Raw genomic sequence first — 144,179 nt, 5'->3', positions numbered from 1 at the left:
ATAGAAATACATGACATTTTAGAAGTACAGTAATCCTCAGAAAAATTTAACTGGCTTATGGCTGGTCTGAGTATATGAAAATAATATTTGAAAAGAAATTTCCTTTGAGAAAATTATGGTTAAGATAAAGCTAAAAATTAGGTTGTATGACTAAAGGATAAAAATTAAATCAAAGTAAGATAAGGCACCACTGTCAGAGAAAACATATCATGTGATTTTATAGTTATTAGAATCAATAAAAGAAGTATATGAATAGCTTCTCTATTCTATTTGGAAATATTCCAAATCATGTCGGATAATACAGACTCAAACTTAATGCATCTTAAAGTTTATCTGAACAGTCCTAGGAGAACTGTAAAGATTTTAAGTAATGTAATGTTATAAACAGTATTATATTTTTCGAGATGTCTCCTGCAGTAGAGAATAATTGGAAATGGACAAAAGGTGGACTCGGAGATTATGTAGAAGTTAATTGCTTTGATCGACTTGAAAACTAATGCTCATTGGTCAAAAATGATGAAAACTGTGGGTGGAGGATTAACCTGAATGCCCAGCAATAATTGAAAATTTGGATTTAGGAGATGAGGGAGTAGGAAAAAGTGCCTATTTGGTCAGTAGAATCATGAGTGTTTTAAGACACTAAGTTTTAGAATGATTTGTTATACAATAACTAAATGACACCATAATATTGAAATAGGGAACAATAGATAAAGGGTCTTTTTTTTTTTTGATGAGAAGATAAAGATAATTATTTAAATACCTTCATCCTAAGTTTGAAATTTCTTTGAAACATTGAAATGCATATGTCTTGTGAATAGTTGGGTGTTGAGTGTTAGAGATTGGCACAAAGATTTATGGCTGAAATATATGATGGAGCCCTATGTAGGACCTAGTTAAAATCCTAGAAGGGGGAAAAAAATTTCCTTGGGAAAAAATGTAGCATGAGAAGAAAGACATAGTAAGTCTTGGATACCTTTACTACTTAATAGAAACTATCCTGTATTCCTTAGAAAGTCAAAATACCTTAGAAGAAGTTTTACTTGAAAAACTCTGTTACCATGGAAATATTCATATACCTTAAATCTTTACTCAATAAAGTGGTTGGGACAAAGAAAGGAAGGTTGAAGCCACAAGAAGGAAAAGAGAAAGAGAGACCCAAATGAATATTTTCATTCTTCATGAAAAGTCTTAACAATGTCAAATTAATAGTGTACTGTTCAACCAATGTTAATGCTGCTAATTTCTGCCTTCCCCCTCAAAAAAGGATTGTGAGTATGCTACTGAACTTTTACAAGGGGAGGAAATCAACAGCTTTTATTTCAGTTTTTAATGTTTTTTAATTTCCCTCTGATTCTCTTGACCTCTTCTAGCTATCAGAAATTCACTTGCTGACAATTAATTTAACAGAAAGAAACCCATGATCTCTGCTTTAATATTTCTTAAGAACACTTTCACTCTGCTTTTGTGTGAGCTGGAAAACCTTAAAAATGACTTTTTCTTTGCTAAGATTTACCTTAAAAATGAAACTGTTGAATGTCAATAAGGCACAGTTCTAGATAAAATGTTATTAAGTAATTTTAAATATTCTTAATAACTGGAATTCTTAAAAATGGGTATTATGGATAAGTGAAATATAAATTGAATGCATGCCTTTATTCATTTATGTAGTAATTTAAGCTTTATAAGTTATAGGCTACACAGGTGAATATATTTTATCTTTTTAAGGTTAATAGGTCTACAGTGATACGAAATTCACTTTAAATTCAAACTAAAAGCAAATATAGGCTGATAATTTTGTGTCAATTACATAAAATAAAATTCAGAAAACCAGGAATGCCACCAAAAATTATCTTTAGAATAAAATGTGTTATAAAGAAAAAGCAATAATTAAATAAATCAAAATAATTCAAAATACTAGTTCTACTGAGTAGTACATGGTGCCAGACACAGAGTCTAAAGATGCTGAATCTAAAGATGATTTTTTTTCTCTCTAGTTCTTCTTGAAGGCACACATATTTGCTTTGGCAAATTGTCTTTACATCCAAATTTCAAACTGAGTTAAAATTTCAAATTTTCCAAGATAATGAAAGACAACAGTCTTCCCCCCAATTTCAATTAATTGCACTATATTCACACTGGTAATGCCTCTGGTATTACTGTCAGGAAGCCCAGTCTTTCTCAGACCTACCTAACAGAATCTCCCCTCATTCTTCAATGTTTGGCTCAAATTTTTGGTTGGGAAGTTTTCATTAATCTTTCCTGGCATCATCATTACTCCCCTTTTATTTCATAGTACATTTTAGTAAGTACTATATTTAATCATACTCATTATTTATTCATCAAATACTGGTGGGAATACTACACTGGACAAGTCTCTTGACATAAAGATGAATTCAGCCCCCTACAAATTCTAGGGTCATCTAAAGGCTCCAGCTACAATAGTTGCCTGCAAGAACTAAATGAGGAACAGAAGACAGAAGAGCTAAACTCCAGGACTGGAGTCAGAAATTATTTAAAATGGTACCCACAAAGGAAGTGACAAATTAATTAACTCTAAATTATGTGTAAAAGCTTTTTTACGAAGTTACATTGCTAATGGTGAAAAGCAGGCTTTAGCAGTGTTAATCTTAGGAAACACTATGTACAAGAACATTCCCTGTTAATAGACCTTAGTACTATCTTCAACTTCTTCCACATTCTCTACTGTATTTCAGGAGCTGAATGTATCAAAAGCTTGGTTCATTTTTGGTTATTTTCATAGAAGACACACAAGCAAATTTGACAGATCTGAAGAGACTTGTTACTCCTTAGTCTTAAAGGCATTCAGACTTTTAGCAAAAGTCACACGTGAAACTTTGAATGGGCATCAGGCATCATCACAGGAATGACTGGGATTAGCACTTCTAGTGCCTGAGGAAATTGGTAGCGGTTTCATGTAATTCCTGGACTTCCTAATGTTAGAAATGACTTTTGCTTTTCTGTGCCTTTCAAGTACAATTTGCTTCATAAGACACAATAAATATTTATTTTTTAAAAATTATTAAAATCTTCTCTCAAAATAGACAGTTGACTTTGTGACCAGTCTACCTTTTGGATAGCAGATGTTGAATGCTCAAGGAAAGATTGAACTGTTACATAATCAGAAAACCAAATAGAAATTTAAGAGTGAGAAACATGAATACATACATGAATACATATATTTTTTTCAATTTGTATATATAAATATACATAAATTTTATGAATAATAACATTTATTATATATATTTTTAATTTAAATGTATTTATATTTTGAATTTATCCTCTCTCTATATAAATCATATAGCTATATATGATCTATATATATAAATCATATAGATATATATGATCTATATATATAAATCATATAGATATATATGATATCATATAGATATAGATAAGATAGGTAAAAATAAATTAAGAATTTAAAAAGTAGATATATATGATAGATAGGTACAGAGATATAAAATTTATGAAAATGTGTATTGATAACTTCTTTTTTTCTACTAGGGAATAGAATTTAAAGGAATAAAAGTTTATAACTAAAACCTTTGAATGTAGAGCTGATGTCATTTGCTAAATTTCTTTCCATCAGAACAAAACTTATAGAGATTTTTTTTTTAAGTAACTACTTTTAAAGTATCAAGACTTTGAAAATTTTTCTGGACTTTTTTGGGGTGTCTGGATGGCTCAGTTTGTTAAATATCTGACTCGATTTCAGCTCAGGTCATGATCCTACATCAGGCTCCATATTAGACATGTGGCCTGCTTAAGATTTTCTCTCTCCTCTGCCTTTCCTCCCCTCTATCTTTTTTTTTTTTTTCCCTGAACTTTTTGCATTAGTCAAGCATTATTTTTTCCCCACATACTTGTAGTTCAGAAAATATTTACCTCCGTTTTTGAAAGAAGCAGAAAACAAAACACCAATTTACATACATACACTAATTTACATACATTTCTAATTAAAATACATAAATACTTCACACAATGCTATTTTTGCATCTGTCAGGGCAATTATTGTTTTAGTCTTTTCTTATTTTTATTTCATATTAGAGTCTTTAAGAACAGAACATCTTACACGGAAGTCTTTCCTTCCTTCTATTATGTTCTTGACAAACACTCTCCAGAGGAAGTTCTCCTTAGTTCTTAGCCTGAGTTCTCCACAGAGCTCCTTAGTTCTTAGTCTTAGTTCTCCACAGGGCTCAAATGAGGCTCAGTATTTAGTGTACTCTCCTTACTTTGAAACTTGGTTTTGAAATGCAGTGGAATGTAGGATATTTTAAATATCCTCTAATTACTTTCAGCTTAAAGTTTCTTCTAAAAACAGATTATAAAATACACAGAGCTAGGGCATTATGTATATGTTATTTAAAAATAAATCCCTCAGAAAGAGCTCAAGAGAAGTATAATTACTATTTAATAACTTTTTACACAAGATCAAATAAAGCACATAAAATTATAATTTCATAAAATATGAACTTCTTTAATTTCTTGATGTTTAAGAGAAATGTATAAAAGAGATTTTGCAATTTCTCTCACACCTCCATGTCATGTAATATCTAACTGATTTTAAACTAAGCAGTCTGAAATAAGTATGACACTATGCATACAGGAGAATGCTAAAAAAATATGTCTCTGACCATGAGCAAAATTCAATTATAATTTCTATCCTAATGTAGCTTAGTCTGTCTTGCTCAGATTTTGTAGATTTTTTTTTTTTTTTTTTGAATTAACAAAGGTAGTTGAAAGGGCACCTAGATGGCTCAGTTGGTTAAGCGTCTGCTTTTGATTTTATCTCAGGTCATGGTCTCATTATCATGGAACAGAGGCCCAGGTCAGGCTCTACACTCAGTGGGGAATCTGCCTGTCCCTCTCCCTCCCCCTTAGTCCCCCCCCCATCTTTCAAAATAAATAAATAAATAAATAAATAAATATTTAAGAAGAAAAGGTAGCTGAAGAGTGATGGACAAGAATTAGTTTCATTGTGGTTCTTTACAAGTCAATGGTAATTCGTGATCAATTACTTTGACATTTTTAGTCCAAATATAACTCAGGTATGATCAGAAATATTTTCCTGAAGCATATTTTATCTCCAAGTACAATGAGTTTATCTTGTCTAGATTTTGGTCATTTTCTAACTCAGTTCTCAATCCCACACTTTCATGGTCCACCCTTTGGGTTTGTTTGTCCATTATTTTCTGTTTTCTTTATCAAGGTTACATCTCATAATACCCCTTTCAGTCTTCTTCTGTCTACATTTTCTTTTCCTTCTCACTTATACCGAGTTTTCCATAATTGCTCTTTCCTGCACTGTTTTTAATTGCATTGTACATCTGCCCCCTGAACTGAAATAATTTGGAATTAAAACTACTTGTAAACTTTTTTGTATTAAGATTATAAATTCCTTCAGATTATTGAATTTGTTTATTGTTTTATTATTAATTTCTGAGAAGTATTCATTACCAAAATTGTTTCTTTGTATGAAGGGCAATCTGTGCATGGTTTTCAGACATTCTCTGCACCCCCCCCCCAATTTTGAATCCTCTCATGGAATAGTCAGTACTTGAAGTAGAATGGTTTTCATCATACTAGCTTCATCTGATGGATCTCCAGCAGTTCATTGAATTATGGAAGGGTGTGTTTCTTTCCCTAGGAAATATCTTTTAAAAGTAATAAAAGGAGGATTTCAGGCCCCCAGTAAATCTACTGAAATGATTCGCATGATTGTGATCTCTGTGTGAAAATGGTAAATTTGCCACAGAATGAAGAGAGAATTCTACCTGTCCTGACTGAGCCATAGAAGAAGCTACCTCTGGCCTATAGGTGATTTGGTTCAAACTGAAAATAATAGGCACTGGATCTAATATATTTGGACCCAAAGTTTTAACATGCGGGATGCTGTTTAGAGATATCAGTTTATTAATTGGAAAACACTGAGCTTTTTTTAAAATCACATTATCTGTACTAGTTATGACAGTGATACTTGTGACAACAGATAAACCACTAACTCTCAGTCACTTAATATAGTATCTTGCTCTTATAAAGTGTAAAACAGGTAAGGTACAATCAATCAGCAGTGGCTTTCCTCTAAGCAGTGATTAAAAGCAGCAGGGAACTTCTTTCTAATGCTTCCTCCATCTTTAGCATGTGGTTTCCATGTTGGTCAAGTTGGTTTGCCTCAAGACCCAGAAAAGAAAAGAGCAAAATATCAAGTTTGGATGTGGGCCTACATCATTTCATTAGATCTCAGGCACAAAGGACTATAAAGTTAACTGCAAAAACCAACCAGGCAAGGTTGTCTAGCTGAACACTTGGAAAGAAGGGAAAATGGGCCCGATAAGCAGCTATTTATTTTTTAACAGAAGAAGAGTGTTGGAAATTGGAAGGAAAAAAACCCAAAAAAACCAACAAAAAAAAACCCCAAAAAGCATAACTGACTGATCACACACACTTGGATGGGATATTTTTCCCCATAAAATATTTAAAATTAATTACTTATATAAATTATATGGATTAATGACATTAGACACATTTCATAAGATTAAGTAAAACTGGCCATTAAATTGAGTAGCAAGAACTTGGCTAACAGCCAGCTAGCCAATCAGTTAATTCAACTTTTAAGCATTGTGTGTTTAGAAAGAAGTGTTCAATGCTGATGAAAATCCTCTGAGGAAATGCTTCTTAAAATACATTTGCACTTTACATAAAACCCAGTTTTATGTGTATGTGTGTTCATGTTTGGGAGGCAGTGGAAGGAGAGACTGTCGGAGATTGGGGCAGGGATAAAGAAATAAGGAATACATTTTGTTCAAAATATTGATTTGGATGTTTGATTTTAAAATTCTGTAAAATGTTTTTCAATATGTAACTATATAATTAATTTTATTTCATCTTAATTTTTTGCTGTAATTTACTAATTATATCTCTGATAGAAACCATGGAGCTAGGATTTGAGGGTAAATAATTTTGCATTAAATATTGGCTAAAGAAATATGAGAGTAAACACTAAAGTTGGATGAATGCATAGAAATCATATTATAGGCAGAATTCTTCCTCTTTGTCCTTCCCTTCTATCTGAGAAAATGTCCCTGACATCTATGAATATGGAACATGATAAAGTGGGAAGTGTTTTGAAGATACAATGAAGGTTACACACTTTAATATAAGGAAACTATCCTAGATTTTCCAGTTGGGCCCAATCTATTATTCACCTTAAAAACCAATAATTTTCTCCACTGAGAATGCAGGAAAAAATATAGTAGCTGGGAAAGTCAGACATAGTCAAAGACTTCAGATTCCAACCACCTTTGCCAAATGGAAGACACTACAAGGAACTGAGGCAGCCTTTATGAACAGAGAATGGAGGCCAACAGAAATACAAAGAACTGAATGCAGCCAACAATTAACATGAGTTTGAAAGCAAATTTTTCCCCAGAGCCTCAAGAATATTATGTAGCTCTAAAAATAAAAAAAAAAAAGAAAAGAAAATATTATGTAGCTCTGACTACACCTTGAATTCTGCCCCATGAAAGTCTGCATGGACATCAGGTTGCTCCATGCTATATATGGTCTTCTGATCTGCAAAACTATGAGATAATAAATTTGTGTTTTTTCAACCACAAAGATTCTTGTAATTTGTTATGATGATAATAGAAAACTGTTTTTTAAAAAAGAACATAGTAATGATGGTGAGTCCCATCTCCATTGTCTGAAAAGCTTCCCAATATCAAGATGGCATACAATGGTCAGGAACAATTTATACGGTTCAGTAAAAATATAGATAGATAATTTTAAAACATAGTAATATAACTTCAAGCAAATATATTTAGAAATAAGAATATTGTTTTACTTTTCATATGGCTTAAACTTTAAAAAAGATAAATCAAGCAAGATTTCATATTTTATTCCCTTACATGCTTTCTCAACTTCGAAATCCAGATCTTGAAGCTAAACCATTTCAAATGGCACAATTTAATGGATGCTTCTTTTGGCTTTTTAATCTAAATTAGTCATTTTTTTTTCTGTTACAAAAACATTTCATTTATAACTGTTTTCTTTGAATTCATTTATATGTTTTCATTACTATTTTATATGTATATATATCCTTTTCACTAGGTTGTGCACCTAGTATTAAATAAATATCTTTTTTCTCTTGATCCATTTTTTAATTTACAAAGATATTTTTGTGGTAATTATTGCAACTATTTCTATGTCTCCATAAATTGTTATCATCACTTTTAAACTTTGATAAATTATCATCAGGATATTTAACCTATACAATGGGCATTTTGTATAAGACTTCTGACATAGATTAAAAAAAAAGAACAATGACAAAACATAAATAAAGCAATTTTTTAAAAGATTTTATTTATTCATTTGACAGAGAGAGAAATCACAAGGAAGCAGAGAGGCAGATGCAGGTTCCCTGCTAAGCAGAGAGCCTGATGTGGGGCTTGATCCCAGGACCCTGAGATCATGACCTGAGCGGAAAGCAAGGCTTAACCCACTGAGCCACCCAGGTGCCCCTAAATAAAGTAATTTAATTCAACCTTGTACTTCAAAATATGTAAACTATACTTTTTTGTTCAAGCATTCTGGTTTAAGCTGGAACTTCAGCCTTTTTCCTTCAAGTCATACAGCCACAAAAAGATAAGAAAATAATTAGAAAAAAAAAAACACCTTATTTTTTATGAAAGTAGAAGTGACTTTACATTCCAAATACCATATTTAAGGGGAAAGAAAGAATAAAAAATTAAAAACAACAGACACTGGGTGCCCCATGTTGTCTCAGTTGATTAAGCATCTGCCTTCTGCTCAGGTCACAATCCTTGGATCTTGGGATCTAGCCCTGCATTGCTTCCCTGCTCAGTGGGGAGTTTGCTTCTCTCTCTCCCTCTCTACTTCTCCTTTCTCCTCCTGCTCTGTCTGTCTCAAATAGGTAAATACATAAATAAACCTTTAATGAAAAACAGTAAACTTTGGAAATCAGGAGAGCTATATGTCAGATGAAGCCTAGAAGATGTAAGAGCTTGTATTCATAGATATCCTAAAACCCATACTTTTTTTATGCTCAGGAGCACAGGCTGAGATTCAAAACCCAAATATCTTTTTTTTTTTTTTTAAAGATTTATTTATTTATTTGACAGAGAGAGAGATCACAAGCAGGCAGGGAGGTAGGCAGAGAGAGGAGGAAGCAGACTCTCTGCAGAGCAGAGAGCCGATGCAGGGCTTGATCCCAGGACGCTGGGATCATGACCTGAGCCGAAGGCAGAGGCTTTAACCCACTGAGCCACCCAGGCACCCCTCAAAACCCAAATATCTTATTTGGAGCAACAAGAATGGGAGCATGCCTTAATCACAGAAGCTCTCTGGGTTTCTTGTTTCTAAACAACAAAGAGTGAGACCCAAGTGAAGATTGGCACAGACAAATTGTAATTCCAGGAATGGTCTGCCTCTATGGCAATGGAACCAAAAGGAGACTTCAAATTGTAAATATTCTCTTGTTGAATATTGCTCGTAGGTGGAGAAATGTATGTCCAAATGGGCTTCCACACAATTCCATCTGTGAAAAATTCATGTTTCAAATATAAACATGACAACAGATTGTGAACATATAAAAATATAATGAAAATTTTAAAAAGATATGAAATATGAAAAACCAGTTGCAAGTAAATAACACTTCCAAGGGGGAAAAAAAAATGAGATGTACGTGTGTATATGTGTGCATGCAGATATACCAATATGCATCTGAATGTCTCTCTGTTTCTGCCTCTCTATCCTCTAACTATCCATAGTGAGATAAAATTCTAAATCAGATTATCCAAGAGCTAAAAGGACAATCATGGAATGGATCAATTGTATATCTACAATTTTAAGCATGTAACAATGCGGAAACTAGTTTAAGTTGCCATAAATTATCTATTCTCCAGTAAAGGGACGTTACTTTAATGTTATCTATATTTCTGACTTTACAATTTCAAGATATTCTTTAATTCCATCATGATTTTAGAGAATAATTCTATTTTTATTGTTATTCTTCTGTGAATTAAATGTTCAACATAAATTTCTCTTAAAAAAGCAATGACATTTTTGAATTGCTTATATCAAATCTACAGAAATCTGCTTAACCTTGCTGATATTCTTTCATTACTGATTTTCTTAACATCTTGACATGACAGAATTCAGAAATATAACTGATAAAACTGTAAATATGAGATAATCTAACAATGTTGTGAAGTATTTCAACAAGCCCTTCCTCCTCCCAGCCCTAAAAGAAGCATGAAAATGTATTAAAAACTGAAATAACTATGGCTAATACCCATTAGTTTCAACCTAGTTTCACATAGTATTTAGAAGTTGTCCCAGTTAAATCCATCAAAACATAAACCCTGCTAGGACAGGAGTTTTGTCCCTAAGGGCCCTTTCTTATAATTGCAGACCCATCAGATTTTTAAGTCATATGGAAAGTCAATATGGAGTCTTCGGGGAAGCTCGTTCTTTCTCAACTTTTCTATTTCTCTATTACTGTGTTCACCTCATTTCAACTCTCATTCAAATTTCAACAACTGCAAGAGTAGGCTTATTTCAGAGCCTCTTGACATACATTTTTACCTGGTAGAAGATTCCAATACCCTTAGGGACCACATCAAAAAATGCCCCACTTAAAAAGAATTTGCTGAAGTGCATTTATGAACTCAGTCTCTCTAAATTCAGCAGTACAAGTCTATAATTTTCCTCAAATGAAGCTTGGCCTTTAAACATAGTTATACTTTGTATCAAAGTCACATGCAATTATAAAAATGCATGAAAAAAAAATCAGCAGCCTTTAGGCAACTGTTCTGATCATAGAGGTTAAAGAAACCCTAACAGATTATTTCTTCCAAGCCCCACCTCTGGCCAGAGATCTATTACAACCACCCAGACAGATTATTTTATTTTTAAAAAACTCTCCAGTTATTTTCTTCAGACTTATATGGAAACACTTAATATCCTAATATATTGTTCATGATGTTAAGGGGAAAAAAGATTTGAGCAAGAAAATGTATGGTTGCTGATTTTACATTTGAATCAGGAAAGCATTTTACAATGAATAGCAAGAGACCATAATTACTAAAGAAGGGGCAAATTAGTTTTACTATCCTGCAAAAAGCAGGTAACTACTGTGGCAAATTCTAATCCATGAATATTTAATTTCCCTTAGGTATTTCTCTCTTGTAACATGGCAGAGGGTATATCAAGAAATGGCTCTTCTAAAAATGCAAATTCTTCCCATGAATGTTTAACTCCTTTGTTAATCTGATGAGTGGTTCTTTTTTCAGTCTTTAGCTATTATCCAAAAGAGAAGAAAAAAAAAAAATCCTGCTGAAAGAAACCAAGCTGAATTTCAATCATAATAGTCTTTAGAAACCCAAACTTCTGTGGATATTTGGTGATATTTTTATAACAAAACCAAAATTAATTACTTCAGTTGAAAACTCTATTAAAATTTCAGATTACCTATGGAAATATAAATCATAAAATTTTATAGAATGTGATAATGGTATCTCTACGATAAATTTATAAAAGCTTTGTATTTTTGCTATTCCAGCTTGAAATTAGCTTTGGTAAATATAATTACGCTTTTTACATTTTATTAATTTTTGTGATGAAATTTTACTATGCACAGAGCTAACACCTGAATTAGAGTCATATGTAAAGATTTATGAAGAAAATTTTTATGCATATGGTACAAAACAAGACATTATAAACAAAACAAGACTAATCACAAAGATGCTATTTTACTCTTTTTTTAAAGATCTGCCCTAGATAGATAACAACCACCACCACAACAAAAAACACTTTTCTGAAATAAAATGCTAAGGGCCCAGAACTAACCAATGCAAGTATGTATAGTAGCAGGAACCATATATCCTTCTAGAGAGTTCAGCACAAAGTGTTACATTCTGTGTTTATCTCTCTAACTCAATTATCAATGTATTCAAATGAATAGCAAACATTCACAGTGTGTAACAAATTCTCATAGGCTTCATGAGGATCTCTGTGAGAATGAAAACATAGTCCAAGTGCCTATTACAGTGCTTGAAACACATGGATGTAACAGAAATATGAAAAAAAAAAAAAAAAAACAGAAAACCAACTAAATGGATGTGACTAGTTTTATTTTCTATCTTCTTTAAAATGTCAGCTTACCATGTTTTTGTTTTTACTTCAAAAATGTAACAAAATTTTCATTTGTCCTGTCCCAGGTCTTTATGGACCACTAACTTTCATTTTGTTTCAATTTCTTTTAAGCTTTCATACTAATCTTTGACAAATAACCATTCTTCCATCATTTGTTTATGACTGTTAAAACCCCAAATTTTCGTTTCCTCTGGGTACAAACTCCTTAAAATTCTTCTTTTTTTAATATAAAAATGGGGCGCCTGGGTGGCTCAGTGGGTTAAGCCACTGCCTTCGGCTCAGGTCATGATCTCGGGGTCCTGGGATCAAGTCCCGCATCAGGTTCTCTGCACGGTGGGGAGCCTGCTTCCTCCTCTCTCTCTGCCTGCCTCTCTGCCTACTTGTGATCTCTCTCTGTCAAATAAATAAATAAAATCTTTAAAAAAAATGTAGAAACATATGCATAAATGAAGATATATTTCTGAAATATTCTAAAAGTTCAAAATTTCAAATCTATTGTTAGGTGTATGCTCCTTTCCGATCATTTCAGAAAGAATATTTGGAGGAACAATGATGTCAATGATTTCTTTACTTCAAAATATAAAGCACCAACTGACTTTCTGCAAATATCCTCTTTGTCCCTCCATTCTCTTTCTTAGTTTAATTTTGAATATATTCATTCATGTCCAGTGTATAAAAATAATGGTATAATCTGATAAGTATGGTATAATCTGGTAAGTAGCATAGTGGTCTGAGAAGGCATATATATATATATATATATATGCATATGTGTGTATGTACACACTCATTTTTCCCCCTCCAGACTTAAGATAGAATGTGCCTGCATGGGTTGTGGGATTTTTGTTAGGAGTTGATATACTCAGGAGAACAAAAGGAAACAAATAAAAATAAATCAAATAAACGGGGTTTTCAAAGATGCCGGAGGAGAGTGGTTACTGTTTAAATCAAAATTTCTCAAGTCATCTTTAAAAAAAAGTTTAAAAATGAAAAGAAAATAAAAGTAGAGCCATATCTTCACTATAACTGGAAAGCAGAGGATGCCAAAAACATAAATAAATTGTACTGTGAAGAGAAAGGTACACAGACACACATACCCACAGAGACAGAGAAAAGAAAAATGATGGGTCTTGCTAAAACAAAAAAATTTAAAAAGAATGTAAAAATACAAAAGATAATATCTCCCCACTACTTCTATATCCCCCAAAAGAAGCATTTACTAAAGAAATTTAATTTATTATACTGAAAGGAGAGGATGGTCCACATCCAAGTTATACTCAAAAAGTATTGTAGATACAATTAGACATAAGAAACTAGGGGAAAAAAAACAAAAGGAACAACAAAAGAAACCTAGGAACAAATTGACCAAAGGTAGAAGTAAAGTTAGAATTGATTGAATTTATAAAAGAAATAAAAAATGATGTCATACAAAAAATGAAAACTTGATTACAAAGTACCAAAGGAAGACAGATTTGAATGAAAACTTAACAGAGAATATTGTAAAAAAAAAAAACAAAAAAAAAAACAAAAAGCAAAAACAAAAACAAAACAAAACAAGAAAGTAATCAAAAGATTGAAATTAAGATAAGAAAATTTTAAAAATTGTCAAAAACTCTTGGATAAAAGAAGAAAGATAATTGAAACAACTAGCTTTCAAAAACAATAATAATGAAGTATACATACTTCAGTGTATAATTGAGTTATTTAAAAGAGTGACAGATATGTTTACTTATAAACATTTCTATAAAAATAAAATAATAAAACAACAAAAATACTTGAACTAAATTGGTAAGATGATTCTAAAATTTTGAAAGCACTTAGACGTAATTACCAAGGTAATTTTTTTTTTTAAGATTTTATTTATTTGAAAGACAGAGATCACAAGTAGGCAGAGAAGCAGGCAGAGAGTGAGGAAGGGAAGCAGGCTCCTGGCTGAGCAGAAAGCCCAATGCGGGGCTTGATCCCAACACCCTGGGATCATGACCTGAGCCGAAGGCAGAGACTTAACCCACTGAGCCATCCAGGTGCCCCAACATTCCTTTTTTTTAATTAAAGATTTTATTTATTTGACAGAGAGAGAGAGGGAGAAGAGAGAGCACAAGTAGGGGGAGCCATAGGAAAAGGAAGAAATAGATCCCTTGCTTAACAGGGAGCCTGACACAGGACTCCATCCCAGGATTCTGAGATCATGACTGAGCCAAACGCAGACACTAATTGAGCCACCCAGGTCCCCCAAGAAACATTCATTATAGTATTATCTGTGAAATAAATGATATTTGATCTGTAATAAAGATATAATGTCCAAAAGAAATCAATCCACTGACATAGAATAAGAGAAAAGATTGAATGATTGAAAAAGGGATTCCTCAGAGAGTCAATTTACTTAGATAGACATGTCAAGTTATATTTTATTTTGAGTGAGAAGGACTGGGGTATATACCAAAATGCAGGGAAAAAAAAAAATTGTCTGTGGTTATAACATGCTTCCATAGACAAAAGCACTTGGCCTTAAACTTCGATCTTGACATGTCTACAGTTTTTCAAACTTTCATTGAGCACATGGGCAATTTCTACCTCTGCTTCATGTTGTTTAGTGAAAGGATAATTTCAAATACCAAATAATAGCAACAAGGCACCAGCCAATCAGAGTGAAAGATCAACTGACAGACACCAACCAATCAGAGGGAATCAGAGTGACAGAGCCCCACAGAAATGTCCTGGCTAACTATCAGCGAGACCAGGTGTCCAACGAGGATGCTTGCAAAAATAAACTTTGGTTATGTAATTTCAATCAAAAGACCATGAATAGTACAACAAGAGTCTGAGTAATTATGTATTATTTGTGTAAAACAAACAAAAAGGAATAAAATCATTAGTGTTTTCATATAAATCATATTTAATATTCAAGGATTATAAACTAAGCTTATTTTATCTCAGATTAGCATTGCCATTACAAACGACCAAAACAGGACTTTCCATTTATTGAATGCCAGATGAGTTTCCCTTTGCATATATTCCTGTTAAATGTTTCTATTTCCACAAAACAGTTCTTCAGTAGAATATATTCAAGTGTGGAAATATCTTGGAAAAGTAATATCTCTTTGAAGTGTACTACCTGTGCCTGCCAGTTCAGATCATAATCTGTTCACTAGGTAAGCCAGCTTCCCTAATAATAGACTAATGGCAATATAAATAGTTGCCGTCACTTAGCGATCCACTTAGTGGTTTCTATCAAAGGTGCCAAAAAATTCCCTTTTATTTGTCACTTGAGTTGGATCACTTGAACTTGACAACAATAGTTCATTCAAATATTTTGCTTTTCTGCCCTTATTTTACATTGTAAAGTGTCTTGTCTTTTCACACCTGCTTTCCACAAATTTGGCAAAGCTCCAGATCAAAGATTTACATATGGGAGACTTTTTTTTTTTAAGTTTTTACAAGACTTACTATAAAATAGTATTAAAGCTAATTCATGATTCTAAATCTCTAAAATTTTGTAAAATAGTAAAATTAAATTCAGCTTTCTAAGAGTGGGACCGAAATGTACTGTACATGATTTTATAAAGTTATCGGATGCACTGTAAATTGTGTAAAGATAGAAATAATTTTAATGATTTTAATTTTAATGATTTTGACAATCTGATATGCTAACTATTGTAAATATTCAGGAATTAACTAATGAAATTCTAGTTTTCACCATCTTAAATTTTGAAGAACCTAGTGGAATTCCTTTGTTTTTTTCAGATTTTTTTTTACTCATTAAAGACAGAGAGCTAAAGTATGAGCAGGGGGGAGGGTTACAGGGAGATGAAGAAGCAGACTCCCCCACTCAACAGAGAGCCCCATGGGGCTCAATCCCAGAACCATGACTGAGCTATACGCCCAGGCAGTGGCTCCGTCTACTGAGCACTTCCAGGTGTCTTGTCTAGTAGAATGCTTTAGAAGGCCTGAGTTCCATGAAGAAGTCATTATGAGAAAGCTTGATTTGATTTATTATTTTTTGTTTTGATAAATTTCAATGAAGCAAGCATACAAAATCAGAAATATTCTTAAAACCACAGTAACATTGCTAGAACTATAAAGAAAATAGGAGATCCTAATATGGAAGTATATCAGACTAGTCACTATTTTTTGGTTGTTTTTATATAGTTACTTAGCAGCAGCTAAATTCAAAGAAGTACGGCATTAAGATTTACAAGTTTGCAAACAATAAACTCCCTGATTTTAACTCTTGTGCTAAGTACCAACATAATATGAAATACAGGTAACAATTGCTTTTTAAACAATATTTTTGAAGCTTTGTTGACTATACATATTCTGTATTAATTAATTCATGTAAATCAAATTTATTGAGAACTTTACCAGATACTACACACCAAATCACAAGTGAATATTTCTTTTTTTTTTTTTAATTTTTATTTTTTATTTTTTTATTTTTTTTATTTTTTTATTTTTTTATTATTTTTTAAAGATTTTATTTATTTATTTGAGAGAGACAGTGAGAGAGAACATGAGCGAGGAGAAGGTCAGAGAGCGAAGCAGACTCCCCATGGAGCTGGGAGCCTGATGTGGGACTCGATCCCGGGACTCCAGGATCACGCCCTGAGCCGAAGGCAGTCGTCCAACCAACTGCGCCACCCAGGCGTCCCACAAGTGAATATTTCTAACTTCAATATCATTGAAAATATAAGAAAATATTTGGCCATTATCATAAAGTTTGAAAGCAACTTCAATAAGCAAATTATAATGCATTGCTAAAAGGAATCTTATGATGGCAAGACAGTATTTTATGGATATGTATACTATCACCTTATTTTACCAAAGTAGAAATGCACAAAAGTGAGTTGACACTAAGAATTAAAAAAAAAAAAAGAAAAAGAAAAAAAAAAGAAAGTCATTAAATAGCTTGATTAGTCCTTTATTCAAGCATTTAATAAATATATACTTACCACTTCCTATTAGGTAAGTATGGAGTTGGGTATGGAAGACTTACCAATTAAAGAAACATGACAGTTTTCTCTTTCCTGGAATTCTCATTGTAGCCTGAATGATAGACACGAAATGGGATGTATTGGGTAATAGTCCCAAAGTTAGAGATTTTTAACAAATATTGGATAATCTTAGTTTGTGTTCTAGTAGGGGCAATGTGTATGGGAATGTCAGCCTACTCCCAAGAAAACTCAGTTTTCTTTCCTTCATTATTGTTCACTTGTGTTTCTTTGACTACTCTTTGTTATGTGGTGAATTCAGATACTCTTAAATCTGGAAGAGTCCCTCCACCATTATTTGTCATTGTCATATCTCTCTACTCTGAAAGCCTAATAAAAGCTCATTCTCTATCCCAGGTTGCTTACCTTTAGCTTGGTGTTAATTACTAAAGAGCAGTGAGATCCAAGTTTCATATGTTTATTTAATGTAAAAGAGTAAATTTGAAATTAGAAATTTTACCTTATTTCTAGATATTGAGATTTCTCGAGAAAATGGGAGAAGGATGTTCAGTGCTTAAGTCTAGAGATTTAGATTAAGATTTGGGTCTGACTTTCACCCACTGTAGTATTATGTCCATCTATGTTAGTCTGCCAATAGTATGACTAAGTTTAACTAATATTTTCTTCAATGTTAGTTATCCTATAAGTTTGCTGATTTGAAGTATATTGTTATATGTTATATTTCCCTTGTCTAATAACAAAAGACAAGTTTAATTGGAAATTTGACAGATAAATTGATAAATGATAGATAATAAATTGATAGATTTATCAAATAGATGTATTTATCAAATAGATATATATTTTAATTAAGCTACAAATATATTGTCTTTAAGAATGAAAGATTTTCAGGGCACCTGGGTGGCTCAGTGGATTAAGCCTCTGCCTTCAGCTCGGGTCATGATCTCAGGGTCAATCCCTGAATTTTTGAAAAGTAAAAATTTTAAGTGTGATGCAATACTAGAACTGCGATTGGAAAATGACAGGAGTGAAGATAAAATAAGGAAATAGAGTTTCTGAGGAAGAGAAAGGCAAAGATGTTTGATAATTAGAACTGAAGTCTTTCCTATTGACCAGTTCAAATCTAGCTGAATTTAACAAAAGTTAAAATGCTTTGATCTGATGGATGTACAAAATGATCCATGAAAAAAGACAAAGAAGTGGCCCTTTCTTGGGTCATTGATGATCACATCTTCAAATCTACAATAGCAATTGGCAAACTCATTACCTAACTCCAAAAAAGTTGGCAAGTATTAAATAGAAAAAGAGAGTGGCTTATTGAATATATTATGAAAGGAGATTATTAGGGAAATATTAACTATTCTATTCTTTTCCTTTTCCTCCAAGCTGAATTTGACCTACTCATTTTGAAATTAAACTCTAGTTTATTAGGTATAGAATCACAGTGAAAACACTATCTACCTCACCTACCCAAGTATGATGTCTCTGTTAATTAAAATATTTAATTTCCAACCTAATAGCCTACCCTTAGAAATACTATTAATTTTTGCAATCAAGATAGTGTTGAAGTTCAGGTGCTTTTTTTAAAGATTTTTTTATTCATTTATTTGAAAGAGGTGTGAGCAGGGGGAGGGGCAGAGGGAGAGGCAGACTCCCCACTTCTCCACCCCTTTCCACTGAGCAGGAAGCCCAATGCCAGGCTCCATCTTAGGACTCCAAGATCATGACCTGAGCCAGTCAGATACTTTGTCTCCCATCCAAGTACTAACCAGTCCCGACCCTGCTTAGCTTCAAAGTCAGATACTTTGAATAAGCCACAAAGATGCCCCAAAGTTCATGCTTTGAAGCTTTCCCTTGGGGGTGAACAAATAGCAATGAGAGATAAAACACATCAAATGAGAGATAAATTATAACAAAAAATCATTAAAAAGTCATAACTTCCAACAAAACAAAAAATAATAAGAAAAAAAGAATAAAAGTGGTGAGCCCAGCTGAAAAAAATGTGTCTATTGACTCAGAAGCAGCAAAGGAAATTGGGAGTTTGGCTCATATGGGTAATGAGATGAAAGGTATTCCCCATCTTTTACTTATTAGGGTTTTGATTTGGTATCCTCCTTCCTTTTTTAAGGAAGTTAATAAAAAAGAACTGTTACAGAACATTGATGCTAAGCCTTAGATAAGAAAGGAAGCAAGAAAACATAGTTACAAATGAGCAGACAAGATCTGAACCAAGATTTGGTTCCAATATCTTTGATTTTCTTAAGGTAACTATTGAGCAGACATTTTGAAATTCCAATTTAAGACTTAATGCTAGATAGCCCAAAAGTGCTAGGTGAAAGTAAATGCCAAACTATTAGAAATTATAAGAACACAGAAATAATAACAGAGACAGAGAGAGAGAAGGATAGAGAGGAGAAGAGAGAGCAGGAGAGAGAAAGAGTTGTAAAAATTCCAAAACAAGTGGAGAAACTGACCCTAAGAAGGATATCCAATAAATTCAAGCCTAGGAGTCTGATAAATGATCTCAAAATTAAGATAATAAAATAATTGAAAGAGATTTGAATGTAACTATAATAATATACAGCAAAAAGTCAAATAATGGAATACATCCATTTTTTTTTAGACTTTAAAATAAATAGAGGATATCTTGATATAAACAGAGAGGATTGGTAATCCAAACTCTAAAAATACAAGAAATATAAAAAATAACTAATTAGAAATACACCGTCTGGCTGGAAACCAGCACTGGCACAGAGTATATTGAACAGTTAGCTCAGCAGTGTGCGTGTGCTTGCATGGAGAGTATGTGCTATGAGAGGGGAGGTGGTGTTCCAGTTAAAAAAAAATGCACGAAATAGTTTAATATCGTGTTCTTTATTCATCTAATATTTAGCAAATTTGTTACCATAACAATCATTCACTATTGAAAAGATTTTCGGAAAGTGAAGGCAAGAAAAAAAACTAACAGGAATTCTAGATATAAAAGATAAAAATGCTTGGCATAATAGTACCATCAATGCATCCCCAAATTACTGTGACAAATAAAAATTAAAAGGAAATACCCCAAGTGATTACCTTGGAAGCAAAAAAATTTACTAGTGGTACATATAACATAGTAAAAATATTTGAATATTTAGATGCATATGTACCACATACTTACAGAAAAGCAAGAGCTTACAAGAATATTTTCCGTTTTAACAGGAGTCGATAGTTCAATGATAGTTTTATCCATCATTTTTTGTTACATCATGTCATGAGACATCTCCATACTCATCTAATAAAGGCACAGATATTGATGTAAAAAAAAAAAGAAAGAAAAAAAAAAAGAAAATACAGTTAGGCTATATGATCCTTTTGAAAAGAGGAAGAGTTAATAAAGATTTCAAAAACACCAAAAGTGTGTGTCTTATATGAAAGACATGCTTCAGTTATTCATTCCAATTGAAAAACAAATGGAGAAAAGAGAGGCATTTTGAAACCAATGAGGTGGATATATTTATAAATGATACACAATGAAGATTCAAAATGAGCAAAAAATGAAGTATGGGAAGAGAAAGATAGAAAGGGAAATGAGAATTGCAAGGAATAATGAAAACATTCTGTCTTGAAACATTGTTTAGTGTAGTAACAATTAGCTTAGCAATAAAATATTTTGTAAATGTGCTAGTTTGCACTTAGAAATAGGGAAACATATCATTTCAAATTGATTTTTTTTCTTGTCATTTAACAGAAAGAAAATAGTGCTTCTTTTAACTAGGAGCTTATTCATTTCAGTGATAGCTTTAATGATAGTTAATCATGATAATGGCAGTGGCTGATGTAACTGCTTGTGATTAGTTCAGGCTTGTTTTTGTGTATATTTAAAGCAAAAGACAGCTTTTTCCAGAAACTTCAATTCTTTCTGCTCTATTTCCTCTCCTAAGTTAAAATGCAGCATTTAACTCACATGTAGCCATTCTACCTATCTACAACCAGCGCATAACTGCCTCACAAGGGGTTGGAGTACTTTTCTTTTTCAAGTGTTTTTTTTTTTTTCATTGTATTAAAATTCAATTAATTAACATATAGTATTCATTTTTTTTAGTTAAAAAGGCCAGGTTATTAGTGAATTCTAAGATTTCATAAAAAGTCTACTTCTTTTTCCCACATATTCTCAGAGGCTTCCAACATACAACACATGCAACAGACGGATGGCACACCATGCACGAGAGAGACTGAAAGAGAGAGAGAGAGAGAGAGAGAGAGAGAGAGGAATAGGGACCGGGAGAGAAGAGCATGTAAACGTTGAGTAATTAAGACACTTATTGTCTCTAATTAGGTATGTGATAAGTAGTGATTGTCTTTCCCAACCCTTTTTTTTTCTTTTTTATCATTCAAAATAAAAACAAGAGCATATCATCAGTTAATAGTTTAAAAGAAAATTATTTTTAAGGTCTAGAAATGACCACATACTTAATTTATTTATGTATATTTTTAAAATATATATTTTATTTGTTTATTTGAGAGAGAAATTGCATGTAAGAGAACACAAGCAGAGGGGAGGGGCAGAGGCAGAGGGAGAAGCAGACGCCCCACTGAGCAGGGATTCCCAAGGATCCCAGGACCCGCAGGATCATGACCTAAACTGAAGGCAGAGGGTTAACTGATGGAGCCACCCAGGCGCACCATGACCACAGAATTTGAAAAATAAACAAACCAATAACAAGTAGCAATGAGCTAATGATTCGGTAACGCTATCTCCCTATATTCAGGTAGGAAGGAGTACTGACTTTTAAAAATCCAACTACGTTTATAATTTCAAGAGAAAAATTCTTAAACTGCAAAATATTTGCATAGTTTCCCAAGCTGCATCCTCATGAAAGTCATCAGGTCCTATAATTAATAAAACCGACTTTAAATACTTAATTATATATTTATGATTTCAAATACAGGGGAAGAAACTAAGATCATTCCTCTTTTCAGTTAAATTCTGTGAATGTTTTATCTCTATGGCCTTAATTTTCACTATAAGAAAAATAATTTAACTTCTATATTGCATTTTCCCTCTACAATTCTGCAATCCCTTTTCCCCCCGCACCCTGACTCCCACCCTGACTTAGATGAACAGGTTTGCCTCTGGGAAGTCTTCTTCTCACTACAGTGAGAACATTTGAGTATAGGGTACCAAAGAATTTCACTTTACCTCTATAATAAGTATTAAAGATATACTACATGAAGGTATAATGTGTGGCAAGTGAAAATATAAATAGACAAGTTAGGTGTATCCAGAGATAAATGTTTTATTTATAAAGGCATTTCTTGACAATTTTTATATTTTCTTTGATCTTCTCTTGTAAATGATTTTTCTGTTTTCATACTAATTTTGTCTGCAAGGCCTCTGGGAGTGACAGAACTATAGAATAACTAAAATGTTCATATATACTTCACATATGTTTAGGATTTAAAGAATTTAACAAGTCCTTGAGAGAAAAACGTGGTTAAACATTAGGATACCACTGTTACTTCTCAGATACATTTGTAAACATATACCGAAAAATTTTCCCTTTATTTCCAGTCTCTGCCCTTCGAATTATTCAGCAAATATTTTACGTGGACTTTCAACCATCTGAGTAACATATACCCGGAAAACAAGTACTCTTTCTATAAAATAAAGTACTATAAAATAAAACACCAAGCAGAGTGTTTCTGTATTGTGAATTATAAAAGATAGAATGTGAAATATTGTCATTACATAAATTTCCAAATGACTTTGATAGTAATAACAATACTCCACATATTCTTATCTAGAGGAAATCAAAAGTTAATTTCTATACACTTAAACACTCAAAATATTTTTTTCTCTTACTCTGTAATTCCCAATGTGTTGAACGTTTTCCTATCGGTTCTTAAAGTATAATTCGAAGCTCTTATACTTCTATTCTTTATTTCTTATTTTGTTATTAATACCAGGTGTTTTATGTCTGTGACCATCCTCTGGTGGTGGCAAATATTCTTTAATATCTGCAATATATATACTTTTTCCCAGCATGCATCACATTACAGTTGGGAAACTTAAAACAAGGGTGGCAAAAAGCATGAATAACAAGCAGTAGGCATTCACATATGCAATTAATTCAAAAATGAACAAAAAATAGTGAAAAGGACTAACATCAAAATGAAAACATCTGGAAATTATAGGGATAATATGGGAAATATGCTTGAAGCCGCTGTTACTCACCTCATGATACCAAGAACAAAAGGTATCTATTTTGACGTTAAGTAGGAAAGTCGTTTCATAAACATGAAGAGTAAGAGACATGAAGAAGAAAGATTTGGAACAAACAAAAAGATTTAGAACACAAAAAGGTAAGCTTGAAGATATAGTTTGTGTCTGAGTGAAGGTGGAGAGGCTGCACAGGACTGGAGCAGAAGGTGAACGGCTTTGAAGGCCATAGTTAGATGCTACTATTTGATCCAGGGAACATTGGGAAAGCACTCAAAAGCCCGACTAAAGAAATACATGGTCAGAACGGCCAGAATTGAAAGGGGTTTAGATGTAGAACAGAGAACACTGTGGACTGGTTGTGTTTGAATTGATCAGGAGCAAGAGTCAGGATTTAGCAGTGGAAATAAAATGGTAAATTAGAGCAAAAATGAGAATACAAAGAAAAAAAAAAGGTTAAAAGAAATCCTGGATAACACATCCTAGGGGGTAGAAAGAAAAAAAGGATATCAGAATTGAAGTTACATTCCTTTCAATACATACATTTGTGTTACCACCTCTACTAGTTATCCAAGGCAGAATGCTACAGGGCAGAAACGCATGGGATTGTCCATGTCTTGCCTATTTTGGTCCCAAATTCATTCTGTTAAGAGCTCTCTTCACTTAGGCAAGTTAATTGATTTGTGTAAGTCTGAGTTTCCTTACCTGCTAAGTGTGAGTGATATTGTCATTGTTATTACATATTTTGATATGCTATTGTAAGGTACAACTGAGAAATTGAATATCTTTTTGCCAATTGAGAATGATATTACAAATATTAGCAGTTGTTAGTTTAGATTAAATCAGGAGTTTGTGCTATGCATATCTATTTATGTGTTTAGTTAATTTACACATTTATAATTTCATTCGTATTATAGACATAAATTATATACATAAAGATATATATATGTGTGTATGTATGTATATATATATATACACATAGTTGTATATAAAACAAAAACAGTCACAATTTCACTGAAGCATGGCCAGTAGAGACTTCTACTAGAAACCAAAATCATCAGTCAAAATTCAACCTATAAGGGGTGCCATGATAAGGATAAAGGACCAATTTTAAAGTGGCTTGTGAAGTTACTTATTTTTATTAAGTCATATTTATTTTCTTAAAAAAAAATTCCTTGGAGAAAGCATCAACATATGAAGCTTCCTGGTTAAAGAGGGAGTGGAAGGTTAGAGCATGATCTATTTCTGTGTCCCCCAGGTTGCACCTCACTGAGGACAATATCCTGAGGACTCTCTTCCAATACCATGGAGAGAAGGACTTTCATGACATCAGAAGAATATCTCACCAATACTTAGAATGATAAGAATCTGAAGTCTGTGTCTCTTCTGCATTTCTCCTTTCTTTGCCAGGCAAGTGCATTCTATTTTTATGGATGCCATTCATTCATTCATGCATACTTATTGAGTCTTATAAATGTTTCAGGTGCAGCAGAAATGATCTCTGACAGATTTCTTCTCCCACTCTTGACTCTTGACTTGACTCTTCTCTGAGGAAACCACTTGCTCTCAAATATTTATGGTAAGAACTTATGTTCTCCTCTCGCTCATATTCCAATGACATAGTTTTAACTCCACAGATGTCAATATCTTTGTCCTTTCTCAACAACAATAATAATAATAATAAATAAGTAAATAAATAAATAAAGCCTCTCTACTCTTTTATGTATGATCTGCCCTGGTGTGGCATGTGCTTTCTTCACTTTGATTCAGAACCAAGATTTTCAAGCTATTCATCGTGCAAGTTCTTGTGAAAGTCATTAATAATTCGTTGATTGCCACATCTGTGTTCGCTTTTCAGTTTTAACCACACCTGACCTTTTTGGTGATATCTGTCATTTTTAACAACTCTTGTTGAATCTTGTCTCCATCAGTTTCCATGCCCCATATTCTCCTGTTTGTTTGTTTGTTTTTTCCCACTACATAATAACAAAGTTATTCTCAGTAAGCACTTTAAATTTTCTCTCTTCTCCCAAAGGAAAATATTGGTATTACTCAATTTTGCCCTTAGTTATATCTCACCTGCGCATTTTCTGATAACCATAGTATTTTGCTTTTGATGCCAGTGATTAATTATAAATTATTTTTTGTAAACCTTTATTTCTGCATAAAATCATCCCCTGACATTTAGGATTTTCTAACATTTTATTTGAAATTCCACTTGTTTTTTCCATAGTAAGTTTTTTTTTTTTTGAAAATTTTATTTATTTGTTTGACAGATGGAGATCACAAGTAGGCAGAGAGGCAGGCAGAGAGAGAGAGAGGAGGAAGCAGGCTCCCTGCTGAGCAGAGAGCCTGATGTGGGGCTGGATCCCAGGACCCTGAGATCATGACCTGAGCCGAAGCCAGAGGCTTTAACTCATTGAACCACCCAGGCTCCCCTCCATAGTAAGTTTTATTCTTCCTTTCCATTTTCCCTTTTAATTGCGACTGAAATTTGCATAACATTTTGATTTTTTTTTTCTTAAATGTGTACTAACTGTTTTTCTCCTACTCCTCACCTCTGCAGGACTACAAAACTGCCATAATTTAGATTCTCAGCATATATCATCAAGAATTTTTCACTAATCTTAATACTTATTTGTTTTATTGAATTGATCTGTCTCCTAATTTTGCTTCCTTTCCGTGGTTGTAAATCCTTCTATTTAAACTGCACTGCTGCTATATGATCAAGTTTTCCTCTAAATTTAAACTGTCAATTGTCAGATGTCAATTCTCCTGAACAAAATATCTCAGCTATAAAATAACAAGCACTTGGTTATCTCTGTCAATAGATTTTTTTTTTTCACATAGTACTTATTCAGATGAAAGTGTGTTGTGTTAGCTAATTTTCTAAGGTTTCTGTTGGAAACAATTTACCAGATTTCAGAATTTAAACTCATTTCTTTTCACAATTAAGGGGAAGAAAACACTCTTTTTAGATGGATTCAATAAAGATGTGATTTCTCTGACATAGAATCTTTCCCCCTCCCCAAAATGTGTCAACACAGGGACCAGATAGAATTTTATTAAATCTACACTTAAGGCATAAGTGAGTCTCAGTTAATGAGGCAATGTAAAAAACTAGCAAAAAAAAAAAGAGAGAGAGAGAGAGAGAGAAAAGTAAGAAAGCATAGGAAAAAGTCAATAACCTTTTACCATGAATAAATGTTCTCTTGATTACGTTCATTTTAATAATTTGTTTCTTGTGTATGTTTTTAAGGAGCCAGAAAATAATCATTTCTCCTAATATAGTGAAGGACCTATTTTAAAAAGCTCTGACTTTTTGTACTAATTTTCAGTTTGGAAAGAGCAAATGCAATTGTGTCCCATTTAATGTACTTGTGGGTTATTGCCTTAATGGGCCTATTTCCATTCTGTTATAATCATCAGTTTAGTCTATAATGAACCAGAATGAGAGAGAAAACAGAGTTTGTATGGGCGCATTTATCTTAATCATGAAATTGTTATAACTAGATCATTTAACATGGATTCATTCTCTGCCTCAATCTTAATTGAGCGAAAATGGTTCTGGAGGATTTAATTGTGTAGTAGGTATATGTGTGATGGGATGATTCAATTGGGGAACATTTCCACTCTGCAAGTCCCTCACAAAGCTCCAGACACCGAATTTGTTAGGTACTCCACCATTCTTGTTGTCCATCTTCTACCCTTAATTCTGTAGTATCAGAACTCAATCTCAGGGCAAAAATGTGAGTTAATATTATATAAAAATGATTGGTTAATGATTCTGAAGCCATTCAGCCAACTGAAAAGATCTTCGTTATGACATACATCTAAAACATAAAGAAGAATGCACTATAGAAAAAATTAAGTAGGGATACCTGGGCAGCTCGGTCAGTTAAGTGACAGACCCTTGGTTTTGGTTCAGGTCTTTATCTCAAGGTTGGGAGATTGAGCCCCAGGTCAGACTCTGTCCTCAGTGTCAGTCAGCTTGAGATGATCTCTCTCCCTTTCCCTCTTCCCCTCCTGCTGGTGCTCTTTTTCTCTCTCAAATTAATAAATTCATCTTAAAAAAACAAATAAGTAGATCAGTAAGGCAATTGAATAGAGATTATAAGAGAAGATTATAAGAGAAGAGAAGAGATTATAAGAGAAGATTATAAGAGAAGATTATAAGAGAAGAATAGAGATTATAAGAGAAGATAAGAAGATATCAGTAAGGCAATTGAATAGAGATTATAAGAGAAGATATTATAAGAGAGATATAAGAGAAGATTATAAGAGAAGTAGATCAGTAAGGCAATTGAATAGAGATTATAAGAGAAGATATAAGAGAAGATAAGAGATTATAAAAGAAGAGATTATAAGAGAAGAATAGAGATTATAAGAGAAGATTATAAGAGAAGAGATTATAAGAGAAGATAGGCTTTCATTAAGCCTGAAAGAAGTACAGTTTTCTGTAGGTATCAGAAAAGACAAAAGAACATCTAATTAGATCATTAACTTTCAGCAGATTGCAAAATGTTACTTTTTGGTGGTAGATAATGTAAGAATTTTGAATTAACTATTCTTCTTAGGATAGGGACACTTCATACTGTATATTTGTAAAACAGTTTAGAATCTGACATAAAGTAAGGGCTTATGAAATGTGTAATGAATTGAAATTAAATTGATTTTACATGCTTTCTAAATTTCCCAAAGATATGGGAATCCAATGTAAGGATAAAAAAAAAAAAAAAAACCCAAAAAACAAAAACAAAAACAAAAAACACCACTCCAGACAAAAGCAAGCAAGCCTTTATGATATTTGAAATAACAACTTTTCTAGTCAAGCTCCAAAAAATTCACATATTAAATGAATTTATTTTTAATACATTTTTCTACCAAAACAAAGAATTATCATAGTTTTAAGAATATACTTCCAGAAGCATCTGGATAGTGCAGTCAGTTGGACATTGGACTCTTGGCTTTGGCTCAGGTCATGATTTCACAGTGGTAAGTTGGAACCCCAGGTTAGGCTGCATGCTTAGAATGGAGTCTGCTTGAGATTATCTCTCCCTCTCCTTCTGCCCCTCCTGCTTGTGCTCTCTCTCTCTCTCTGTCTCAAATAAATAAATCATTAAAGAATATGGAATATGATTACATGATATAGGACCTTTTTTTCCACCTTCTATGCAAGTTATTTTATCTCATTTCAAACTAAATATAAACTTATCTTTAGTTAATTGTTTAATTAATTTATCACCTTTTTTTTGGTAGCAACTGGGATGGAGTATTGGGGCTTTTCTACAGAACAGCTCAAATTCTGTTTCTTAGTATTGGTGATGATTACACTGATGTTTTCTTTTTGCAAAGATTTTTTGAGGTATGTATTTAAGGTTTTAGCACTTCATATGTTGGTTACATGAGGGATGGTTGTGCCAGTTTGATGTGAAAAAACTCAGGGTAGTTGATAATGGGGGATGATTGCAGATATTTATTAAAAAGAACCAAAAATCCTAAATTCAACATGAGAAAGAAGTGAGAAGAGTTGAAAGAACTTTTCAAAATCAATCTGTAGCTGATTGCTCATATACTCTATTGAAATTGGAGACTATGAATGAGATAACCAATTTGTTTGGAAAATAAATGTTATTTTAGCCTACAAACTGGGAAAATGTCAAAATGGTCATTAGAATTCCAAAGGAGTTTTGATGTGACTGAATAGAAGTTGTCATGTGCACAGATGTAATCATAGTTTGCCCTATATAAACTGTAATTTTAGCTAGTGAGGTATCTCCTCTTTTAGTAAAGGCTATGGTGACTTGACTTTATTTTATTTTTTTCAAGAGGAGCATATGATATCCACTCATTGTTCACATGGTATTTTATCCAATTGAAACATATATAGTTTTCCAATTTGAGAAAAAAATTAAATAAAAATTAAAAAGAAACCACCTTAGTTCTCTCATCTGCAGTGTTTTAGATGTTTGGCAAATATGTCTTCTAAATGACCTCTGAGGCCTGTCAGATCAGGTCCAGCTATTCTAGTGATATAATCTATTTGAATCATTTCAGCCTCCAAGTGGATATCTAGATCATCAGGGACCATCAAAATGACCCAAATCCCATTTCATTTTTCAGGCTACAAGTTTGGATTATATGAAACACATTTTGTCCTTCCAATGAAACTCCATCTTTGCTATGACATCTGCAATGCCAAACTAGCACTGGTTGTACTTCATTGAATCTAAGATGCCATCAATTCTAAATTATCTTATTATTTTATGAACTACCAAAAAAATGCTGTCTGCTGATTAAACTGAGTAGTATAATGAACAGCAATTTGTTTTGAAGGAGAAATTCTGGCTCTTATAGGAGTCTCAGTAATGGTCAAAAAGCATATTTAAAGTTCAAAAGTTATGGTATTGAAAATTTTGTGTTTAATGTAAACATTGTGTTTAATGTATGATCCTGCTCTATGAATTCACAAAAATTTAAATGAAGTTATTAATAACACTGAAACACCAGTAACTGTCAGCTGATCATTCACTAATGCAAGATGATATTGGGTATTTTCCAAATATTATGTCTTTTCAGTCTCACACGGCCACATAAATATTATTGTCATTATTGTACTAATGTGTAAATAGAGTTTCAAATTGTTTATATAACGTGCTGGAGTATATATATCTCAGAAGATAATATAACATAAATGCAAGTATGGCTGATTCTAATAGCCATAATCTTGGACACTATCTTACACTGTCTTGAAAACACAATTTTTTCCAAATTATTTATTTTTGCATGCCATAAGATTATATTGTCTAATCTTTAATTTTAACTATTAATCAGAGTTTTATTACTTTTCCTCTGTATTCAAATTTTAATTATGCTTTGCATCAGCCATGGATTTTAAACAACTCTACTATAGTATAGGCATCACAGAGAACTGATAATATAAATAAAAAAATGTATAATTTTATAATAATTACAGTTGTAAATATTAACAATAGTAAAGATAACAACAATGATAATACTGTTAGTATGTTTAGGCTAATATGTAAATTTCTCCAAGGCATATTATTAAATGAATAATTTTGGGAATATTATAAAAAAAAAATCAAAACCCTTTAAGAAACACCTGGAAGGTGACACCTGGGTGGCTCAGCGGGTTAAGGCCTCTGCATTTGGCTCAGGTCATGATCTCGGGGTCCTGGAATCAAGCCCCTCATTGGGCTCTCTGTTCAGCAGGGAACCTTCTTCCCTCTCTCTCTCTGCCTGTCTCTCTGCCTACTTGTGATCTTTTTGTCAAATAAATAAATAAAATCATAAAAAAAGAGAGAGAGAGAGAGAGAGAGACAACTGGAAGTTTCACTTGGGCAGAGATTATACTTTTTTTGAATAATCTTCTTGTATGTTTGAAATTTTTAGTGTGTGTATAGAGTAACTTTTCAGTGAAAGGTACTGCATTTATTTAATTTTTAGAAGAGTATTTTGTTTTCCTTTTTATGTGTCTTAACATATAGCAAATCCAAGGAAGTTATTTGGTATGAGATCTTAAGTAGACACAATTTAGGTAACTTCCTGGGGACACCATGTTTAATAGCCATGACTAGGTCTCCTTCCACATGATTGTATGATAAAAGTCTTCCCTGTCCTGGTGGTCAAAGTGTTGTTCATGTTATTCATCTTGAGCATCATCCATCAGAATGTCTCAGTCCTTCAGACATGATTGGACCACAGACCTATAATAAATGAAGATCTTCCTTGGCAATACCTAATCTGTAAATGAAATGAGAAACTGGTTTATTTTTGTTTTTATTTTAATTTCTGGTCATGGAAGAATCAAGAAGTAAGCCTAACATATTTGGCAACCACCTTTGTTGACATATTTCTAGTCATCACTAAAAAGTAAATCAAAGGCAAACAAAGTGGAGAACCTACATAGGATATCTTATCCTATTCTAATTATTTATTCCAGTGGTTTGTAAGACCAGAGATACCATTTATCTTGAGATTAATTAATATGAACAAATAGATTCCTCTTTAATAATTAAGGTAGTTCGGTTTGAAATTTTATTTTTTTATAATGCAAAAAGCTTAGAAAATTAATAAATCAATATTTTTAGAAATGATTCTAAATCACTTCATTTTTTGACAACAATAAAAACACTTTTTTCAACAGATGCATCTTTTACTAAGTTTCAAGTTTGATAATATTATCTCTGTGTTATTTCATCACATGCCACCTTAAACTCAGACCACCAGAGACCCAAAAATAAATAAATAAATAAATAAATAAATAAATAAATAGAGATAAAACAAAACAAACAAGCAAAAAAAAAAAGAAAAGAAAAGAAACAAAACAGGATATCTCCCTTAACTATTTCCATTATCCTTCCTTTCCAGCTTTTCACACAAACAAATTTTAAGACTCACAAATGATTTTTGGATTATTGCAAAGTTAGCACAAATAATGATCCAATCACAAAATGGAAGCATTATATTATTCATTTATGTCTTACTGCAGTTTTTCAGTAAGTGAAAGAACCAGGTAAAGAGGCAGCAAGAGATTCTACATAACAACAAATCTAACTGTGTTTCTATTGGGATATTCATTCAATAATGGAGAAATCTGCACTAGGAAGAGAAGGAATGGTTAAGTTTGAAATGCCCAGGTATTTTGTCCAATTATAGCTAACCATTCAAGAGTCATCAAAAGCTATGAATTAAATATGCTGTCAAAGTAAAGACATAAATGCATGCCAAGAAATGCAGAATCAAATGACTTTCTCCATTTGGAAGAGCCAATAATGGCTTTTTTTTAATAGTGTAAAAAGTGATCTTTTATGCTACTAAATGCCATCATTACTATCACCCTATAAATCTCATTAAGCAATGACTTGCACTTAAAAACAACATGAACTTGATTTATAATTCAAAGGACAATCATTGGAATAATTTTACTGTAAAAATTTAGACTCAAATGATTAAAGACGATAAATTTACGATCTATGAGTAATCAACAAGACTAGTCTATTTTCTTCTTCTTCTTTATTTTTTTGGCCATTAATTAGACTGTGTTTAAAAAGACTGAGAAATAATATCAGCATAACTCTGTTACTATTTTTTTTTCCTTTCTTCCTCAAAGCAGTAGACAATCCTGTATCTTGAACAACAAATACTAAAGCTGTATTTTTAAAACAGAGCTCCTAGAATTTCCGTTTCAATCATGACAGGGTATAAATGCAGATATTTGATTACACAAGGATGATGTGCCTCTTTATTCTATATATTTTTTTTCAATTTATTTATTTTTAGAAAAACATTATTCATTATTTTTTCACCACACTCAGTGCTCCATGCAATCCGTGCCTTCTATAATACCCACCACCTGGCACCCCAACCTCCCAACCCCCGCCACTTCAAACCCTTCAGATTGTTTTTCAGAGTCCATAGTCTCTCGTGGTTCACCCCCCATCCAATTATTCTATATTTCTATGAAATTTTGTACTCAGTCTTGGAGGTAACATTTCAACCCAAATAGGGTTTGAAATGAACCAGTTCTACTTTTTCTTACATTTGGCCCACGATTTAACAATTATGAGTCTATTTTGTTGTTGTTGTTTTAAGATTTTATTTATTTATTTGACAGAGAGAGAGAGCACAAGCAGGGACAACAGCAGGCAGAGGGAAAAGGAGAAGCAAGCTCTCTACTGAGCAGGGAGCAAGATGCTGGGCTAGATCCCAGGACACTGGAATCATGACCTGAACTGAAGGTAGACCCTTTTCTATTTTCTTCTATTCCTGAAAATTTCGGTAGTTAAAAAACAAACAAACAAACAAGCAAACAAAAAACTCTGATTTCAGGTTTCTTAATGTATGATATTCTTATAACTTCAGGACGTTTGGAGGACTTAGTTAGCAGGACTTAGTTTTTCTTTTAGTCAACATTTCCCTTCAAATGATTATTACAACTAAACATTTTAAACACTGTAAAATAATATTTTGCATTTATACAGGTACCTTGTCATCATCTGCCAGATGCTTTAATGCTTATTAGTTTACCCATCTCTGAGAAAAAAGTATTGGTGACAAGGTGCATTATTTATTATTTTTGTATGAAAGATGGGATAAATGAATCTTGTAGAAATAGTCACTGTTCAAGGCACTAAAAATATAACTAAACTGGGACAAAAATACAATTCTCCAGTTCTAAATTCTAATCCAGCACAATTAAATCTAGTCAATGATGCCTAATCACAAGGAAAAAATTAAAGGCCAGCCTCCCCCACCCTAGTTCTCTCTCTCCCAGGAGTTAGTTCAGCATTTCTTCCTGACAACTTTTCCTATTTCTTCTGAGTCCCTTTCCTTTTTCTCTTTCAAAAGTACCTCTTCACTAAATCTTGAATCCATATAATTTTGTTTTGGAAGCTGCTTCTCAGAGGATTCAAGCTAGAATGAGCTCTTTCCTCTAACACCATTAAGGGAATATCAATAGCCCCATTCCTTTCTGAGAGTTAAATATGTAATACAAAATGACTAATTCAGTCTTATCAATAGACAACAAAAATGCACAAACTCAGGATCAGCATATTAAAAATTTTCTTTATCCTTCATCATGAAGCTGGTATAGTTATTAATAGAAGCATGATTTGTACAAATATTTTACTTCACATAAGAAATATAACAAACTATATCTTATATTTCTTAAACCCCATAATTCCAGTTTCCTGAAATTAATTTTAATAAAATCATCTGCAGAAGCACACAAAGAATTACAAGGATGACCACAATGGTTATTTTTAATGAGAAAAACAGCAATACTATTTTTTGAAGAAAATTTTAGAAAAAAGCAATGTGTGTGTGTGTGTTCTTGTATGTGTGCATACTCATTTACACACAAAATGAATGGGATGATAGAAAATAAAATCTAACCCAGATTTCAGTTTTCCTACTTAGCAAAAATATAGATAGATTTAATATTTCACTTCTGCAATTCTGTATTTTCTTATAGATATGCATAATTTTTGGTCAAAGACCATGCATATGGTGATGTCACACCACTGTAAAGACACACACATTGGCTTACCATAAAAAAGAAATTGAAAAAAGAAATGATATCTTCATCACTCATAACTTCATTTTTCAAAGTTGAAATATGTTTTAATTTTTTTTTAAATATGTTATAAATTATTTGTGAATCTTTAGTGCCTGCAATTTTGGAAACCTGAGTGATTGATATTTACTATTCATAAATAATTGTATTCAAAATTCTGAAATATCAGCAATTATATAAACATTCATAAATTGACAGAGCTCAATATCCAAAGTAAAGTGAAATATACACTCCACGCCTCAATGCCATCTTCAGATGAGCTGAGTGAATCTCTCAAAAGATTAACAAATAAATTAACATGTACTTTTTTAATATTTAAAGATCCAATTCTTTGTTTTTTTACAAAGTTTTGTTTAATTAAATCACTCTGTGGAAATGTGACTCATTTCCCATATAGAGAAATTAATATTCTGAATCATTAATTTATTCATTTATTCACTTAACAAATATGGTTTGCCTGTAGTCATTTTGCTGATCATTAATCTAGTTTCAGTACTGGAATAAAGAAAATCATTATCATCCTTTCCAAGAGTATGTAGTCATTCAATAACAAATATTTATTAATATTTTATTTTGTTCTATAAGCTGATAGTGAAATAGCAAATAAGAGAGAAACCAGGAATGTTCTTATGGAGCTCAGAGATCAAATGTATAAATGAATGACTGGTAGGACCAGGAGATATTCAAACTAATATGACAAGAGTTTAGAGGAAGAAACTTTGTCTCATGGTATAAACAATATTAAGCTGGCCTTAGATAACATTTTCCGTAGCCTCTGAGCATCATTTTCTTCTTCTCCAGAAATCACTCAATATACTATGATGTAATTATCCATTTTTTTTTACTAAACAGAGCTTTTCTGATCATAAATAATTTCTCTTGTCTGTACATTTGTATTGATTAGACTCTTGTTTCTCCAATCCCTCACAAATTTTTCATTGAGTCCTCTGTAACATTCTAAATATTGCTAACAAACCCCTGCACATCATTTATTTATTTTCTAAATATTATTTATACTTCTTCATGTAACCAAACCTTGATGCTCTCTCTTTTTTTTAATTACTGATATTGATGATTTATATTTTCCTTGATTACTCTTGTTAAGGTTTTACAAGTTTCTTTATCTTTTTAGAGAACTAACAATTAGTTTTGATCATTTTTTCTATTTTCCAATTTTTATTAATTGAATTAATCTACTGCATGTTTCATTTCTAGCCATTGATTTTATTTTTCTTATGCTCTTCCGTTCACTTTGTTTTCTCTTTGTTTTTTAGTTTCTTCAAGTAAAAACCCGGATCTTTGATTTTCAGCTTTTCTGACTTACTCATTTAAAACTTTCTCTTTTTGTCATGCAGTAGCTGCATCCCACAAATTTGGGTATGTTTTACCTTTAGCTATTCAGTTCAAAATTTTTCTGTTGATATTTTAAATATAATTTTGTTATTTCCTAAGTAATATACTCTTGTTCCCTGGTTCTCATGAAGTATATTGCTAATTTCCAGGTGGGAAGGTGTTATCATTTTTGTGATTTTTACTTTTATTGTCATTGATTTACTTTTGTTGTCAGTGAGTGCTCACTTTCTCTCCAGATATCGAATCTCTCGAAGTTATGTTCATTCTTTGATAACTGTCTTGTTTTATACACCAGCCTTGGGGCATTTTTGGTAATCACTCCATGCGCATTTAGAAAGCATTTGTATTTTCTTCTTATTAGATTATTCATTTTATTGAGTATCTAGAGAGATGTGCTAAAAACTTGTTAATGTTGGTAAGGAGTTGTATATTTCTCCTCTGAGTTCTCTGAATAACTTTGCTTTTTACTTTAAATATATACTAAAAAGTACATATACATTTAGAGTACATATGTTGTTATAAAATATCATTTTAAAATGCTCAGATGTTTCTCATCAGAAAGGCACTCTGTTAATATACTAACAGCTTGAATTTGGCTAGGGCTTGTCTTATTTATATATTATTATTATTGATTATTTTTATTCTGCCATTTCTCCATTGTTACAATGTATCTGAATATATATAATTGAATATAATTGAATGCATGTATTTTAATTGAATTAAATATTGAATATATATTTTAATTGAATATGTATATTTTAAATCTGTCAACTTGTTATTTTAATGATCATTTTTTTCTTTTTTTAATTTTCAGTTTAACTCATACATCCCTTAGTCTCTCCCTTTTTGACTAATTTTGGACTAATGATACTTTTTTCTTTGTTTAATCCTCTATGATTCCATTAGTTTTACATTCTTTTATTGTTTGTCCTAGATAATAATTTGTATCATTGAATGATGATAGTATAACATAGCAGCTAGCAATTAAAGGTATTTTTCTCCTTTTTCTGATCTTTCCACATGTCTACGATATATGAAGTGTTTTGTTTTTTTTTTTCTGTGATTTGTTTACAGATTTTTTATTGACTTGTTTGTCTTTGTTCATTAACTCTACTTCTGGCTTTATGTAATCTGCTGCCAAAACCCATGAAATTGATTAAAAGTGGTCATATAATGAGTAGTTTGAAGGTAAAATTGGCAGACTCTTTTGATTTATTGTATGCAATTAGACAGAAAGGAAACTCAACTGTTCTTGGTTCTGATCATCAGGTAGTGTTTTTGCCATGTGCTAATTTTCCTTGCTAAATCAAGACTTCTTAATGGGAAGTGACTGATAAGAGTAGATAAGAGTAGGAGCCTTATTTACTTTGATTTTTGGTACAAAAGCTGGGTTTCTTCATAGTCTGAGAGATTCCAAATCACTGGTATTTTAAACAATTTAAATTGGAGGCCTCCATGAACAAGGTTGTGCCACTGGAGAACAATATGCCTTCAGGCTTGCATTTTCATTAATATTGTCTGTTTTCTTCCTTGTCAACGATGTTGATAAAGTAAGACACAGCTAACAAAACTAACATTCTAATTTTTCCATCCTTTCTCTTAAGAACTATAGGGTCAGTGGTCCACTTTCTAACACACAGCAAATAACAATTTTAAGTGTTTTTGCCTGACATCAGAAATCCCCAGATTTGGGGAGGCCTGGGTGACTCAGTCGGTTAAGCATCTGCCTTCAGCTGAGGTTATGATCCTAGGGTCCTGGGATACAGTCCAGCATCAGGCTCCTTGCCCAGCAACTCTTGGTTTCTGTCTGCCACTCCCCCTGATTGTGCTCACTTTCTCTCTTTCTCACTCTCACAAATAAATAAAATTTAAATAAATAAATAAATAAATAAATTACCAGCTTTTCAAAGATTCACTTGCATTACTTTTTGGAAGCAATTCTACTCTTAGTTATAAGTGTCTTTGCTACATGCAAGCTGTGATTCTATAAGAAAGGGTACCCCAGAGTATATGTGCTAAACTAAATAGAAATAACTTTTCTTTCACATAATAGTCTAGTGTAAACATGTGTATCTATACTCACAGACCCACCCATGACATCTCTTCCTTCCCCTTCACCACATTTGTCAACAGGGTAAAATATGATTCAAAAAATGTCTGCATTCTGCCTTTTCCAGGTCAAAAAGACAGAAAGTGAGTGGTAAGTAATGTCCTTTAAGGAAAGCTGTAAAATCTGTAAATTACCTCTATTCATATTCTTTGTAAAAGGACTTAGATATATCACTGTACCTTGCTCATACAATGAATAAAAATAGAATCCCTAGGTGAGGGATCATGTGTACTGTTAAAATTTGTGGTTTTTTTTTTTTGTTGTTGTTGTTTTGTTTTGTTTTGTTTTATTAAATGAACAAAGGGAAATAGATGATGTAGAAATTATGCAGCTTCTGCATGGCTAAAAACACATTGAAAGATAGGAGATAGGCATATAAAAAAAATAAAATAAAACCAAGGGTGTATATAATAAGGGAAAAGAAAGAATAGAGTGGAATTCAAGAAAAGAGGTATCAAGGATACCAGCTGTTTCGTAGAGATCTCTGTAAGTGAAAAAGGTATTATAAATTACTAAATACTATCATCCAGGAGTTGAAAAATTGTGGGGAATGCCAGAGTATTAGTTAAATTAATCATATACATGCAATAAGTGATGTGTTATTGTGCAGTAATAAAATTAATGTTTAATATTATTTATGATTACTGATATTTAATCACTCCAAAATGAACAAATAATCTTATTTAAAATGTACATCCTTTTGATTCTGTGAGATATCTTTCTTATTAGACCAATATGTGTATAATATGGAGTTTCTTTTGTTAGGATTGGCTAATGAGAGTAACTCATAAAATTAAATGTCTACCCAGTGATGACAGCTAATAGATTTTATTGCTAAAGTTGTAATTCTTATCCCCAGATAAAATTTAGCTTCATAGACAAATTTTAATATTACATAGTAAGTTATAGTATTTCCAAAAATTTATTTCACCCTGATAAAATATTTTATCAATTTCTTTTTAAAGATTTTATTTATTTATTTGACAGACAAAGATCACAAGTAGGCAGAGAGGCAGGCAGAGAGAGAGGAGGAAGCAGGTTCCCCACTGAGTAGAGAGCCCGATGCGGGGCTTGATCCCAGGACCCTGGGATCATGACCTGAGCTGAAGACACAGGCTTTAACCCACTGAGCCACCCAGGCACCCCTATTTTATCAATTTTTAATAATTCCTATAATAGTGACAAGTTTGCATCATGAAACTTATGAGTAGTTGATAATTTTGCAAGTCATGATGACCTAAAACAGTTTTTAATTAGAATTTGAGAAGCATGTTTTTAAAAATGTTTTCTTACACTAAAACCTTTTCATGCCAGTTTCTAAATTCAGAGCTAGAGATCTTCCCCTTCCAAAAATATTGAAAGACAGAGATTTTTTTTTCCCCCTTCGGTGGAGCGCATAATGTTAAATTAAGTCTTTTGGCAGTATTTATATTTTGGAGTGTAGAAAATATAATGTTCCAGTTAGCTTTTGCTGTGTAACCAAACACCCCAAAACTCAATGATTTAATACAACAATGATTTAGATCATTCAGTGGATCATAAATCTGGGCTGGATTGAACTTTGAGGTCTATCTGGTATGGATAAGGCTTAACTAATTACAGTGTACTCATGAATTTGTAGTCAGCTGCTGACATCATTGAAACTCTTCCATGGTTGTTGTTGTTCATCCTCTAGTAGGTTTAGTTCAGACTCCTATACACGGTCTGAGGGATTACAGTAAGCAAAATGTGGCAAGCCCCTGAGAGAAAGGTATTCCATGTCTCCCCTTTTGTCAGATTTGTTAATGTCTCACTGACCAGAGTAAGTCACATGAACAATCCATATTCAAAGAATGGAGGAATAGACTCTGCCATTTTCAATAAAGCCACTCTGCAAGGGTAGAGATAAAGGAGGGGACATATTTTTTTTCTTTTATTATTTTGTTATTATATATTCTATTGAACAAAATTTACTTCAGAATTTCTTATTTTCTTTTTTTTTCCAATTTGTTTATTTTCAGAAAAACATTATTCATTATTTTTTCACCACACCCAGTGCTCCATGCAAGCTGTGCCCTCTATAATATCCACCACCTGGTACCCCAACATACCACCCCCACCGCCACTTCAAATCCCTCAGATTGTTTTTCAGAGTCCATAGTCTCTCATGGTTCACCTCCCCTTCCAATTTACCCAAATTCCCTTCTCCTCTCTAACACCCCTTGTCCTCCATGCTATTTGTTATGCTCCACAAATAAGTGAAACCATATGATAATTGACTCTCTCTGCTTGACTTATTTCACTCAGCATAATCTCTTATTTTCTTCAAGTAATCGTCACCATAAGATATTAAAAATGTAATTTACTAGGCTCATTGTATATGCATAGGTTATTTGTGAAATTCAAGAAAACAAATACAAATATGGTGGTGTCTTCCTGATGCAGTAGTAGTTTTTTTAAAACTTTTTGAAAACATTGAAGATGTATTAACCAATCTCAAAGACTAGATAGCTTTAGAATTATATAGTTACATGCAAAATATATTTGATACATCTCAAAGTATTTGAGACTTAAATTACTTACAAAATTTTTCCCTTTAAATGATGATTTACTATATTCCTTCCTCATTTTATAAATGAAATCCTGAATATGTATTAGTTTTTCTTCATGTATTTCAAAATTTCATTATATCAAATAAAAAGAGTCAAAACTAACAAAATTAACATGAATGCTTTTATTTCATTAGCCTTGTGGATATGTGGAAATATTCAACAATGAACTTTTAAATTAAGTATTTATCTCTTAAACAGCTTAAAGTATACTGGTAGAAGTTCTATCTTAATTTCTGCTTTTTCCTTAAGAGATTCTAGAACTATTATGTTCATCTCTTAGAGAAACTGAACATGTTGATGTGGGGAAGACTTTTGGTTTTGTTTGCCATCTAGTTACCTTGGAAACCATACACTTGGAATTGAACTGCATTCCTGAGTCTGAACATGTACCATGGAAACCAGGCAAGAAAAACTCACCTGCATGACAGCACATTACTGAAATTGTAGGGGGAAGGGATAGTAGGAAGCTGGGAATATACATATGTTCATTTGTAATTGCTGTCCTTTTCCAGTGTAAAATTTTGAGCTAATTAATACACCGTAATACTTAAAATTGAAGGAAAGCCTGAGGCTTCTGTAGTATCTGACCTAGTTGCTGCTGCAGAAAAGTAATAACATATTTATTACAATGATTAAAATCTTCTAGCACCAACAGAGAACTTGGTCTCCAGCAAGTTGTAATCAAACGGTCACATTTTGTTTGTATTGTCTCAAAATATAATCATTTTAGGACATTTTAAAAATACACCGATACTATGTGAACTCCATTAAAAAAATTCAATATCTGATTTACCTTTTTGAATTTATGATTTGGGTTTGCAATGTAATATTCTATTCAATAGCACACATTAATCTCTGGTTCTGGTGAAAATAAAATTGCCCATTGTGGTCAACAAAATTCTAAAGATGTTCCTTTTCTAAGGTTATTATTATTTTTTGCTAGGTTATTTTTTCTTTAAGGTTATTATGTCTTTCAGGATTTTTTTTATTTATTTGACAGAAAGACACAGAGAGAAAGGGAACACAAACAGGGGGAGCAGGAGAGGGAGAAGCAGGCTTCCTCCCGAGCAGGGAGCCCCATGTGGGCCTTGATCCCAGGACCCTGGGATCATGACCTGAGCTGAAGGCAACCACTTAATGACTAAGCCACCCAAATGCCCTTTCTAAGCTTATTCAAACACTATTTTTACAGTTATATTTTAAAGAGATTTACAGACAGAATTAAGATTACTAAATAGTTAACTTTAAAATAAGGATATTATTCTAGATTATCCAGATGGGTCCAATGTAATCCCAGGAACCATTAAATGTAGAAGGTAAATGCAAAGGAGTGAATCTGAGAGATTGTGGCAGAAGACGGAAGCTGCAAAACAGATGGGGCAGAAGAGAAGTTAAGAGGGACTTGAAGTCTGAGAAGTATTGACCCTAGCATTGCAGAAGAAAGGAAAGACCAATCAAGTCAGGGAATCTAGGGTGTCCCTTGGATTTGAGAATGGCTACCAACTGACTGCCAACAAGGAACCCTAAACTTAGGTCTACAACAGTATAACATTGAATTTAGTCAACAACCTGGATAAGCAAGGAAACATTCTTTCCTAGAGCTTCCAAAAAATAACGCATTGGTTTTGGTCTTCTGATACCCAGTGCTGATAACCCAGCAGAAGCCACTGAATTTCTTCTTTTTTTTTTTTTTAGAAACATGCGGTAATAAGTTTGTGTTATTTTAAGTTTGTAGTAATTTGTTGTGACAGTAATAGAAAATCCAGATAACTACTCTGACCTTTTATGCAACGTATTAAATCCATTATTATACTTTTCATTTGTTAATTCATTCATCTTCCCTGCATTATTATGTTCATTAATTCAGGTGGACAAATAAAGAAATATGGAGAAAGAAAGAGAAGCAGAGGGAAAGAAAAAGATTTTTTTCAGCACTTATCATAGTTGTAATTAAATACATATTTTTGTGTTTATGCATTTATTTTTTTAAATTTGTGGCTCCTGCCAGACAAAATACTCCACAGTTGTTCACCACGATGTACCAAAAACCAAGCCAAGTTCTGAAAATTGATCAAATATTTGTTGACTGAGTTAATGAACTAATAAACAGATGGTAGAAATAAACATTACAAAATGATAGAGTATATTTTCTGCATTCAAGAAATTTACAATTGTGTTAAATTAGAGACTATGGATGCAAATAAATATGAGAAAAGGTTATGAATTGTTAAGTTCTATGAGACTAGAGAGAACAGTAAACACCATAGGATTTCAGAGAAGGTATACATCTGATTATTATGATTAAGAAAGGTTTATCAAGTGATGGTAAATGTACCACTAATCAAAAAAATATGAATTGGATATTGATAATCAGAGTTGATATGGTGTATAAAGCATTGGAAAGTTCATGAATGAAGATAATACTTTTTAGAGTATTATTTATAATTATTATTAGGAGTCTAAATGGGTTTACACTGTAAGAGACCTATTCAACAAATGCTCATCTAAAAAAGGTAGGTAGGTGAAAACATGCATATCTAATGTAACTTAAAACAAACAATTTTTATATCAAAAAACAGAACTGTGCTTAAAGTACCCCAAGAGCAAACATCAAAGAAGATCAAATTATGCTTGGGAGATAACAAGGAAAAAAAGAGTGAGTGAATTATAAAGGTTTTATGAAGGTGGAAAATCAGGCTAAAAATTTAATATTCAGCCAAACGGTGGACTCCTTTAAATATCAGGTCATTTGGGTTCCCACCTTCATAAATTACGCTTACATCCTTAGTTAAAATCCTTGCTGCTTGAGTAATCTCTCTGGTCCTTATTTTTCTTTCCTATAAAATAAAGAAATAATATTATACACTTCATTTTTGGTGTGTGTGTGTGTGTGTGTGTATGATGATTAACTGAAGAGTGGACTTATGTATGTATGTATGTATTTAAAAATTTGAGCATGGTTGACACACTATGTGACATTAGTTTTGGTGTATGATATAGTGATTCTCGGTATCTATTTATAAGATGCTATGTTCACCACAAGCTTGGCTACCCTCTGTTACCATACAACACTATTACAATTACCATACAACACTATTACAATATTCTCCATGCCATTCATTTTATTCCTGTGACTCATTACTCATTACACTGTTTACACATTATAATTCTTAACAAATGTTATAGAGTATCATTTCTATCAGTATCCCAATTTATAGACAAAGCTATAGGGAGAATTAATTACGGGATTGTCATTACTTACTTAGAATTTTCATATCTTGGGATGCCTGGGTGGCTCAGTAGGTTAAACGTCTGCCTTCGGCTCACATCATGATTCCAGGGTCCTGGAACTGAGTCCTGTACCATGTTCATTGCTCAGCAGGGAACCCGCTTCACACTCTGCTTGCTACCCCTTGCTCCGCTTGTGCTCTCTCTCTCTGACAAATAAATAAATAAATAAATAAATAAAATGTTTAATTTTTTTTTATATGTCCACATAGCGGAAAATTAAACAGCCATTAGATATTGCCTGAAATTTAACTGCACAAAATGTCTTTTTTTTAAAAGATTTTATTTATTTATTTGACAGACAGATATCACAAGTAGGCAGAGGGGCAGACAGAGAGAGAGGGGGGAAAGCAGGCTCCCTGCTGAGCAGAGAGCCTGATGTGGGGCTTGATCCCATGACCCTGGGATCATGACCTAAGCCGAAGGCAGAGGCTTTAACCCACTGAGCCACCCAGGCACCCCACAAAATGTCTTTTGATAACATTGGCACTAACAAAACATTTGTCTATATTATAAAAGAAAAATTAAAACAAAAACTTTACCAAGTAGAATGTGATGAAAATCCCAATTCTGAGGATTGTCTATGTAGAAAAAAAACTCCTGAAACAAACAGTAAACTCTTTGCTTTATAGAACTAGATTATGCTAGTTTCACCTCTTTATTGTTCTAATGTCTATATTTCATAAATTTTCTAATTTTCTAATTTTATATCATTATATTTTTCTAATATATATCTGAAGCATTATAAAGTTATCTTACTATCTGAAGATGGCACTCTAAATTGTTAAAACTTTTTCAGTCAGTCACTTGTCAATTGTCTATATAGCTCTTCCATTTGTTGGAATGGTTTTCCAACAAAACCATTTGTTGGTTTGTTGCAGAGAAGGCCTGATTATTCATGATGGTATAACACTACCTTAAAACTTTGCGGCTTAAAAAAAAATAACTATTGCATTATATGATTTTGTTGGTCTAGAATTCAGGTGACATTTTTACTGGGCTATTCTAGTTGTCAAGTGAAGTTACTTGGTGAATTTCAGAGGGCAGCTGGGTTAGACTGAGGGTCCAAGACAGTTTGCTCACATACATTCCTAACATGATGTTGGAGATGGTTAGAAGCCTGGCCTTAGCTCTCACCACCACCCATGTAGTTTCAGGGGATCTCTGCATCATCTTTCAGCAAGATATTTATATTTCTAACACGTTGGATAGGAATCCCTGAGCCCAAATTGGAAGCTACCAGTCCTTGAAAAGTTTGACCCGAAATTGCCACATTATTTCTATCATCCTTTTGTTGATTGAGCACTCATAGATCAGTCTAAATTCAAAAGAGAGGAGAAAAATACTTCATTTCTAAGTGAAAGAAGAATATATAATTTTTGGTCATGTCTAATCTTCCATAAGAAGGTATCTCACACTACTACCCAGAAATTTATTGTAATTCTGATAACTTCTTGTTATTTTTAGCACTTTATATTATGTACATGTTGTTAATGTTCATTAGTTTGTTCTTCCATAAAATACTTAAATATATCTCTAAGAGAAACTAATATTAGGTTAATAGCCAGTTTGGGATGTTTGAGTTATTTTGGTAAAACAACATCCTCTTCTTTTTCCAAATTTTATATTATTTGAGAGACACAGAAGATTAGCAGATAAAGACTAGAACTCCAGCTTTATTACTACAAAATATAATATGAAGAATAAAACTCATATCCCTTCTCAGTTAAGTTTTATAAAACTAACCTGAGAAAGGGTCAGATTTTGCCTTTCTAGGGTCATTTCCTTCAAGCAGAAAACAGAACGGAGCCCATGTTTTCTATTTTTATCCCATCTCTCAAAAGACATGAGAGAATTGAGGGTGGTTTCGCATGTCATGCTTCATATTTGTCTCCACCAAGAAAATATTGTGTATCCTAATGAACAGATTTCAGAGAAAGGACAAAAAAAGGTTAATAAGCCAAACTTCCCTCTTCACACATACACAAAAATGGCCAATGAGAACACCAAGAATCAAAGAGGTTAAGGTGACTCAAGATTCAAAGGTAGTGAGTTGCCTATGAAGAACCAGGATCTCATTCTGAGAGGAGGATCACAAGCTATTTGCAATATAACATGCTGAAGCACTAAAAGAAACCTCCCTATCAAAGTTTTTTCTATCTACCAAAGCATTTGCCAGGAGGTCTTTGCTGGAGATTGAATATTTGTGTTCCCTCCTCTGCCCCCAGAATTCATACATTAAAACCTAATTCTCAGTATAATGGCATATAACAGTGGGGCTTTGGGAAGGTGATTGGGTCGTCATGAGGGTGGAGCCTTCATGAATGGAATTAGTGTTCATATAAAAGAGACTCCAGAGAGATTTTTCACTCTGTCTGACTAAGAAGAAACAGGAAAAATAGAGTAGCGTATAAACCAAGAATTAGAAACTCCCTGACACTGAATATACCAGCACCTGGATCTTGAACTTCACAGCCTTCAGAACTGTAAGAAATAAATGTCTGTTGCTTATAAGCCATCCAGCATAGGCTATTTTGTTATAGCACCATGAATGGACTTCGTCTTCCATAATACAATCTCTTAATTTATTTTGGTGACATCTGACATCAATGAGGTCATTGCAAACTCCATAGACTGTTACTCTTTATATATTGAGAGCACTTAAAGCAGCGTTTCTCCCAGTGTATTTAATGGCAACATTTGCTCAGAAGAATGCTCAAAAAAGACTTCTTTTGGAAAATTTTATTTCTAAAATTTCCCACCATTTAATAATGTCTTAGTGTGCAAACTTTCTCCAATAGAAAATTTGCAATGGCAGTTTCCTAAAGTTTGAAACTGAACTCAGCATATCCTTTTGGAATTTCAACTAAATTCTTCTTCAGTGCTTTAAATGCCACAGACATTTACAACCCTATTCACTTATTTAGCTGAATAAGGGTTCCAGCCAATACAGGAAAAAATTAAAAATGGTATTTATAAATAAAGTTGAGGTTTACTTATCTTTTCAACTTTGTCTATAGATTTTATGAAAGGATTCATGTGCTATAAATGTTATTTTTTTTTTCAGAGTTCTCCCTTGCTGTATGAAGATTATACATCTGTATCTACACAACCCTCCCCTCTCCCCCCTCCTTTGAAAGTAGAAGTAGAGTAGAGGAAAACAAAAAAGAAAAAAGTGCTCCAAAGTCAATCATTTAAAATGTTTATGCTTGGATCAGAAGAGAATGAAACTATTGAACAAAATCAAGTGAACGATTTAAAGTTAGCCAGCATTTTAACAACCACTGTGTTGACGTCATAAAGTCTATAAATAAAACACTTACCATGGATGTCGCATTAAAGTTTTTGTATAACTTTTGGTCATTCTTTTAAAATTAGATACCTGAGGGATGCCTGGGTGGCTCAGGCAGTTAAGTGTCTGCCTACAGCTCAGATCATGATCCCAGGGTCCTGGGAGTGGGGAGCCTATTTCTTCTGCTGCTGCTCCCATTTCTTGTGCTTTTTCTCTCTGACAAATAAATAAGTAAAATTTTTTAAAAAATAAAATAATAATAATAATAATACTTGAGTGGTGATACAGATATCACTAAATATCAACAAGGAGGAGCTGGGCTCCAGGGAGAAACCAGCAATTAGTCGAAGAATATTCACAACATTCATGTTAGGTCTGATTTTTGCATATCGGTAACATCTTTACCTAACAATCTGCTGTTTTCCAAACACATTCCATTTGATTTCTTCATTGATTTTGTTTGTTTGTTTGTTTCTTAAATATTTTTTGTACTTATTTGGCAGAGAGAGACACAAGTAAGAGAGGGAACACAAGCAGGGGGAGTAGGAGAGGTAGAAACAGGTTTCCTGCCCAGGAGGGAGACCATTGTGAGGCTCAATCACAGGACCCTGGGATCATGACCTGAGTGGAAGGCAGACACTTAACTGACTGAGCCACCCAGACACCCCTGTTTGTTTGTTTTAAGGAGAAAGCAAGTAATATACCATCTAGAGAGGAGAGTTGGAAGGGGAAACCTTTCATCACATTATTTCTTTATGTGTCTTGGGCTTTCTTAACTATTGATGGAGATGTCTGGGCTGCGAAAGCATTGTATAAACACAGACAGAATCATTGTCTCGTTTTGTTCTCCCTTGTACAAAATCTATACAACAGTTTTTCAATTTAGGGGCCCAGGGAAGGGAGCAGGACAGCAACCAGAAATGGCCAGAAGTGAGAAAACTTTAGAGAGTGAATATACGTATTAAGAATTAAAATCTTAAATCTAGCTTGAGGTAAAGGAGTCAGCATTCCCTGAAACAGGCTATCAGAGCAAGGACTGGAGCTGTTTGAAACAGTATTTTTAACTTCCCTGGGCTCGTACTTAATTGACGAACAAATGGATGTTGCCCAAGTAGATGGGACTGGAAAAACACAAGTTTATGGACATTCAGTGTTATCAAAATCAAAACTACAACAGCTTAAGAGAAGCTTTAAAGTACACACTCAGGATAAACAGGTTATATCTCTGCCAACCCAAGATACACACCAAGCTCTCTTGCATAGCAACACTTTTTCCTCCCTAGAACGTAAGCAAATAAATCAGATCTACTATTTTATTCAGGTTTAAAAGACCAAAAACTTCCTGGTGTCTTACAATACTTCTATGTTTTATTTTTCATTTTAATAAAATGCAAGTCTTGAAAAAAGCAATATTATGTTCAGGTAAGAGTTTGAGGGAGAGATATTTTGGCGGCAGGAAAAATGAGGAAGTTTGTTAAAGAGGAATGAGGATGGACTTTGGAAGTTGACTTTTTCTTTGCTGGTTACTGAAATAGGGAAAGTTACTTAATGCCCAGGATCCACAAACTATATATGTTGGGATTAATAAAGCTTCATTGGCTTTTTTTTTTTTTTTCCCTTTAGTACAGTTCAAGCAGGAAGTGCACAGAATGGAATCAGTAAATGTCAGTTTACTCTGATTTATTTTGCTCTCTGACCCTGAAGTTGACCTCCAGGAAGACCAGCTCTTCAGGGTGGCATGGGCTGAGGGGCCCTCTCTGCACATTGGCTCTACAGTTCTCACAAGCCTGTTGAAAACAGCAGTTACCATCACCTGAGGTGCTCCTACCATAATACAGAATTGGGAGCATAAATGGTCCAGTATAACCAAGCTAAATGCAATGTGAAAGGAAAGAACCTAATTTACCCAAAAGGTTAGCTCTGTATGTGTGTGCATAGACCTAATTTATTATGTTTCACTGGATGATTTCATTTTTTAAATAAAATGAAATCGAATTAGTGCAATGGAAGTCTCATATTTTAATTGAGCATTATGAAGCCATTATATATAAATCCTGCTTTCCACCCATTTACTCAAAGAAAGAGAGGGAGAGGGAGAACGGGATAATGAAGGAAACATGTTTTTAGACATGTTGTGATGAGCACTGGATGGTGTATGCAGCACCATCATTTAGATAGTATTTAAATTAAAAAGTACATATTTCTGTAAATGGTGCAAAGTATATATTTCTTTTTGCAGCAATGATTATAGCTACCATTTATGGAATGTTTATTACATGGTAGGCACAATGGAAAGTATGATATATTTTCATACAATCCTCCCTCAAACCCTCATGAGAAGGGCATTTTAATATTTCTTGATTAAGAAACATAAACCTCGGACACCTGGGTGGCTCAGTTGGTTAAGCAACTGCCTTCAGCTTGGGTCATGATCCCGGAGTCTTGGGATCGAGTCCCGCATCGGGCTCCCAGCCCCATGGGGAGTCTGCTTCTCCCTCTAAACTTCTCCCCTCTCATGTTCTCTCTTACTCTCTCTCTCTCTCAAATAAATAAATAAAATCTTAAAAAAAAAGAAACATAAAGCTCAGAACAGTTGCATAATCAGCTTCATGTTATACATTAAAGTATTTATACTAATACTGGAAACTGAGGTATATACAAAAGATCTGGAAGCCATTACTTAAAAAAAAAAAAAAAAAAAAAAAAAAAAAAAAACACTTTTTCCGAATGGCTTTCCTGAATGCCTTTATGATGTAGGATCAGTTTCTTGATGATACAAGAGAGAGCGATGCATACAGAATGATTATTACTATTTATGCATGGTATGTGGCCCAAAGCTCATGTCCATTAACCAGTTCACCATATGTTTCAGCTAAAATCAACTATTTGCTGCCTCCTTTTTCCAGGCCAGATTTTAAAAAGGCTTCTCCCCTTTCAAATATTCCATGTCAGTTCCCTACATACCATTTAAATATTATGTTCTAAGACAAATTTTTATATAGCCTTCCCAGAGATTTTGAGATGGCTAACCTATACTTCTCCAAGGGCACACAGCGTTGTCAGTAAATTGCACACATCTTAGCTTCCATCATGACTTTATGTACTTCTCGTCTTTCTGACACTTCTAAAGTTTCTTTGTTGGAAGAGCTTGTGCTACATTAATTACTTAAACAATATTTATAGTTCTGACTACCCAACCTTGCACAGAGTAGACCATTCCATGAAGAAAATTGCCATGGGTATAGCTTATTAGCCTTGTTACAAAGGGATTTTGACCCTCAACTTTCAGGCATTTGGAAAGATGGCAAGCATATCCTTTGAAGTTCAGCATAACCCCACAGACTGATCTGACCAGTGAATATGAGGACAAGACATGTGTCACTTTCTGGGTAAAAGGCCACTCACAGTTTGCCACGCCCACTCTCATCTGTCCGAGCACCAGGCTCATGATCCTTGTTTCCGATAAAAAGAAAACCAATGAAAAAGATAACTGCTTTAACAGGCCACATTGGTACATCTTAAATATTAATGTGATTGGGATCAGCTGTGACTTTATCATTTTTACATTTTGACAAGACAAGCCTTGGTTGCTTTCTCCGAATGTACTGTAACAAGACATTTTTAGACACATGGGTTTTAAATTCTTCACTTAGAAACCAACTTGCAAAGTGCTTTGGAGTCAAACATCCAGGGTGGATTCTTTTTTTCTTCTTATACATAATTTGATTTATTTGTGGTCTTCAAGTTCTATTTTTCTCTTGGTCTGATTTGCAATTTTTAAAATACTCTGTGCAGCTAGGATTTGTTATGACAAAAAGATGTGTTTAAATATGCAATTGTTTTTAGTAGCTCACATATTTCTTTGTAGCTCAGTTTGATCTTGTCAGACATAATGGAGATAATTATAGCAGCAACAATACAAATTAATTACATATGCTCTTGATTTTTATGTTTTGCTACCCTACAATGCAATAAGGTTTTGATTTCACACTTAAAAATCCTTAATGAATAATCTTCAATTCCCTTTACACAGAGCTAAAGAAATAAAAGTAGGTTTTATTATTCCTTAAATGTTTAATTCTAAAGGAATTTTTAAATAAGTATTAAACTAGTTGTAATAAAAGTTCACAGACTTATAGTACAAACATAATCTTGTCAACATATACAACAGTTTAGGAATTTTAAGTCTGGTTTACATGACACATTAATTTTACTATTCTAGCACTTTGAAATATGTCATCATATAAGAGAGTTTTAATTGAAATGAACTCTTAAAATAACTATGACATAATTTTAAGTAAATTAACTATTAGTATGTTTAAGAGTGTGGATTCCCTGATGACTTAGTTTAATAATTTTCTCAGCATAGCATAAAATGTACTCCATATGGCAGAATGTTTTATAGGAGGGGGGAGGCAAACAATAGCCTGCAGGCCAAACTGATTGCCTGTTTTTTTATAAATAAAGTGTTCTTGGAACATAGCCATACTCATTAATTTACGTATTATATAAATCTACATGTGAATTCAGAGTTGATTCAGAGCTAACCTTAACCCTAACCTCAAACAAGGGTTAGAATTGAGCAGAGCAGAGTTGAGTAGTTTATGACAGAGCCTATTATAGTCCACAATGCCTAGAATATTACTACCTCCCCCTTTACACAAAATATTTGTTGATCTTACATGTAGAACATGGGCATTGAGTCCGAAAACATGTTTCTGCCATGTTATAGGTTATAACTTTGCCAAATTGCATAGCTTTTACTTAGCTTCATTTTAAAATTTTTATCTGTAGTATTATTATAGTAATACTTATATTAGCTAAACTGATGTTTATTTTTTAAAGATTTTATTTATTTATTTGACAGAGATCACAAGTAGGCAGAGAGGCAGGCAGAGAGAGAGGAAGGGAAACAGGCTTCCTGCTGAGCAGAGAACCCAATGCAAGGCTCCATCCCAGGACCCTGGGATCATGACCTGAGCCAGAGCAGAGGCTTTAACCCACTGAGCCACCCAGGTGCCCCTAAACTGATGTTTAAATAAAACAATGTATATAGCATCTGGTACAGAGAAATTGTTTAAAAATTACACACTATTATAATTGATGCTGTTTTTGTTCCTATTATGACCTTTTCTCTTAAGACTGCCTGAGTGACATCTATGTATATGTAAATTTTTAAACTGTCAATGTTTATATAATATATACTTTGAGATTGTTAACATAGTTCCCATCTAGGCAAAGAGATTCTCTTAATGTGTTATTATATGTACTAGAATATTATAAAAGCACATAATTGTTAAAAAAATCATATTCCTAAGATTTAAGATATTTACAAGATATTTTCTAGGCACATTTGAAGTTGATATGTTTAGTAAATGTAAAGCTAGTTTATATATAGTTTGTGACTTTGAAGACATAAAGGTTGATTTTAGAACAGACCTGGCATTCACATTATAGGCTAACAATGTAGATTTCTTTTAGGTAAAGCACATATTTATTAAATTCTTGGTGAAAATATTAAAATAAGTGAATGGATTTCTAAATGAATATTGGGCCTCTGCCTTCCTCCCTATGGAGCATAACCCAACCATAAGCTGAAGCTATATTAAAAACAAAAAAATTTCAATAATAGTCTCAAGAATCTTTTTCTTTTTTTTTTTTAAGATTTAACTTATTTATTTGTGATAGAGTGAGAGAGAGAGAGCATGAGAGAGACAAGGGTCAGAGGGAGAAGCAGACTCTTGGCTGAACAGGAATCCTGACATGGGACTCAATCCTGGTTCTTTGGGATCATGAACTGAGCCAAAGGAAGATGCTTAAATGAGCCATTCAGGTATCCCTTTAGAGCCATTTTAAAACAATTTTAAGGCCTGAAAAGAAGGACTTATATATTCATTTTCTTTTCTAAATATAAGAATCAAGTGCACTCTGCACATGACTCTCTGTCTGTACAGATGTCCGTCTTATTGCTGGGTTTGTTTGCTTTAGGATGTTCTTCTCCTACCATCAGTGAGGAGTATAAATCTAGAGTACCTCTATGGATAGGAGGTTTAAGACTAAATTCACAGTGGACACAAGGGCAGGCCCAGCGAATATCACTGAAGGATAGAAGAAGATGTAATATCATAGATATTTTTCATATTTCTAATTTTTGAAACCCACTACAAAACCTACGCAATTACTAGACAATGGATATAGAAGTTTTTCAAAAATTGTAATATTATGCCGTTTTGACCTTTCCATCATTAAGTTGTTTGCACATAAGTAATGCCCTCACTACAAGAAATTGCCCAAGCAATTTCTTTCTCCCTAGCAAAATTTCCATTACCTCTAGATTTACCATCGATAGTTTGTCCTTTCTTATTAATATTGCCACTAAACTATTTTTCCAGCCTTCTATGAAACTGTAGTGACCTAGAATCTTTCTTGTTATGGAATTTTTCTTTCTGTTTGTTGAGACAAGTGAACAGCCTAGGATTATGTCAAAATGTGTGAGAATATAGAATCATATACGGATTGTGAGTTTGAGTATAATAGTTTGCAAGGTGATTTCTGTCTGTATGTTAGGCATATTTTCATAGGTCTGCTTAAGAACTCAAGAGAACTTACTATTCAGCTTACCTCTTCAACCATTATTAAATACCGCATGGGAAAGTCAAGTATTCCCAGGGACCCTTTTTTAATTCAGATAGTGCTCCATATTTATTTAAGTTTCTATAAATCAATAAGTACCTTACATGATTATTAACACACCTGGATGCTGACTATTAGAGTTTTAAAGGCACTCTAGAAGCAGCATTGCTTAGTATTCATATTTGGTGTTCATATATAGCCCAGGGTATTTTCAAGCAATTTACAAGCTGTCAGGGATCTGTGAGCCACTGATCAAAATTTATTGAAAATTGAAGAACAGGAGAGGGTAAGAGAGCAAAAACTAAAAGGAGAAATATGGTTTGTAGCCAAGAAAGAAACTCTTCTGTGGTATTTGCTGCCCATCTGCTCTAGAAAATTAGATAGAATGTAGATTATGGAATACACTTTCAAGACACTGTAGTAATAGAGAAACAAAGGAGATACAAGTTCTCAGGGAGGCAGAAAGGTCATTGATTATCATCTGGTTATTTATTCATTGTCTTTAACCCTTCTTTGTAAGTTTGAACTATTCTTTTAAAGAATTGGAGAGGAAAGACAAAGTAGTGAGGAAATTAGAATAAATTGTTGATGAAGTCAGGCAGCTAATAATGGTATGAATGAGAATTAAATACACACACACACCTTTATACACTCAAACATTGCATATATGCATAATTGCATATATTGCACTTATACATTAGACCAAACAACAGGAAGCTTTTAGAGGAAATTATTATTTATTAATTATGTATTAAGTCAGAACATCAGCCATGACCTGGGACTGTCCCTATGCACTTGAAACAAATGATCACCTTAAATCAATTATAAGCAAGTTCTACAAACTACTAATTGCAATAATATCTCAACCAAGTTGCTCATACTTTTCCATATCCCAATTACCTTACAGACATATTCATTTAGAGGCAAGTCATCAATACATTCTTTTTTAATAAATCAAATTTAGTTTCAAAGACAATATAACACGTTAGACCATATCTCAGTGTTAACATGGGATTTAGAAAAATCTTTCTCCCTGCCCCCTAAGTGTTCTTGTCCTTATCTGGCCTCTGCTCTTGTGTAGTTTAATTTGTGCCATGGGAAAGACATGTTCTGATTTGCAATGACTGTAATAACTTATCTGTAGGCAAATTTTAGAAAAGGAAATACCTGTAGACACCCGCCAAGAGGTATGTTTACAGTGAAGCACAGTGGCACTTATTTGACATTACTGTTGTACAGGTTAGATTTCCAGTTGATGTGCCTTAAAGAATTTTTTTTTCAGGTCTGTTTGTCGGTACTTTTCAAAACTGGGTAACATTTCCTTGTTTGTGAACCAGATGCCTGATGACCTGAGGCCCACATGATTTTCCCCCCCATTTCATTACCATTTATTTTCTCTTCAATATAAATCTGCAATCGATACATTAGCTCTATCACTTTTTCCTAGTGTTCCCTCTACATCATGTAAAATGGTTTTCAAAAAAAAAATAGACATTAGCACCAACTGAATATTTGCTTACATACATCTTTTCATTTATAATTTTATTCCAACTACCATGTACGAAACTCTGCTCAACCCTAAACATAAAATATCTTCTAAATCAAGTAACAAATCTTGATTATGTAAGTAATAATTCTGATTTCAATAACAATTCAGTAACATAGTGTCACATCTTCTTCTATTTTATGTATGAATGTGATTAAAATATCTGATGTGAGATGGGTTCTCTTACCTAAGCAAAAATTTTGTGGTCCACTGGGTTGCTCTTCCTACCAATACAAACACTGTATGGTTAGTTGGTGTTCTTAAATTAAAAATTTAGATGAAAAAGTATCATTCGGGAACAATTCAAACCACATGGACTGCCGTCTCCTAAATATGCCACGCTATTTTCCACGACCTTGTGATTCTCTCTGCCTGAAGGGATGCACACTGCTTCTTCAACCTGTTTAACTCTTTTCTATCCTCACAATTCAACCTAGATGGCACTCATTATTAAAAAAAGAAGAAGAAAAAAAAAACTTCAAAATTCTTTAGTTCCTAATCTCTTTTTTGCTGGAAGAATCATTTTTTTTTCTTTTTCTTTTCTTTTTTTTTTTTTAACCCCATATGAAATGATTCCTCTAAGAAACGTCATGCTTTAGGACAATGACCTTAACCCTCAACCTTGGGAAATAAAATCTTCTCCATGGTGCTTACTCCTTCATCTCTTCAGAGCATCCTTTGACCCCAATAAAGTGGTCTATCTTAAGTGCTCTCTCTGTGATTTTGCCTTTAACTCTTTGTTACACACTTTGATCTAGACAGTATTAACTTTTGCAGCAAACACAATTTATTTCTGAACTCATACATTAAATGAAATGTTAATACACACCTTCTGGTACCACTCCTAATCCCTGACCATGTGCACATATTTTGATATCTTTCCATACTTCTTGCATATTTATGTGCAAATACAATAATTGCTTATTAACACCTAATAGACCAACATTATCTCCTCTACAGTTATTGATAATTTACCCCTTCAGTGGCAAAAGTATTCACCTCAGGTTGAGACGTCCTTAATTTGCCCTTAAGCCCCTCGTAGGGTGCTCATTGACATTAGGAAGAGACAAATCCCATCATAAACAAACTTTAAGAACCAGTGCAAACCTCATCTGAGAATTAAATAAGTTAAACACAGAGTGAGGTTTGGTCATGTTTTGTTTACAGGGTTGTCTCAGGACAATAATGAAATGGTACATTAAAGAGATAATGCTATTATAATGAACACCAGGGAAAATCTAGGTGAGTAAAACCAACTGATATTGTAAACACTCAACCAAGTGGTATAATTAGTTAATCCAAGTACTAATTACAGCTATAGAAGAATAAACTATGCTTGTGGCACCTGGTAGTCAAGCTGAATATATTTAATTCAAATGTGTGAGTACTTTAGTCCCAGGCCATTTCTGCCTTGCCAAATGGAGGGACATGACTGAACGTGGTCTAGCTTTCAAGCCTCTACCAGCCATACACCCTGAAATTAGAATGTAGGAAAGGCTTCAGTCAGTTGACTAAGAAAATAAATGCAAAAATGACATGAGTTTCAACACACTGAAACAAAGTAATACCCTAGATTCAGAGAATGCTATCCTTTCTACACTTTGCAAGCTCTAACAAGACGCTAGAAATTATGTTATTTACAGTAACCCTTACAAAAACAGTACAGGTCCCTGTCATCAGGAACACAAACTCATGTGAACTCTGTGCTTTAAGATTTTGCTAGGAAAAAGAAATTCAAGAACATTGACTTGAGAAATTAGCTCAGATCTAAAATTACAGATACCGGTAATTACATATCAGACATTTTACAAGCCTAAGAAATAGATATTGTTATTTCTATGTAATAAAATAGAAAATTAAAGCACAGAGAGTCTAGGCAATTTGCCGGGGTAGTCATTGGCAGAAGCAGGATTGCTGCCATGGTCAATGTAGCTTAGAGAACACACTCTTAAGACATAGGGTGAAGTTCCTCTTTTCCTTTTCTGTGTCCCAGTTCCCTCTGCTACAGACTTACCTATGTCAGGGGGAACTGCATTAAGGAGATAAAGTGCTTTTATTCTTGGTGAGGCAAATAAAGGATAATAATGCCTTGTTTTACTACTTTGCATTGATGAAAGGAAGAATAGTCCTTATCATTTCCTTCTCAACCATCACTACTTCTACTTTTATAGCTGACTATCATTGTCAGAACTGAGAAAGTTGGGGCTACCTTAAAACTTTATATATCTTATATGACATCAAAGTCTTCAATTCTCAGGACCACCTGACTGGCCTAGGCAGTAGAGCATGTGACTCTTGATCTCATTTGGGGTTGTGAGTTTGAGCCCCATGCTGGGTGTAGAGATCACTTAAAAAAAATCTTTAAAAAATAACTTCTCAACTCACACTTTATTTATTTTTTTAAAGACTCTATTTTGAGAGGAAGAGAGAAGGAACAGGGGGAGGGACAAAGGGAGAGGGAGGAGCAGACTCCTCAATCCAGTAACTCCGGGATCATGATCTGAGCTGAAGGTAGACAACCGTCTGAGCCACACAGGTGCTCCTCAACTTACACTTTAAAGGAAAGAAACACTAACTTGCTATCTAAATATCCCTTTGAAAAACAAAGAGGAATCCACAAAATCTAAAATACTAATATGGTTGGTGATGTTAGAGTGGAATGAAGCTTTCTGAGGAAAATAACATATAAGGGTTATTTTTTCATAATTTCCCTTTTGTCTTGATTCCTGGATTGGAAACAAAAGATAATGTATGCAAGAGAAATGTATGTATGTATGTTTCCTACTGGATTATAAATATCACAATATGCTCAGAGATAAGGCAGTTAAGATATTTAAATGACAAACTCTCACTTTTAATGAGTTGGACTAGTTCATTCTAAATTGATCCAATCCTTTTATTCAAAATTAAGCCAGTGGTCTCCGAAATTGATGCCTCAACTTTTGTAGTACATGTTCCATAACAAAAATGGTAAATTTCACGCAAAATCACACAAATTTTAAATAAGTATTTCTTGGAAAGATATTTGAAATCTATTTGAGTCACATAGATATTACATGCTGTCAGTGAATCATGCTTAGAACAGTGGCATCTAGTAATCCCTTCCAAGTTTACGTTGATCTGCAACTCCAAATTCTTTCCCAAATCTTCATTAAACCACATTAGTTTATTCCTTTCCCCTACAGTAATATTCCATAGTATGAACTGATCTTTTACCCTGGACTGATTTAAGCCAGTCAGTTTTTTGGTTTTGTTTGTTTGTTTGGTTGGTTTTGTTTTAAATCTTACTCTTTTGTACAGAGTTATGGTTAACCTTTCAAAGGATGTTGTTTGTTTTAATAGGTACTGTATATCATGTTAGGTCCTATGGAGAAAAGACACAATATAAATCTAATATATGTGTCTTTTTCCTAATTGGGACTTCCAATGAGCAGAAAGATTCAAGGTTGAATCCTCATTGAACTTTTTTCCTACTCTGCTCCCTATGATTCACTGTACCTGTACAGCCAAAAATAAAACCTATCAGGTTCCCAATAAAACTTGATGAGTTTTAGAATACATTCTATGACTGCTCATTTAAGATATGCATTACACTGAGGTTATTACGACACTCACTAAAAGCTGACTAAATCCATCTCAACACAGCACAAGCTTTTAACTGACTTGTCAGTGTTTTAGAAGATGACATGCTTAGCACCATCTATTGGTTGGCTTTGCAGTTGTCACTTTTTTTGGATGTTAAGGTGGAAATTTATTATCAGCATTTATGAAAAGTAGAAAACACTAAAGCAGTGGCTAGTCTAAATAATAATAAATCAGCCTGGGTTGCTGAATGGGTTAAGCCTCTGCCTTCGGCCCAGGTCATGGTCTCAGGGTCCTGGGATCAAGCCCTGCATCAGGCTCTCTGTTCAGCAGGGAGCCTGCTTCCCCCCTCTCTCTCTGCCTGCCTCTTTGTCTACTTGTGATTTCTGTCTGTCAAATAAATAAATAAAATCTTTAAAAAAATAATAAATCAAATTATATAATGATTAAGAGAATGTTAGTGTAAACATATTGTTCTTAAAACTTATTCTCACCTTGTATTTTGTTAAAATATTTAAGTTAGACTATTATTAGAAACCATTTTCTTTCTTCTCAGCTTTAATGAAAAAATTAAGAAATCACTGTCTAATTTTATTTGTTTTTATTTATTAATTTTGTCAAACATTTATAAATATTTATACCGAGATTTCCTCTTAGTGTTGGCTTTCCTCACATACAAATATATTTGTTAATAAAGAACCTCTAATAATGATCTAATGCATGTTTTTTGTGGCAACGTAATTCTAGAAGTAAATAGTTTACTCAGAACCACCAGTTGTGAACAGCAAAAATATCTGTCATATAATAACATCCTTGTTGGTAAAATATTTCACAATAATTACACAGTATGTACTTAATCAGCAGATATTTACTTTGCTCCTAGTTAGTAAGAGAGATAAAACATATGTTGTTGCACACACACAGTCACATACACATGGAAGAAAAGGGGAGGAGGAAAGGGAGAGAGAGGGAGAGGAAGAAATTACATGTTGGAGGAAGTTCTGTAACAAAAATAAAGAGTGATAAGAAAATCCGCCTGAAATACTTGGGTGTGCCTTTCCATGTTTGACATTGCATGACAAGTACCTTCAATTACATTCCAAGATTGGAAGTCAATGGTATTTCAGAGGTAAGTTTCATAATGCTAACAGAATATTAAATCATTCCTTTTTTATTTTTTAACACCCTTGAATGATGACAATGAAGTTTAATTTTCTGGCCACTAGAAGTCCTTGATTGAATTCATGTTCTGCTTTACTACTGGGAAACTCATCCAAGAGATTTGAACCAACAATTTAATAATTAATGTATTAACATTTTTGAAAAATTTTTATTAGAATCACATATATTCTATAAGCTTCACAGACACTCACACACACACACCCCCCATATTATGAAAAACAACAGTAAACAACTTTACAGTATACTCACTTCCTATAGGAAATACTGTGTTATAGATATCTTGTGAAATAATAAGAAATATATATCTTGGTGTCTGATCTCTACTTCCAGTTATTGACACAAGGTTCTGGAAACCCTTTTTAATATCCCTAAATGATATTCTTAATATTCCTTATATTTCTAAGTGCAAGAGCACTAAGAGTATTTTTGTTGTTGTTGTTGTTGTTCTAATATTAGGTCTTTCACCCTGGTTCCTCACACAGAGTTCCTAAATCTCTTAGACTTTTCTAGGTGATATTAGTGTGACTCTGATATTAGGTGACTCTGGGGGCAGGAGGCAGGGGCTCCTGGTTGAGGGCTGGTCACAGAAAGACTAAACCAGGATTAGAAGCGTGGAGGTTCCAGTCCATGTCCAACCTTAGAGAGGGGAGAAGGGCTGGAAATGGAGTTAATGATAGATTGTGCATACATGGTAAGTTCTCCGAGAAAATGTCAAAAGTATATAGTTCAGAGTTTCCAGGTTGGCAAATATGTGGCATTGCTGGGAGATGTCATGCCTAGGGAGGGGAGCTCTGTGCCCCTTACCATATATCTTGCCTTATGCATCTGTTCCATCTGGATATTCATCTGTATCCTTTATCATATCCCTTTTTAATTAACATGTAATGCATTATTTGCTTCAGGGGTACAGGTATGGGAATCAACAGTCTTACATAATTCACAGCACTCATTTCGCATACCCTCCCCAATGTCCTTTTATAATAAATTTGTAAACAATGAGCAAAGTGTTTTTCCTAAGTTCTGTGAACTGCTCTAGCAAATTGATTGAATCCAAGGAGTGGGTCATGGAAACCTCTAATGTATGGCTCTTGGTCAGAAGCATAACCAGCAGGTGTGATTGACATCTGAAGGATGTGAGGGAGAGGAGGTGTGCTGGTGGGACTAAGCCTTCTACCTCTGGGATCTGATGCTATCTTCAGACAGATAGTGTCAGAATTGACTTAAGTTGTAGGTTATCCTGCTGATTTTGAAGAATTGTTTGGTGTGAGAGAAAAAGCAGGTAATCTGATGTCAAAAGTATTGTGTGAGTTTGATGGTTAGGGTGGGGGTAGAGAAACAGAAAACCTGTTTTAATAGTATTTTAAGTTTTATAGCTATATAAAATCACAGTATATAAAAGAGGACAGTATATAACAGAGGACATTAAATAAACAAATATAGGCTATAAACTAGGAGTAGCTACAGTAAATAGACCATAGGAGTGCTCAATGGAAAGCAAATATTGGAAGTCTTGAGCATAAATTCTTCCTTTCATCTTACTGAGTATGTAATTTCAAACATTAGGAAAAATAATCCTAATACTAAGTGACCTACTTAAGAAGGAAAAAACAAAAAACAAATAAACAAGCCTTGCAATCATACAATCATACCCATATACATATACATAGCTTAAACTATAACTCCTTAATATAAAAATAAATAATAAATACTTTACAACTTTGTTAATTTACCCTTAAAACATTCCAAGAGAATTGTTATAGAAATACCAAAAAGTCTGGGACGCCTGGGTGGCTCAGATGGTTGGACGACTGCCTTCGGCTCAGGGCGTGATCCTGGAGTCCCGGGATCGAGTCCCACATCAGGCTCCCAGCTCCATGGGGAGTCTGCTTCGCTCTCTGACCTTCTCCTCGCTCATGCTCTCTCTCACTGTCTCTCTCTCTCAAATAAATAAATAATAAAAAAAAAAAATCTTAAAAAAAAAGAAATACCAAAAAGTCTAATAAGATCAAGCAAAATCATTAAGAAGAACCACTAATATAAAAAATGAGAAAGTCTACTGACTATGGCATGGTGTAGATGAAGTAAACAGTATAACAACCAGATAGGGGTTTTTTGTTTGTTTGTTTGTTTGTTTGTTTTTTATAACTCATGTCATTAGCATCATAGAGACATAATCTTATCTATTACTGACTTTAAATTTAAGGTTTTGCTTATAATCTTTTAGTCATAACATTCACTAATGATTAGAATTGACAAAAGTGAAAATGTCATGGCTTTGTGTTTTGCAAAAATCATAAATATGCAGAGTTGGTTTTGAAAAGCACAAATATGCAACTATATTAAATAATATTGTATAGGCCAAGATCTACTTGGTGGTTCTTTCCATTTCTTGCCTTAAGATATTTTAGTTTCCTACCTAACTGGTGACTTCAAATTTAAAGCTGTTTAATTGTCCTTATGGCAGCATCTGTATCATCCATTGCATTTCTTCCTTTGCATAGGCTAATGTATTTTTAGTTATACCATTCATTTATATTTGTATTTATTCTTAATAGGTAAAAGAATAATTTTCGTAGTTGTTAAATCCTATTTTAAAATAAGAAGACATATGGCGGCGCCTGGGTGGCTCAGTGGGTTAAGCCTCTGCCTTCCGCTCAGGTCGTGATCCCAGGTCCTGGGATCGAGCCCTGCATTGGGCTCTTTGCTCAGCAGGAAGCCTGCTTCGCCCTCTCTCTCTGCCTGTCTCTCTGCCTACTTGTGATCTCTGTCAAATAAATTCATAAAATCTTTAAAAAAGTAAAAAATAATAATAAAATAAGACATATGGAGTCCTTACACACAAACATTTGTAATTATGAAGAGAAAGAGCACAGATAACAAGATATACAATCAACTCTCTCTCTTTCTCTCCCTATCTCATACACACACATACACACCCACCCACATTTGGAAGTAATACATTCACAGTAATTAACATTTTCAGGATTCCTCTCCCCCCCCCCAGGATTCTTAATACAAGAATGAGGGGAAGGATAAAGAAAACTGTATTTCTTTCTGGATGATGAAGATTAGATATAGCCTTGAATTTATGAATTTTCACATACAAAAAAGTAAAAATGGCATGTACTTAAGTGTTAAAACAAGCTTGAAACTAGTGGTGTTACTCTCATTTTGGCATGAATGGCCAATGTAAAATTTTAAAAAGAATATAAATTCACATACTTTTATTTAAAACAAAGTTAATATAGATAAATTATATAATTAGTCCTATTAATACCGTATTTAGCAGAACCTGCATTTCACTTCCTAATATCTATAATTGATGACTTTTTTTTTTTTTTAAAGATTTTATTTATTTATTTGGCAGAGAGAGAGATCACAAGTAGGCAAAGAGCAAGAGAGAGAGGGAAGCAGGCTCCCTGCTGGGCAGAGAGCCCAATGCGGGACTCAATCCCAGGACCCTGAGATCATGACCTGAGCCGAAGGCAGTGGCTTAACCCACTGAGCCACCCAGGCGCCCCTAATTGATGACTTTTAAGATGAATGACATCATGGAGGCTGCGTATTAGAAATAAAAGCTTTGCTAATTACTTCAAGTGTGCCTGTCATTTCCTTAGTATAATTAATGACTTTGCAATCAAAACATTAAACTTGTAACAGAAAAATATCTATCATATTTTGCTTTTTATATGTACACATGGTATTGCTTTTTATATGTACACATGGTATTATTGCAAACCTATTTTCAACTTGGTTTTCCAATGACCTCCACTAGAATGATCCCAAACTCAAAATAGTATTAATGTATCTACAAAACAACATTTGCCAAAATATAGGGGTGTGTGGAATTGTACTTTACCTCACCTCACCTTCTAGTCTTTCCTCATATTAATAATTCAACAAATTGTTTATCAGCTGAGCAGCGACTTTTCCTTAATATATTGTCATTTAATTATCTAGGCGTGTTTTCCTTTTTATGCCCTATATAAAGACATTTATGTGAAAATAATTACTCACACTATATTTCTATCTTATGCTTTATTGAATAAATATATCTACATTTTATAATCCCATATCCGCACAAATTCTGAATTTTATGGGATGCATTTTCTTTAATTTTGTTTTCTTACCTATTTACTTTTCCATAGACTGGCACTGGTTCTTAAAAATAAGGATTTGAGGGGTGCCTGGGTGGCTCAGTGGGTTCAAGCCTCTGCCCTCAGATCGGGTCATGATCTGAGTCCTGGGATCAAGCCCCATATCAGGCTCTCTGCTCAGCAGGGAGCCTGCTTCCCCTCTCTCTCTGCCTGCCTCTCTGCCTACTTGCGACCTCTCTGTTTCTGTCAAATAAATTAAATCTTTAAAAAAAAATAAGGATTTGAGGGGCACCTGGGTTGCCCAGTGGGTTGGTTAAGTGTCAGACTTGATTTCAGCTCAGCTGAGTGCAGAATCTGCTTCTCCCTTTCTCTCTGCCCCTCCTCCATCTTGTACATGCTCTCTATCTCTGAAGTAAATAAATCAATTTTTATAAAAAAGTTTTGAGCAAAGATATACAAAGTAATTCTCTATATTGTATCTTTTTTCTCTATTTTAATTCTCAAGAAAATAGGTATTTGACCAATAATTCTGAACTGATAAATATCCTTTTCTTTTTCATTTCGTGATTCCATCCAAGGTTTTTCCTTTACAAGGATATTCTATCCTAGAATTTAGGATAATTAGTTAATTAGCATACAGATGGTAAGGTATTTTATGTGTGACCTGATGTGAGTCAAGAGATCTGGGATTGAGAAAAGTCTAATCCTGTACATCTACGTTCTTGCAAAGGCCATTTTATTCCATGAGTCTCAAATTTCTTCATAAGCTATGCTGAGACACATTAAAATAAGTGGGGCAAAACAGAGGTGTCTACTAGTAGCTGATAAGGATCCTGTCATCTGGATCCACATTGAGCTTTTCAAAATCACTGTGACTGACTCCATAGGTAAACATAGCTATAACACTGTTTAAAATTCTATAATCATGGGGTGCCTGGGTGGCTCAGTGGGTTAAACCTCTGTCTTCAGCTCAGGTCATGATCTGAGGGTCCTGGGATCGAGCTTCGCATCATGCTATCTGCTCAGCAGGGAGCCTGCTTCCCCTTCTTCCTCTCCCTGCCTCTCTGTCTACTTGTGATCTCTCTTTCTCTCTCTCTCTCTCTGTGTCAAATACATGGATAAAATCTTTAAAAATTTCTAGGATCATTTACTTTTTGCCAGGCACTGTGTTAATTATTTATATTTGTTATTTCTTCAAATTCTCATCACAGATCTGTGATTTAAAAGCCATTATCATTTCCAGAGGAAGAAATAATTTCTTATTAAAATCAAGTTCAGGGGCGCCTGGGTGGCTCAGTGGGTTAAAGCCGCTGCCTTTGGCTCAGGTCGTGATCCCGGGGTCCTGGGATCGAGCCCCGCATCGGGCTGTCTGCTCAGCAGGGAGCCTGCTTCTTCCTCTCTCTCTGCCTGCCTCTCTGCCTACTTGTGATCTCTGCCTGTCAAATAAATAAAATCTTAAAAAAAAAAAAAAAAAAAAACTTTATAAAATCAAGTTCAGATCATTTATGTAGCAGAGCTCGGTTTTGAGCATGAATGTTAAATGTAAAGTAACATGAACGGCTATGATGAAAATACCCTAACTTTATTCTTTCATTAGAATGACTCAGATTGAGGAAACACCTTCCCATTTATGAGCAATTCCCTTTTCCTTCCATTTTTTCCCCCAGAGGGGGAACCTGATACCAAGGAAACAAACATGCACATTTACTGTCAGACAGGTAAGAACAACAATTCTGCCTCCATGGTTACTAGCTCTGAGGCCTTAGAAGTGTTGTGGGAGGGATGGGATAGCTGAGTGATGGACTTTGGGGAGGGTTTGTGCTATGGTGAGTGCTGTGAATTGATGATGATTGACTTCATCAATGACTGTGAATGACTGATGATTCACAGTCCTGTATCCTTGAAACAAATAATACATTGTATGTTAATTTTGAAAGTTTAAATTAAAAAAAAAAAAGGGAAAAAATGTTAGCTAAACTCATGAAGCTATGGGCCTTGCTTTTGTAAAGTGGAATTTTAAAAAGGCCAACTCTGTATACCATATATGAACTTGAAAATAATTGATATAACGATTACAATATATGATACACTACAAATGCAACAGATACTACTTTTATGAAAATGTCTCATGATATCTACATGACAACGCAGGCCAGAACACATTCCAACTCTATTGGAATCCCTTACAGATCTTTCAGCTCATGGCGGAAGAATCAGGGGAGGAAATGCATGGAAAAAATTGGAGAAAAAACAAATTATCTGCCAGAAAGGGAAATTCATGTGCCATGATTGTGGGATTAAATAATCTAAAATCTATCAGAAAAAAATCATAAAAAGGCTAATATGACTATATTTCTTGAGGAAATAAATAAAATAGTGTCTGTATGTGCCTCTTGTTTTATTGGGCGGAGACCAAGTCAATCTATAAACTGGAGAGGACAACAGACTATCAGTTTGTTTTCCTTCAGCAGTTGTGTAACAGCTGACCAATCCTCAAACTTAACAATTAATTCTAAAAATATTCATTTTTAAAGTCTAGCTATAAGGAAGTAGTTCAATACTTTACCTCATGACTCAGAAAATCATGTATACATATTTCATGACAGAGCACTTATTATATATTTGAAGAGAGATAAAGGGTATTTTCTTTTTTGTGTTTCCTTGTAAGACCAACCAATGGAGGGTTTCTGCTCATTCTGGCCATCATAGTTAGTATGAGACCATAATGGGGGCGCCTGGGTGGCCCAATCAGGTAAGCATCTGTCTTCAGCTCAGGTCACTATCCAGGGGTCTTGGGATTGAGCCCCTCATCGGGCTCCCTGCTCAATGTCATATCTGTTTCTCCCTCTCTCTCTCTGCCTGCCACTCTTCTTGTTGTTCTCTCTCTCTGTCAAATAAATGAATAAACCTTAAAAAAAAAAAAGAATGGGACTGTAATGATGTCAGAATTGATAATTTCTAGACTGTTGGGCTGCAATTACCTTAACTCTTTGGTGTGGCAATTAATGCTTCAATAGCTTTGTATTTTTTGATCACAACATTGTCTAGCATTATTTTATATCTGTTGATTTTAAGAGTGCTTTTTCTTTGTTTTCATGGACAATCATAATGTGAAGCAACAACTGTAGAGATAACTGGGATTAGTGATTTTCTCTTGATTTCTCGATTTTTTTCTATCTTCCTTTTTTAAAAGGATACCTGTAGGAGGAATGTCCTTAAATGCTCATTCCAAGTGTCCCGATTTAAGCTAGATTATTTTTTTAAAGACTTTATTTGTTTATTTGAGAGATAGAGAGAGAGAGAGACCACAAGTAGGGGGAACAGCAGGCAAAGGGAGAGGGAGAAGCAGGCCCCTTGCTGAGCAGGAAGCCCGATGAGGGGCTCCGTCCAGGACCCTGAGATCATGCCCTGAGCTGAAGGCAGATGCTTAACTGACTGATCCATCCAGGTGCTACTAAGTTAGATCATTGATAGGTTTCTAGTCTTAAAATCTAAGTTTGAGAACTGTTGGAAATGGGCCCAAGCACAGTGTAGGGTGTTGAACATGAATGAATAAAGTCGTATTATTGTTTTTTTACTAAATGTATTCATGGTTATTACCAGATAACTGATGATAGGATCTATTTATAAAATATTCCAAGAAAATATTATATATAATTCTTTATGATTTTCCCAAGATTCACATCGACATGCCTGCCAATTAAGTAGAAATTTATAAAATCTCCTACTTATAAAAATGAGAATAATGATTGCTCCCAATATATCTCACAAAGATGATACAAGAATTAATAATTTAATGATTATGTGTCAAATAAATCTGAGGTGGAGATAATAGGGGATTTTCTTCTCCTTAGATCTTTAACTTGAAAATCAAGACCTGTCATTTGAGTTCTTACTAATAAAGGTAGTCAGTTAATGCATCTCTACCTTCCTTTTTCTTCTTTGCCTCTGCACATGCAAATCCCAGCAGCAATCAGGAAGTTGTTCTGGCATTTTTGTCAACATTTTTTCTATCTTAGCCAGTTATAATAAAAGATTAAGAGTTTATAAAATTAAAGCAAAAATATACAGGCTGTTCTAGGTCCTAACTTCAACATTTTAATAACTGTAAGTAATATTTTTAAAAATAATATTATATTTACAGTCTAATTTGTGTTCATGGGTCTGGTTTTGTCTGCAGAGGATATGTTAAAATTATTTGAAGTGTTCATTAAGTACAATTTCTCTGTAAGAATATAATTTATATGAGCGGCTGACTGGCTGCCTGGACAAGGTGGAGGAAAAGCAACATAGCTTGTGACTTCATGTGTGAAATCCTAAAATGCAAAACATACAAGGTAGAGATGGCAGTAAGTTCTGCCAGAGAAGATCCATTGAAGGGCAAGTGGCACGGTGAGATGATACACTTGAATGAACGTTTCTCCAAAGTAATGGTAGATAACACAGCACGTTGATTTATGGCAACACAATGCATGTAAAGAAAATAAACAAGGTTTTTATGTCAAAGCACAGCTTGAAGTCATATTCCCTGATAGCTGTCTTGCTACATGTTTTACTGACCATGTATGTTCAACTTCTGACAGTGAGGGTCTAACATATTTAATATGGGTATGTTCTTGTCAGAGCACATGAGACTTGATTCATTTCTGAGTGCTCCATTACCAACCCTGACAGCCTTACAGCTCTGTTGGGAAATGAAGTATAACATCAGGTTACTAAGCAACTCTGCAGCTTTTTAAAAGTATGTCTTGGAACTCACTTGTTTCTCCTAATTGATTCCATCCACATCATTTTGAACATAAATGGGACATCATGTTTAGAAATATGCTGGATTGCTACTTTCAGCGAACATGTCTTGCTACCTCTGCATATCCAAATCAAGGACTGGCATATAAATGTCACATTCAAAGCAAATTTTTATCTTTCTCTTGGGTTGCACTGAAAAAAATATATATATTCTTCTGGCAGTTCGAGCTGGTGTCTGAAGTTATCTGCACACTGTCAGGAAATAACATAAAAGTAGAGGAGTGATTCTCATTTTTTTGTTAAACTTTTACACAGAATAAAGTTTTAATTACACAGTCTGACTTACCTCTCAGTAAACACTCATGTATGGTACACCAGAATCAATATAAATCTGTCTCATGCATGACGGCCATGTCGACGTTTCTGTTGTCACTAAACCTTTGAGCAAGATCGTATCTCATCCAGTCTTGAAATATTAGTGATAAATGCATCCATCATGTTTTATGAGGAACAAAGTGAACTTTTATCATCTTTGACTCCTCTTTCCATTATATCAGAGGTGAAGAGTAAACAATAAAATGTTACATTTTATACTCCGTGTATTTTCTCAAGGACCCATTCACTCTCCGCTCCACATTTAAGAATAGTGCATAATTTACTGTGCACGGAATATTTTGTGTATGCAGACTATGTTGTAATTTGATGAGGGCCAAAGATGTAGGAGAAAAGGACAGACTGGGAAAGAAAATCTGGATATTTTTATTCAGCATCTGCATTGGAATTGTTGAATTATTTGAATTTTACTTAGAATATGACCATTACAGAATCCTTGACAAGAGTTGCTTCACAAGTTTTCACTTTAAAACAACTGCTGATATAAAAAAGCAAGTTTAATTATGCAATTAATTGGAAGAATCTCAGGGTCCCTGGGTGGATCAGGTCAGGATCCTGGGGTCCTGGGATGGAGCGCCACATCAGGCTCCCTGGTCAGCAGAGCGTCTGCTTCTCCCTCTCCCTCTGCCTCTCCCCTAGGCTTGTGCTCTTTCTCTTTATCTCGTTCACTCTCTTTCTCTCTCAAATAAATAAAATCTTTTAAAAAATTATAAGAATCACAGTAATATAAAATACACACAGTGTTGTACTAATGCCATTTTTAAACTAAAGATAATTGTAGAAGTGAATTTTATTTACTGAAACACAGTGCTGTGGTGGTTATTACTATTGTATGGCTTCCATAGTCACACAGAAGTGAATATGGAAAATTAACCACAGAATTGCCGTAAGGATTAACACAAGTGCATTCCACAGTAACCCTGCCATAGTCAAAGTATAATAAATGAAATTTCAATTATAGACATTATATTTTAATTTGCCTACTTTGTCTATATTATTGACACACTGTAATAAAATAGATTATCTCTGATATGTCCTTTATATGGAAAATTCTTGTATATCCATCCATTCTGGAAATAAAGTGCACACTATTTTCTCATTACTGGAAAATTCACACAACCCCTATATATAGATATAAAGTATATGTCAGTCATAATATGTTATAGTACAGTGTGTTAATAATATAGACAAATTAGACAAATTATACTTTGTCTAACTAATTGAAATATGTATATATGTATATATACCCATATTTCTATTTCTAGAAATATTTCTAATATTCTGTTGGAAACCAGCCCAAACATTGTTAGACCTATTCTGCTCCACTGCTGGTAAGAACAAATGAACGCTAACATCAACCCGGATAGCTGATATTTTGAAAGGAAACTGATGAAAATTGAAGTTAAAAAAAAAAAAATCACTACTGAAACCTACTAAAAAAACACAAAATGACTACTTCTATCACTTCCATCAACAGATGACATCCATTAGCGGATTTTACAATGTTTGCTTTCGGAAAAAAAAAAGGAAACAAAAATCACTAGTCAAAACTGCTTTTTACCCTCTGAACTAAGACTCCACCTCTCCAATATGATTTCTCCCCAAACACTTGGCAACCTATAGTTTTTAGCAGCTTCAAGCAAGATAAATCAATAAGAAGAGTCCCATACAACTGCATCAAATTGCAGCCATAGACTGAAGCAGCCTGAGGTGAATTTTAATTCAGCATTGGTACATTGAACAGAAGTTTCTATTCACATTAAAAGCATAAAAGCCTTGAATTTCTCAAATATTTTCTCAGTGCTAAAAAATCATCTTCCTTCAATCTGTGTTCCCCAAAAAGCATAGTTCAAAATTATGTTGAATAACAGGATATTACAAAAACATAAGTCTAAAGACAAACACAGGGGTTATTAGTTAAAACACAATATAAATCTGCCTTTTTAGGAAACAGAGTCAATTGTCAACTTGTATATGTAGTCAACAATTGCATCTCAGTGGAATTGTTTCTGCATTATTTCATTTTGACCTCTCAGATATTTGACAATCAAGTTGTTCTTTTCTGTTGTCCTATTATAAAAACAATTTATGTTTATTGCAAAAAATCTCAGAAAATTCAGTGAAAGAAGAAGATGAATAGAAAAACATCAACTAGCTCTCAGTCATTTCACCAATGTTAACATTTTACTACATATAATTCTCATCTTCTTCTTCGGTTCTTATGCATAGCTACATATGAATTTCTGGAAAAAATATGACTGTCCATGACATTCTCTTTCTGTCACTATTTTTTACTTAATAATGAAAGGATTACAATTTTTAAGCTATTGCTTTTCCAAACATCTTATCGAATGACTATTTTATATAAATTTTGAGTAATTTATTGAATATCTTTTCTTTAGATATTCAGTAATTTCAAGTTTTTGATCCAGCAACTAAAATACTTTGTTGAAATATCTTTCTTATATCCATAGATTTTTAAAAGAATTATAATTTTAGGGCATCTTTATTTTTTCTACACTAAGAGAAATAGAACCCCACCCAAATTAAAAGCATATCTGTGATAAGAGAAAAATATCTCTGAAATGAATCTAGACTCAAATTCCAGCAAGGACATGAAAAAGCAGTTTATGTCTCCTTGTCTGAATAGCTAAAAGAAAAAGTGACTGTTTCTAACTGCTTTACAAACAGAAAATTCTTTACAACATTGGAAGGGGGAAATAGTAGAAAGTATAAGATGAGTAAAGTAATACAGTCGTTATTAATTTGTAAAACTCATAACTCAATGCAATTTTAAAAAATTGAAAAGATTTTGTTATTTATTTGGGAGAGAAAGAGAGAGAGAGCTTGAGAGGGGGGAGAAGGACAGAGGGAGAAGCAGACTCCCCGCGGAGCTGGGAGCCCAATGCAGGACACGATTCTGGGACTCTGGGATCATGACCTGAGCTAAAGGCAGTCGCTTAACCAATGAGCCACCCAGGCATCTCAATGCAACTGTTTTTATTGAACATTTATTTCTAATGATGAATGAGATAATGAAAGTAGCAGAGAAATTAGGACCTAATTATTTATTTCAATCATAACATGGTATTTGAAAAACCAAAGGAGGTACAAATGAAACTGAAAAGATATAATATGATACAAATACAATGTCACAGTAAGTGAAGGGAGAAAATGATGAGTAATAGAGTAGGCAGAAATAATCCAGAATCAAAAGGCAAAATTTGAAACTAAATCTGAAAGAACTTTATTTCAGGTGACACTTACATCCACTTCTGCTTAGTGTTAACTTAATATCTGTCATTTTACTTTGTTCTTGTCATTACAAAATATTCTCCTTCACTGAGGATGCACAAAGTATAAGTAGTGTAATTTTTAAAAAATAAAAATAGATTTAGGGAGATGTTTAGAATTCCTATAAGCATTGTATGATCCTATCTTTTAATAATTTATTTAGGAAAATGCTCACATGTGATAATGACTGTTTTATAATGCATTTTCTCAGGAAAAGTATTTGAAGGAAAGAAAATGCATGCATCATCATTTAGTAAGTATATTGATACAGATGGCAAAACAAAATCTGGAAATTGTAGTAATACGCAGCTAAAGAAGGAAGCACGTAAGTTTGCTTTCCTAAATTCACAGATGAGCATGTAGACAATCTCTACAGACAGAAACTGAAAGCATGGAACATGATTGCAGAAGTAATAGTGAAGGTTTCAATTGGGAATAATATATCATTATTAACTGATGTGTGATTATGTTCACTGGACTATGGTATCCTCCTATATTACTTAATTTAAGTCTTAGGACCATTTGGCACAATACATATAAACATGGCACTTACATAATGTAATTAATCATCAACTATGAGATGAAAAATGGTTGATGCTTCTTGTTGTGTATTAATATAAATATTGAAGTTAATAAATATGTGATATACTAAAATGTGTCCCCCTGATGGTGACCTATCTTCAAAATAGTTCTTTTATCAGTAAGTTATAACTGCATGCAAGAACCAATAATATTCTTCAGGGATAGAAATGAAGAAACCATGGAAAGACCTAAAGTCTTTGACATTCTTTATGGAATAACCTCTGGAGAACTGGAATAGTCTGATTTGTAAGAAGTAGTGGCTGATTAAGAATAAGACAGAACCTCCTCGCTCATGCTCTCTCTCACTGTCTCTCTCTCTCAAATAAATAAATAAAAAATCTTAAAAAAAAAAAAAAAAGAATAAGACAGAACCATAAAGTAGTATAACATCTGTGATTAAATCTGTATTGCTCATTTACTTCCATTGCATAAATTTTTAAGCAATAACATGTGGCTGAGTTTGATGCCTCATGGAAAGCAGTGAAAGAAATAACTTATTTTATCCCCACAATAACACCTGAAGATAAATGGCATTTTTTTTAAATTTTTTATTTTTTTATAAACATATATTTTTATCCCCAGGGGTACAGGTCTGTGAATAGCCAGGTTTACACACTTCACAGCACTCACCAAAGCACATACCCTCCCCAATGTCCATAACCCCACCCCCCTTCTCCCAACCCCCCTCCCCCCAGCAACCCTCAGTTTGTTTTGTGAGATTAAGAGTCACTTATGGTTTGTCTCCCTCCCAATCCCATCTTGTTTCATTTATTCTTTTCCTACCCACTTAAGCCCCCATGTTGCATCACCACTTCCTCATATCAGGGAGATCGTATGATAGTTGTCTTTCTCCACTTGACTTATTTCGCTGAGCATGATACGCTCTAGTTCCATCCATGTTGTCGCAAATGGCAAGATTTCATCTCTTTTGATGGCTGCATAGTATTCCATTGTGTATATATACCACATCTTCTTGATCCATTCATCTGTTGATGGACATCTAGGTTCTTTCCATAGTTTGGCTATTGTGGACATTGCTGCTATAAACATTCGGGTGCACGTGCCCCTTTGGATCACTATGTTTGTATCTTTAGAGTAAATACCCAGTAGTGCAATTGCTGGGTCATAGGGCAGTTCTATTTTCAACATTTTGAGGAACCTCCATGCTGTTTTCCAGAGTGGTTGCACCAGCTTGCATTCCCACCAACAGTGTAGGAGGGTTCCCCTTTCTCCGCATCCTCGCCAGCATCTGTCATTTCCTGACCTGTTGATTTTAGCCATTCTGACTGGTGTGAGGTGATATCTCATTGTGGTTTTGATTTGTATTTCCCTGATGCCGAGTGATATGGAGCACTTTTTCATGTGTCTGCTGGCCATCTGGATGTCTTCTTTGCAGAAATGTCTGTTCATGTCCTCTACCCATTTCTTGATTGGATTATTTGTTCTTTGGGTGTTGAGTTTGCTAAGTTCTTTATAGATTTTGGACACTAGTCCTTTATCTGATATGTCATTTGCAAATATCTTCTCCCATTCTGTCAGTTGTCTTTTGATGTTGTTAACTGTTTCCTTTGCTGTGCAAAAGCTTTTGATCTTGATGAAATCCCAATAGTTCATTTTTGCCCTTGCTTCCCTTGCCTTTGGCGATGTTCCTAGGAAGATGTTGTTGCGGCTGAGGTCGAAGAGGTTGCTGCTTGTGTTCTCCTCAAGGATTTTGATGGATTCCTTTCTCACCTTGAGGTCCTTCATCCATTTTGAGTCTATTTTCATGTCTGGTGTAAGGAAATGGTCCAATTTCATTTTTCTGCATGTGGCTGTCCAATTTTCCCAACACCATTTATTGAAGAGGCTGTCTTTTTTCCATTGGACATTCTTTCCTGATTTGTCGAAGATTAGTTGACCATAGAGTTGAGGGTCTATTTCTGGGCTCTCTATTCTGTTCCATTGATCTATGTGTCTGTTTTTGTGCCAATACCATGCTGACTTGATGATGACAGCTTTGTAATAGAGCTTGAAGTCCAGAATTGTGATGCCACCAACTTTGGCTTTCTTTTTCAATATTCCTTTGGCTAATCAAGGTCTTTTCTGGTTCCATATAAATTTTAGGATTATTTGTTCCATTTCTTTGAAAAAGATGGATGGTACTTTGATAGGAATTGCATTAAATGTGTAGATTGCTTTAGGTAGCATAGACATTTTCACAATATTTATTCTTCCAATCCAGAAGCATGGAACATTTTTCCATTTCTTTGTGTCTTCCTCAATTTCTTTCATGAGTACTTTATAGTTTTCTGAGTATAGATTCTTAGCCTCTTTGGTTAGGTTTATTCCTAGGTATCTTATGGTTTGGGGTGCAATTGTAAATGGGATTGACTCCTTAATTTCTCTTTCTTGTGTCTTGTTGTTGGTGTAGAGAAATGCAACTGATTTCTGTGCATTGACTTTATATCCTGACACTTTACTGAATTCCTGTACAAGTTTTAGCAGTTTTGTTGTGGAATCTTTTGGGTTTTCCACATATAGTATCATATCATCTGCGAAGAGTGAGAGTTTGACTTCTTCTTTGACGATTTGGATGCCTTTAATTTCCTTTTGTTGTCTGATTGCTGAGGCTAGGACTTCTAGTACCATGTTGAATAGCAGTGGTGATAATGGACATCCCTGCCGTGTTCCTGACCTTAGCGGAAAAGCTTTCAGTTTTTCTCCATTGAGAATGATATTTGCGGTGGGTTTTTCATAGATGGCTTTGATGATATTGTGGTATGTGCCCTCTATCCCTACACTTTGAAGGGTTTTGATCAGGAAGGGATGCTGTACTTTGTCAAATGCTTTTTCAGCATTTATTGAGAGTATCATATGGTTCTTGTTCTTTCTTTTATTGATGTGTTGTATCACATTGACTGATTTGTGGATGTTGAACCAAACTTGCAGCCCTGGAATAAATCCCACTTGGTCGTGGTGAATAATCCTTTTAATGTACTGTTGAATCCTATTGGCTAGTATTTTGGTGAGAATTTTCGCATCTGTGTTCATCAAGGATATTGGTCTATAGCTCTCTTTTTTGATGGGATCCTTGTCTGGTTTTGGGATCAAAGTGATGTTGGCCTCAAAAAATGAGTTTGGAAGTTTTCCTTTCATTTCTATTTTTTGGAACAGTTTCAGGAGAATAGGAATTAGTTCTTCTTTAAATGTTTGGTAGAATTCCCCCAGGAAGCCGTCTGGCCCTGGGCTTTTGTTTGTTTGGAGATTTTTAATGACTGTTTCAATCTCCTTACTGGTTATGGGTCTGTTCAGGCTTTCTATTTCTTCCTGGTTCAGTTGTGGTAGTTTATATGTTTCTAGGAATGCATCCATTTCTTCCAAATTGTCAAATTTGTTGGGGTAGAGTTGCTCATAGTATGTTCTTATAATAGTTTGTATTTCTTTGGTGTTAGTTGTGATCTCTCCTCTTTCATTCATGATTTTATTTATTTGGGTCCTTTCTCTTTTCTTTTTGATAAGTCTGGCCTGGGGTTTATCAATTTTATTAATTCTTTCAAAGAACCAGCTCCTAGTTTCGTTGATTTGTTCTATTGTTTTTTTGGTTTCTATTACATTGATTTCTGCTCTGATCTTTATGATTTCTCTTCTCCTGCTGGGCTTAGGGTTTCTTTCTTGTTCTTTCTCCAGCTCCTTTAGGTGTAGGGTTAAGTTGTGTACCTGAGACCTTTCTTGTTTCTTTCTTTTTTTTTTTTTAAAGATTTTATTTATTTATTTATTTGTCAGGGATAGAGGGAGAGAGAGAGAGCGAGCACAGGCAGACAGAGAGGCAGGCAGAGGGAGAAGCAGGCTCCCTGCCGAGCAAGGAGCCCGATGTGGGACTCGATCCCAGAACGCTGGGATCATGACCTGAGCCGAAGGCAGCCGCTTAACCAACTGAGCCACCCAAGCGTCCCCCTTTCTTGTTTCTTGAGAAAGGCTTGTACCGCTATATATTTTCCTCTCAGGACTGCCTTTGCTGTGTCCCACAGATTTTGAACCGTTGTGCTTTCATTATCATTTGTTTCCATGATTTTTTTCAATTCTTCTTTAATTTCTCGGTTGACCCATTCATTCTTTAGAAGGATGCTATTTAGTCTCCATGTATTTGGGTTCTTTCCAAACTTCCTCTTGTGGTTGAGTTCTAGCTTCAGAGCATTGTGGTCTGAAAATATGCAGGGAATGATCCAATCTTTTGATACCGGTTGAGTCCTGATTTAGGACCCAGGGTGTGATATATTCTGGAGAATGTTCCATGTGCACTAGAGAAGAATGTATATTCTGTTGCTTTGGGATGAAATGTTCTGAATATATCTGTGATGTCCATCTGGTCCAGTGTGTCGTTTAAGGCCTTTATTTCCTTGTTGATCTTTTGCTTGGATGATCTGTCCATTTCAGTGAGGGGAGTGTTAACGTCCCCTACTATTATTGTATTATTGTTGATGTGTTTCTTTGATTTTGTTATTAATTGGTTTATATAGTTGGCTGCTCCCACGTTGGGGGCATAGATATTTAAAATTGTTAGATCTTCTTGTTGGACAGACCCTTTGAGTATGATATAGTGTCCTTCCTCATCTCTTATTATAGTCTTTGGTTTAAAATCTAATTGATCTGATATAAGGATTGCCACTCCTGCTTTCTTCTGATGTCCATTAGCATTGTAAATTCTTTTCCACCCCCTCACTTTAAATCTGGAGGTGTCTTCGGGCTTAAAATGAGTTTCTTGGAGGCAACATATAGATGGGTTTTGTTTTTTTTATCCAGTCTGATACCCTGTGTCTTTTTATTGGGGCATTTAGCCCATTAACATTCAGGGTAACTATTGAGAGATATGAATTTAGTGCCATTGTATTGCCTGTAAGGTGGCTGTTACTGTATATTGTTTCTGTTCCTTTCTGATCTACCACTTGTAGGCTCTCTCTTTGCTTAGAGGACCCCTTTCAATATTTCCTGTAGAGCTGGTTTGGTGTTTGCAAATTCTTTCAGTTTTTGTTTGTCCTGGAAGCTTTTAATCTCTCCTTCTATTTTCAATGATAGCCTAGCTGGATATAGTATTCTTGGCTGCATGTTTTTCTCGTTTAGTGCTCTGAAAATATCATGCCCGCTCTTTCTGGCATGCCAGGTCTCTGTGGATAAGTCAGTTGCCAATCTAATATTTTTACCATTGTATGTTACAGACTTCTTTTCCCGGGCTGCTTTCAGGATTTTCTCTTTGTCACTAAGACTTGTAAATTTTACTATTAGGTGACGGGGTGTGGGCCTATTCTTATTGATTTTGAGGGGTGTTCTCTGAACCTCCTGAATTTTGATGCTTGTTCCCTTTGCCAAATTGGGGAAATTCTCCCCAATAATTCTCTCCAGCATACCTTCTGCTCCCCTCTCTCTTTCTTCTTCTCCTGGAATCCCAATTATTCTAATGTTGTTCGTCTTATGGTGTCACTTATCTCTCGAATTCTCCCCTCGTGGTCCAATAGCTGTTTGTCCCTCTTTTGCTCAGCTTCTTTATTCTCTGTCATTTGGTCTTCTATATCGGTAATTCTTTCTTCTGCCTCATTTATCCTAGCAGTGAGAGCCTCCATTTTTTATTGCACCTCATTAATAGCTTTTTTGATTTCAACTTGGTTAGATTTTAGTTCTTTTATTTCTCCAGAAAGGGCTTTTATATCTCCCGAGAGGGTTTCTCTAATATCTTCCATGCCTTTTTCAAGCCCAGCTAGAACTTGAGAACTGTCATTCTGAATTCTAGATCTGACATATTACCAATGTCTGTATTGATTAGGTCCCTAGCCTTCGGTACTGCCTCTTGTTCTTTTTTTTGTGGTGAATTTTTCCGCCTTGTCATTTTGTCCAGATAAGAGTATATGAAGGAGCAAGTAAAATACTAAAAGGGTGGCAACAACCCCAGGAAAATATGCTTTAACCAAATCAGAAGAGATCCCAAATTGTGAGGGGGGAGAAAGGGGATAAAAAGAGGTTCAAAAAAAAAGAAAAAAAAAAAAAAAAAAAGAAAGGAAAAAAATGAATTAAAAAAAGAAAATAAATAAAGAAAAGTATGAAAAAGAAAAAATATATATATTAGATATACTAGTTAAAAAACGTTAAAAATGAAAAGGGTAAAAGTTAAAAAAATTAAAAAAATAAAAAAAATTTAAAAAAATTTAAAAATTTAGCAAAAGAAGAGAAAAAAAATGAAAAAGAAAAAATTACTTTAACTGCAAGACTAAAAACTCACAGGGAGAAAGCCATGAGTTCCGTGCTTTGCTTTCTCCTCTTCTGGAATTCTGCTACTCTCCTTGGTATTGAAACTGCACTCCTTGGTAGGTGAACTTGGTCTTGGTTGGATTTCTTTTTGATCTTCTGGGGGAGGGGCCTGGTGTAGTGATTCTCAAGTGTCTTTGCCCGAGGCGGAATTGCACTGCCCTTACCAGGGGCCGGGCTGAGAAATCCGCTCGGGTTTGCTTTCAGGAGCTTTTGTTCCCTGAGTGCTTTCCGTAGAGTTCCAGAGGACAGGAATACAAATGGCGGCCTCCTGGTCTCCGGCCAAGAGGAGCCGAGAGCCCGGGGCCCCACTCCTCAGTGCGCCTTCAGAGAACAGTACCTAGTAACTCCCGTCTGCCTGACCTCCGGCCCAGCTCCGAGCTCACCGAGCTTGCGACCGGTTCAAGGTAACCCTGAACTGCAAGCTTACCATCGGCTCTGTCTCTGCAGCCGGCTTTCTCGCTCCAATACCCGCAAGCTCTGCGACACTCAGACACCCCCGATCCTTCTGTGACTCTGCGAGACCTGAGGCCACGCCGACCCCACGTGGGCTTCGCCCCGGTTTTAGCCTCTGGAGCGATGGTCCCTCAGCGGAACAGACTTTTAAAAGTCCTGATTTTGTGCTCCGTTGCTCCGCTGCTTGCCGGGAGCCGGCCCCTCCCCCTGGGGTCTATCTTCCCGTCGCTTTGGATTCACTTCTCTGCCAGTCCTACCTTTCAGAAAGTGGTTGTTTTTCTGTTTCTAAAATTGCTGTTCTTCTTCTCTTCAATCTGCCGATGGATTTGCAGGTGTTTGCCCTCTTTAGATAAGCTATCTAGCTGATCTCCTGCTAGCTGAAGTAGTCTCAGCCTGCTACTTCTCCGCCATCTTGACTCCTCCCCCGATAAATGGCATTTTGAAATAAATTAACTTAGACATCACAGAAAATACAATGAAGAGTATCATTGTCAGACAAAAAATTTTTTCAAGTATATTCAGAGAAAATATATTGAACATTGTCTTGGCAGCTCAACAGTATCATTAATAACCCATGTTCTTCCATTTTTGTGTTCTATCACTCTTGGCAAGTTGGCCTTTCTCTCTATGGTGAAGAAGATGGCTGCTGCACTTTGGTCACTTGTAAGGAGCAGACAGGTGAAGGACTTTCCCTTTTTCAAAGAAGGGTGTGCATGTACGTGTGTGTAGACAAAGTTCCATTCAGAACAGCTTCTTGGGGCACCTGGGTGGCTCATTTGGTTAAGTGTCCAACTTTTGGATTTGGCTCAAGTCATGTGTTCACAGTAGTAAAATCTGGCCCTACATTGGGCTTTGTGTTCAGTGTGGGGTCTGCTTCAGATTCTCATTTCCTCTCCCTCCTGCTTACTGTCTGAAATAAAGAAAATATTTTTAAAAATTATTCAAAGAGAAAACACCTTCTTGTATATTGTACTGATCAGAACTTAGTCATGTGGCCAAGGAAAAGAAATCCTGAGACTAGTAAAGACCAATCATGAAATCTACCTTGTGACTGGTGTAGAGTCCATGCACTCCCTTCCATCAAGGGCTCTTCGCCTATAACCTATGCCATTTTATGAAGTAGGCATTTATTTTTAACTCAATGGGAAGAATTAAAATATTTCTCACTGTAGAGTTACATGATCTAATTTTCTTTTTTAATAGTCATTCAAGGTACCCTGTAGAAAATGAATTGTCAAGGGTCTACAAGCAAAGAGGGCAGAAATTAGGTAATCTGAGTAATTTAAGAAGAGATAGGAATGCCCACACACTGCAGGTTGCAATCACAATGGAAGAAGATATGAAAGAGACTATTTGTGACAATGTTTATTTGTCACAATCATGGTTGAATTTCATCAGAGGCTCATCGAGCCGGAGAAGATCTGTTGTACATTCAAAGACTCCCTCTGGCATACCTTGCTCCTAACTTGTGAATACAAGTGTAACCTCACTGGGATTTCTGAAATCTTCTTGTAGTCTCAAGTCCTATGATAAAAACTATTAAAAATATCTCTGAGCCACTCGTGGAAGTCCTTTGAAGAGTGTGTGCTCTGAAGGCCATACTTGCCTTTGAAACATTTGCATCCCACGTCCCTGTTAATTGAACCACTGTGTAAACCATACCAGGAGCAGAAGATCTATGAATGAAAAATCATTCAGTAATATGTTGTTTTCCCCATTCTCCTAGTCCCATTGATAAAACTTCTCTGCCAAACAGTATGAACAACATTCTTTTTAGAAAATATCTTTACTTCCCTCATGAAAGATAGAGGTTATCAAATCAAAGTCTACTTGAACTAAACCCCTATCACTGTAATATTTGCTTTGCTCAAGAGACATCTAAAGGCTTTTCTACAAGAAAATATTAGGATTCAAGTTGGGAAACTCCAAAAACTGGCATATCCAATGATAAACTTTGGGAAATTCTGAGAATCCTTATCATTTCTTCTTTCAGCTCCTATCTGCCAAAGTCTACTTTCCCCAACCTTTCCCAATTCTCTACCCATACTCCTTCAAGTTCAACACTGAATGTGGAGTGAGCAAAATATGTAACCAAATATTTTATGATGTAATACTAAGTTACTCTTCCCACTATTATAGAAATCTGATTATATTGCTAAATTATGCAAATACACTTTCTCTTTCTCTCTCTCTTTCTTTTTTTCCCCTTTTTTGGTGGATATGTTGTGGTAGAAATGTTAAAAACAAAACAAAACAAAACAAACAAAAAAAAACATCTGAAGCCTCACTGGAATGATGGGGCTATTCTGGATTTCATGAACAAGCAACAGGCCCACAACCTACTCATTAACAAGCCTGATGTGACCTTCCTGCTGAGATTCAGTGACTCTGAAATTGGCGGCATCACCATTGCTTTGAAGTTTGATTCTCAGGAAAAGAAGTTTTGGAACCTAATGCCTTTTACCACCAGAAACTTCCCCATCTGGTCCCTGGCCGACCCCTTGGGGGACCTGAAATACCTCATCAACGTGTTTCCTGATTGGCCGAAAGATGAAGTGTACTCTAGGTACTACACACCAGGTCCATGCGAGCCTGCCACTGCTAAAGCAGTGGATGGATACGTGAAACCACAGATTAAGCAAGTGGTCCTGAGTTTGTGAGTGCGTCTACAGACTCTGCCTGAGCCAGCGCCACCTGCATGGACCAGGCACCCTCGCACCGGTATGCCCCCAGGCTCATTATAACATGTAACCCCAGAACCCTGACCCTGTTCTTGACAACGATGGGTGCTTGGATCTGGATGACACAAAGGATGTGGCACAGCGTGTGGAGGAGCCCTTAGGCCGACCTATGGACAATCAGTGGATTCCTCACGCACACTCATGCCCCCCTCACCCCCATAGCCATCTGCAGCTTCTTTGTTTTGCCAGAGGAGTTACTCTTGTGGATGTTTTAATTCCATGAATCGCTTCTCTTTGGACACAATACTCATAATGTGAAGAGTCAAGTTTAGGGATTTTGAGCTAAAACAATGTTGGGCACCTGTATGGCTCAGTCATAAGCCTCTGCCTTTGGCTTGGATCATGATCTCAGGGTCCTGGAATGGAGTCCCATGTTGGGCTCCCTGCTCAGCCAGGGTCTGTTTCTCCCTCTCCCACTGCCCCTCCCCCCGTCTTGCATTCTCTCTTTTGTGGGCACTCTCTCTCACTTCAAGTAAATAAATAAAATCTTTAAATGAGTAAAAATAAATAAAACAATGCTTCTCTACATCTTAGGATTTGCCTCATTTGGCATATAGTATTAGTGCTGAACTACAGTCATTTAAAAGAAGTCATAATCTTCTATTAACAGATTCACCTGATTCGTGTTACCTATTTGTTTGAATCTTTAAAGACTGCATTTTAATTTATGATCATCACTTTGCACTTCTCTCTGAAATATACGGTGTTGTTGTTGCTGAAATATATGTTGTTATTGTTGATCGGGGGCTTCATAATATTAATATATTTTATACATGCTAGGTGTTGCTCTTTTTGACCTAGACTCCTCAGTCACCATATGGATGTGAATTTAAAATGCTTTTCCATCCTTTGGTTTCCTTTTAAGTCTCAAATATTCAGGCTATGTCTTAAGAAGTCACAGCAAGTATATTTTCCTAGCCCCAAATCAGAACCCACTCTCACAGTTGGTGTGAATGATTATTAGAATGCCCTAGAAAAACTAACACAAATCAAATGTCAATGGGTCAAGTCTTTTTCCTACTCAGGACCCAAGGTGGACAAAGGAGTTCTGCAGTACAAGCCTTCTTCCTCGCCAGGAAAATAATTCTGGTTATGAAATTTAAAAAATAAAATTAAACAGCAACAACAACAAAAAAAGCCCACAAAGGTTGTTCTTCTCCTGGCAATAAGATATTTTAAAAATTCCACAAATAAGTATATCTAAGTATTAGGTAAGATATTAGCATTTATGATGTTATTCTAGGAAAGTTTTAGACCATATAGTTGATTAGCAATATACTATAATTCTATTCAAGATCCTTTATTGTGTGGGATTAAAGTAAGAATGAAGGCATTCCATGCTTGTCTCTAAGAAATATCCTTTTTTTGTGTATAATAACAAATTATAGTTGATTTATCAAATATTATGTTCCACTCCTCAACAACAGCATATGAAAGAGGATTTTCATTGTCTCTTAATAACTGTCAGTTTTTGTTTTTGTTTTTTAAATTGGGGTTAAGTATTTTTATTTGTTTTAAGCAAAAGTAGAAGTTTTTAGACTACTAGGAAAGCTATATTGTTATGACCTCAGAGTAACTCATGGTGGCTAATGTACAGAAAGATAAGAGGAATGAAATAATAAAATCCAATGCCTTAGATGTCTGGTGTGTGTTACAGAAACACAGGATAAATCAAGATAGAAAACAGCAATTCCAGAGTTGATCTCCTGGGTTTCTCTTTATGGTTTTTCTCAGGTCAGGTTTCATGACTCTTTTTTTAATTTTTATTTATTTATTTATTTATTTTTAGGTTTCATGACTCTTATAATCTGAAAAAAAAATTAGAAATCTCAGAATAAAACACTTAACAATAAAAGAGCTATTTTAAATAGTAAATGTTATTCCCCTCACTGAAGTTTTCTTAATAGCCTAGGAGGAAACACAAAGAAAAAGTTTTAAAAAATGGATTAGAAAGAACTTTGTGAATTCTGAAATATCCTCAAGAATCCTAATACCAGTTCAAATAATACTTGTTATAGGCAATATAATAGATTTTAATGTGCCTCCCTCACCAAGTTCATACGTTGAAGCCAAACCCCCAGTATCTTCGGTTAGATCTTTGTGTATGGCCATACCACCCTGAACACACTTGATCTCATCTGATCTCTGAAGCTAAGCAGGGCCGGGCCTGGTTAGTACTTGGATGGGAGGATAGATCTTTATGTATAGATTTGGGTATAAAGTCTTTAAAAAGTTAATTAAAGTCAAATGAGATGATAATGGCAAGGACCTTTATCCAACAGGATTTATGTCTATATAAGAATATTTATAAGCATTATAAGTATTGTAAGTTTACTATAGTACCTGATTCACCATTGCCAAAAATTAGAAGCGAATAGAATATCTTTCAAAAATTGAATGCTTAAATAGGTAGTATTACTTTCATATAATGGAATGTTACTCTGCTACTAAGATGTTATTCTAATAAGTTACAAAGTATATGAGTCTATGTATAGGATATTCTGACAAGGAAAAAACTAAAGACAGTAAAAACAAACAAAACAAAAAAACTCAGATTTTAAAGCATGCAGAGGGAAATGACATAAGCAAATTGAAGGGGGTAAAAAGAAGACCGAGGAATCATCCCTGAAGGAAAAAGTACTGACCTAAGAAAATTTGGTAAAGAAAGGGACACTTAAAACTAAGAGCAAAGGTATTTGTGCCTATCATCTATAATCGTTGATAGCTGTTTCCCATGTGGACACAAGTTAACAATTCTGAAACCATATTAGGATATTATGAGAACTGAACAATTAGATAAGTGGACGGGAAAGGCCTGGGAGCCAGGCTTTTTGCATTGAAACTGGAAGAGATAAGCCAAGAGAGAAAGCAACAATGAACCAAGTGATAATAGAGTTGGCAATATTACTATAAACATATGTAACTAAATATACATATTTAATATGCATTTAATATACATATATTACATGTGCAAATATTTATAGGCAAGCAAATATTAATAGGTTAGTATATACACACGCATTTCTTTGCTCTATCAGCTCAGTGAGACTAGTAGCAATAATATCTCAAGAACAATTAATTTCTCCAGTGCCCAGAACTTGATTTGAATTCTACTCACCAATGAAAGAAATCTGGAATACTTAGAGGAATGGCTAAATCTTGTGTTGAGACAAAGGATGTATAAGATAAGCCTGGAAGCTCTTGTATTCCGAAAATTTTTAAGTTCCTAAAAAATTTAAAAGAAGATTTCACAATGATGTATATATGCAAAAGGGACACAGATGTCAACTGAAATAATGCCCAATGGCCAAAGCTGGAACAGTTTGAACAGATAAATAAAGCAAGCAATGTTGGATTATAACTTGAAACATAAATGTCCATAGATCCATAGTAATACAAATAAATAATTGAATAGACAAACATGGCAGAAAAGACAAATCTCCTGTGTGAAAGAAATACAAATATTTTATGTAGATACTAAATCATTAAGAAGGGGGATAATAAGTCCCTACACTTCAAGTGTGAGCTGTGCACAGGGACTTCCAAAGAGTATAGGTTGAAAAGGTGAAAAATACTAACTACAGTACATAAATTTGACAAATATTAACTCCAGCCTGGTAACTAGGATAACAAGAGAGATAATAAGTTACATTGATACTCTATACCTATAAAATGTGATGGAAATATAATTTATCTCCTTGATCTTCCCCTCAAAACCCCCTAAGTATGAACTAATGCTGAGGAAAAACATCAGACAAGGCCTAATTTTACAAACAAACAAACAAAACAAGCCCCCCAAAACCCATTCAGTACTCCTCAAAACTGTCAAGATAATCAAAGCCAAGGAAAGTCTGAGGAATGCTCCCAGTCAAGAGTAGGAATAGGCTTGGTAGACAAGACAACTACTTGTGTAGTTGTAGACAAGACAACTACAATGTGGTTTCTTTGATGGGATTCTATAATAGATGTGGAATTAAATGAAAACTCAGCTATATGATATAAATATGAACTTTAGTTAATAATAAAGTATCAATATCAGTCTACATACTTTAGCAAATATGCTAATGTAAGATGTGATTAATAAGGAAAATGCTTGTGAGGTATATGGTAATTCTGTATTATCTTCCCAATTATTCTGCAAATCTAAAATTATTCTAAAACAAGATGTTCATTAATCCTTAAAATATACTATCATTACAATATCTTAAAAAATATGAAACACTTTGGGAATAATCAGACAAAAGAAATATGAGAGGTATACACTAAATTCTACAGGCCATTTCAGAGAAGACTAGATACTGTGGAGATACTAGTTCTTTAGAAATTGACCTATAGACCCAACAAACTTCTAATCAAAATTTCAATAGATTTTATTTTTGTAGAAATTTGTGAACTAATTCTAATAAGTATATGGAAATGGCCAAGGACCTAGAATAGCTTAAGCAACTTTGAGAAAGAGAACACAGTTTGAGAACTACTTAGACTACCTGATTTTAAGACTCATTACAAAGCAGCAGGAATCAGTACAATGTAGTGCTGACTTCAAGATAAATAAATAGATGAGTGGAACAAAATAAGGACTTGAAAAATAGAACTACAGTTAGAGAACAACAGCATTTCTAAACAAATGCTGTATATTGCCACCTATGCCAAAGGTCTAAATAAGGCAATCTTTTGTTCAAATAAGGCAATTGAATGATTTAAATTAAATACCAGTTTTTTCAGTTAACATAAGTATATGAACCCATAAACTCAGTAATCCACCATCATCTTTAATCCTAAAATTGACTCTTAAGAGAAGTAAGGTCATGGGGCACTTGGGTGACTCAATCAATTGAGCCTCCACTCTTGGGCTGGCTCATGATCTTGGGGTCCTGAGATCCAGCCCCCACTCAGTCTTTGTGCTTAGAGCCAAATAGCTTGTCCTTCTCCCTTTCCCTTTGCTCCTCTCCCTGCACTACACCCCTTTCTCTCTCTCTGTCTCAAACAAATGAATATATAAAATCTTAAATTTTAAAAAATGTCATAAAGATTGTATTTTTTTTCCAATTTATTTATTTTCAGAAAAACAGTATTCATTATTTTTTCACCACACCCAGTGCTCCATGCAAGCTGTGCCCTCTATAATACCCACCACCTGGTACCCCAACCTCCCACCCCCCCGCCACTTCAAACCCCTCAGACTGTTTTTCAGAGTCCATAGTCTCTCATGGTTCACCTCCCCTTCCAATTTACCCAAATTCCCTACTCCTCTCTAACACCCCTTGTCCTCCATGCTATTGGTTATGCTCCACAAATAAGTGAAACCATATGATAATTGACTCTCTCTGCTTGACTGATTTCACTCAGCATAATCTCTTCCAGTCCCGTCCATGTTGCTACAAAAGTTGGATATTCGTCCTTTCTGATGGAGGCATAATACTCCATAGTGTATATGGACCACATCTTCCTTATCCATTCATCCGTTGGAGGGCATCTTGGTTCTTTCCATAGTTTGGCGACTGTGGCCATTGTATTTTTTTAAAAGATTTTATTTATTTATTTGACAGGCAGAGATCACAAGTAGGCAGAGAGGCAGGCAGAGAGAGAGAGAAGAGGAAGCAAGCTTCCTGCTGAGCAGAGAGCCCGATGCGGGGCTCGATCCCAGGACTCCGAGCTCATGACCTGAGCTGAGGGCAGAGGCTTTAACCCACTGAGCCACCCAGGCGCCCCCAAAGATTGTATTTTTATAGGGAAGCCTGGGTGACTCAGTTGGTTGAGCTCCTGTCTTGATTTCAGCTCTGGTCATGATCTCAGTGTCCTGAGACTAACCCTGGTTTGGGCTCTGTGCTCAGCAGGGGGGGATCTGCTTCTCTCTCTCTTCCTGTCCCTCTGCACCTCCCCACCTCTCTCTCTCCAAAGTAAATAAATACATCTTTAAATTAAAAAAAAGAAAAAAGATTGTGCTTTTATGAATTAGAAAGGGTATCATATCTTTCATAATAGTAATCATACTGTATATGGTATCACTTCGATCAAGTTGGCCAGGTCAGAACCAAGGAGACAGCCCATGTTATCTCTGTCTCATTCTCTACATACAGCTTGCCACTACATCACATCAAATATGCCTTTTAATATCTCTCACATATTCTCTACATTGACTGCTATGGTTTTGCCTTCAATGTCCATTTTTAGATCATTATATTAGCTATTATCTCATACAATGCTTTTATTTTTACCCACTAATTTTTACTCACTAATTACATGAGTTTTAATGTGGTCTTTGTCACTAAACCTGCCTCCCTTCAATAGTTGACCAAACTCTTGTGAGGAACCAGTGATTCTCAGGATCTGTGGTGGTGCAATGGTGGCTGGTGAGGTAGGTAAAAGCACCCATTAGGAACTTCTATTATATGCCATTATATCAAGGTCAGATGACAGGATACTCTACACCCAGAGTTTGGTTATCACAACCTGTTATCATGATAATATGTAAAACATTGTACTGAGATATTATTTTTTTAAACTGTTGTCAATTGCATCATAATCACTGATTTCAGAAAGGGTATTTTGCACTTATAAATATTTGGATTAAATTTTACAATTTTGGGGGTGCCTGGGTGGCCCAGTCAGTGAAGCATCTGCCTTCAGCTCAGGTCACAATGCGAGGGTCCTAGGATCAAGCACAAAGTCATATTGTCAGGGAGCCTGAACTCTCCCACTGAGCAGGGAGCTGGCTTCTCCCTCTCCTCCCAGCTTGCGCACACTCGTGCTCTCTGTTGCTATTTCCTTCTCACCCTCTCTCTCTCTCTCTCAAATAAATAAATAAATAAAATCTTTAACTTCTATAATTCTATACTTTTCTCACTTCTCTGCAGAATTAGCAAAACCTCATATTTGGCATGCTTTGTGTGTTTTTACTATAACTAATTTTCATTTACATGGCAGAAATTAATATATTCCTGTAGAGGAACTGAGGGTATAAACTATATTGATTTCCTGGAGAATGCCTTTTTGAGAAATTAAGAGTAGATATAAACTGTAAATCTTTGATTTATATTAGTAAAGTTGACCATTCATTTACTATTTTAACTCACTTATTCACAAATACTGGTATTACTTACAGTGTGCTAAGGCATTTAGGGAAGGAAAATAACTAAATCAGGAACATTTTAGAGAGATGAAAGATACAAATATGATGAGAAGGTTGTGGTGGTAACAATGTTCTAAACCAGAAAAGACCATCAAGCATCAAGGAAATTTATTTATTTATTTATTGCCTATTTGTCTTTGAGACATAATTGACATCATGTTAAATTGTGATACTGTGTAAGTTTAAAGTGGCTTAGTATATTTATATGTTGCAACATCATTACCCCAGTAGTATCAGCTAACATCTCCATTATGTTTGTGTGTGTGTGTGTGTGTGTGTGTGTGTGTGTGTGTGGTGAAACTTTTTTGAAACTTTGTTTCAAAGTTGCTAAGAAACTAGAACTTACAAAGATTCTTGAAATGGAACCCTCTTCTGGGTTATAAAAAGCTAGAAGGTAATAGGGTGAGGATTAGAGACTAATTTGAATGAGTTTGGGCAGAAAAAGAGTAAGTAGAGGTTTTAATTCATGTGGCAACTCATGGCCATGGCTAACAAAAGAAATGATTTCTGGTTTCAACTGACCACTGAAGAAAAAGCTGTCTGGTATGGCTTTTATTAGACAGGGGCCCCAGAAAAGAGCCATACATATTCAGATTTCAGAATGATAGCTGGTGTAAAATTAGGATAGGCCAAAGGATATTGTCTCTGCCCTTGAAATCTAATAGGAGATAAGGCTGTGAATAGAACAGCGACAATGCAATGTGTTATATTTAATGATAAAGTTATTAAAAATGCCTCGGCAGTACAGGAAATAGACTAATGTATTCATTTTCACCAAATTACTCAATTTGCTCAAAATTTTATTAATCCTGTGGACCATCTGAAATTCTCATCCTGATAGACCCAAAGTGATTGTTCAGATAACTCATTATACATCCCTTTTCTCTAAGGAAAATCTTCCTTTTTTCTAGATACTGAGTCACTATAATTAAATAGCATTTCTCCATAATGAACTACATTATGTTCTGTTAAGTGACTTTCCACCTTAAAATTGAATTTATGAGTGGAAATATTCATTTGAAATATAATCCTTGTCTCTTTTTGATAATTAATTGGGAATTTATATTATTAGTATTTGATAAGGGTGTTTTCCTTAAGAAAATCTGGTATCTTTGAAAAAAATGAATAAATCAGAAAGATATAGTCTTCCATTGTAATTCTGCTTAGATTATTTATATTAAATTATGCTTATCATGCTTTATTTTTACTAGAGCAACATAAACTACCTTCTAATATTCAACATTTAATTTTGGCTGTTCAATTCCTAATTTCATGTTAGATTCCTAATGTCTCTCTCTTTCTCCCTCCCTCTCTTTCTTTTTCTTTTTTTTTTTTTTTCCTTTCTCTTCTTATATTTCCTTGTTTTAAAATAATAATGTCATTTTATTGGTGGCTCTAAGTTGTCCTTCCATTTCCATAAACTACTCCTGGGTGAAAACTGCTTGCTTATGGGGTCATTCCTTGCAATGAAACATCTATTTATCTGTAGTTAAAATGCAAAAATTTACCTAAATTTAACGTGAAGAACATGGAAAATTATGATTCTTATTCCACTTTTATATGAAGCAATGTAAAAAACTCTCCATAGATTAGAGTTAAACTAAAGCTTTTCAAAACAAATGAGAATATGTTTCTACAAAATGAGGACATTATTTATATCATTCAAGCATTTATTTCCATTTACTTGTTTGTTTGTTTATAGATTCAAGTATTTTTAGCACCTAACATATTTTTTCACCCTATATTGAGAAGCCACTAATAGCTGTATTTATAAGCTTATTTCCTGAATATTAACATACATTTCTGCTGATTTTTGATATTTCTTGATGAAATTCACAAATGGCTATTGTCTTATACATCATTCACAAGCCACGTTTTCTGAACAGAATATAATTTCCAGGGACATCTGTGTGGCTCAGTTGGTTAAGCGACTGTCTTCTGTTCAGGTTATGATCCTGGAGTCCTGGGATTGAGTCCCACATCAAGCTCCCAGCTCCATGGGGAGTCTGTGTCTCTCTCTGACCTGCTCTCTCACTCTGTCTCTCTCTCTCTTTCAAATAAATAAATAAAATCTTGAAAAAAAAAGAATATAATTTCCAAATCAGAGATCATCAAAGAACTACATAGAACAATGGCATGAGAAGTAATTGTTTACCTATTTACTGAGAAAACAAGTAGAGAAGTAGAGGAGTATAAAACATCCTTTTGGTATCCCTTATATAGTACATTTCATGGAGGCAATTGATAGTTTTCTCTTTGGCTACTGAACAAGCAAACAACTTGATAAAACCAGATGAGAAACTTTCATGTTGTTTCAATAGTTACCAGTATTATCAAGATCATGCTATGTAACATGAACAATATTCCTGAATCTTATGATAAACTGTAGAAGGAAAGAGGGAGTGGATTTAAAATTCTAAAATAATTTTTGGAATAGTTGAATTATCATAGCTACAAATAAGAAAATATAGGAAAAATATACATCAAGTTGGTTATAGATGGAGGTATTCTTTAACAGTATAGAATAGCACCAACACATAATTTCAATAATGTAACCACAGTTCTAATGGCCACGAACCAAAAACATATTAACAAGATATTAATTTACATTCATTTACTTATTAAAACACTAACTACTCTTTGAGGTAGGTGTAAGCTCATAGAGCACACAGAGTTACAAATTGGCAAAGATAGATTGCAAATCCTTTTGTCTGATTCCAAGCCCATGTTCGCTTATTTTAAATTACAATTTATTTTATCATACTTTACAAGTCCAATTCTCTGATTCAGATTTTACTTAAAGATTTCCTTAAAAAAAAAAAAAAAGATTTTAGGGGAGCCTGGGTGGCTCAGTGGGTTAGCCTTTAGCTCGGGTCAGGATCTTGGGGTCCTGGGATCAAGTCCTGCATCGAGCTCTCTGCTTGGCAATGAGCCTGCTTCCTCCTCTCCCTTGCCTCTCTGCCTACTTTTGATCTCTCTCTGTCAAATAAATAAATAAAATCTTTTTTTTTTAAAAAGGAATGTATTAAAAATTTAGAAAATAAAAAAAAGTATTTAAAAAGATTTTAAAAAATTTAAAAAAAAGATTTTATTTATTTATTTGACAGACAGAAATCACAAGTAGGCAGAGACTCTTCACTGAGTGGGAAGACTGACCCAGGACTTGATCTCACAACCCATGAGGTCATGACCCATGAGATCATGACCTGAGCAGAAGCTAAGACTCTGACACTCAACAAACTGAGATATCCAGATACCCCATTAAATTTCTATTTAAATATATTACTTCTTTTTAACTTTTGTTTGCAAATAATCTGCAAAATCCTGAAAATACTTCTGTATTGTGTTTGTACAAAACATATTAAAAATATGATAAATAACATAGATGGCTAGATGGACAAATATAGAAAACTAACAATTAAGATAGTGCAAAAAAAAATAGAGGCATACCTCAGAGATATTGTGAGATCCTTTCTAGACCACCACAAGGAAGCAAATACTGCAATAAAGTAAGGCAAATGATTTTTTTGTTTCTGTTTTCCCAATTCATGTTTTCCTTTACAGGAGTCCATTAAGTGTGCAATAACATTGTGTTTAAAAAAATACATGCCTTTATTAAAACACATTATAAAAATACTAGTCATCCTCTGAACTTTCACCAAATCATGATCAACTGATCACAGATCTTCATAACAAATATAACAACAATATATTACATCCAGGGATTATAAGTACTAAGAGAAAATAGCTATTTCTGGATATCAAGATGTATATTGATTGATTGGAATGGACTGATTCATCGTCACTAACTATGTATGAGGACAGCTCCCTCAAAGTTTTTGTTTGTTTGTTTTTTGTTTTGTTTTGTTTTTTTCCTGATAGTTTGCAAGAAATGTTTTTGCTTGGAGCCTCTGAAATGCACCAGAAGATATTGAAATGGATGCTAAGTAAGTCACAGTAGCAATGCCCACTGTAATACAATTTAGGATCTTATTCTTTCACTCAACAACTGTTTACTGAGTGCCTAGTATGCTCCTTGCAGTTTTCTAGGGTTTAGACATCACTCAATATTTTAGCCTCATTTTCCAGAGGGCAGAAACTGAAGAAATGTCGAGTCTTTAAATAAAGTAATCTCAGAGTGCTGTGAAATGTGTAAAACTGATCATACACAGACCTGTACCCCTGGGGCAAATAATACATTATATGTTAATAAAATTAAATTAAAAGAAAAGAATGTAATATCAGAAAACAGAAGCAAGAACCTCTAGAGAAGTAAAAGGACCTATGTGAAGATGCTTCCCATGTTGTATGAAGCATCTGAAAACAATTCCAACAACTGTTTCTCAGTACTTTCCTATTGCATTACAGAGGAAGATCTCTTCTATCTTTTGCACCTTATATTTCCTCCCCTTGTTTCACCACCACCACTTGACTTCATTATACTACCCCATATAACTCCACATTTGCAGGCAACCAACCATTTTGGAAATGTAGCAATAGGGAAGATCTGGGGAAGTGCACAAGAGGAGTATAATATGGATAAAGAGCATCACTATTAAATTGTATGCAAGTGAAGTTGGTTGGAGGCAGTCTGGCACTGGATCAAGGGAACTCAGATATAATGAGGCAAAGAAGAGATGAAATAAGACCTCAGGAGAAGATACATCGCTACCCAGATGGAATTGATAGTCTCAAGGGTAGACAACATTCAGTAAATATAATAATACATTCTATAATGTGCTACCAAGTGTTTACTGACAGAATAAAACAAATTCATATCTGGCCATCCTTTGGGTTCAGTCTTCTAATTTTTCAAATAGCAGGCCATTTAATGAAATTAGCTTTTGGGAAGTTGTTTGCATTTTAAAATTTATATACAACCTTTGGGGCGCCTGGGTGGCTCAGTGGGTTAAGCCGCTGCCTTCGGCTCAGGTCATGATCTCAGGGTCCTGGGATCGAGTCCCGCATCGGGCTCTCTGCTCAGCAGGGAGCCTGCTTCCCTCTCTCTCTCTCTGCCTGCCTCTCTGTCTGCTTGTGATTTCTCTCTGTCGAATAAATAAATAAATTTATATACAACCTTTGCTGTCAGTAAATTTCATTGTGAGTGTTATCTTCCCAGTGCGCCTTTTCAAGTTTGGACAGAAGTCTTCTTGCCCCAGGCTTGTTAGGCTAAATACTTAGGTCTCTCTGAATTTGCACTCTACCTTTTCTGACAGTTCACATCTAATAATTTTATGCAATTTGCCCCCTAATGTTCACTGTCATCTGTCTTTTTAAATCTTTTTGATGAAAATAAATTGAGTGAAATCTCTAGTTATGTGACAGGAGAACAAATTCATTTTCATTGGCAATAATTATAAGTGAAAACCTATGATTTTTATGTATTTATGTAATAAAAAAGTTGCATGACTTTTGGAATATACTGGGATTGTGTTTGTGCACTGTTGATAATCACTTTGCATTTATAAAGCTTAAAACATATCCCACAGCTAACTAAAATGTTTCTAAAGGATGCAAGGTAATATCAAGGTACTTCTAATGGTTTCCCAAATGAAACCTAGAATGATATCCATGATGGGCTATTTTTGCACCAAATTAGCTATACAGATAATACAACGTATTTCAGGGGAGTTATGGGTAATTTTTTTTTCATTGCATTGTTAACCCTGACTGAAAACATCTATTTATAACCATCAAGAGAATGCAAAACATTGTGAAAAATATTAATTTCTCAAATTTTTGTAAGTAATAAAAATGTATTTTCAGTTAAGTGGAGAAAAAAGCTTGATTCTTTTAACTATTCCTATACTAGCATGAACATTGAACATTAGATCATGATAAAGGGATGTTGCAAAGACACTTTAGGTTTGAGCTATTCTTCATTTCCTTCACCTTGAACATTTTATTTGTCATAGACGAGGTGTATGATTTATGTTTCAATGAAAGTGGCCATTGTTAATAGCTGCATTAAAAAAAAAAACTAGGCAACATTCTGAGTAATTTTTTTTAAACTTTCAAAGCTCAAAATTACTTAAAATGAAAAGTAAAATGCCACTATATGATAGAGACATGTCTTTTATACATTTGTTCAAACTCATATAATGTACAAAAGAAAGAGTGAATTCTAATGTAAACTATAGATTTTTGGTTATTATGATGTAACAAGTAGATTAATCAACCACAGAAAATGTATACTCCAGTAAGGGATGGTGACAATAGGAAGGCTATACATGTTTGGGTCAGGGGATATATGGGAAATCCTTGTTCATTACACTCAAATGTGCTATGATTTTAAAACTTCCCTAAAAATTTAATGTCTTTTAATGTCTCAACCCACACGAAACAGACAAACACATCAAAAAATGGGCAGAAGATATGAACAGACACTTCTCCAATCAAGAAATACAAATGGCTACCAGACACATGAAAAAATGCTCATCATCATTAGCCCTCAGGGAGATTCAAATTAAAACCACATTGAGATATCACCTTACACCAGTTAGAATGGCCAAAATTAACAAAACAGGAAACAACATGTGTTGGAGAGGATGTGAAGAAAGGGGAACCCTCTTACACTGTTGGTGGGAATGCAAGTTGGTGCAGCCTCTTTGGAGAACAGTGTGGAGATTCCTCAAAAAATTAAAAATAGAGCTTCCCTATGACCCTGCAATTGCACTCCTGGGTATTTACCCCAAAGATACAGATGTCGTGAAAAGAAGGGCCATCTGTACCCCAGTGTTTATAGCAGCAATGGCCACAGTCGCCAAACTATGGAAAGAACCAAGATGCCCTTCAACGGATGAATGGATAAGGAAGATGTGGTCCATATAAACTATGGAGTATTATGCCTCCATCAGAAAGGACGAATATCCAACTTTTGTAGCAACATGGACGGGACTGGAAGAGATTATGCTGAGTGAAATCAGTCAAGCAGAGAGAGTCAATTATCATATGGTTTCACTCATTTGTGGAGCATAACCAATAGCATGGAGGACAAGGGCGTTAGAGAGGAGTAGGGAATTTGGGTAAATTGGAAGGGGAGGTGAACCATGAGAGACTATGGACTCTGAAAAACAGTCTGAGGGGTTTGAAGTGGCGGGGGGTGGATGGGAGGTTGGGGTACCAGGTGGTGGGTATTACAGAGGGCACGGATTGCATGGAGCACTGGGTGTGGTGAAAAAATAATGAATACTGTTTTTCTGAAAATAAATAAATTGGAAAAAAAAAACTGCCCTAAAAATTTAATGTCTTAAAAAATAAATAAATAAAATGCCAGTCTTTCAATCCCACTTCTGTATGGAAGCTGATGTCTTCCCCAGGGAACAAAGAAGAATAGTACCCATAATCAGAAGGAAAAACATAAGTGAAACCAAAGAAATTCAGAAAAAAATGATTAACAAAATATATATAGAGCTTAAAGTAAACAGGAAGATTGCTTCTCAAACTATTTTAATTGCTTTCAATTAAAGCTACTGCTTTCTTTATAAGTTTAGAATCATCCTTTAAAACTCTACTTTATTTCCTATGCTTCTTTATATTCGTAAACCTTACTTGCTTCTTCTCGTGAACACCTTGCTGTGATTTCGCAAGTATCTTTTTTTTTTTTTTTAAAGATTTTATTTATTTGACAGAGAGAGATCACAAGCAGGCAGAGAGAGAGAGAGAGAGAGAGGAGGAAGCAGGCTCTCTGCTGAGCAGAGAGCCCGATGTGGGACTTGATCCCAGGACCCTGAGATCATGACCTGGGCCGAAGGCAGCGGCTTAACCCACTGAGCCACCCAGGCGCCCTCGCAAGTATCTTATTAATGACAGTTCTAACATGCATAAACTTACAGGTAGAAAGTGACAAATATTGGATTAAAATCCAAATCTTGACTCCAAATCCAGTTCCATTACAGGCAAATCACAATCATCTTTTGAATATTTCTTGAATTTCTACTTCTAATCTTCAGTTCCATGGTATTCAGATAAAATTCTGAATAAACCATTCTGAATCTATACACATGATATCTCTACCATTGAATCTACATACAATTGTATCTCTAAAAATCTCAAGCAAAAATAACCCACTCTAGCTACCTGCATCTCTTATATTTTTAAATATCAGTCTCAATAGGTCTAATTACATCTGTAATGAGATTGTACTATATTTAGACTTTGGTTTTTAATCTCTCTAGGTTTATACTTCCTATCATTCTTTTATTCCTTGACAGCATTAGACTCCTTGATCCATCAATTTCCAACATAACTGAGTCTCCTGTCCTGCTGGCCTTCTGTCATGTCCAAATATAACCACAATTCTAGCACAACTGAACTATCTGCATTCTTTACATTAATACCCTGGAATCTGACTACTGCTAGAGAAAATCTCAACTCATGCAGACTTGGCCCAATGTGTATACATGTTCTCCTGTTACCTAAGTCCTCAGCACAGCCTGGATATTTTTTTATTTCCTATTCATTATTTTAAATCAATTTCACTTCAATCCAAACATGTGCACTCAATCTAAGCCAATGGCCTTGCCTTCTACTTCACAAAGAAAATAGAAAATATCTAAAAATAATCTCTCAACTTACTCTATCCTTACCCAGAAATAGAAAAGCATGTGTGCTCATCTTTTTCCTCCTCTTCTATTTGGAGAAAAGATATAATCCCCCTACTACTGAAGATAAGTAATTTTACCAGGGCTCTGATTCCTCTCTATCAGAAATTGTCAAACTCATTTATTCTGTCTTCCATGCCTCACTACTTATATCTTCATCTCTTCATTTAAGAACCTAGATGTCCATCAACAGATGAATGGATAAAGAAGATGTGGTATATATACACAATGGAATACTATGCAGCCATCAAAAGAAACGAAATCTTGCCATTTCCGACAACATGGATGAAACTAGAGCGTATCATGCTTAACGAAATAAGTCAAGCGGAGAAAGACAACTATCATATGATCTCCCTGATATGAGGAAGTGGTGATGCAACATGGGGGCTTAAGTGGGTAGGAGAAGAATCCATGAAACAAGATGGGATAGGGAGGGAGACAAACCATAAGTGACTCTTAATCTCACGAAACAAACTGTGGGTTGCTGGGGGGAGGGGGGTTGGGAGAAGGGGGTAGGGTTATGAACATTGGGGAGGGTATGTGCTTTTGGGTAAATTGGAAGGGGAAGTGAACCATGAGAGACTATGGACTCTGAGAAACAATCTGAGGGGTTTGAAGTGGCGGGGGGGGTGGGAGGTTGGGGTACCAGGTGGTGGGTATTATAGAGGGCACGGCTTGCATAGAGCACTGGGTGTGGTGAAAAAATAATGAATACTCTTTTTCTGAAAATAAATAAATTGGAAAAAAAATAAATATGTTTAAGACTATGTTTTTTTTTTTTTTTTTTAAGATTTTCTTTATTTATTTGACAGAGAGAGATATCACAAGTAGGCGGAGAGGCAGGCAGAGAGAGAGAGAGAGGAGGAAGCAGGCTTTCCACGGAGCAGAGAGCCCGATGCGGGGCTAGATCCCAGGACCCTGGGATCATGACCTGAGCTGAAGGCAGAGGCTTTAACCCACTGAGCCACCCAGGTGCCCCAAGACTATGTTTTTATGTAAGATAAAAACAAATACAAACAGGGGCACCTGGGTGGCTCAGTTGGTTAATCAACTGCCTTTGGCTCAGGTCATGATCCCAAGGTCCTGTGATCAAACCTCACACTGGGCTCCCTGCTCAGTGGAGAGTCTGCTGCTCCCTCAGCCTACTGCTATCCCTACTTATGTGCTTGCATGCTCTCTCTCTCTCTCTGTCAAATAAATAAATAAAATCTTTAAAAATACATACATACAAAAAAAAAAAAATACATACATACATACATACACACAACCAAACCTCTAACTCCCCTTCTGTTTCTCATTCTACTTAACACGACCCCTGGCCTATTTTAACACTCAGAGAAGGTTGTCTAGCCCCAATCATTGCCAGTTTGTCATCTCCTTTTTATTCTTCAGCCAAATTCAATATGACTGTTACCAATCTTATTCTATTGAAAAGCTCTCATACAGGACATCCATGATTTCTGTGTAGTTAAATCCTGGGTGGCTCAGTGGGTTAAGCCGCTGCCTTCGGCTCAGGTCATGATCTCAGTGTCCTGGGATCGAGTCCCACGCTGGGCTCTCTGCTCAGCAGGGAGCCTGCTTCCCTCTCTCTCTCTCTGCCTTCCTCTCCATCTACTTTTGATTTCTGTCTGTCAAATAAATAAATAAAATCTTAAATAAATAAATAAATAAATAAATCCAAATTCTGTTTCATCTTACATTGTTTAACCTCCAGGAACATCTGGTTCTCTTGCACGACCTTGTATTTTTCTGTAATACTCTCTTCCTTCTGTTCTGTGGTACAAAGTCTTATTTTATCCCCCCTACCTCTAGGTCTGCTCTTCAGCCTTTTTGTGAGTGTCTTTTTATTCTAGCTGTTATTTAAATAAGGGTGTTTTTCAATCTATTATTGACTTCTTATCTCATCCTACATAATTTCCTTGGTAGACTCAACACTTGCTATGTCTTAATTATCATGGTTAAACTAATGATATGTATTTCTAACATAGTTGTCTCTCTTTAGATTTAAACTTCATATCCAAGTGCCTACTGATTTCTTCCCCTTAAATGACTAAAATTATACACATATAAATAAATATATTTCTCCTCACTGCTTCATCATGTTTCAAATATCTCCCATTTTACTTTTCTCTATGGACAGTTTCTACATTCTCCCATGTCTGTCTCAAATACAGAAATTGCATTTAATCTCATCCTCTTCTTCCCCATATCCAATTTTAGTACATGTGCTGCTGAAGCAAGCATTTTTTCCCTACATCTTAAAAAATTACCTTATTTCATTTAATTGTACATCTTAGATAGGTATGCTGCTTTTCTGTAGCTTTTGCTCAAAAATGCTGTTTATGTCTGGTCATGTAAAGTGCTTGACACTTAAAGTTATCTTCAAATAAGATCAGGAAATGACATCACCAAAATAGTGACATTGTTGGTTCCTGACTTTGCTTCCTCCCACAAGAAGAACAACCAACATCTATTCAAGGACAAGACACTATTGAGAGAATCATAGAACATGGAGGTGAATCTGAAGCACCATTCTCACCCCCATCAAGCACCTCAGAAACCAAGACAGATAGCATTAGGAGGGAAGAGAAGTGGCTACAGGTTGATTGCATTGCCCTTCCCCTAGGTCAATGCAGTTTCACACAGAAAGGTCTCCCCTGAATCTCTAGCTTCTCTAATTTGGAAAGATAAGCCAGGAGGGACAACCAAACTCCCTCGGCATTTTGGGTCATTTTGAGGAAGCCCATACTCTGATCTTGCACCATAAGGATTGCAGGGGAATCTGCAAAATAAACCCAAGCATATATCATCAACTAGTATTTGACAAGGGATCCAAGATACTCAATAGAGGAAAGACAGACCTTTTAATAAATGATGCTGCAATAATTGAATACATGCTTATACAAGAATGAAACTGAGCCTATATCTGACACCATTGACAAAAATTAAATAAATGAATTAAAGACTTAAATGTAACACTTTGATCCATGAAATGCATAGAAAACACAGAAATAAAGTTTCTTGACACGGGTCATGGTAATTTTTTTTGGATATGACATCTAAAGCAGAAGCAACAAAATTATATTTAAAAAGTGGGATTTTTTATTTATAGCGAATATAAATAAAATAGCAAAGAAATAGCTACAGAAAGAATAGCAAAATAAACCATCAGTGAAGTAAAAGGCCAATTATAAAATGGGCAAAAGTTACAAATCATATCTCTGATAAGGAATTGATATCCAAAACATAGAGAGATATAGAGAACTCATACAAGTCAATAACAAATAATAATAATGAGAAGAAGAAGACAATTAAAAAAGGGTGCAAAGAACCTGAATAGGCATTTCTTCAAAGAAGACACACTAAAGACCAATAGGTACTTAAAAAGATGTTCACTATTACTAGTTATTAGGGAAATGCAATTTAAAATCTCAATGAGATATCACCTTATGCCTATTAGAATGGACATCATCAAAAAGATGAGATAACAAATGCTGGTGCAGATGTGGAGAAAAGGAAAACTTCGTGCACTATTGGTGGGATTGAAAATTGGTGTAGCCACTATGGAAAACCATCTGAAGGATCCTCGAAAAATTAAAAAAAGAACTACTATATGATCCAGCAATTTCACTTCTAGAAATATGTCCATAGGTAATGAAAATACTAAGTGGAAAAGATATCTGCACTTGTATGCTCATAGTAGCATTATTTACTATAAATAGGACATTGCAACAACCTAAATGTCATTTGATGGGTAAATGCATAAAGTGGTATATGCAGATATAGATTTTCCTCAACTTACAATGTGGTTATGTCCTGATAAACACATGATAAGTTAAAAATACCATTAGTAGAAAATTCATTTAATATGTCTAACCTACCAGATATCATAGCTTAACCTATCTTAAATGTGCCCAAAACGCTTATATCAGCCTCAGTTGGACAAAATCATTGAAAATAAAAGCTTATTTTATAATAAAATCTTGGATATCTCATATGCAGAATTCTTCATGAAAGTGAAAAGAATGGCTTTTAAGTGTATCGGTTGTTTACTTTTGTGGTCATAGTGGTTGACTGCTACTGTTCAGCATTATGAAAGATTGTTGAGAGAATTATACCTTATATCACTAGCCAAAGAAAAGATCACAGTTCAAAATTTGAAGTATGGTTTCTTTTTTTTTTTTTTCAATTTATTTATTTTCAGAAAAACATTATTCATTATTTTTTCACCACACCCAGTGCTCCATGCAAGCCGTGCCCTCTATAATACCCACCACCTGGTACCCCCAACCTCCCACCCCCCCCGCCACTTCAAACCCCTCAGATTGTTTCTCAGAGTCCATAATCTCTCATGGTTCACCTCCCCTTCCAATTTACCCAAATTCCCTACTCCTCTCTAACGCCCCTTGTCCTCCATGCTATTTGTTATGCTCCACAAATAAGTGAAACCATATGATAATTGACTCTCTCTGCTTGACTTATTTCACTCAGCATATTGGCTGTATGTTATTTTCACTCCATCACAAAGTCAAAACAATAGAAGTCAAACCATCTGTATGTATGGACTATTATTTAGTCCCCCCAAAATTGAGGAAATTCTACCATCTGTGACAACATGGATGGAACTTGATGGCATTGTTACTGTGTGAAATAAAAGTCAGACAGAGAAAAGTAAATGTTGTATGATGTTATTTATATGTAGGATATTAAAAAAAAACCCTCATAGAAAATGAGATCAAATTTATGTGATTATTACTGGAAGTAGAAGGAGGAGAAATTGGACAAAGGTGAACAAAAGGTACACACTACCAGTTACAAGATCCATAAATATTAGAAATAAAATGTACAACATACTGAATATAGTTAACACTGCTTTATGTATGTAGAAAATTGCTAAGAAAACTGTTAACTTTTGGGGTGTCTAAGTGACTTGGTTGAGCATCAGCCTTTGGGTCAGGTCATGATCCTGGAGTCCAGGGAGTGCATCCCACATTCTGGTCCTTGCTCAGCAGGATGTCTGCTTCTCCCACTGACCCTACCCCACATCTCATGCTAACCCTCTCTCTCTCTCAAATAAATAAAATCTTTTAAAAAAAGTGTTAGCTTTTAAGACTCATGAAAATCTTATCTTAATCTTGTAAGAATATTATCTTAATCTTATAAGAATTCATGTAGTAAATGATTGAATGAATGAATGAATGAATTTAAAAATTCAAGGAGGACCGTGGGAAATATTCTAATCCTTTCCAAGTATAAATGGACAATTTCAGTTTTCAGTAATAACTAGTAAAAGAAGAGACTCTAACCTAAGAAATCTGAGCTCAGAAAATATACCATTTATACAAAGACAAAATGATGACACTTCAGCCTAATAGTGTTCTCCTAAGTTTCATTGTTACAGTGTTCCCTGCAATTTTTACTTAGGTGCTCTGACGCCAACATGAAGACATAGACTTTTATTTCTAATCTAATTCATTCTCTAAACTGCTAGTCCCACAATGAAAATGACTTTAATGTAACTGGGTTTCATTGGACTTTATGTTATGTTGAATAAAGTCTACTTGATTTCTGTAAAATAAATTACTTTTATCCATTCCAATTCCTAACCTATTTTGTGGAAGAAATATTTGAATTCATCAATTTTAGAGAGATATTGAATCATCCTTCAAGCAATATATGATGACATTTTGAGCACAAATATCAAGATTATTATTTTTAAAATTAAATATTACCTGAGTGTTTAAAGTGGCTGAACAGCATATTAATATTAAATATTATTTCTGACATTTTAAAAAGGTCAAATATGCTGCTGTTATACAAAAACTATTAGTAGAAACATCAAATTATTATAATCATTCCAAACACTAATTTGGTTCAAAAGTTAACATTTAGAGAGTTTGGACTCAATATTTCTTCTCAATGAAGGTCAACATAATTTCATTGCTCAAGTTTTAGCCAAAAAAATTTCACTCATCTTGAAAACACTAATTTAATATCAACATCGACTTTTGCTCTAATTCTAAATCAACACTTTAATTTTTTTCCTGGCTGATTACAGTTGCCAGAGGGGGGAAAAAAAAACTTAACTTTTTCAATAACTTTTCAACTTCCAGCTAACTCTTCTACAGAGCATAATCATTGAGCATCAAATGTTAACTAAAAAATCTATGAGGTGGAGAAGGATGCTAGCTTCTTTGTAACTGAAAATGTTCTGCTCCTTTATTCACCAGTGACTGAATAGAAGACTAGACCTTGAGCAAAAATTGGATTTTAGCTCCAGAGAACAAGCTGGCTAATATTTCAAATTCATCCCAGTTACGGACTTTTATACAATAAAATGTTTTTCAGAATTAAAGCAATAATCATTACAAGGAGACTTTGGATAAACTTTCTGCATCTCTCTTTCTTCTATATAAATATTTAGTCAATATTTACCTTATGTTTACCAATTTCTTACTTCACTCTATCTCTTTATAAATTTCCACTTCTTTATTTTGTCAGTTTTGTTCTCCAGAAATAATTTTTCATTCATGGTGTAGCACAGAAGGACTTCCCAACTGTATCATCTTGAAAAACCTGCATGTGACCAACTGCCTTTCAGTTCTAACAAAGCAGATGATTGTTTTTTGTTTGTTTGTTTTGTTTTTGTTTTTTTAATGTATAGAATTTTTGGCTAAATAGGAATATTCAACAGTTTTTTTTTTAATGTGTCTTCTTTTTTTCTATCTTCTTTCTTTAAATAATGACATTGATTTTTAGAGGCTTCCAGAAAGTATTGAAGGCTGGTTAATAAAATCACTGAGGATTTTCAATATGATAATGATAACTACTATACATCTATTCTTTAAAATATGTAAGAGTCTTTAATTTGCTTAATATCACTAAATACTAAAACCACCTTCATATTAATAGGAAGCATTCTCATCTTCATTTTACTACTAAAAAAAGTAAGTCTCCAACAGATCACATATCTTGTTCACATTCAAAGAGCTAATAAGTGTCTACACTAGATTTGGAACAGAAATAATAAAGCACTATCTTTTCAAATGTTCCTTAGAAATTATTATTTGAAAATTTACATGACATCTTTATCTAGTCTCTTTGGCTTCAAGTTTATATAACAAGTACTATATATAAAAAGTACTTGGAACCATTTCACACTGGATAAAAAGAAATTTAGAATGTCTGCTGAGTTTGGGACCAGTCTACTATTAGACTAAATTAGCAAAGATATTTTATTGTCATTTTCCATGATAATAAAAAGGGCAGGTGTTCTGACTCCCATGTGCCCATGTAATTGTTTTTATGTTTTTAAGAAACTCATACAAATGAAATGGACTTCTTCAACCATGATCCTGATCTTATTTTCAAATGGTGATGTATGCAAAATGATGTCAGTGAAAACAACAACAACAACAACAACAAACCTTATTGAACAATATTTTTTTTTTTGTTCTCATTTTCTGTCTAGTAGCTAATAGCCTTTTAAGTTCATACAGTCTGTTTCCAGATTGGCTGCAGTCTTATCTCACTTTCCTCTGTCTTTTATTATAAAATTGCCTTATTCTAGAACCTCTCCTCTCTCTTTACTATGGCTCATTTCTGGTCTCTAGTCATTATAGCATGACATGTATGAGCCTCAGTAATTTGAAGCCTCAATTTCTTCATCTATAAATGGGAAGAATAATGATATTTCATTTAAAATGCTAGAATAATGTTTGGCACCTACTAATAGTTTTAAAGACTTCATATTGTTGCCATTATTATATAGTTTTACAGTCTTGTTATTTCAACTTTTGAATCTCTCTTGTACTTTTTGTATCTGTTTTTTGATTTTTATGAACTAAACTTTTGGAGTTTTAGTTGTGGTTGTTGTTTGTTTGGTTTTGTAGCCAAAAAATATGCCATTAAGATTCCAAGTGTCACTGAGGTGCCTGGGTGGCTCAGTGGGTTAAGTCTCTGTCTTTGGTTCAGGTCATGATTTCAGGGTCCTGGTATCAAGCCGAAATTGGGTTCTCTGCTCAGTGGGGAACCTGCTTCCCCCTCTCCCTCTGCCTGTCTCTCTGCCAAGTTGTGTTTTCTCTCTCTCTGCCAAATAAATAAAATCTTAAAAAAAAAAATCGCAAGTGTCACACCTTCCTCATTTTCAATCTGAAAGGAGGGCAGACTGAGGAAAATCAATTAGATTCTTTTGCCAGGAGTAGTAGACTCAATCACTGTTGGGTTTTGTGATTATCTAGGGACAAATATTCCCTCAAAATCCCCCAAATTGATGAGAATTTGTTATCCTCAAAGTTTCAGCCTTTTGAAAAGAAAACAGGTGTTCTCAGATATTCTATCTGTTGCTTATCCACATGCATATTTTTCTGCTTTCCCATAACTAATATTGAGTCTACTGAAAAAAAACAACAACAAACTTTTGTGTTTCCTGAGTGTGCCTACAGGAGCAGTTTTTTTCAGCATGAACTTCATATTCACATTTCTTTCTGCTTTCAATCCATCTAGGATTAACCAGAATTTACCCGTTTATAATAAATGGAATGGATATTGGGTATTTGATCAAGGACAGTCCTCAGGCCTTGTCGTTTCTTCTATTTGTTGAAATTTAATGTCATTTAACCTCTGGGAGTAGAACACAAGCTTTCTTCTAGATCAGCTTTCTCTAATTCATAAAGGAAGCTTTTTGAATGAAATGGAGCTGCAAGGCTGGTTTTTATTTGTTTTGGCTCAAAATGTTTGAGTTTTATATCACTTGCTTGCCCCTCGGGCTCCACAGAATGGGTGATTTTTACAGATCTGAAAAATAAATCAATCGATATGAGAATTTGTTGGTCTGTATTTGTTCTTAGTATTACAATCTCTTCTCTCCTGGGACATCTTCTACAAATTCAGTTAATAAAAGAGAAGCACTTGCAGTGTTTTAAGTCATGGCTATACTACAGATAAATAAATATGCTCAACAACCTTACATCAGTCCCATTTTAATAAAGCATGGAGTGAACAGTGGAGACTAAGGAGCTAATAGTAAAGCCGATGTGGTCTTAACTAGTGTGTGTTGTGTGTGTGTGTGTGTGTGTGTGATTGTTGTTAATGTTCCTTTTAAGTTTATCATGCTTAAAGCTTTTCTTAACCTATCACATCTTTACATCAGTGGAGGAATCTGGAAAGATGCATTTGGGAATATAAATAAGGACAGAAAGAAATGAAAATGGAGGAGGAGAAGGCATGATATACATATAATAAAAAAAGAGAGGATAAACAAACAAACACCCAAAAAAAAAAAATGAAAAAGAAAGATATGTTTCAGATTAGAAGTAGATTACTTTAGGGACGCCTGGGTGGCTCAGTTGGTTAAGCAGCTGCCTTGGGCTCAGGTCATGATCCCAGCGTCCTGGGATCGAGTCCCACATGGGGCTCCTTGCTCGGCAGGGAGCCTGCTTCTCCCTCTGCCTCTGCCTGCCATTCTGTCTGCCTGTGCTCACTCTCTCTCCCTCTCTCTCTCTGATAAATAAATAAAATCTTAAAAAAAAAAAGAAGTAGATTACTTTATGGAATTTCACTATGCAATATGTAGCAGTACCCATAATAAAAGTCTAAATAAAAACTAGACTGGAAATGATTGAGTTCAAGAATAATAATAATAATAATAATAGTATTTTGTATTAATACTTAAATATTTAAATGTGAATAATCAAATACTTTTTATAATTAAAACTGATATAATATCTGGTGAAACTAAAAGGTTTTTGATTTATATATAAAAATATTTAAATATAAACATCACCAAGATTTTAAGACATTAAGTTAAATAATGAAAGTAAATAATACAGCACTGGGACTGGCATGTAGTAGCTATGCAAAAACTGTGAGGTGAATGTTCCAGGGATAAAAATTAAAGATAACATATGAAAAGAAAACAATGTTCAATATGAATCAGAAAAATTTGCTTATAGTTCTGTTTTAGCATTTATACCCATATAATTTAATACCAAACATAATTTTCTGGATCCCTATTTTTTGACCTAAAACAAGTTGAGATATTAGTATTAACCTTGGCAACCTTTCAAAGTTATTGTGACAATAAAGTTAAGTATTAATTTATTAATAAATGCATACTAATTCATATTGGATGTGTATCAACTCTGTTCTGATTATGAACTAGTCACTAGGAAATAATAAAACCTTGTCCTCAAGAAGTGGGTAATGTTCACTGAAAGACCAAATATACAAATGGACAGAGACTAGAATATTTGTATAAATAAAACTCTGACCTATAAACTTTGCAGCAACCACCTCATGAAGCAAAACTAAAACTTCTGTAACAATTGACCCCAAGTGGTCAGGACTTGGCCATCAACTGCCAGCTTCCCTCATTTTTGCCCCTACTTCCAGTCCAGGACCAAACAGGGAGATCCAGGTATGTTCTTCAAACTAATCACATAGGATGTCTCTAGGATTATATGTCTCCATTTTCCCCATGCCAACAACCTCCAATTAGAACTCAGTTGAAACATTTTCTTTTTCATCATGAAGATTTTACACTCCTGCCTGCCTCTGAGTCTGCCAAATGGAAGCCATGGGAACTAACTCCCCTCCGAGCTCAGAATAAGAAGCTGTTACTTGTTCTCACTTGCGTAGTCATTGTCTATTACCATATTATGTAAAAAGGCACATCTTATATCAATAAACAAGAAGAGCAACACATTCTCTTAAGGAGGAATATGTGTGTATGAAAAGTAAGAAGTACTGGATGATGCAGTCAGAAGGGACAAAGCAGTGATCCATGCCAGACTCACATATGATGCAGATACTGAGATTATCAGACAGGGGTTGTCAAATAACTATGGTTACTATGTTTAGGTCTGAAATGGAAGATGTACACAACAGGCAAAAGAGATGGGTAAGCAGAGAAAAATTCTGAGAGTCAAAAGGAAATGCTAGAAGACAATACCATGGTAAGAAACATGAAGAATGCAGCAGTAGATACAGTAAGTAAGACCAGGGAAAGAATTGATGATCTAGAAGATAGGCCAATAGAAATATCCAAAACACATTTTATTGTATTTATTTGTTTTAAGATTTATTTATTTATCTGAGGGGGTTGGGGCAGAGGGTGAAGGAGAGAATACCCAGCAGACTTGACACTTAGGGCAGAGCCTGACATGGGGTTCAATCCCATGACCCTGAGATCATGACCTGAGCTTAAACCAAGAGTGGTTCACTCAACCAACTGAGCCACCCAGATGCTCCAAAAGAGAAATTTTTAAAAAGAACAACAAAGAAAGAACAAAAACAGAACACAAAGGGACCATGGGACAATAGAAAAGGTGTCAAATGCAACTTTTGAGTGGGTCCTTAAAATATATTACTAAAGTTATGAAAAAAAAAAAAAAAAACAAAGAAGGTGATCAGAACATTTCAGGTATGAAGGAAGAAAGGAAGGAAGGAGGGAAGAAAGAAAGAACATTCTAGGCATAGTGACTACCATCATTTGAAAAAGCATGGATTTAACCATAGGACTAAGCATTAGAAGATAAGGCACATATGTGGAGGAATTTCAAGTTTTTTTTTTTTTTTTCCCAATTTATTTATTTTCAGAAAAACAGTATTCATTATTTTTTCACCACACCCAGTGCTCCATGCAAGCTGTGCCCTCTATAATACCCACCACCTGGTACCCCAACCTCCCACCCCCCCGCCACTCCAAACCCCTCAGACTGTTTTTCAGAGTCCATAGTCTCTCATGGTTCACCTCCCCTTCCAATTTACCCAAATTCCCTACTCCTCTCTAACGCCCCTTGTCCTCCATGCTATTTGTTATGCTCCACAAATGAGTGAAACCATATGATAATTGACTCTCTCTGCTTGACTGATTTCACTCAGCATAATCTCTTCCAGTCCCGTCCATGTTGCTACAAAAGTTGGATATTCGTCCTTTCTGATGGAGGCATAATACTCCATAGTTTATATGGACCACATCTTCCTTATCCATTCATCCGTTGAAGGGCATCTTGGTTCTTTCCATAGTTTGGCGACTGTGGCCATTGCTGCTATAAACATTGGGGTACAGATGGCCCTTCTTTTCACGACATCTATATCTTTGGGGTAAATACCCAGGAGTGCAATTGCAGGGTCGTAGGGAAGCTCTATTTTTAATTTTTTGAGGAATCTCCACACTGTTCTCCAAAGAGGCTGCACCAACTTGCATTCCCACCAACAGTGTAAGAGGGTTCCCCTTTCTCCACATCCTCTCCAACACATGTTGTTTCCTGTTTTGTTAATTTTGGCCATTCTAACAGGTGTAAGGTGATATCTCAATGTGGTTTTAATTTGAATCTCCCTGAGGGCTAATGATGATGAGCATTTTTTCATGTGTCTGATAGCCATTTGTATTTCTTGATTGGAGAAGTGTCTGTTCAAATCTTCTGCCCATTTATTGATGTGTTTGTCTGTTTCGTGTGGGTTGAGTTTGAGGAGTTCATTATAGATCCTGGATATCAACCTTTTGTCTGTACTGTCATTTGCAAATATCTTCTCCCATTCCGTGGGTTGCCTCTTTGTTTTTTTGACTGTTTCCTTTGCTGTGCAGAAGCTTTTGATTTTGATGAAGTCCCAGAAGTTTATTTTCGCTTTTGTTTCCTTTGCCTTTGGAGACGTATCTTGAAAGAAGTTGCTGTGGCTGATATCAAAGAGATTACTGCCTATGTTCTCCTCTAAGATTCTGATAGATTCCTGTCTCACGTTGAGGTCTTTTATCCATTTTGAGTTGATCTTTGTGTATGGTGTAAGAGAATGGTCGAGTTTCATTCTTCTACATATAGCTGTCCAGTTTTCCCAGCACCATTTATTGAAGAGACTGTCTTTTTTCCACTGTATATTTTTTCCTGTTTTGTCGAAGATTAATTGACCATAGAGTTGAGGGTCCATATCAGGGCTCTCTACTCTGTTCCACTGGTCTATGTGTCTGTTTTTATGCCAGTACCATGCTGTCTTGGTGATCACAGCTTTGGAATTTCAAGTTTAATGTGACCATAACACAGGCTAGTTGGAAAGAGCAGAAAATAATGTAAGAATCAGGTTGTAAATGTTTCCTACACCATGTTCTTAAGTTTAGATCTAATTCCAGAGTCATAGTGGAGCTTGTACAGGTATTCATGCAGAGAAACAACATAAATTGAGTTGAAATTTTTGAAATAAACTTTTAGAGGCAGCTAAACTGTGGTAGAAAAGAGAATAATCTGAGTATAAAGTTTTATTTAATAAATTTTATTAAGTTCAGTGGGAAGAAGGAGGGATCAAGATGTATGAAAATCAAGAAAACCCTACTGTTTTCTATTTCATTTACTCTCCTCCCACCAACCACTTTATATGCCCAGAACTCCAGCACAGGGGAGGGTATCCTGCATGGTCATCAGCCTGTCTATAACATGAGTGCATAACTTCAAATTCATAGACATTTGTGTAATTTCTCAGGGAGTATTTGTATTTGTTAGCTTTTTAAAGATTATCCAAAAATTCAATGACCTATAGGAAAAGTTAATAAAAACCATCATGTAATATTACTTTCATTGTAAAGTATAACAAATCATAAAGTGTTATAAAGTCAAAATTGTTATTGTAGTTTCCAGCTACATATGAAATTACTGTTTACACATGAAAATTCACCCCAATTTCATTGCTGTGATCTCTGCAACTAATCATTCTCATTGCTGGGTTAACTCTGTTTATTGATTTCTTTCTGTTCTATTTTTCACACTGTCCTGAAATATAAACTTATCTTCTCAATTAGAATACGAGCAATGGGAGCACAATCCCAGAGCCTATCAAAGCACATTAAAAAAAGTTGACCATTGGGGCTCCTGGTGACTCAGTTGGTTAAGCGTCTGTCTTCTGCTCAGGTCATGATCCCAGGGTCCTGGCATTGAGCCCCCTGTTGGGCTCTCCACTCAGGGAGCCTGCTTCTCCCTCTTCGTCTGGCTTCCGTTCCTCCGGCTTGTGTGCCCTTTCTCTCAAATAAATAAATAAATAAACAAATCTTTAAAAAATGAGACCATTAAGATGTTTTTTAGAAATTATAATTATATATTATAATTATTTAAATTATAATTATATTATCCATATATGTAGTATATATTTATAAATATTTAAATGAAATCATATTGATATACAGTGGGTTTTTGGATATTTAATTATAGATTTTGTTTTATTACAACCTTACATTCTACCTAATTAAATATACTAAAGTTTATTGAGAATTGATAAAAGTCCCAGGTAGGTGATACATGCATAAATATCAGAGAAACTGTGTTGGAGTAAATAATTATACAATGCCCTCAATAGGTATTAACATCTAAAATAAAGGAGTAGGAAAGATGTCTATACGATTTTATGCAGGTTTGTGTGTGTGTGTGTCCATCAGCAAATATTTTTCTGATCTGATAAATAAATATATGCAACTTCTAGCATTCTAGCTGTTCCTCTATTACTTTTCTTCCATTCAGAAAAGCACATCAGAATGCAAATAAAAAAGTTAGAGATTATTAGAGGAATAAAGCTGTTTCTGTTCTAACTTATACTGTTAATATCAAATCACTAGATAAATTTAAAAATTTTATTATTAGCAGTAAAAATTAATTACAACATTGTAAAACTAATAGTGACACACATGTATATAACACTGTTCTTGTAAGTGTTCTCCGTTCTTATAGGGTACTTTCTGTTTAATATTAGAAGAAATATGTGTATTGTAACCATAAGTATAACAAAATTTCATTTGTAAAATGGGTGAAAATAGATTCTTTTAACCTTATGACTTTGTTTTATTAAATGAAATAATTGATATATAATGATTTTCAGTGTACTTCTTAACCATGAGAGATTAGTAAATATTTACCATTATAATTAATTGCTATTATGAGGAATTATATGTACTTTAAGATGAGATTTACATGCATTATTTTGAATCAGAGAAATAGGTAGAGTTTAGTTTTATATTCTTGATTTACTTAATAGATGATGAAATTTAAAATATGTGTATATTTATTGGAGTTCTTTATCTGCTCAGAATAGAGACAGCATAGCATAGAGAATTACAGACTCCTTCCAAAATTGGATTATCTGGGTTTCCCAGCTTTGCCATTCATTGCAGTGTGTTCTTTGCTACTTTACTTAAAATCTTTATTCCTTATGTTCCTTATTAAGTGAGTTCATATTTATAAAGTACTTGTGAAATTTCCTGATGATAATGTCATTTTTATGTTTATTAAATAAACAAAGAAAAACAAATTCGTAATTTTGGACACTGAGAAATTACATTTACTTTAGCTTAACTTGTTACAGAATCTGCCTCCTTTGGGTGGTCACAAATTAAGCTTTCTAACAGCTAGGGATTTTTCCTGTTTCACCTGAAACTACAGAGAACCTTCTTGTCCAAGTCCCAGAGATGTAGCTCCAAAGAACTGTAGTACAATTCAGGGAGAGCTTCAGGCTTCCATGAGAACCAATATGGGACCATATTCTCAGGCAAGTTATCTGGTTCCTGGGCTTCCCTGAGGATCAGGTGCTCTGTAATACAATGTCTTTCTCCAGGTAATGCACAATTACCCTCTACCCAATATAGAATTGACTTGGATTCCACAGGAAAAATTTCTCATATTCTGGAATCCTTCTTTACACAATGTCATTAAAATCCTCATCTGAAATTTTATTTTTTGTTTTTTTTTTTAAATTTTCTAATTGAGAGACATTATGGATCTCAGAAACATTATCCAAAATCACGATCCCAATAATTTTGCCCAGATCTCACCTATATCTCCAAGGTGTCAAAAATACTAGATCAATTTTTAAATGCAAATCATAGTCATTTCTCTCAATATTATTTATTGTTCCTTATAGACTCTCGAGACAGATTAGTGATACAATCACCAATAGGCATACTTTTGTCAAAACATTTTCTGACAAATGTGGACATTCAGAATAGAATTGGGGCCAGGAAAGGACACTACAAACATTTTTTTGATGATAAGGGAAAAGACAAGATAATGGAGCAAGAATCAGAGTTCCAAGAACATAAGCCCTATGGGTCATGGAATTTGATAATTTTACTCAGCTCCAGCAGCATCAATCTTTTTGACTAAATCTAGGATAACTCCAAATTGTTATTTTTATGGTTTGTTTCCAAAAAATATGTCTTAATTATCCCAAAGAATGTCTTATAACCTACAAATATTTACATTATCATTATAACTAAATGCGAGTGTGATACGAAATAAGCTTTACTTTTAACAGTAAACACATACAGGAGTCTGTATTCTTTAATTTAAAACGTTATTATAATATGTTATTCCTAAATTTTTAAACTTAATAAAAATGTTTAAAAGTATTCTCTAAAAATTGAAGATTGAAGGATCTTCTTTAAAAATTATCTTCTTTATACAGAAAAGTAATAATTCTTATTATGGTGATGCTGTAAACTAAAGTCAGTCTATCTCTTCACTGTAGAATTTGTAAAGACACACTCCAAGACTCTCCAAATGCTATAAAATTGTTACTTTATTATAGAAGAAAGAGTTATTTTGCTTTGCATTTTTTAACTGAAATGAAGTTATTCAGAACCATTAAGCAAAGTCAGGAAAGCAAAGTAATTGTACTATTAGGCTATCAAAGAAGTGTGCTAATGTTGATATCTGCCCTTCACAAGAGGCAAATTGCATGATTTTGAAAATACAGTGACAATTTGTATTGGAATTAGTGAAGCTAAACCCAGTTTCCTGGAGAGGATCCAGATTAGATCACTACATTCTTTCTCCTTAGGTCTCCATAGTAATTTTATTCGAATAGTTTTATAGGTCATCTACTTGTCCATTTTCTTTTGAATTTCCTATTAATCTAGCTCTCAAACTTAAGAAGACTCTGTTAATCTTCACTTCATCTTGATTTTCTTCTGTTCAGTCAGGGATTTATCTGGTCAAATGAGATTGATCAGAGAGACAAAGAATTATTCCTGATGACCATGATGATAACAAAACCTGCTCTTTGAGAATATTTTTTATCTAGCATGTACTTTTTAACTAGAGTGGACACAATAAGGGATTTTACTAAGTAGGAACGGAGCTTACAACTCAAGATAAACAGTTCAAACTTTATCATTGGTTATCAGTCATTCCATATATTACATTAGAACTACAAATAAATCCATCAATTTATTTTTTGCTATTTGTATAATGAGAACAAGGAGACACTCTAAATGGTGGATTCTGGAATCATTTTTGCCATTCCGGTAAGAAACAGTAACCTTTTCTGACTTCTGCTTTACGACTGCACCAGAGGCACGCTGCACATTTCCTATTGTGTCTTATTGCTACCTAATAGAATAGGAAACAACTGAGCAATCTATGAGCTAATTAAAGTTCTGAGAAACTCAGCTCATACTGATAATCCCCTTTGTCACTTGCAATCACACTTGCCTCTGAGCCCAACGATGGAAGATTCAACATCTTACAGCCTTACAGTGATGCCTAGTTTCGTTTCTTTTTCTTTCTTTTTTTTTTTTTTTACTGTCACCATAACAGAGCTTAACCTGTTCTGCATCATTTAAAAAAAAAAAAAAAAAAAAAAGATCTTGCTTTGCATAGAAATGTTTGAAAATTTTCAAATAAAAATAGAAAATAAATTCAAGTATACTAATGCCAGTGTTCCCTTGTTTGCTAAGTTATGTATAAAACATTTAAAATTACCAAGCAGGAGACTTACACATCACTGTTAGAGCCAGCAACTGGAACATGTTTAGCACTTAAATCTTACTACCAATTCATTTCACATTTGTTCTATTTTAATAGAGATAACTTGTAAGTTATCACTGACACATTGGTAAAATCATCATAACAGGTAATCAAATTCTGACACGTTAAATGAAGATAATGACAATCTCAGGGGTCAGTGAAAGGAGAGAGATGAATCAGTTCCCAAGTCCTGTGAGTTTCAGTACGTTCTTTTGTATCTGTTTCCTCCCATGGGTATTATTGCCATTGAGGATTATGGAAATACCTACCTGGCGGGGGTGGGGAAAGCTGCAGAATAGGGCTACAATATTTATCAACCTTCACAATTTGAAATATAACTCTCTGTTAGTATCTATTTCTCCAAGTTGTGGTAGAATACCAATGATGTTGGTGACACAAGGACCTAAACTGATAAATTTGCTTGAAATATCTGCCTTTGCTTGCTTATTTCCATTCACCACTTCCCATTTCTCCTTTATTTTCCTATCAATTTGTAATTAGATTTCAAGAAAATCTTTCCAGATTCCCCCCCCTTTTTTTTATCTAGCTTAAAAATGAGAAAAGTGGAAAATATCCTGATCAATGCATATCTATCTTCATTACCTGCATTTAACATTTAATTTTAATTTTCCTTATATGCTTTTAGTGTAAAATAATTCTGTGTGTGTGTGTGTGTGTGTGTGTGTGTGTGTGTTTACACAGTCCATATAGCACCTGGGTGAAGAATTTGGTCTCTTGATTCAAGTATATCTTGGTGTTTCCCTGGATTCCTATCTCTGATGTTGAAAGCTTCAGTTTCCTTTAAAATGATAATTATAATTGTTTAATTATACCTGCCTTATCAGGTTGCTCTGGTGATTAAATAAAATAGTGCATGTTCAGCACAGCTCAATTTCCTTTTGAGGTAAGTATTATAGAAGGATTATGGACATAGTTTGTAGTTGCAATTGATAGCAATTATGTGTTGGTATTGAGTTGCTTCATGAAGATCATAAATATCTCAATGATTAGGCTTTTTATTAAAATTTCAATATGAAATTAAATTTAAAAAATTATTGTTTATTTTATGACTTCATTATTTCAAAACTGTTTTATAAAAATTACGGAATCAATGCTACTAAAATAAGTGTCAAGTAGCTGAAAAAGAAATATTTGACTCTTGCCTTTAAACAAGTTGCAATTTAGTGATGAATGGATTTTATACATGAATACACACACACATGCACACAACCAAGTAATGTTAGAAATAAAAGAAAGTTTGTAGTATTGATAGTTTTTGAAAGCAGTAAAAGGCACTGAGTAACAAGGAATTAATTAAAAAAAGAGGTACTTGAGGTGAGATTCAGTACTTCTCTCAACTAGACCTTAATGCTTACTTTAACATTCATGTCATACAAAGAGAAACACTTAGAAACTGAAATAATACATATTTTCAACAGAGAGTTGGTGAACTTTGTTCATTTAGTGTCCCTTATTAGGTACAGGATTAAAGGCATTAAGGTAGCTATACTAGGGTTTGTGTAGAGTTAGATAAAACATTATTTTATTAGTTTTGATATATCTTATTATGGAAAGTTTACAGAGGACAGTGTGGAACAGCCCTATGCAGCTCATAATTAAACTGCAAAGTAAAGCACCTGAATCTGCCATCTCGGTCCCCTCCCTTAAACTCATTCAGGGTGAAAACCGTGAGAGATTATTTGAAGTTCATTTTTTTTTTTAACAAGAATTCTGATATAGAGTACATATTATGTATCAACAATGAATCCAACTTAGTCATATTTGATCATTTATTTACCTTTTATTTGGGTGTGGGTCTTAGACATCAAGACTAATTTCTTATTTTTTTTCAAAGATTTTATTTATTTATTTGACAGACAGAGATCACAAGTAGACAGAGAGGAAGGCAGAGAGAGAGGAAGGGAAGTAGGCTCCCTGATGAGCAAAGAGCCCTATGCGGGGCTCGATCCCAGGACCCTGGGATCAGGACCTGAGCTGAAGGCAGAGGCTTTAACCCACTGAGCCACCCAGGTGTCTCTAAAACTAATTTCTTAATCCATGCTCATGCTGTCACTTCAGAAGTGACAGCATGAGCATGGATTAAGTTCCTACTTTGTTCTAAACTCTTGCATGGATAACAAAGAGTAAAGATAAATAACATGTCTGGCCTTACTAGAAGAGATAACCACACATTCTTAAATTCAATCAGTTCCATGGTCAGTAAAGAATGAACGAATACAGTCATTGCAGACACTTATCATGGTGCAAAAATAAGTGATAGCAGACTCCTTTTATGATACTATATTAATTTTCTGTTATAAACAATGGCCATTAAAATCAGTGGAGTACATCCACTATTAGCATCTAAAATGGCAAACAAGTGCCAAAAATGTGTGGCTTAGGCATATAAAATTGTTTGGGGTTCCCATTAAAGAATTATAGCAACTTCCATTTTGAAATGATCTTGAAAATTTTGAGAACAAAGTCTATTCCTAGTAATAGTACAGAGTAGTGGAAAAAAGCAGGTTTTGTAGTCAATCTGACTAGGTTGAAATATCTGCTCAAACTCTTACTCTTTGACCCTAAGACCTCACTTTTCAATTTTACAATTGTAAAATGGAAAAAAAAAACTCCTTTATTGCTTAATTTAATACAAGCAAAGAGTAAACAACAATGACTCACATATACTAAACACACAATAAAATCTGAATATTAAAAAATTATAAAGATTGTCTACTTTATAGTCAGAAAGGCCTTTTTTTTCTAAAGGACCAGATTTCTAGTATTTCAAGCTTTGCAAGCCATGTAATTTCTCTCCCAACTGCTCAAATCTGGCACTGCAGCATGAAAACAACCATAGAAAATGTTTAAATAAAAGTTAGGTGTTTTATAATAAAACTTTCCTTATGAACACTATAGTTTGAATTTTATATAATTTCATGTGTCACAAGACATTATTCTTCTACCAATATGCTTCAGTCACTTAAAAATGTAGAAAGTCTCTGGATTTTGGGCTCTACAAAAGTAGACAGCAGGCTGGATTTGCTCCATGTTATTTCATATAGGTCTTTTGGGCAACTTGGAATTGTTGGCCTTATCTATATAATGATGTTTTTAAGGTCCACTTACCTGACACAGAGGTAATGTGATATGGCAATAGGGAAAACATGCTGAAAGTAGCAAATAATTGTGGTGCCTGGCTGGCTTAGTTGGTAGTATGAGATTCTTGATGTTGGGGTTGTGAGTTCAAGCCCCACTTCAAGGGTAGAGATTACTTAAAGGAAAAAAAAAAAAAAGAAAAAAAAAGAAGAAAAGAAGAAAATTGTGGCTGATTGATCATTTGCAAACAGATAAAATGTTATTGTCAACCACAAAGTCATATACAATACACCTCTATTTTTTCTCATTTTTAACAATTATCCCCCTTGCAATTCATAGAGGAATGCCTTTCTCCTTGAACAGTAAGCTCCTAAGGGCAAGAACTCTGCCTATTCTGTTTATCCTGATCAGACTGAGTGCTGCAGGGTAGGCTGTCAATAATTTTGAATTAATGAATACATAGAAGTAAAATACTGCATATTCCATTATTTAATCCTATCTCCTTCATGTTGTAGGAATTTAAATTCATCGAGATTGAAATAAATGGAAGAAAATTTTAGTTACATACTAGTGGATTGTTGTTGAAATAATTATTGTTGTTCTCTTCTAGAACATGTGTTGATGCATCTATTTTCCACAACCTTCAGTGTGTGTCTCTATTATAACTTGCCCAGAAGCCCATTAATCAGTTTCTTCACTTTTCTACTTTGCATTTTCAGATACTGCCAATTATGATGATTATTTTAACTTTTCATTGAAATTCATTGTTAAATACCAGAAAATAATTGACTCTTTTCAAAATTTTTTAAATAAAAAAAACTACATGAACACATCTAGAAAATCTGACAGGTTATAAACAAATTTAATAAGCAATATACAGTTTTTTAAAGATATTTTAGGGAGAAAATTCACAGGTTGTTTTGCTACCATGTTTTCCTCCTCTTTCCCCTCCTACTTCTATTTTCTAATTGTCTAATATCTTGACTTATTTGTTCTATATTTTTTTCAGTAGCTGTTTTTCTAAAGATTAAGTTTATACATTTTCTTCTTCCAACATTTTTCCATTTCCCTCTTCTAATAGATCCTGTTTATTGCCTCCCTTTCTGAGATACTGTTGAAAGATTCTTATTCTTATTAAGCCACCCAGTTTTCTGAAACCTCAGGTAGCAACCATGGCAATGGTCTACTTCAAAAAATGGCAGATGAGATTCCAAACTTTTTCTTAAATTAATAAACAGAGAAAAAGTTTCTTTTTTATTTGTAGCCCTCAGAATCATTTGGCATTACCCCACAGAATTACAATAGGAAAGTGATTTGGAACTACCACCAATATATCCCCCAAAGCTCCTTGTAGGTACAGTAAAGAGCTTTGAGGGTGTGAGATCATTTCCCACATCTTTTTTAACTTCCCTACTTTTTCCCACTAGATTCATCATTCTTATTGAAGAAGGGGAAAGATTCTCATTTTCCATGCTTTTACTCTACCGCAGTGTCCTCAAGGGAGTAATTTGTGGGAATATGGGCTCCAGAGTGCCTTTACATTTTCTAGCAAGTATAATCAACACCCCCACTGGAAAGCATACCATATACTGCTGCACCAGAGGTTAGGCAGTTGGAGTTTTGCCATTTGCTTAACATGCTAAGAGTACTAAGTAATTTATTTTATGTCATTTATTATTCTTAGGTAATATGCTTTCATCATTTTGCCTTCAGTTGAAAGACACTATTATATTTAAATACTGGATTCCGTACCTTTGAAATTTATGAACTTTAGATCAAATTTCTGTTCAATCTAGATACTAATTTCTAGATTTGTGGTTTAGTAACAGTTTTATTCCCATTAACACTGTAGTGTTGCAAAGGCACTCTTAAATATACAGTATTGTATATGTTATCCAATGTTCAGATCAGTGTCTCAGGTCAAGGATTGCACCTTGACCTACACCAGGTTAAGGTTATGATTAGACGGCATCAGTGTGAAAGGATGAATTTTTTTTTTAAAGATTTTACTTATTTATTGGACAGAGAGATCACAAGTAGGCAGAGAGGCAGGCAAAGAGAAAGGAGGAAGCAGGCTCCCCTCTGAGCAGAGAGCCTGATGCGGGGCTCGATCCCAGCACCTTGGGATCATGACCTGAGCCGAAGGTGGAGGCTTAACCCATTGAGCCTCCCAGGCGCCCCTGAAAGGATGAATTTGACATGACCAATAAAAGCTTATACAATGTTACTACAAGGAGCAAAAGAGATGTGATTTACATCTTATTTAGAATAGTAAATGACCATGACTACTTTTTTTCCCCTAGTGTCCATATTCAGTGGAAATCTTTAAGCCATATGCTTTAATTTTAGCAATTACTGTATTTCCAATTCCAAATAAATGATTCTGTTAATCATTTGGAGGTATACAAAAGTCTCAACAGTATGGTCTGGTTAAAATTAACTAAATGTATTTATCTCATACTTGCTTTTAGGAAACTTACATTTTCAGTGGCACAGATTTATTTGAATATTTTATCATTTAAGGCCAGTTGCCTGTCTTCATAATCTTTACATAAGGTATCACAGAATATTTATAACCTTCCATGGCCATTATGGTCTTATCCTCTTGGTTGGTATCCTTTCTTAGTTCTAATCGCTCTGTCTCTTTCTCTCTCTCTCTCTCTCTGCAACATACAAAGACACATACACATGCAAATGTGCACACACACACACACACACACACACTCTACTGCTGTCATTCCTTTCTAGCTTGCATATTTTACCATCTATCTGATATTACAAAGGTCTGTTGTTGAAAAGCAATAGTAGAAGAAAAAAAGTAATGTTTTTTATTGCATCTTAATTTGATTTCCCTTGACAGCTTTGATGCAAAACGTAATTATTGGTACACCTAGTAATTACATGACCATAATTGTGGCTGTACATGGCAAAAGCTGAGGTGATCACCAGGATAAAATAAGGCTAGTCTAGTGTAAAATCATAGGCTAAAGAGGTATTCTAACATAAGAGAGTGAAAAAACAGAATCCATTTTTTATGTTCCCAAAACAAGTGACAAAAAAAGAAAAAAAAATCACTATTTTTTCTTAATCAGAATTGAACAAATCTATGTAATAGGTCTTCAGGTGTAGTTCTTGACTTATTATAATCACTCTATAAGATACATAATATCCAATTACATCATCAAAATACCCACTCTTTGAAAAAAATGTAAATTTTCTTCATTGTTAACACACTCAGTTGCTATAAACTACCTTATTTTTTTTAAATAAATTGCTCTCATTTTGCAGAAAAGTTTGAAAAGTTTCTTTGTCTTTTGTGCTAAAACCAACCAGAACACACAGAAATTTCCATTTAAATATATATTCTGTGTTTAGCTTATCTGTAGAGATGTATACTTAAAATTTTAAACACAGAATGGATCTCTACTTGTGGGTTACAGAAATGAACCTGAACAACAACAACAACAACAACAAAAAGATGAGCATTTACTGTGAGAAGGCATAGAGTTCTCAAAGTCCAGTCAGGACAATGGAAAAACCTGAACTGGGGCACCTGGGTGACTCAGTGGGTTACAGCCTCTGCCTTCAGCTCAGGTCATGATCCCAGGGTCCTGGGATCAAGCTCCACATTGGGCTGTCTTCTCATCAGGGATCCTGCTCCCTACTGCCCACCTTTCTCTCTACCCACCTCTCTGCCTACTTGTGAGATCTGTAAATAAATAAATAAATAAATAAAGTCTTGAAAAGACCTGAATGGGAAACTAGAACATGTTACCTTCTCTTTTCATTTCTGCTTCTCTTGTCATACGCTGATTTTGCTTTTCTGTGAACTGTCTCCCTGTGCTTTGTTGCACAGTGATTCTCCATCCCCCCCATCTCGTTTTGACTTGTTTCTCCATAGGTTTCATTCCAGAAAGTCTGCATATCAGGTGCTGAACCTTCCAACATGGACTACGTCATCATCTGTAGCCCCGTAAATTTTGAAGGAGGGAGCAGGCAGGATTACTTAGTTCAGAATGGTCATGGAGGATTGGTAAGGAGGAAGAGGACAAAAAGAAGGGTTTAAAACAATTGGCTGAGCTTGGCAGTCAGTTTAAAAGCTACCCACTACCCATGAGGTGTGTGTTACTCAGCTTGAGTTCCCAAAATCAGAATTTACAAATCTAAGTTGCCCTTGAGTTAAGTATCTGAATAATCAAATGCAATAATTAAATTTCAGGATTTTTGACTCTCAAGTAAAGTAGTCTAAAATGGACACAAGTTTGACTCAATGCTTACAAGTTATTTCAAGTTTTTATACTGAAGTGGTCTTTCACCTATTATCACTATTTATGAAAGGTTGTTTTGGAGAAGATTGAGGAATTGATTGAAGTCTGAATTATAGTGATCAAATGTACAGATTGAAAACAGATGTCAGAGCTTCTCCTTCATGGATAGAAGATTATTACATAAATTTAGGAGGAAATGAACGGATTTAAAAAGTAAAATATATAATGCAGTGCCAAATATTTAAGTTAACAAGGATAAAATATGAAAATAAGTATCACCTTTGGCAACATATTCCACATTTCCTAAATGGAACATTTTGAGATCTAACAAAAGTTATATGAGACCTTAACCAAAAGAGCTGGTTTAGAAGTAAGTGGAGAGAGTTTCTATGACTTGTAGTGAGTGGAAAATGAAAAGTGGGCAAGGGAAACATAATATGTGGCAGAAAAAAGATGTACAGAAATATCCATTACCTCCTTCTTTCATTTAGTTACAGATCCCCCCTGAGATTTAGTTGGCCATATGGCTACTCAACTAGAAAAACATAGTCCATATTTTTTTGCAACCTGGTAGAGCCATATTTTGACTTAAGCAATGTGAGCAGAAAAGAAACAAGCAATTTGCAGATTGCCCTCTACTTCAAATTCTTTTTTTTCCTGAGATTTGGAGGCACTGCTTTAAACCCGGAAATGTAAACCCTGTGCTATGCAGTCCTAACAATCCAACTGCCTCAGTTTACCTCGTTCTGCACTATTTCTTGCCAGACAAAAGCATTTCAGTTTCATGGAAGCCACTGCAGGTTGACCTCTTTTTGTGATCATAAACAAGTACATTTAATTTAATTAATTTACTTGACAAGGAATGAGCTCATTATCATTTAAGACTGAGGAACAGAGCTTGTTCAGTGAACAGTCAGAAGGTAAATTTTATTTGCAACAGAGTTGCAAGTCCATGCAGTGCAGTTGAAAACCAAGGTAGACATGATACTTGCAGGAATAGTACACATTTGTACAGAAAGGAGAGAACAAGTGACAAAGCTTCTTGGATTTTAGTTGGTGAGCACACAGAATGGACACGCAGTGGGTTTATGTACCACCATTTAACTGAAACCTTAAGTTTCATCTTTACATCTGCAAGGATGAATCCTGGTAGTATTTCTGGTCTTCAAATAGTTCATACAGTAGGCAACTAATGCCATTTATTAGACCTCAGATCTTTGCCAAATAAATATAAACTGGGGTACAAAATGTGGTGGTATGAAGTATAAATGAGGATATGAAGAACCAGAGCTTTATAGGATTAAATAAATTCTGGTATCTGTGTTAATTTTCTTCAAAGTAGTTTATATTTTCAGGCCAAAGGGTTGGAATTCTTTTATTGCAGCTTACATAAAACCTTTGAACAGGCATGAAAGAATAAGTGAAATTTTATTAATGACTAGAAGGCCTTACAGATACTTTTGCATAGACTTTGGCCATACAGGTAATTATGCCTGGAGAATGAAAAGACACAAGAAAATGGTGTGAACAAATCTTAACAGTGGAACAGAGATATATAGGAATACATTGTAGATCAGATAGGCAAGTATATGGAAACTAAAACAGAGAGAGTATTAAGGCCAAATTATAGAATATTATAGACTAAATCCCTTTTTAGAAATGAAACAGAGAACAAAAGATGATAATATACATTATTAAATTCACAATTATTCAATATTGGAATCCAAGGTTACTTGATTTCTTGATCCATGATTTCTGCAGACAAGAGCATAGGTTTATAGGTGTATGTCTTGGGGAGAGAGGCACACACACCTTTGTACATTTTAGTGTTAAGAACTTGCTTGGGGTAAGAATTTTTTTTTTAATAAATAGATGATATCCTGTCTTACGATTTTTCAATAAAAGCAGCAGAATTTATTTTAATGCAGTTGCTCAGTGATTTCTCCTTCCGGTACAGAATTATTGCATGACTAGTCAATATTTTTCTTTTCTAAGGGATAGCCATCTATATAGGTACAAAGACATAATACTGGGGAAAGTTTCCAGAGTATGCCTTTTATTTTTACTTTTTTCCCCTTTTTCTTTTCTTTGTCCATTTTTCTTCCATTTCCTTTCCCCCTTCCTATCTTCTTTCCTTCCTTCCTTCTTTTTCCCTTCCTTCTCTCCCTTCCTTTCTCTCCTTCCTTCCTTCCTTCCTTCTTTCTTTCTTTTTCTTCCTTTCTTCCTTTCCTTCTTCCTTCCTTCCTCCCTCCACCCCTTCCTCTTTTCCTTCCTTCCTCCTGTCCTTCCTTCCTTCTTTTCTTCCCCCTTCCTTTCTTCCCTTCCCCTCCCCTCCCTTCCCTTCTCTTTTCTTCCCTACCCTTCCCTTCCTTTCCTTTCTTCTTTCTTTTTTTCTTAGTACACAGCAGAGGGGAACTAACACAAAGCAGTAACCATAAAGAACCACTTTGCTGGGGCGCCTGGATGGCTCAGTGGCTTGGGTGCCTACCTCCGGCTCAGGTCATGATCTCAGGGTCCTGGAATCAAGCTCTGCATCGTGCTCTCTGCTCAGCAAGGAGCCTGCTTCCCTCTCTCTCTCTCTCTCTCTGTCTGCCTCTCTGCCTACTTGTGATCTCTCTCTCAAATAAATAAAATCTTTAAAAAAAAAAAAAAAGCACTTTGCTTTACTTAATGAGACCTTTTTAGATTCAATTCAACACATGTCAAGACATAGTGACCACAAGGGGTCAGGTGCGCAGCATTGAGGTTTTGTCTAAGAAAACACTAGCTTGTCTAAAAACCAGCATTGAAACACTGCTCTGCTGTATGTCATTCAATGTCAATATTTGCACTATTATTGGTTCCAGATTTGCTTACTTCTGCCTGCTCAACTTAACCAGTTTACTAATAGACACAATAAAATGGTTTAGGCAGGACTTCAGCAAAATATTCAAGAAAGGTTCCATAACACCTATAGACTATCTTTCTGAAAGAGTAAACAAATCAGACAGCAACTCAGTGAATGTTTCCAAACACTTGAATACATCACATTTACATTAAATACCTTGTGGCCCTTACTTCTTAAAGATGTCTTTTGAAGATAACAGAATTATTTTATTTGCTCAGTATTTCTCAATAAATGTTAGGCTCACAGTGATTGATATAATAACAACAATTCACTTAAAATAACCCCCGATTGTGGAAAACCACTATAAATTGACAGTATATGGAGCATTAACATTTACTAGAAACAATGCAATCCCATTTTGTTCCACTTTGCATGCTTAAGTGTTCCCTATTGTACTCCTCTGTATACTTTCAAATCAGAAATATGACGAGTTCCTTTGTTTGCTAAACTACCACATAATAGGCATATCTTCTAAACAAGGGTTTGTGCACTTTAGCAGCTCAGCAGGAAACAGGTTTTTCAATAAATACCATTTCTTAATAGTCTAGCTCATTAATGATTTTATTACTTTCTGAAAATATGACAAATCCCTCATGAAACTCAATCACATTTCAAGAACACATGCACACATATATAGAAACTCTGAAATCTTGTATTAGGCAAGCTTCCCCCCCACATTTTGTGTCTCTTCTGCTGAGACGCTTAAGAGTATAGAACTATAATGTCTCCTGCATTGATGCATGATGTAATATAAAATATAGATAGAGTGATTGAGAGCAAGTGAAATGCAGTTGCTGGGTCCAGAACAACATGCTCCCCAAAAGTAAAAAGCAAACCAACAAAGTAGAATTATAGGCTCTAAGCTTAACCGTTTGTGTGTAAAGGAAATAAGAAAGGGATTCTTGTAAAAAGATTTTTACTCCCTCTGGAGAGAATAGTGTAATAGGGATCCTTCAGCCGGCATCAACACAACTATAAACCTACAATGTACAGTATCAACACAATTCATTACTTGCCATTGAAAGTGAAGCTTAAAAATCTCCATGGAGAAGAAATAGCAAACTCTATGTACCTGGTGTTACTCTAGATTTGTTTTCTGTGGCGTTTTTCTTTGCATTTTGTAATCACATTAGGTACAGCAATTGTATCAATTATTGAATTTATCTTTCCAGGAATGCTATAGGTTTTTAATAAATATTAAATAACAATAATCAGAAATGTCCAGGAAAAAATATCATTTTAATTTGAGAGCCAGAAATCTTAAAAAAAGCAATAGTTTCATTAAAATAGAATGTAAATTAATAAATACATTTAAATTATGTTTTGTAGTAGAATTAACATGTTACTTTACTTTTTGTTCCTAGATATTGCTACCACATTATATCAAAAAAATTTCCAAAATACAAACTTCATATTCTTGTTCAAAGCCATACTTATTTCATGAAATAACATAAGTGATTCCTAACAGAATGTTTTTTAAGATCTATTTATAGTATTCAATTTTGCAGAATAATTGTGAATCTAATCTAGATGGAGGAATCTTTCTATTTAAAATATGCCATATAAAGTTCATCTGGTTATTTTCACCTTCAAGATAAAGATAAGCAAATATGACAGTGATAATGAAAGTAGAGTTTATAAGCCACAGTCAAATTACTATGATTCAAATGAAATATTAGGATATTATGTAAACGAATATCTGCACATATTTGTGTGCTAATTATATTACACATATTTTGATCAAAAAGATTGAAACTTTAACAACATAAACCTTGGGATATACAAATCTCTGATAAATAACAGAAATGAGAAACTCAAAGTTAACTTCAAAGAAGACATAACTATGGAAAATAAAGATGAAATAAGATGTTGATGGGCGCCTGGGTGGCTCAGTGTGTTAAGCCTCTGCCTTCACCTCAGGTCATGATCTCAGGTCCTGGGATCGAGTCCCGCATCGGGCACTCTGCTCAGCAGGGAGCCTGCTTCCCTCTCTCTCTCTCTCTCTCTGCCTGCCTCTTTGCCTACTTATGATCTCTCTCTCTGTCAAAGAAACAAATAAAATCTTTAAAAAAAAAGAAATAAGATGATGATGATAATGATGATGAAGAATAAGTCATAAATAAATGGCATTAAATTCTTTAAAATTATGAAGAACATATATGCCTTGATATTTGTAGGTAGGAAAGGCTTAAGGGAGGTTGCTGGACTTTTCAGTTTGTTCTTAAATAAAGAGTACCTTTTAATAAACAGAAAGTTTAGATGTTCCAGATGGTGTGAAAACATCTGGAAATGTTATAGACAAATATGAAGGAAAAAATAATGAAATTTGGTTGGAATATCCCTTTAATATATTGGTTTTCATTCCTTTAATTTATCACTTTAAGGCTAGACAAATTTTATTCATTGTTGTTGATCAATGAAAGTTTCTTTTTTTTAATATTTTATTTATTTATCTTACAGATAAAGACACGGTGAGAAAGGAAACACAAGCAGGGGTAGTGGGAGAGGGAGAAGCAGGATTCCTGCTGAACAGGGAGCCTGATGTGGGGCTCGATCCCAGGACTCTTGACCTGAGCTGAAGACAGATGCTTAACGACTGAGCCACCGAGGTGCCCCAAAAGCACTGAGCTTTGATAGAAGCTAGAAGCTTGATCTACTATAATAAAACATTCTTTTTTTAAACTCTTTTACCCATTTTGAGTATAGGAGCTCATATTTGCCTTATCACATAAAGTGAACTTACATATATATTCACTTGCATATTTATATATTTGATTGGGATTTTTATAAACTAAATTAAGAAATTTTATGATGGACTATTGCAAAAAATGGGATGCTGTGTAAGGATGCATAAGGATTTATATTTTTTCATTCAATTCAATAAGTATTCATTTGAGTTTAAGAGAACATTTATAATTCATTCTATCTCATACTTGTACTATTTCTTAAATATTATTAGCATTTTATTACTAAACCAGAAGCTCTGTCAGATAAAGGCCAAGTCTAGTATGCCCATCTCCACAAAAGCAACGCCTATCACATTTCTTGCTCAAAAGGAAGGCTCAGCGCTGAATGAACAAAGAGCTGATTTGATGGATTCCATTGCATTTTAAAGATCAGTATTTTCCTAAAGCAGTAGTGTCTATATATTTTTGATCATATACTCTTTGAAATACTGCCCAAGCTATGTAATAGAAGGGAATACTTCTTAGGTGCATGTATAGTTATTTTTCATGAGTTTAAGTAATTGCATAGAGTGTAACTTCTGTTGTTTTATAAATGTGGATATTTTAAAAATAAAATCAACATATTCCTTTCAAAATATATATCCAATGGCATAGAAATACCAGAGGAATTTTAAAACTTTGGTCATATATTTCGTCAGTAATGAGATATCATTTGATTCTTCCTTTATCAAAATGTATTTATCCTTTTAAAAAAGTATTTATTGAGCATCTGATATGTATTGGTCATTGCTCTAGGCACTGGCATACGTATCGGAGGTTCCTGTGTGCATAAGCAATTTCTGTATAACTTAATCTGTTGTCTTTGGGATATCCTATTTGAGAGATACAGGAAACCACACTTTTGTTTATCCCTAGAATACAAGTTGCTCCTTTGAATCTAAGTACTCATAGAATTTTTTTGAGTATAACTTTTTAAAGACAAACTCAAATATCAGTATTTTCATGTAATTAGTTTACAATTTAGAGAGCCCTTTCAATTTTGAAATTTAGCTTGGCAAAATTTCTATAGATGGCTAGGGTTCTGATACTATTCTGTTTTGTTTTTCTTTTTCATTTTTCTCTTTATTCAATTTGTGTGGAGTTTTTTTAGTTTGACTTTCAAATCACTAATGGGAGTGGGTGTACTAAGAGCATGTAGGAAAGTAGCTTTTTCATAGTAAAGCTTGACTTTTTCATCAGCATCTTGGAGCTAAAACTACTAATCTAAACTTTCTGTGACTTAGGCTTCTCACATTACTTGGAGGCTAACGATAGAATATTCCGAGTGCCATAGAAACTCGGTGTCTTTTTCTGAGTTTTCATATAGATTTGGATGTCAATTTGAGTACAGTCAAGACATTTCTTCTGCTTCACTTCACACTCTCTTCAACTCATTTCATAGCTTTTGGCCACTTATTCTACCCTAGCTAGTATATTTATGACCCATACCATGTAGGCTGTGACATTAACCTCACGGGGGCAATAAATGATGGTGCCTCATCCACTTATTTCCCATTCTGTGTACATCTTACTTGCTCCTGATGCTACTAAGCAATGCTTTACCATGGTACCTGTGTAAGAACAATGCGTGAGCTATGAGGAAATGTTGGGCAATAAAACCCAACGAGGGCACCTGGGTGGCTCAGTGGGTTAAGCTGCTGCCTTCTGCTCAGGTCATGATCTCGGAGTCCTGGGATCGAGTCCCACATCAGGCTCTCTGCTCGGCAGGGAGCCTGCTTCCTCCTCTCTCTCTCTCTGCCTGCCTCTATGCCTACTTGTGATCTCTCTCTGTCAAATAAATAAATAAAATATTTAAAAAAATAAAAAATAAAAAATAAAACCCAACGAGAAGAAAATTTAGCCAATAGTTAATGAAATAGGTAATAAATTCTTCCTTTTTCCTCTCCTAATGATCCCAGAATGCAGTATGTCACACAACCTTTTAGAAGAAAGCTCTATAAGTCTAAATGATCATTTAATGCCTCACACCAAATGGTGGTTAACTCTGTAGTGTTCCTTGTGTTTGCTCTCCCTTCCTCCTTGTTTCAATCCCTTTTCCCTTCATTACTTTTTTTTCCAGAAAGAACTCATGAAGATAGGGGAGGGATCTTCCAATAATTTCCTGCAATGGGTCTTTGAATCTTAGACTTGAAATGGCCTGTTGCAAGTTATTTTGAGATACACAATCTTTATTGGTATTATATTGAGAAAATGACCAAACAACTTCAAGGATGTGGGAATGCTTGGTGATCTTATGTAAGATCTGGGAGCTCAGCACTTGACAAATACTTATGGGAAGGTCCAAAGATCATCCCTTCACTAAAGAAATAAGCAATGCCTTGGTGATGGCGATGCCAGCTGTGAAAAGTTTGGTGATACTTGTCTTGTGTAGGCCAATACTGGGAGACAGTCTTGTGAATATCGCTGGGGACTAAGAAGTTACAGAATGGAAGAAAACAGATGACAACCTTTAACCATCAGGTGACAAAACAAAACAAAACAAAACAAAAAATAAACAAAACAAAACCTGGAGATTACTTTATGGTACAATGATTTGCAGGGATCTATGGCTAATAAATTATAATGATCTTCAGGGTAAGAAGGATAGAGAATATATTAGCATGTAATAAGAAATTACCCTGTTCATCTTGGGGAAGGACTCCATAACCAATTGTGTGTCATAAGTATCCCCATATCCTTCCCTAAGGAACTGTGGACATTAAGTAAAGAAAGTATAAGTTGGGGGGATAGATATCTCCAGATATTTTTATATTACCTTTTAATAATTTTTATAATTATTTTTATTAAACCAATTTTTGAAACGATCCCCTATTTACAGAAAAGCCAATGAATTTCTTTGACACGTGAGACTGTGAGATTAAGCAGCTATTTTTTGCTTGATACCATAGAGTATCATGTATCAGTATCAGTATCAGTATCAGTAACATGCATTTTTATTTATTTGCTGTCATTTCTAACTCACTGCCCTTCAGCCTAACTACTGCTTCTGGAATTACATCCCCAGTGGAGTCATGATTATGAGTTTTTGTATTAGGTTCTGTTTTGCCAAGGAACACAGGTTAAGAAAATATATCTATATGTTGAAAAACCAGTCAAAGAGATACACTTTTTCATGGTTTTGTTTTGTAAGTTAACACATATATACCGTCTAAAAAATATTTATGACTTTATTTTGACTAAAATATTTATTGTTTTTGGAAAGCGAATCATAGTGCCTGCCTTTTCTGTCTTTAAGAACAAGAGAACAATTCCAACAAAAAACATTTCCTTAGTATAAGAAATAGCACAGCATACTAAGGGACTTAAAGTCTTAGATGTATCTGAGATGCTATCATGTCTTTATGATACTTTACATAAGTCACTGAACCAATTATAAAATAGTTCCCCACTACCACCCATCATCTAGAGCCGGGATGCAAAAGCTAAGGGAAAATTGCATAAATGTTCTCCACACTTCTTTTAGTTTCCTTCACCCTGAAATATACAGGTTCCTATGCATTTAGCTATAGTTGTCTCTTTGCACAGTTATCTTTATTAAACACTGGTCTATTTCAGTTGTTTTACAGTACAATTTTAAGTTATTCTTCCAGGAATTACATGCTTTCCTTTCAAAAGCTTACTTGATTTCCCCCTATTCAAGTCATGTATCAATTTTATAAAATCTGAACAATGAATATTCATATATATATATATATATATATATATATATATACACACATAATCCTTTCCCATTATTGAATGGCTCCAGTTCTCACTCTGGCTTCATATTCTCCTTTGATGGTCTCTTTGAAATTGTTTCCTCAGTTCTTACTCTCAGCTGAATAACTCAGACATACTTTTTATTCACTATGTACCTAATTCCCTTTTATGTCATTGAGTATCCCTGTAATAGCTGAATAAAATCTTTATCTGATAATTTTCTTGTCTAGGTCATTCCAAGGTGAGTCTCCTTACATGTCTTTTCTCTTGAAAATTTAACTATTTTTTCATGTTCACTTTTTTTTTATCATTTACTAGACATTGTGATTGTTATTATATAGATACTTCTATTTTTCTAAAGAGTGTTTTTGGGTGTGTTTCTTTGCTTATTGGTTTTAGAAGAAAATTAACTTGATTGGATTCCCTCTCAGGTGGCAGCTCAAATCTCAGTTCTTTTCTTTTAATTTTTAACTAGAATGTATGAAGTCTTCCTTACATTTAACCTGGTTTGGATGTCAGGCAGAGATTTCAGCAGAATTTATACATAGATTTATAGGTTCCTGGTCCTTGGTTCTCTTCTTTTCAGAATTTTCCCTTAGATTTTGTATCCTTAGTGGTTGCCCTGACTTTTTTCTCAAGTCCCTTGGGTCAGAAGGCCTTATCAGAATTTTATCTGCCTAATATGGCACCAAATAGTGCTAATATCTTTCTTAATCTCCTTGATCTTTTCTTAGTTTCCTTCAACCCTTTCATATGTGGAGAGAGTTTCTTTTTCACTTCTCATGTTGGTTCATTTCTCTTCGACTAGATCTAGTCACCCTGGTTTTCAGTAAGTGTGGAACATATATCCTATACCAGTAGGTAGGAGCTTTGTTATTTTTCTAGCCTTGAAGATCATAATCCATGAAAATAACAGTGAAGACATTCCCATATTTTTATGTTTAAAGGGGTTACTTAGGAAGCAAAGCTAGTTGCTGTAACATAGCTCTTACATGTCAAATTGAATGAGAAAAAGAAATACTTCTGTTGCTGGAAAATACAACTTTGTACTAACTTCCCCTTAAGTCCTCTCATAAAAGAAAATATGGGAACTCCATGAGGAAACAATGTAAATACTAAACAGGAATATCCTCTGGTAGTGTCCCTACAGTGAGATAGATCAGTAGGAGGGAGCAAAGGGTGAGAGAGGGACAGAAAAGAATTTCAAGTATTAGCTGACTGAATGGTAGTCATTTTCTTGTGATGAAAGACCTGATTGCTCATAGATAATTATCAGTTTTTGTTCGTCTGTTTGTTTGTTTGTTTTGTGATAAAATACTCCATATGAATTATATGGAGGGTTGTTTCCCAACAACACCTATTTTTTACTCTTTCCCTAATATAACAGGCCACTTGGTATTACCGTCTATCACTGGAGAAAGGCAACATGCAATATCAGAAATGTTCATGTTCTACCTGGACAATTCCATGTTGGGAATACTGTAGATAGGATCCAAGGATTAGAAGACAGTGGAGAGAGACAGTGTGGTAATATGCAATCTTCATTATCACTCTATATCTGAAGTACTATATCAAACATTTAATTTGTCAACTAGTAGACAAGAAGGACAGTTTGTTTTTTGATATGTTACCAAAAAAAATGAAATTGGAAAGAGATGTTAAATTATGTGGTGAATACAATTTAATAGGAAATATTGTATCTGTCACATTTAGGTGTACTTATATCTTATTACTAACAGTGGATTTTCAATGCTAAGCAGCTCAAAAGTCTGGCATTTAGCAATTCTTTATTTTCTGCCTTAAGAATGCTTTGCATTGTGGTGACTGACACTTTAATCTACAGTCAAATTGGGATATAAAACAGAGGAATTCCTCTTCAAACTTAATCTTACTCTTGGAATATTGGCTTGATTACAAAGGTTTTTCTCCTGGGACAGAAGCAACTTTCTTTGGCTCTAATAATTTGTTCCCTGTCTGAAGCTGCACTGGGTTTCGGACCCATTCTTCCCTAGTCTTGAAATGCCAAAGAAAGAAAACTATACTTGTTCTCTTCTTATGGCAGACTGATGCCCAGGGTTTAATTTAAATTATGTAAACCATAATAATTGACAACTGCTGGGGGTCAAGATAATTTGTTAAGTCTGCATACCTGTGAAACAGAAATTAAAATTAAGTTATTTAATTTAATTTAATGAATTAAAAATGAATTAAAAAGTCAAGTACCCATACAAGAATGGTCTATTTTATATTGTTTGAAATGAAATCTCAGAATTCATTAATACCAGATCAGGAAAACCATACCTATTATAGAGAAACCTGAGTTCTTAAATGACTACAAAAATTAAAAAGGAGGGGGATGGGGAGGAGGAGAGAGAAGAGTAGGAGAACAGAAGGAACAAAAACAAGAAGGAGAAGGAAGAGAGGGAAAGAAAGGGGGAGGAGGAGGGGGAAGAGGTTAGAGAAGGAAGAGGAGGAGGAGGAGGAGGAGGAGGAGAGAAAGAAGGAAAAGAAATTGGGTGCCCTAACACACACACATTGTACAACCCAGCTGACCTTACTGATTTGAATCACAATTTGGTCTCAGATTTCTTATTTTACAGGTAACTTGACTTTTATGTTCTCCATTTTCCTTCTGGGGATAACTAATGACATACAATTTGTAAGCAGAAAGTTCCATAAAAATCCTAGGAAGATAGGTGGGAAGAAGCCAAAATGAATGCAGAAGTTGAAACTGGAGAAACATGAACTCCAGTGGAGTATTTGCACAAAGGAAAACAGTCAGAAATAAAGGTAGGTAATGAAGATTATGCCGATGAAGAAGAAACAGTACCTGGGAAATGTTAACAAAAATGAAATCAGTAGAAGGTATTTTGCTTCATTAGGTCTATCTTGGTATGTAAAGTGAGGAATACATTTTAATTAAAGGAAAGGAAACAGAACACTCAGCAAACCCATTTAGAGAGAGAAAGAGAGCCTTCAAGGTAGTAGACAGGCTACAGTATCATTTGATAGGCTGGATCATTCAAGAGTAAATGGTTATCGGAGGAAGGTTAAGTCCTACGCCATGGTGTGTAATGTAGGTTGGTTTTCTTGGCCATGAATGTATTTGGTATACATTAAATGTACAGTCTGTCAGAGAATGCCAAGTTTCTTTGGATTTATACTTCATTAAAGAGAAACTTAGATCTATTACAAAATAAAAAGTGTGAACAAAGTTTTGCCTCAAATTTTGATTCAATTTGCTATTCTAGTTTTAGGTTGAAGGGCATAGTAAACATGACTAACAAACAGGAAATAAGCTCTGGAATTTCTCTTAAAAATAAGAAAGTTCCAATAATCAATAGTTAAATCTATTTATAATAGTTTTTTTCCTATTCTTCTAACTTCAGTAGTTAAAATTGCATATGCCAAAAGACACATTGAAATAAGTTATTACAGGAGCTTTATATGGTAATTAATGCTACATTCCAACATCATTACCTATTTCCTCAAATCATGTATCTCATGCAAAGAAACAAAATACCAGTGCACACAATAGGTAGTACTTAACTGTAGGAAAGATAGTATTTTGAAAAAGTGAACTTCCAAAGCTATACTATCATTAAAAGGAAGTTTATTGAGTATTCTTAAATATTGTGTACTTTTGCTGATCTGAGTGACATGTAAGTGAAAGAAGAGCTGTCACTATTTGGTGACAAAGTAACATGTATTTTGGAAATCCTTTTCTTTTCTTTTTTTTTATTTTTTTATTTAATGTTTTCGCTTCTGAGAGCTCCCCACAGGAAACTAATTCTGCTTGTTCTTTTGCAAATACTGTATTGCTTGAAGACTTTGACAAACTGTGTAATGAAGGGTTTAGTCCCCAGTAATGAATGTCACGATCCTAACAATAAGATCCAACAAACAATTTGAAGTGATGTGGTGAATGCTGACTCTGTTGTAGAGCACACACAGAGTCTGACTGGTCTAAATAATTACTGGAGTTTGGCGGAGCTACGGTTTTCACAGCCAACGACGGTGGCACCTGCTGAGGCTTCACATTATTTTGAAAAATAATAGGTTCTTCCAAAGGAATGAATGCTTTATAGTACAGTAATTGAATGCAGGCATCAATATACTTGCTTTCTTTGTGTTCTTGAGAATCTCTTTATGTTGGGGTTCGTTTTGTCAACCATGTTACATTTTAAGGAGTGCCCATTAGTCTCAGTATTATTATTTGTTGAGTCCCTTCAAAGAAGAATCAGTACTAGACATTTGGGAGATGCATTTGCAAAGATAAAATATGTGCTTCTAATATAGTATAATGATGTATTTGTTACTAATTTTTATATTTTACAGTTTCATGTTTATATATATATATATATATATATATATATATATAATACACTGAGGCATGTATATGAAATACAATGATTATGGAAGAGTGTTCTTTTTCTACAGTTTTGATTCTACCTCTTTTGCTTTTCTGTGCTGACCTTCCAGTTTAGATTGAACATAGTCTGGTTCGAGGCAAGGAGGTAACCTTGTGACAGTAAAGAGATAGCAATATCTCCATACTTAGACTGCTGGAACAAACTTTGTTTTTCTCTGTTGTACTGAAGGACTAAGAAGGCCACAGGAAGATCATTTCCGTAGCTTCTTTTATTTCAAACAAGAGGTTTGAGAGACAGAAACTTCTTGATAGGACCCCAGGCACTGTCCCTGCTGGGTTATTATTGAACATTTGAATAAATTAGACCCCTGGAATCTACCAGAAATAGCACTGTACCTGGATTTCAAGAAAAGGTGTCTTTCTGTGGTTCCCAAAGTGTGACTCATTTTTAATTACACTGCCTGATCTGATACAAGAGGACACAAAGCTGGCATGATTTCCTATTCAGATGGTGAGGACGAGGTCAGGTCTAGGTCTTGCAGAAACTTTTAGGATAATGTCTCTAAATTCAGAAGTTTGTTGTGAGAAGAGACGGTGTGGAGGTAGAGCTTTTCGGCCCATCATCAAAGGGCCAAGGGATACAGGGCAATTCTGACTTTGTCAAGTTACTTTTCATGCCAAGCTCTTTGCTTGAATTTTGCCTTATCTGTTGTCCTTTCTGCCTTGTGAATTCAGAAACCGCAGCTCTTATCTGCACTATCTCTGTTTCTGCCAGGGATGTGGAGCTAGCTGTCAAAATTGGGAATGTCACATAGCCAGAGGTGACATTTTCCCCCTTTGGTGAGAATGAATCTGAACCAGTTCTCCTCTGAAGTGTTCCCCTTATTTACAGAAAAGAGAGACAGTGAATGTTATCAGCTGGAAATTTCCTCTAATGCCACCATTGTGCATTTCCTTATAGCTGATCATCTATCTAAAAGCCCTGGGGAAGTAAGCCTTTGTTTTCATCAGTTGCCATGTATTTATTTCTAGACCTCCCAAGAAAGTGTGGGTGCCTCTACATATAGACAAAAACAATCTAGTGTTTTATTTAATCAGAACAACTAATCATCAGCACAAGTAAAACTTCCCTTTAACCAAACAGGTTTACTAAGTAGCAAATCTCTAGATTGATAAAATAAGGCATTGTTCATTTAGAGCAGTGAGCCTTGAAATTATAGGTTTCTAAGTGAAAACACATTGTGTTTGGGAGCATCCCAGGAACAGAATTGCTCTTACTTGGGGAGATTAAGAAGAGAGAATTAGAGGGGAGGTTAGACTGTATATGACTGAAAGAGAATCAATATTATTTATTTCTATGGGTCTCCTATAATAGAAAAACAAAAGATAAATTCCTAAATATGAGTAGTGCCCATGAACATACAATAATAGTATTTATATGATGATTCCTATATGCCTTTCCTATACAAAATATGTATATTATATATATAATTATATGTAATATAAGTAATATAAATATATATTATTGCATTTCATTCTCACTTTTATTAAGCCTATTTCATGCTGACAGGGAAAATAGGTACTCATGATAGCTAAGTACATAGGCCCAGGTCATAAGGCTGGGAGGTGGCTGACCTGGGATTTTAACCAGTTCAGTCTTGCACCATTGTTCAGGCTTCTAAGAACTATGCAACGGTGACTCTCGGGAGAAATGCCAAATTTCAAAAGCTATATTAAAAAAAAATTGGCTTAAGTAATAGTTAAAATTATCCAAATTAAATTACTCAGGTTAAAACAGTGATATGCCTGATATATTTATATTTCTAAATGACAATATCCAATGACAACAATTTTATAGGAATATAAGTGATTTTCATACATTAAAGTGGATTTCTAATTTGCCTGAATCTTTATGGAATATAATTTAGCACTATATGGAAACATTCTTTTTTTTTTTTTTTTTTTTTTAGGAATTTATTTATTCATTTGAGAGAGAGAAAGACAGAGAGAGCACAGAGGGAGAGGGAGAAGCAGACTTCCCACTTCTTGGAGCCCGGTGTGGGGCTCGATCCCAGGATCTGGAGATCATGACCTGAGCTGAAGGCAGGCAGTTAACAATCTGAGCCGCCCAGGAGCCCCAGAAAGATTCTTTAAATATTATTTTCTTTGTGCAAATAATGATACTTCAATATTAATTTCCAGGAAAATAATTGGAAACAAATATTTGTGTGAGCAACACTCAAACATGTATTTCCTATATTTTTTTCCTGTTGTGTTGTTGGGGCCATTTGCTCTAACAATTTTGTATGCACATGTGTTGAATGAAGTGTGTGTTTAATGCCTGATATTCCTTATGTATCATTTATAACACTAAATATTGATTGTAAGCATGTTCCCAAACAGGATATTGTTTACAAAAATCACATTTTATCTATAAAAGATACATTTTTTGATTAAAGAGTAGGATGATGATTCTGTTGGTTATGATGATATGGGTGTATTGGTATAAAAGGGCATTGATTTAAAAATTAGCACAAAACAAATATTATTAAGAAAAGTTATTCTATAAAGTAGAATATGTAGTTTGATTATAGTTTGGAATATTTGTGATATACATGCACATACTCTATATAGAATACATGTATATAGATAATTCAATTTTGGAATACATGCATTCCCACATATGTAATTCCATTTTGCTTATATCTGGAAAAATGTTAATCAAAATATTCAAAGTAACCCTCTATCCCTAGTGTGCAGTTTTCTTTACTGTTTGCTTTATTTAGTAAAAATGCATAAGGCTTATATTTATAAGGTTTATAATAAAAATAAAAACAAAAATATTTTTGAGTCAAATTAAAAAATAAAAACAAACAAAACTTGATCTATGTGCACATATCTTAAGTCATACATAGTTACCCAAATACAGCACCATGTTTGCAGTGGTAGGAAGTTTTCTCTCCAACATATAAAAAGCATTAGTGTCTGGAATATAGAGGAAAATATATATATTTTACAAATCAGCTTGTACCTTACAGTTTTGGAGGCTGGGGTTGGGAAAGAGAAAACTAGTTATCCTACTGATGATACAATTGTATGTTTTCTTAACATTCACACATGGCCTATTTAATATGCCCATCAGAAGGGAGACTGTTAATGAAGTGACAATACATATTTCTTCCCTCTATACATAGAAACATACACTTCTGAATAAATGTTATTATCTTACATAGCTCATTTAAAAGTACATAAATATATAAATGAGTAATGCCTAACATTTTTAAAACTGAAAATCTTACCCTACACATATTCAGTTGATTTATTTTTTAATTTTTTAATCAAAACTACAACCTTCAACCACAAACCTTCAAATGATATTGCACTTTGTAGAGCATTGTTTAATTATTGATTCATGGATCCACTCTCATTAATAATGCTTAATTTTCTAGTATGTGATAATGAACATTATTTGTGAAAATAGCTTTGATTTATTTACACAGGTTTAGGAAATTGATGAATGGATATAATCCTCAACACAAAGTGATGGGGTTTTTGTGAAATAAAGATGGATTTTTAATTTTATTTATTTATTTTACAGAGAGAGAGAGAGAGAATACAAGCAGGTGGAGTAGACAGAGGGAGAGGAAGGAGCAGGCCCCCCCACTGAGCAAGGACCCTGACATGGGGCTCAATCTCAGGATCCTGGGATCACAACCTGAGCCAAAGGCAGTTGCTTAACCCACTGAGCCACCCAGGTGCCCTTGTATACAAATGGATTTTTAAATAAGGATTTAGCAGAATGAATATATAAATACCATATTAGACTCTGTAGGACCTTGTGAAAATACAAATCAAGTCCCAATTAGGAAATAAGTTGTAAGAGGCACCATGTGTTCATTTATTTAGTTCTAGTTTTGTTGGCTTTATAAATTATATCTATAAATATAAAATCAAATGTGCAACATGGAACTTTCTCTATTTTCATATACCGAACGTAATATTTGTTTTGAATGCTGTCTTCATCCATTCGGTTGCAAAAACAAAGCACCACAATTTAAGTGGCTTAAAAACAACACCAAGTTATTTCTCTCAGTTGTGGAGGCTTAAAGTATGATATTAGGGTGCCAGAATGGTTGAGTACTGGGGAGGCCCATCTTCTGAGTTTCAGACTTTTCATATCTTCAGGTAGAAGAAAGGATCAGAGTTCTATGGGGCCTCTTTTGCCAGAGAACTAGTTGTATTCATAAGGATTCTACCGTTATGAAGTAATCACCTCCCAACACCATCACATTGAACATTAGGATTTCAGCGTGTGAATTTTGGGGAGACACAAACATTTAGACCATAGCAAATATCCAGTTTTCTGGAGGGAACTTAATGAGTTTAAGTGGTTGTGAGTTTTCTCAATATCAAACATTCATTGAGGAGCCAAATCTTGTTCTCAGAGTCAGTAGAGATTTCTGAATTCTACACAGACCCTCTGCAGCCTCCTCATCCCAATGACTATAGGTCCATGGTCCTTCTCTCTGCTGAGTTCTCTATTTTTATGCCAAGAGGTGGGAATCGGGAAAACATTTAGGTTCTGGGTCTTTGGAAACCATGAAGCTCTGGGACAGGCCCTCTATGATGATCTCTGCATACCATTCACAGCACTCCTGGTCTCCTTCTGTTACTCTGTCATAGTGCCAGGAAATCCTGGGATATGCCGCCTGTAAGGGCTCCGGAGCTGAAAAGGATACGTAAGTTTCCCATCTCTAGGAGTTTTGTCACTTAGGGAATGACATTTAGAACACACTCTGAGAGAGTGAGAACAAGGATATTCCTCAGAGATCAATTGACTATTTCTCTCTCAGTTGCTCATTCTTGCCTTTTCCTCCACTTTCCAGGTGGTGTTAAAATCTTATTAAAATACTCAAGGTTTCTCATGTTAAAATTTGAAAACAGTTGCTGATAACTTGTGTCAAATTCTTATCAACTCTATATTTTATCAAATACTGATATAATTGACTATAGTATTTATTATTACTTTGCTTAACAGCTTTTGGAGTTAAGACTCAGACAATATTTGAAAGGGTTTTAGTCTGCTCTTTGGTCCATGATAGCAGAAATAACATAGGAATCCTATTGTATATATACGTTTGTTAAACCTCAGATATAAAAAAATCTAGATTAAGTGTGCCTTTTAATTTAAGTGCTCATCTATGAGTGAATGTTCTGTTAAGATTTTCTAACTATCCTTGGGAAAATTTTGGCATTAGAAATTTCTTAAAGTGTCTAATTTAAATATCCTCATATGTTTTGATGTTGGAGGGAAAAAAAGGCACTCCTAATTCTTCTTTTTTTTTTTTTTAAAGATTTTATTTATTTATTTGACAGACAGAAGTCGCAAGTAGGCAGAGAGACAGGCAGAGAGGAGGAGGAAGCAGGCTCCCTGCTGAGCAGAGAGCCTGATGTGGGACTTGATTCCAGGACCCTGAGATCATGACCTGAGACAAAGGCAGAGGCTTAACCCACTGAGCCGCCCAGGCACTGCTCTCTTTTTTTTTTTTAATCTCCTCGCCATTCTATTAGAACTTTTAAATAATTCTTTTTTTTGGAATTTTCCATTATAAACTTAAGCCATGTTCTTTCCCTTTCATATAAACTTTAAACTAAACTTACTAGTTATAATAGCAAATCATATACCCCCCCAATGTATGACTGGAATTTTATTACATTTGTAATTAATTTAGGAAAAAGTGACATTTTTATGACTGAATTATTTCTAGAATTTAATTGTCTATACATTAATTCAGATCTTATTTTATTATGCTATCTCATAAAGCTTTATATATTTCAATAAAATAGTACAGTTTTCCTCACATAGGTCCTTTAGTTTCTGTGTATTTAATCCTGATCATGATTAGTTTTTCTAATTTTATTTTAATTGGATATTGCTAATTATCAAATATCATAATTTCAGTCAATTTAGTGTTGAGTTTTAAGTACTTAGGGATTATAACATAAAATATAAAATGTTCAAATAGATAACATTTCTTCTCTAACATATATGTATATAGTTGCATGTAACATAAATATAGCAGAGTTGCAGCTTATTTTTAGTTTTTTACCTAAAAGATGGAGGAAAAAATGCTGTATATTTTTGGTTCTTGGAACATCATGGATTCTTTATGGAAACAGTGTTTCATGTAACTTAATTTCTTGATTTGTTAAGGGAAATACTGGTAAGTATAATTCATCATGTTAATCATCTCCTCTGTTTAAATTCCTCAAAGGATTTTTGATGATTTGTATCAACTTTCTTCATAGATTTTTTTTAATCCAATATTGATATAGTAGTATGGTATTTATCATTAATTTGTTAAATAGCTTTTGAAATTAAGATTTATACAATATTTGGGAGAAGAATTTTAGTATCTTTTTTTTTAAGACTTTATTTATTTATTGGACAGAGAGAGAGATCACAAGTACACAGAGTAGCAGGCAGAGAGAGAGGAGGAAGCAGGCTCCCCGCCAAGCAGAAAGCCCAATGTGGGGCTAGATCCCAGGACCCTGAAATCATGACCTGAGCAGAAAGCAGAGGCTTAACCCACTGAGTCACCCAGGTGCCCCAATTTTAGTATCTTTTTATATAGTCCATAATAGCAGAAATAACATAGGAACCTTATAGCGCAAAAATGTTTGTTAAATTTTAGATTCAAAATAATTTGAATATAGTGTTTTTTCATTTAAATATTTATCTCTAAATAAAATTTTTGTCAAAGTTTCTAACTTTATCAGTAATTTTTTTCACTAGAAATTTTCTGAGAAATATGTAGTATCATTAAATATTCAACATTTTTGAAAATAATTTGTAACTGCATCCCCTTAATCTTTTTTAATCTTTGACATTTTTTTGGTTTTGATTTTCTCTTTCCAACATTGCATAATTTTATTTTCTAATTTTGATTTAACTTCATCATATTTCAAGGTCTTATTTCTTTCAATATGTC

Source organism: Neovison vison, chromosome 11, assembly GCF_020171115.1.
Source record: "Neovison vison isolate M4711 chromosome 11, ASM_NN_V1, whole genome shotgun sequence".
Taxonomy (NCBI): Eukaryota; Metazoa; Chordata; class Mammalia; order Carnivora; family Mustelidae; genus Neogale; species Neogale vison.
The sequence above is the reverse complement of the archived record's forward strand: the minus strand, read 5'-3'. Positions refer to the sequence as shown.